This window comes from Mytilus trossulus, chromosome 13 (assembly GCF_036588685.1).
Source record: "Mytilus trossulus isolate FHL-02 chromosome 13, PNRI_Mtr1.1.1.hap1, whole genome shotgun sequence".
In the NCBI taxonomy this organism is placed as follows: Eukaryota; Metazoa; Mollusca; class Bivalvia; order Mytilida; family Mytilidae; genus Mytilus; species Mytilus trossulus.
In genome coordinates this window covers 22,014,336-22,158,514 of record NC_086385.1, presented here as the reverse complement: position 1 = coordinate 22,158,514, position 144,179 = coordinate 22,014,336, and the positions used below count along the sequence as shown (strand labels likewise).

The 144,179-nt window shown below is 31.6% G+C and overlaps 4 protein-coding genes across 6 annotated transcripts; 2 read left to right on the top strand and 2 right to left on the bottom strand.

The window, feature by feature from the left end:
* Positions 1 to 1,036: 1,036 nt before the first annotated feature.
* LOC134695329 (uncharacterized) lies at positions 1,037 to 5,691 on the bottom strand. Its single transcript, XM_063556552.1, has 2 exons — positions 3,451 to 5,691; positions 1,037 to 1,689 (listed from the first exon to the last, which is right to left on the bottom strand). The coding sequence occupies exons 1-2, from the start codon at positions 5,575 to 5,577 to the stop codon at positions 1,114 to 1,116; spliced, it is 2,703 nt and encodes a 900-aa protein (XP_063412622.1). The 5' UTR covers positions 5,578 to 5,691; the 3' UTR covers positions 1,037 to 1,113.
* A 24,843-nt stretch (positions 5,692 to 30,534) lies between these two features.
* Positions 30,535 to 62,314, top strand: LOC134694161 (cephalotocin receptor 2-like). Its single transcript, XM_063555158.1, has 3 exons — positions 30,535 to 30,616; positions 59,768 to 60,772; positions 61,992 to 62,314. Exons 2-3 carry the CDS (start codon positions 59,773 to 59,775, stop codon positions 62,312 to 62,314), a joined length of 1,323 nt encoding a protein of 440 aa, XP_063411228.1. The 5' UTR covers positions 30,535 to 30,616; positions 59,768 to 59,772.
* Positions 62,315 to 74,619: 12,305 nt separating this feature from the next.
* Positions 74,620 to 81,467, top strand: LOC134694768 (zinc finger protein 260-like). Its single transcript, XM_063555821.1, has 2 exons — positions 74,620 to 74,696; positions 79,639 to 81,467. Exon 2 carries the CDS (start codon positions 79,679 to 79,681, stop codon positions 81,137 to 81,139), a length of 1,461 nt encoding a protein of 486 aa, XP_063411891.1. The 5' UTR covers positions 74,620 to 74,696; positions 79,639 to 79,678; the 3' UTR covers positions 81,140 to 81,467.
* A 2,529-nt stretch (positions 81,468 to 83,996) lies between these two features.
* LOC134695010 (metalloprotease mig-17-like) lies at positions 83,997 to 109,877 on the bottom strand. Of its 3 annotated transcripts, XM_063556142.1 has the most exons (17): positions 109,647 to 109,877; positions 109,149 to 109,327; positions 105,413 to 105,490; positions 105,021 to 105,138; positions 102,712 to 102,877; positions 102,261 to 102,336; positions 101,043 to 101,120; positions 100,180 to 100,331; positions 98,620 to 98,654; positions 97,627 to 97,732; positions 93,169 to 93,351; positions 92,786 to 92,930; positions 91,945 to 92,064; positions 91,276 to 91,327; positions 90,095 to 90,211; positions 88,802 to 88,948; positions 83,997 to 84,761 (listed from the first exon to the last, which is right to left on the bottom strand). In XM_063556142.1, exons 1-17 carry the CDS (start codon positions 109,741 to 109,743, stop codon positions 84,589 to 84,591), a joined length of 2,022 nt encoding a protein of 673 aa, XP_063412212.1. In that variant the 5' UTR covers positions 109,744 to 109,877; the 3' UTR covers positions 83,997 to 84,588. The 3 variants fall into 3 exon arrangements, with proteins under 3 accessions (XP_063412212.1, XP_063412213.1, XP_063412214.1); XM_063556143.1 differs by lacking the exon at positions 88,802 to 88,948; XM_063556144.1 differs by lacking the exons at positions 109,149 to 109,327; positions 109,647 to 109,877 and adding an exon at positions 108,674 to 108,758.
* Between the last annotated feature and the right edge of the window lie 34,302 nt (positions 109,878 to 144,179).

Here is a 144,179-nt window from a genome sequence, read left to right as displayed (position 1 = left end):
CAGGATACAAATGACCTTAAAAGTAGCATATTTTAATTCAAGCAAAAGTATATAAAAGATACTTGTCCGAGACCACAATTATTTCGTAGTGCATTTCTTTTAGAACATAAATGAAAATTAAAAAAATCCCACCTGCGCTTTCTCAATGAAATTTTTGCAGTGTGTTGTATTACTTTTGGGACCTATGTTATCAAAATTATAGAAAACTACATCGGCTCTAACTCAAAATATGGACAATATTATGTTTAGGGCGTCTTGAAATCTTTGCGTACTTTATTTTGACTTTTAAACTTTTTTGGATTCGCGTGTCACTGATGAGTATTTTGTAGACAAATCGCGCGTCTGGCGTATATACAAAATTTAGTCCTGGTATCTATGATGAGTTTATTGACAGCTTCCGAAGTGCTAATTTTTAACCTTTTTCAGCTGGACCAAATCACTACTTTCCTTTAAAATTCTAGACACAAATGCTTTTACAGTGTAATTTCACCCCTACTTGCAATTTGAGGCATTAAACATGAAGAAATAAATTTGGAAGGGGTATAAAAATTAATGGCAGATAACCCAATGTCAACAGCCTCTACACTAGGGACTATATTTGGACAACGAAAATCAAGGGACGACAATTGTGGTCTCCGCCTACTATATATTTGTATCCTAATGCAACATCGTTTGTAACGTTCATTTGAATTCGATGATGTCACTACTTTTTATGACATCAATTCACTATTATATAACTATTTCAGTCAGTTTATGTGTCGATTTGTATGTACCGGTTTACGTCCAGAGCACTCGTTAGACTAATATGTATAAACGGATGTAAACCCATGAGCCGTTCAAATGGTTGTCGAAACTATTTTCCAGATTTGTGATCTGATACAGAAGTACATATACATGTTTTTCGGTTTTTAGAAGCTTCTGTAAATATTGTTTTTTTCAATAATTAATGATCATCATTATTCTAGTTGTGGAAATGATAAAACATTTGTTTATTGTCGTAAGATGTGTTCTATTATAACGAAATAATGAGCAAAAATGCTCTCATGTACATTTAATGGTAAAGTACAATTCAAAATAAAATAAGAAATCGAATAAAATAACTGTATTCAAATGTTATATTATTTGATAATCAAAGATAAATATTCCTTCATCACAACCAATCCATAGAAAACCAAGATCTGTTATTGCCAAAGAATTCACAGTTTTATCTTGCACTTCTTCAATATTAAATGTATCTATAAAGTCTCCACTCTGGTTAAGAAGACACACATTATCCAAGTTTTTATTTGAAGGCTTACTTATATTTTGAGAATATATGAGAATATTGGCTTGTAAATCACAGACAAATGTATGATGGCATTCCATTTTAAAGATGTCATTACCTGAAAACCTGATTTTCTGTTCACCGTTCCGATTCAGCATGGTTATCGATTTTGTTTCTGGATCAGATACGACAATATCAGTGTTAGAATTTTTTAAGACTCGAAGTGGATGAGAAAACAAAATTTCGTGAGTCAGATTTGTTACATCTAACGTTTCAGAGACTGAATATTTCTTTATGCAATCCACAGAAGCAACACCTATTGATATATCGAACGTTTGTGGATTCTGACAGACAATCAATGTATTATCCAGAATGTCAAATGCCAGTCCGAGGGGGAAAAAGTCGCAGTCGACAAAAGCTGATATCTGCCAAATAAAAAGTTAATATTAGTCGCTAAATAATACAAAACATACATAATTATTTGAAAATTTGAAAAGCACAATCTTTCGACATATTAGAGCTGTGTCGGATAGAAATCGACATTATGCAAAAGAATATTAATTAATCTGTTATCCTATCTCAGGTTGAAAAAACCTGTATGCAAAGTATGTACCTGTTTGAAAATTGAGTTAATGAAAGAAACTGAGAAAACAGGCATAATTTCATCTTTGATTTTGTATTTGAATGTTAAAAAATCAATCAAAGTCTTTTACATGTACATGTATATCTTATCTGCACTAGCATAATGTCGATTTTTATTCGAAGCGGCTCTTATATGTTGCCTAATTCAATAAAGTGACATTTTAAATGATTGAGATTTACTTACCTATTTTTTTTGGATATTTTAACATGTTCATACTACAATGGATATATAAGATTTATGGTTTTCTTTGTAAATATATTTTAAATTTTATGTCGGTAACATGTGTTTTTACATTGCATATAGTTTTAGATAGAATACGGTATATTGTTCCAAACACTCCTACTATAGACCCATGTTACATTTATTTATGAAGATACTTAAAATATCCTATTACTTCTTTGACTTGTTTATGGGAAGTTAATATATGTCATCTATTACATAACAATTATCATATCCGTTTGAGCTGATATTAAAACTAACATTTTCTTTGCAACTGCGTAATATTTAGTTACATACAACTTATAAGTTTGGTTGGTTGCAATGCGTTTGACAAAACCCATTGCCAATAAACAGACAATTTCATTAAGATAAGTGATTTGTTATCCGTTTGTCATCTTCTTTCTTGAAATATATCTGATATTGGTTTTATATATATGGTTATTTTCATTATATTTTGATGTTTTAATAATGACTTTAACTGCACCAGATACGAATTTCGACAATAAATGTCTTTTTAATGATGCTCGCGGCCAAACTATTTGATAATCCGAAACTTATTCAAACACCAAACCAGATGAACAAAAAAGTAAGCAATGGAAAACCTCACAAGTATTGTCCAAAGAGGACACATTCCTAATCATATTATATCCGTTTCATGTGAGATAATTCTGGGAAGTAACAGTTATCCTACATTTTCAGCCACAATTTAAGCTTAGGAGAGGATATGATGAATATAGTAGCTATTTCTTCTTGAACATGGTGGTAAAATTTTCATTGAAATAAAATTGTCACATATAATTTCAATACTTTATTCGAATAACAGAACCATACATCTCAAAAGAAATTGCAGAAACAAAAAGATGTTTTTCCCAGTTACGCCACTTTGTTCAATAAACAACTTATTCTGTGATTTTCCGTCAACAAGTTTCCAAAAATTTCATCCTCAATGACTAGAGGTTTATATTTCCTACAGATACATAGATGGTTGCAATATGCCATGAATAATTGTAGTTTTAAAACCAGTTTTATTGTAGTGAATACATTCAAAAGAACCATGTTAGACTGTTTATAAAAATGCTCAGTAGAGCCTCTATTATGTGTTATTGGATTTCAGTTTGGTTTTCTTTGGGTTTGATGATAATGGCGTTACATGGTTTTAATAAACCTTTTGTATTGATTCATATTTTTTTAGTGTTTCAATAACATAGGTTTTCCGGTGTTTCATTTGTAACAAATCCGTTTAATATGTTCAATATTCTCGGTATTTTTTAACAATAAAAAGTATGAAGAAATTGACTATTTAAGATGTAACTTATAAACATACCTGGCATAAATTTCTTGTGTCAATCTTAAATATTCGTCTAGTGTCTTTGCAAGAAACGTAGAGAAAACCTTTATTATCATACGCCATATCTTCTCCTTCGAGTCCAATATATATGGACTCTGTTTCTAATCCCTGGGAATCATACATTCTTATCTTCAAATCGTTTTTACAGATAATCCAACAGTTTCCATTTACATTTGGTAGGATAGTCTTTACAGAAGCAGACCTCATACCATTTATTGTTATTGGAAAATTATAAATAAAAGAAAAAGGATAAAATACTGACTTTTGATGCTGGTGAGACGGTTGTATTTTTGTTACCTTAGTTATCAATCCTTTCATTCTTGTTTTCAAAGTTATCTTAGACTTTTCAGATTTTGTCAATATCGGAGGCTTTTCAGATGTCGTTTTATCGTGTATTTGTTTGTTCCTTTGTCGTTCAATTTCTTCTATTGTGGAATAATGATCGTAGTCTTCTAGATCAACTTCTTTGCACACAGCACCACATTGAATCTCATTTTTACCAATATCACTATATGTACTTTCAAGGGTAGCATAATCAGAGTTAATATGTGTGGACACAAAACCAATATTATGTGCTCCGCTTTCATCTGGTAAACTACCACTGTTTTCAACTTGTTTTTTCAATGATTTAGTAAGTGGCCAATTTTCGTAGCGTTTTGGTTTACTGATTTTCGCATACGTGTAGTCTAGGCCTAGACCACTGTCGGGTCTTTCAGATTTCTGGATTTTCGTGTTTGTTGTAATCCGTGAAGAAGCTAGTGAAAAGAATTCGTCATTTTCAGTTGTATTGGTAGCCTCAGCAGATTCATCTAACTTGTTGCTGTCCATTTTAAATACGTTTGCATCAGTTCTTCTAGTAATTGGTTTTACAACCGTTGCATATACCGGTTCTTCCTTTTTGTAATAGCCTGTCGAGTTGGTAGTACTTCTTGTTAGGTCAGATGGAACAGGTAATTGTGACCGTTCGGATAAATTGTCTACAGATTCATAAAGTTGACAATCTTGTAAAGTTTGAAGAAATGTTTTGTTTTCTTGTCCTCGATCAAGCGAAGCTGTTCGAAACTCATCTAAATCATTTTGATGATTAGAAAGTTCATAAATACCGTTTTGGAGTGTGTTAAATTTTCTTGTTAAACAATTCCTTCTGATAATCGATGGTTCATCCTTTTCTAGACTAGGATTAGATCCTTTTTTGTCTCCCATGTGCGTTTGTTTATTTGAATACGTTTCTGGTCTAGCTAATTCGTACAGACTTTCTCCTATATTCATTCTAGATTCTGGTATACTGCTTGATTGACGTTGATCATTATCTTGTTCTTGATCAAAATCCAATTGAATTAGGAAATCATTTTTATCAGGAAACTCGTTCGAGCTATTTAACGAATTGATCGTTGAACCTTGAGAATAGGTCCAACATGTTTCTCTTACAAAACCATCACTCAAATCGCTTTCTGACTTGTTTATCGAATTCGAAGGCAAAGTTTTTGAAAAGTGCCAATTCGATTCTGATACGAACGATTTATTCCTTGAGGGGTTCATCTCACGGTTGATAAGTGGTTCGTCTTGGTATATATTTGACCGTATCGCTTGTCCTTTTGCAAGGTCTAACCAGAAGTCATCAAGATTGTTGAAGCCTTCACCAACGAAAGGAAGCGAAGTAATAGATGGCAAATCATTAACACTGTTATTTACAGGTTGTTTGTTTTCTTCAGATAAAGGTTTAACACATAAAACATTCGGTTCACTTGCTTCATACACAATATGCTTAGTAGAACTGATAGGTTTGGTCAATTGAGAATACGACAGACTGTCAACAGACACATCAGCAGGTACTAACAACTCTTCCCGGTCCATCTTTGAATGAGCTGATGGTTGATGTAGTTTCGCAATACTCTTAGTGATAGCACAAACGGTTGGTAAAGGCATGTCAATATCGCTAACTTCTTCATAATCCGAAATGACGGATGGAATAGTCGGCTCCAATATCAATGCTCCGTACATTTCGTTAGAGACAGCGAATGAATCACTTTTGATACTGGCATCGTATTTTAACATGTTTGGACTACGATCCTTAATTTGGTTTAGATTTTTGTAGGTTGCCATTATTGTATTATAAATTCGTTTTACGATAAAATATAGAAGAAAATATCAACAACATTCGCAGAATACAGTCAACAACAAACTGACTGAGAATCATGTGTATGTAGGAAGTCCGGGATTAAATATAAAGTTCGTATTAAGATCTTATAGGGATAAACATTTACACATATCCGGTGAATATAAGTATATTGTACTTCAGTTAAACAACTTACGAGAATATTCGTTTGTAAAGTGGCAACTTAAAGCTATGTAAAAAAAGTAGAACAAAATACCACTATAAATCGAAAAGCAATTTTAACGACGAAGATGTGTTTAGTTGCAAAAAGTGATTACTTTCCAGCGATGGTATCAACAAAATGGGTTTGTTAGTTCTTTTATTTGGGAGAATATGAAATATCTATAAAATATCTATAAAATAATGAATACATAATTGAATAATTTTATGTGATTGGTAATTCATACAAGAAACTCGCAATATCTGACACAAACACACACACAAATATATACTAGTATACAAATATACATGTCTAAATTGAAAACAAACGTTCAAATTATGATTGCGTTGGATAAAAACCGCAATTTTTATACGTATGTACGCCAAAAAAGTTTCGTGGTAGAGTTCTATATACAGCACAAACAACATTTTCAAAAAGACCGAAAAAGTGAAAAAAAATATTTTAAAAATACGTATTTGACTGACAGGTCGAACAACTGATGTTTTTAAACCCTGCTGACTGCTATTGACGATTGTCAAATAAAAGTATCACCAGATGTAACAAAATCCAGCTTAAAAATTATTAATTTAATACCAAACAGAAAGTAACTTGCGGAAAAGATTGTACAAGGAAAACATTAGGTGCAAAAATGTGTGCACCATATCCAGATTTCAACAATTAATGTCTCTTCAGTGATGTGAGAAATTGGAACAGTTTCTGGAAGGCCATTCAATTTACCTTAATTTATGATATTATCTTGAATTTTTAGTCGAAATAGGATGAACGGATCATGTAAACCCGAAGGAAAACATAATACAAGCCCAAACGGTGAAATATAAACAAGTTTAAATTGAAAACAACGCCTATGATTGCGTTGGATAAAAACCGCAATTTTAATACGTGTGCATGTCATTCAAAATTTTTGATAGAGGGGTCGAAATACAGCGCAAACAACATTTTTCAAAACACACAAAAAGAGAAAAAGTATGTTTTAACAAAACGCATTTGAGAAACAGGTCGAACAACTGATTTTCTCTAATCCTGCTGACTGAAATTGGCAGTTGCAAAATAAACGTTTCACCAAATGTAACAAAATTTGTCTTAAAAATTATCAATACCAACCAGAAAACAATTTACTTGCGGTAAAGGTGGTATACCGCAAACATGAGGTGTAAAAATCCGTACTCCATGTCCGTATTTCGACAATTAATGTCTCTTCAGTGTTGTTAGGAATCGAAACGGTATTTGGAAGGCCATATAATTTATCTCAATTTAGGATAGAATCTTTATATGTATATATTTACCGTTAAATTGTATACCATTTGACCGAAGAGGGATATTCTTTTTATGCTTTTAGACATAACCAGTTTTAACCACACTCAGCGGCTTATGTTCAGTTTTTTAATGGCTGTAACATTTTTTTCTGTCTAGAAATAACATCAGTATTGTTGTGTACATGGCATAACCCGCGCAGCGCGTTACCGGAATTTAAAAGTTACACAACATGTATTTCTTATAGGCAGAAAAAGTACTTATCATTCCATATAATTTAATTCTAAATGACAATATTAAGGAATAATTCATGAATAAATTTGATGACTTCACGGTCAAATTACACAATTATGTCTATCATGAGCTAATAAAAAAAACGTAGCATTCCAGTATCAGAAGACAAGTCCCTAACTTGGGAAAGACAAAAGATGAATGTGGCGGAGTAAAAAAGTTTTTTTTCATAAGCGCTCAAACCTCCGCGACCAACTAAGTCAGTGTAGTTTCCGTACATCACAAATATTAAGGAAAACTGTAAAACTTAATATCGCTATTATACGAAATGTTCCTTTGGTCGATATATCTTGCTGACTGATAATTGCTTTCTCAGCGGAATCGAGTGATATCAAAATTATCGCTTAAAATTAAGGGGCAATTTTATCTTTAGGGCGTCTTGAAATGTTTTGACAGCTTCCGAAGAGCTATTTTTCAACCTTTTTCACCTGGAACAAATCACTACTTTCCTTTAAAATTCTGGACCAAAATTTGTTTACAGTGTAATTTCACCCCCTCTTCTTGCAATTTGAGGCATTAAACATGGAGAAATAAATTTGGAAGGGGTATAAAAATTAATGGCAAGTAACCTACTGTCAACACTAGGGACTATATTTGTAACGAAAATCAAGGGACGACAATTGTGGTATCGGACCATAAGTATAATTGTAATGGGAAGCAATTGAGAGAAAAAGAGGAGAGATTAATTAGACAACAGAATCAATTACAAGTAATTTAAAAAGTTCTGTATAATAACATTAACGATACATTTTTTACGGAACAAGATGCGTATTTCGATTATAAATGTCACTTTAAAATGCATTTTCATACAAGTACCGACGAATGGATTTGTATGCTAGGTGTATAATTAGTGACTAGAATGCAACCGCAGATTAACTGTGCCAATTTTACTACACCAGACGGTAAGTGGTGATCATGACCTCTAGATATTCTATTTCTATCTTCCGTTATGCGTGTAATAATTAAGAAATAATTCATGGAAGCCATAGATTATTGGAAATTTACACATGGCCTGGGCCGTGATATTCGAATTTTATCCTGAGCGTTAGCGAGGGATAAAATTAACGAATATCACGGCCCAGGCCATGTGTAAATTTCCAATAATCTATGGCTTCCATGAATTATTTCGATTCTAATAGGACAAATACGATCATTAAAAAAACTGAAGCGAGGGTGGGTAAAGCTGTGTGTGTGGCTGTTCTTTTTTACTCCCTGTTAGGTAAAGCTCAAACATTCTAATAAATCCGTTGCTTGCATGGATTATTTCGTAAACAACCGCTAAAATAAAAATCTGTTTCATTCTCAAAACCAACAATTGTCATTTTGATTTACATGTTTTTCTCGTGAGCTACCGTCAAATCCAAAGTTGACATTTCGTAACTAAGGAGCCGCCATGTTGACTTGCTGAAACCAGTAAATATGCGAATAATGCAATAGAATAGAAAATCAAACAAAACCTACCTTGATAATCAATTTTAATACAATAGTAAACAACATTTCAATGGTTCACGTTACAGAAAACTTTCAACTCTAGCGTTTTCATTTGTATGACGTCATGTTTTGAAATGACTTAAATGCGCCAAAAACATTAATAGACTTTCGCGGAATTTTATTTTATTTTTATTTTGTTGGTTTCTCTGAGGTCTTGTGCATTACTTCTTTTTATTACGCATCCGAATAAGAATAAAAGTGATTTTGTCTTTTTTTAATTGCAATTTTTAAAACAATAAAATCGGCAAAGGGTTTGCAAATAGGTTTCAATACATGTGGATTTACGGGGGAAGTATATTGTAACAGCCATTATTATGTACACCACGGAGTCTGCGCTAAGTATAGATATATCGAGAATTTTATCACAGTGTTGTTTACAAAGCGAAAGAAGCACGTCATATTAGAATGATCCTTATTATTACCTTCAATTTTTTTAGATAGTATGTGTGGATCCTTGTGGACTTCGATAAATTGTTGAACATCACAGTTATACGATTTTTTTTCCTTAACCCCTTCAGGTTTAATACCACCATTGATTTTTCCCTATTAGTCTTTGTTAAATTGGCACTTTTAGAAAAATTGTACAGTATTTACCTTTATTTCAACCAATAAAATATTTTGCATGTATAAAGTTTAAACCTTTCCAGTGATACAGTGAAAATTTCACACTACATTTCATTGCATATTAGAAAGTAACCATCACCGGAAGTAAACAACCCAATTTTTACACTGTTATTTACTGGTTACCTGATTTGGAAACTATGTAACCTTTACGTTCCAAAATATTTTATAAGACCATCAAATAAAAAAAGAATGATGCTTTCAGACATCCAACATACATATTTACGACTCAGAAAAATTTAAGTGCATTGAAATGCAGGGTTAATTTTCTACTGTCACATTCAAGGAAATCTTTTTTTTAGGCCTACTGCAACCGGGTGTGACGTACCATGATTTGGTGGTATTACACCTTCAGATATAGGGCTGAATTGTGGTATGCGAGTTAAACATGATGAGTTTACAGATCAAGTTTAAGTTTAGTATATCTCGGATGATTTTTTACTAAAATTAAGGGTTTACGACTTTGAAAATTGTTGAAAATCACAGTTAAAGGGGTCTCTAAAAACACCGCAAAAGATCTGCTTTGTGCACAAAGGAGCACAACAGAGCTCAAAGGACCAAAAGATGTTTTATAAGAGCACAAAGGACCTGAAGTTATATTTAAAGCATAAACAAATTAAAATTCATGAAGAAAAATGTAAAATTTAAAAATTGCAATAAAAATTGCGACTTTTATATTTTGTTCAGAGTTTATATGACAATAAATATTTGAAATCGATTATGGAACCGACTTTATATCCTGGTTATGGGATAGCTCTTGTATATGCATTTTCAAATAGTTATGATATGATATGAATGGTAAAAACGTCAATTACTATTCTTAATATTTGGTTGTTTTATGAAAATTATTTTTGTTTGTCTCGTTTTTCATCATTAGCTTGTTTTCTTATTACGATTTTTTTTTCTTAACCCCTTCAGGTGTAATACCACCATTGATGTTTCCCTATTAGTCTTTGTTAAATTGGCACTTTTAGAAAAATTGTACAGTATTTACCTTTATTTCAACCAATAAAATACTTTGCATGTATAAAGTTTAAACCTTTCCAGTGATACAGTGAAAAATTCACACTACATTTCATTGCATATTAGAAAGTAACCATCACCGGAAGTAAACAACCCAATTTTTACACTGTTATTTACTGGTTACCTGATTTGGTAACTATGTAACCTTAACGTTCCAAAATATTTTATAAGACCATCAAATAAAAAAAGAATGATGCTTTCAGACATCCAACATACATATTTACCACTCAGAAAAATTTAAGTGCATTGAAATGCAGGGTTAATTTTCTACAACTGTCAAATTTAAGGGAATCTTTTTTTAGGCCTACTGCAACCGGGTGTGACGTACCATGATTTGGTGGTATTACACCTTCAGATATAGGGCTGAATTGTGGTATGCGAGTTAAACATGATGAGTTTACAGATCAAGTTTAAGTTTAGTATATCTCGGATGATTTTTTACTAAAATTAAGGGTTTACGACTTTGAAAATTGTTGAAAATCACAGTTAAAGGGGTCTCTAAAAACACCGCAAAAGATCTGCTTTGTGCACAAAGGAGCACAACAGAGCTCAAAGGACCCAAAGATGTTTTATAAGAGCACAAAGGACCTGAAGTTATATTTAAAGCATAAACAAATTAAAATTCATGAAGAAAAATGTAAAATTTAAAAATTGCAATAAAAATTGCGACTTTTATATTTTGTTCAGAGTTTATATGACAATAAATATTTGAAATATATCACCGGTATCGATTATGGAACCGACTTTATATCCTGGTTATGGGATAGCTCTTGTATATGCATTTTCAAATAGTTATGATATGATATGAATGGTAAAAACGTCAATTACTATTCTTAATATTTGGTTGTTTTATGAAAATTATTTTTGTTTGTCTCGTTTTTCATCATTAGCTTGTTTTCTTATTACGATTTTTTTTTCTTAACCCCTTCAGGTGTAATACCACCATTGATGTTTCCCTATTAGTCTTTGTTAAATTGGCACTTTTAGAAAAATTGTACAGTATTTACCTTTATTTCAACCAATAAAATACTTTGCATGTATAAAGTTTAAACCTTTCCAGTGATACAGTGAAAAATTCACACTACATTTCATTGCATATTAGAAAGTAACCATCACCGGAAGTAAACAACCCAATTTTTACACTGTTATTTACTGGTTACCTGATTTGGTAACTATGTAACCTTAACGTTCCAAAATATTTTATAAGACCATCAAATAAAAAAAGAATGATGCTTTCAGACATCCAACATACATATTTACCACTCAGAAAAATTTAAGCGCATTGAAATGCAGGGTTAATTTTCTACAACTGTCAAATTTAAGGGAATCTTTTTTTAGGCCTACTGCAACCGGGTGTGACGTACCATGATTTGGTGGTATTACACCTTCAGATATAGGGCTGAATTGTGGTATGCGAGTTAAACATGATGAGTTTACAGATCAAGTTTAAGTTTAGTATAACTCGGATGATTTTTTTACTAAAATTAAGGGTTTACGACTTTGAAAATTGTTGAAAATCACAGTTAAAGGGGTCTCTAAAAACACCGCAAAAGATCTGCTTTGTGCACAAAGGAGCACAACAGAGCTCAAAGGACCCAAAGATGTTTTATAAGAGCACAAAGGACCTGAAGTTATATTTAAAGCATAAACAAATTAAAATTCATGAAGAAAAATGTAAAATTTAAAAATTGCAATAAAAATTGCGACTTTTATATTTTGTTCAGAGTTTATATGACAATAAATATTTGAAATATATCACCTGTATCGATTATGGAACCGACTTTATATCCTGGTTATGGGATAGCTCTTGTATATGCATTTTCAAATAGTTATGATATGATATGAATGGTAAAAACGTCAATTACTATTCTTAATATTTGGTTGTTTTATGAAAATTATTTTTGTTTGTCTCGTTTTTCATCATTAGCTTGTTTTCTTATTACGATTTTTTTTTCTTAACCCCTTCAGGTGTAATACCACCATTGATGTTTCCCTATTAGTCTTTGTTAAATTGGCACTTTTAGAAAAATTGTACAGTATTTACCTTTATTTCAACCAATAAAATACTTTGCATGTATAAAGTTTAAACCTTTCCAGTGATACAGTGAAAAATTCACACTACATTTCATTGCATATTAGAAAGTAACCATCACCGGAAGTAAACAACCCAATTTTTACACTGTTATTTACTGGTTACCTGATTTGGTAACTATGTAACCTTAACGTTCCAAAATATTTTATAAGACCATCAAATAAAAAAAGAATGATGCTTTCAGACATCCAACATACATATTTACCACTCAGAAAAATTTAAGTGCATTGAAATGCAGGGTTAATTTTCTACAACTGTCAAATTTAAGGGAATCTTTTTTTAGGCCTACTGCAACCGGTGTGACGTACCATGATTTGGTGGTATTACACCTTCAGATATAGGGCTGAATTGTGGTATGCGAGTTAAACATGATGAGTTTACAGATCAAGTTTAAGTTTAGTATATCTCGGATGATTTTTTACTAAAATTAAGGGTTTACGACTTTGAAAATTGTTGAAAATCACAGTTAAAGGGGTCTCTAAAAACACCGCAAAAGATCTGCTTTGTGCACAAAGGAGCACAACAGAGCTCAAAGGACCCAAAGATGTTTTAAAAGAGCACAAAGGACCTGAAGTTATATTTAAAGCATAAACAAATTAAAATTCATGAAGAAAAATGTAAAATTTAAAAACTGCAATAAAAATTGCGACTTTTATATTTTGTTCAGAGTTTATATGACAATAAATATTTGAAATATATCACCGGTATCGATTATGGAACCGACTTTATATCCTGGTTATGGGATAGCTCTTGTATATGCATTTTCAAATAGTTATGATATGATATGAATGGTAAAAACGTCAATTACTATTCTTAATATTTGGTTGTTTTATGAAAATTATTTTTGTTTGTATCGTTTTTCATTATTAGCTTGTTTTCTTATATATTGTAGTATGTATTACTATGAAAAAAACAGTGGCTAATCTAGTGGGGGGGTCCGGAATCCCCTTATTTTTAGCCTATCAATGCATTTCAATGGGAGCATATAGTTGGATCATCTCTCTACTCTGGGTTGGGACCCCCCCTCCCCCCATTTTTAAAATGGCTGAATCCGCCCCGGACAAAAACATTTCTAAAGGCACAAAGGGAACAGTATGGCAAAAATTCGTATGAATTTGCCAATCCGTATTTCATAAATTTCAATATATACACTTTGTTTTATTCTGCTAAAAAACAAAATATTTACCGAAATCATTTTACTTGCCGATTCTTAAATTGCTTTAACGGAAACGTTTCTAAGACGCAAAAGGGAACAGGGTGGGATTTATTCTAAAGATAGGAAATTGTTTGAATATTTTCAATCCGGTTTTTTTTTCTTCAGAAATTTCAAAACAAATTTTGTTTTCTATTCTACACAAAAACCAAAGTATGCACCGAAACGTTTTATAATATCAAGATAATCGGATTTATATAAGTTTTTTCCAAACTTGTTTTCGAATCCCATATTTGAACTTTATGTAACATAGTAATATTTTATCTTGTAATTTCTCATTACATACTGTTAAGACTGAGATAATTGATAAAAATTCAGAATAATTTATCAATTTCCTTAACAATGCTGATGAAAATAAAATATGAAATTTAAGATAAATAAACTGCTTTGATATCTAAAATAATGTTTCGGTGTCGTAAATCTTAAACTTTAATACCAATTTAACTCCAGTATTTAATGAAAATCAATATTTCTTTTCGTAAGAAATCACTTTTCTACCATTCTATAAACAATTTCAGGTCCATTGTGTATCTCATCGAAGTCGGCAGACGATCAAAATAGTGCAAAATACAAGGAGGCTTTAAAACTGAATTTATATTAAAAGGTTACACAAGGTATCGGATGGCTTATCAGAACGGAATCTGGATACGACCAGTGTAAATGAATGCAGCAATGTTTTACAACAAAGTGTTCAATGCTGTAGTTGATAATTCAATGACGATTTGTCTTATTTCTGAAGTGTTATGAAGTTATTCTTGTTCGTCAAACCAAAATAATTGCATGCGTAATCCATATTTAGCTAATGGGTTTAATTGCAAGGTCACATGAATTCAATGAGGTAGAATTATTCACTTGCCATCTAATTATTCATTATCGATATTTCTAAACTTATTTTGACATATTCTGAGGTATATTGGCTACTAAAAGCGAATACGTATTCCACTATTTCACTTTCATTAATGATTGAACATAAAAAAAATAGCATAATTATTCTTAACATTTTATATAGGTCGTAGATAGTGCCACTTTAAACATATTTTCAGAATAATTTACCCTGAATTTTGACTGTATAATGTGTACAATAGAATTTAATTAAAAAGTGCAAAGCTTTCTAAGAATTGAAGATAAAAGAAAAATCAAAACATCGCTATACAAGAAAAAGAAAAAAGAATGTTCACCGATACTATCTGATGTCAACTTATACACAGTCAAGTATCTCCTCGTGAAATAGAACATAAGGAGTTATCAACAATGGAAGTCTTCGAGGGAAATATTTTACAAAGCATAATAAAATATCTCTTAATATGTCATCCTGCTTTGATTTTTTGGTTTATACTTTCTCCATGCATCACTTCATATTGGAGTTCAATAAGTTTTTTTTTCTTATATGTCTTCATATCTGTTACATTATGTTTGATTCTTTGTCAGGCTGCTGTTTGACATTTTACTCTAAACAAAACTCGAGAGCAGACGCTTTGAATGGAACAATGATGATCAAATTCTTGGTTTTATTTCATTGACCGATTTTTCTGAAAAATTACATGTCAATAAATGTTGGACGTAAATGTGAAAGAAAAGGTATGTTTCAAGAAAAAAATCAATTACTGCTGATATAAGAATTAGTCTACTCGTATACTGTGTAAATTTAATAGGTTTAGGTTATTATCATTCTTGAAAAACGAAAAAAAAAGAAAATTGCCAATCACGGTTTATATTTATTGTCAAATAAAAAAGCTTACCAGACACAGATTTGCATGTAACTTTGTTACTTGGAAGTAAACGAGCGGTAAATGTCACTATAATAGGTACCTTGCCTGGTAGAACATGTTTATCTTTCTTCTGACTACGGTAATTTGTAATTGTATTTGCTGTTAAAAGACTATTGCGAATTGCTTAATTATATGTCTGTCCTTTCTTTGAAATGAACTATCGTGATTTTCTATAACTGGAGTTAACATAAACAATCACAGTATGTCTATCTGTACCCATATAATGTTACACCATATAATGTTACACCATATAATGTTTGATATCCGTATATTTTGTAGGCGTAGTTCCTTTTTTATTTCATTTCTTGTTATTATGATTCTGAATCAATTTAACTTTGAAATTTAGGTCTTACTACAGCTTTTACACATATTGAACACTTTCAAAGATCCATGCTACAAGTAAGGTGGATAAAGATCAGAGGGACCCTGTCACACGGACACGTACAATGAAGAACCCTTCTATAAACTATTCAGGTAAATTGAGGTCTGGATCTGACATGTCAGTAACTGTCTGTAGTCCTTTGTTAGTTTATTAAAATGAGTATGGAAATGGGGAATGTGCCAAAGAGACAACAACCAGACCATAGAGCAGACAACAGCAGAAGGTCACCAACAGGTCTTCAACGCAACGTTTGTAAGTTCTGTATGAATTTTAATTTTAGTTTCTTGTGTATAAATCGGAGTTTGGTATGACGACCAATGAACCAAGGTACTTATTTGTTTTGGGGCAAGCTGAAGGACTTCTCGGGGTGCGGGAGTTTCTCGCTGCGTTGAAAACCCATTGATGACCTTCGTCTGTTGTCTGCTCCATGGTCGGGTTGTTTATTCTTTGAAATTGACACATTCCCAATTTCCATCCTCAATTTTATAAACTAAATACCAATTACTTTAATAAATGAGAAAGTAAGGTTATCCGAAAAACTAAGCATTGGCCCATTTCAAGCATAGGTTTTTAAGAACCCCCCCTTTTCTCCCCAGAAATTAACATATTTAAAAGTCATTTTACACATATTTACATAAATCTAAAAATATATGTTTGGATGAATGAATGCCCTAGCTCGTATAAAAAATATTTTGAATTAATTGAGGCTTTTTCAGTTTTTACAATTTATTCTGTTGTGTCTACAACGCAAGAAGTTTGATGCCTTAATGCAATTATGCAAGACAAAATTCCCCCAAAATCATTTACTGAAGTTATGTGAATGTTTAAAAGATGTTATGGGGCAGATTTCTTATAATTTTGATTTTCGATTCAAGGGGTAATAAAGTTGCATTATCGTCCTTTTATATTCGAGATCATCATTAATCAATTAAATTAATGTGTATCAGAACGACAAAAGGTTGCTCAGTCTCGATCAAATGTTTGTAGGTTCGATTTATACTTTTTGCGATAATTACTCAAAAGGAGTATGTCCGATAAAGACCGATTTTGGCATCACAGTTCAGGATCGTCTGATAAAAGAATTTGGACACTTTTCAAACACTTCAGTGTCGATTCAGTTAGTTTATGTGACAGATTTAGTCATTAAAGACGCTCAAATTCAAGGTTAAATATGAAAAATGTATCTAATATGCCATAATATGTCACTTTTCAGATGTTATTTGACAGTGGCCGCATCCGTGTTCATTCTCAACCTTTATATATATGTTATGTATTATCATCAAATACAACTTATATTTAAATGTCAAGAATAAAAACAAATGTGTCCTCTTCCATTTCAAGATGCAGATGCAGAATCTAGCGACGGCGAGTCAGATTTAAGTTCTATAAAGAAAAATCAACAAAGCAGCAAACTCTGTTACTGGGAAACAGATAATCATAATCTTCAAAGAAACACCGTTCAGACGTAAAGTATCATTTATAAGTATAATAAAATACATTTTATCTATTACAATAAAATTATCAATATTCATCAATAATAAGTTCCAAATTACAGTTTATAAATAATGTTTCTCAAAGCATCTCGTCATCAGTTTTACTTTGTCTGTCGTTACATTTGTCGAATTACAGACATCTGTTGACAGTTACTTTATTTGGATTCATGTGAGAAAAAAGCTGTCTTTGTTTCAGGCGCTTAATTGAAATAATGTCAAATGCCGTAGAGTCAATACTCCGTAGCTGAAGTCAGTTTGACACAAACTAACTGCCTCTAATTGTGTATTAGTTTCACAGTTTTGACACAAGCACAAACAGAGGTCTTTGAACGACTTTACAAGGTAATAAAAGCCATAAACACAACAAACTGGTAATATACAAACTGATGAAGAACTTGCGATACAAACTACATTATTAGTTATTTTGTCAGAAGGAGAACTATTGATACAGTAATAAATATGAATCACATTTATCCTCGCATATACTGTCTCATTGGGGGAGAGGGGTGGGGTTCCGATCCTGGATCCCGCTTATTAATTTGTCAGATTCCCATATCCCGCGGCTTACACTATGTACGTAAGCAATTCACAATCTCCTTTTTTGTCAATTCCCGGGTCCCGCTAGACCTCATTTCCCGTTTTCACGACACACCAATGTGACTTTCACGTGTCACGCTTACAAAAAATCGACAATCCCGCGTCACGCCTAGACCCCAATGAGACCCACATGATACTGCTTATAGGGACGCATTTTGGAAATTAAGTAATAGTTCAAATCAATGAAAGTTTTTGACGTGTTTTATTTGGACTGCATTACCGTCTTCATGTCTTGTTCGTGATACATTATATCTACAATAACATCTTGCTCCTGCTAAATTATATCAACATTACTGTCTTGTTCATGCTACATTTGATCTACACTACCGTCTTGTTCGTGCTATATTATATCTACATTACTGTCTTATTCGTGCTATATACGATCTACATTACCATCTTGTTCGTGCTACATTAGATCTACATTACTGTCTTATTCTTGCTACATACGATCTACATTACCGTCTTGTTCATGCTACATTAGATCTACATTACCGTCTTATTCATGCTACATACGATCTACTTTAACGTCTTGTTCATGCTACATTAGGTCTACATTACCGTCTTATTCATGCTACATACGATCTACTTTAACGTCTTGTTCATGCTACATTAGATCTACATTACCGTCTTATTCGTGCTACATACGATCTACATTACCGTCTTGTTCGTGCTACATTAGAACTACATTACCGTCTTATTCGTGCTACATACGATCTACCTCAACGTCTTGTTCATGCTACATTAGGTCTACATTACCGTCTTATTCATGCTACATACGATCTACATTACCGTCTTGTTCTTGCTACACAAGATCTGCTTTACCGTCTTATTCGTGCTGCATACGTTCTACATTATCGTCTTGTTCGTGCTACATACGATCTACATTACCGTCTTGTTCGTGCTACATACGATCTACATTACTGTCTTGTTCGTGCTACATTATATCTACATGACCGTCCTGTTCGTGCTGCATTTGATTTACATTACCATAGTGTTAGTACTACATTTTATATTACCATCTTACATCGGATTAGCCTGAACATCTTGTTCTTGTTACATGTATATTTGATAAAATTCAACATTTTGTTAGAACTACATTAGATCATCATAACCATGTGGCAGCAATGGAACGAATCCAGGAGGAATACATATATTTGTTGAACCAAAGTTTATATTTATTCAATGGACAACAGAGTTAAAAAAAAAAAAAAAAAAACGAACTTCGAGGAAAATTCAAAACGGAGATATAAAAAGAAGATGTGGTATGATTGCCAATGATACAACTGTCCACAAGGAATCAAAATGACACAGACATTAACAACTATAGGTCACCATACGGCCTTCAACAATGAGAAAACCCCATACCGTCCATAAAGTCCATAATCAAATGGCAAATCATAAGGGCTAACACATTTAACGAATGGATAGCAACTTCCATATTCCTGACTTAGTACAGACAGTATAAAACAACATTGCAAGGTGCGGCTTTTACAAGTAACAAGGGAAAACAAGCAAAAAAAATGGATATCCAATGAATCTGTTTCTTTTTAAATATATGATAAACAGAACAATACATGATACAATCTGTATCGCATGCTGTATCACCTCTCGACCAATATCAGCATTCGAGACCTTCGGCTCTCGGGACTGATGTTGGTGTCTCGTGGTGATACAGCATACGATACGGATTTTCCATGTATTATTCTATATATATCAACGTCTTTAACTATGTTTTGAACAAGTTAAGCTGTAACGGTAATTATGTACAACATCACATTACTGTAGAATAACAATGACTGAAGCATAGAACATTGGAGACATACTGGCAGCTCACTCGCTATTCTTTTGCATTCGACTTTAATTATCTGAGTTAATTTGCATATAAATTACATGACAGTCAAACTAGTGCCAGTAATAAGTTAAGACAGATAATGGGAGAACAATGTGTTTAAAACGACGCCATTAGTCTGATTTAAGGATAATTTAAAGTCAATACAATTCACGTAACTGCTTCCGCTTGGATGCCCTGATCAAGTTCATTCAGACAAGCCTCTTACCAAGCTGACAAAATCAACGCTGTCGTAAGACCCAGCACTCATACCATAGACAGTCAATTTGTCAAGATAGTTGTGGGTTAAATCAGTTAAACTTATCTTATTCTATCAAGATCATTTACTTTTGTGTCTGCCCCTTTTCACACGAATAGCATTATTTATAAATCTCTAAATAACCTTTAGAATTTCAATTGAAAAATTGTTATTCCAAACCAAAGAAAATCCATAATTCTAAATTGATTTACGAAATACCGCCATTTATAAATGAAGTGATATATCAATAAGTAAAATTAAAATAAGCAAGAAAAATCAATCCATTAATGTTTTTGCATTATTGGAATTAGTTTTCATATATATTACAATTTAATAAATACACTCATCATAGATACATATTTGTACCAGGACTAAATTTTGTATATACGCCAGACGCGCGTTTCGTCTACAAAAGACTCATCAGTGACGCTCGAATCCAAAAAGTTGAAAAGGCCAAATACAGTACGAAGCTGAAGAGCATTGAGGACCATGATTTACTTTTAACCGTAGAGCATTTTAAAAAAACTAGACTATAGATATAAGGAGAGATCAGGTATGATTCTCAACGCGACAAACATCAATTTACACCAAAACGAAGATGAAACATTTACTGATCACTGTACAGCAATGAACAATGATCAAAATCCATACCATGAAGTAACCTTTAACTTGTATAAGGATGCAAAATGTGACCCATTGAAAAATCAATGGCAGATGGCACCCAACATAACTGTTAAAATCAGCCACAAATTTTAACAAAATAATAAAAGATGCAAAAATATCTATCAGTTCACTTTCGAGGGTTTTGATGTGACAAAACATTTGTCATTTCAAGCAGTCTAACAGCATGACTTTATGTAATGCCAAAATATTGAACACACAAAAATATGTAGGACCACAACAGCATAAGTATCAATAATTGCAAAGATATACATGTTTTGCTTTTTGTTGAGCTTTTAAAACCCAGACAGTGATCCTAGATTTTAGATTATGCCGGATACTTCGTCGTCGCTGTCCTTAAAAGTTAGGTTAATTTTGAGGTTATAGTCTTTTTGAACATCAATAACTTTGTCAATCATTCATTGGTCAATATTATATTTCTCTTGATTTGGTCTTTTTTAGATACTAAAAGTAAAGGTGTACTACATTATTTTTTATGGAATGATTGTAAGGTGTTTATATTTGTCTTGCATGTACAATTCTTGCCAGATTTTTATAAAACTTATACTATACTTTAGTTTAGTATCAGCAATATCTTGGTCAAGATCACTAATTTTGACCGATTGGCTTTTTTCAAAAGAGTGATGCCCCTTGGAAATATTAAATAATGGAAAATAGACGTTCATTTTTGTACATAAATAAGGCCGTTAGTTTTCTCGTTGAATTGTTTAACATTGTCCCATCGGGGCCTTTTATAGCTGACTATGCGGTATGGGCTTTGCTCATTGTTGAAGGCCGTACGGTGACCTATAGTTGTTAATGTTTGTTTCATTTTGTTTTTTTGTGGATAGTTGTCTCATTGACAATCATACCACATCTTCTTTTTTATATTGTAAGCGCTCTCAATGGTACATTTTTTTTATAAAACACATAGTATACTGTAAGTAACCATAGATATAAGAAGATGTGGCATTAGTGCCAATGAGACAACTCTCCATCCAAGTCACAATTTGTAAAAGTAAATCATTATAATATAGGTCAAAGTACGGTTTTTACAACAGAGCATACGCTCACTCTGAACAGCAAGCCATAAATGGCCATAAAAGCAGCTGCATACACTAGCACCTGTAATAGCTAGCAGTGAAGGCAATTACATATCTGTGTATGGTGATTAAGCGACATCAGAGGGAAATAAAATATTGACAATAGAAATATCACATACATCAGAGAAAAATAGAATATAGGCAATAGAAATGTTGTATTTCACAGAGACAAACATAAATGCAACAAAAATATGAAAATGGAATATAAATAATAGAATAAGGGTATATATAAGAGGCAAACATAGAATGGGATATGCCAAAGAGACAGAAATATGAAAATAGAATATAAACAATAGAAATGGGATATGTCAAAGAGACAAACATATGAAAATAGAATATAGACAATAGAAATGGGATATGTCAAAGAGACAAAAATATGAAAATAGAATATAGACTAGACAATAGAAATGGGATTTGTCAAAGAGACAAACAGTTGAAAAAATCATAAAGACAATAAAATGGTGTATGTTGAAGAGACAAAAATATGAAAATAAAAGACACAACAACTTAATAAAAAACAGGTTTTGCTTGATATCTGAATTATGGAACACTGACTGTGATTATTATTTTTCTGCATAAAGGAATGCTAATGTATACAGTTGCATGTTTTTTTTTTATTTGTTTGAGCTTTTGATTTTGTCACGTATTAGGTATTTTGGGTTATTTACTTTATAAAACAACAATTTATTCATCACATTGAAGTATTTACTCTCAAAATGAGTTCCTGACAGAGAGAAAAAGAAACAACAAAACATCAAAACATTACCCTTAGAAACAAATTCCCTCCAAAAATACATATACATGAGAAAATAAATGCATTTAAACAAAAAAAAAAACCATATAAAAATATATATATTCAGGACCAATATAAAAACATGAAAACATATGTTTAGGCCTGGTATGAAAACATATGAAAAATATGTATGAAAAACATATGTTTTTCATATGATTTTATAATGTTTGTCATATGTTTTCCATATGTTCAAAACATATGTTTTCATGTCGGGCCTTAACATATGTTTACATATGTTTTCAAACATATGAAAAAAAACATATGTTAAATATATGAAAACATATGTTGCAATTTTTGCTATGTAGGTAGGACACAAATTAAGTGAAATCGACCTAAATGTTTTTAGCTGCATATTGTAAATTTCTGAGTCATTAGAAGTTAATTGTTCTTTTTCAATTTTAAATTAAACTCTTTTATTCTTCTTTATTTGTAACTGTATTGTTCAGGTACTTGGTTTTATTTTGTATCATGTAAACACAAACGTTTTATTTATCTTACATCAAAGTTTCGTGTATAATCTAGATCTATTAGTTTAAACGAAAGTTTGAATTTTAAACATAGAACATGTCAAAATAAAATTACAGAAAGATCTTTTCATTTACTGCATCATGTAAGATCGATTAGTGAACGATATTATTTGAATCATACATGCAGAACTAAGCTGATATTTGACAAAAATCGGCGGTTGGTGATAAGATCTTGTAGACAATTCGAAGAATATTGGATAGAAATACCATGTTAAAAGTCAATCGTAACAAATGCATATTAATATACGGCACATTTCAGTAGAACCAAGTCTAAAGGTTACTGTTGATGGTTTTATTCCGCCATTTATGGTTTTTAGTAAATCCTGGAATAAAGCCAAATCCTTGGAAATATCAAATAAAGTGCCGTCCATATATTTAAATCGCTTAAACACATTTTTAATGAACAATCCTTTAATTATAACCAAGTCTGAGAAGGATTCTTCAGTAATGCACTTCGTTAAATATTTATAAATATACACATACTATCGACTCTTCACTGACACATATTCAAATATTTAGATTAAGAATATATTTTTGACAGAAGGAATTGTACATGCTAAGTTAACATTTCATCGAAACAATTAAAAATTAAATTCTCCAAGTAATTATTCGAGAATTTTTTAAAGCACTTTTCCTTTTTCAAGCTCAGCTTGTATTGCAATTTCTGAAATTTCTGAAATGCAAGTGATCTATACCTAAATATGTGACTTGAGATCGGTTCCAAAGCTAGAGCTGGTCTTAAATGGATTTGGCTATTTTATTAGGTTTTTTAAAGTCATATTATTTTAGGTCGCACAGTATGCTGGAGTTTGGAAGTAGACCTTTTTCAACAAATTGTCGGCAAATTCCTATGGAAACGAACTGCCGCCTCTCTTCGTCGACCTTTTTCTTATTTTTTATATGAATCGAGTTCCTTCAGTCACTTGTCCAAAAACAAAAAGATCAAAGCAATCAAGACGTTGATGATAAATATTCCGTATCAACTTCAAAAATAGTACATGATAGTCTTGAAGTATAGATTATGCGTACTGACGTTGGTTATAAACTTAATGGAGTGTTCTTTGTTTGTATTTATTGATTTTACATTTTCTGTCTTATTTTGTGATGTACATTTGGCATGGCTCTTTGCTTGCGCGTCCCGTCATTGTGTTGTTTGTGTTGTCTTTCATTTTTACTTGTGTGCATCGTTCGTGTGTCTTTTTGTGTTTTATAAATATGATGTAGCTCTGTACTTTGGACATTCTGCCATTGTGTCATTGTTCTATTATAATTTTGCATACTTTGAACGACATAGTTATTTTGCATCTCTGCCATTCTGGTGTTTGCATCGTTGCGTCAGGTGTGCGTTTCAGCGTTGAATTTACCTCGGAGTTCTTTTTTTTGTGATTTTACTTTTTAGGTCTTCCGTTGTTCTGATTATTATTTTTTTTCTTCCGCCTGAATTTTGTTCACACGTAGTACTGTTATTTCACAAGATGTCGCTAAGATATTTGGTATATGATATCGAACAGTTTAGACGCTTTTAAAACTGACACCGTTAAAAGATACTTTACTTTGTTCGAGTTATCTCCCCAAACGCTGTTTTTCTTGTGTCCACTTCTCCTTTGTAACCGGTTAAAGATTACGACACATTTGTTTTACCAAATTGCTCGTTACGTCGTCAAGATTAAGGTGCTCGTTTAGACTGGAGCTATTTAGAAAACTCCATATGAGAGTTATTTCCCCTTCTGCATTCGATATAAGTGATATGCATTTCTAACTGGTAAACCATAATGATATAGTCCTAGAGTCGTTTGATTTGAGGTCATTAGTCCAAAAAAGTCAAATTAGGTCAAGGTCATATTATAAATTTTGGCTAATTTTACTTCTTTTCAAAAAACATAATTAAAAGATATCGACAACATATTTTTACTCAATTGTTAGTTGCGACAGATTTTGACCTTTGCCTTTAAATTCATATATATAGAGATTAATACATAACCTTTTCTATATCGGGCCGGGTATCATCCCGAGACGTAGTCGAGGTGCTGATATTAGTCGAGGGATGATACTCGGGCCGATATGGAAAAGGCCATGTATTAATCGTTTTATCATATTATACTTCCGACAATTGTTGTATGTAAACAACAATAACACAACATCCTAATGCTGTGTTAACTAAAACACACTTGTACAAACGGAGGTAACCAAGGTCCTTTTTTGGGGTTAAGAAATCCTCATCAATTGTGGTTACAAAAATTGGAACATCACGGCTGGTAATCTAAAGATATCAAAGGTATGTACATTTCTCAATTGTAATTTTCTTATTCAACTGATCAAAATATTGAAAATTCGAGAATGCTATGCTGTGGTGAATAATTTAACGAAGAGATACATGTATCCTTTACTGTTGTACGAGGAGTTCAACTCCTACAAAATCAGTTGCTCCACGAGAAATTGCCCCAAAGAGTGACATTTAGATTTTGAATTGGTTCTATTAACAAACTTACACTTTCAAATTTACTTTTTATTCGGTCAATGTACACGTATGAATGTAGTTTTGGTCGGCGTGTACGCTGTCCGGTGTTGATAGACATCTTGATAAACATAAAAACCTCATATTTTCATTAATTCATGCTAGAGGGGATCGGTTCTGATTAAAATTAGAAAGATCATATCTTAGGGAATAGGCAACTGTCCTAAGTCAGGAATCTGATGTACAGTAGTTGTCGTTTGTTTATGTAATATATACGTGTTTCTCGTTTCTCGTTTTTTTTATATAGATTAGACCGTTGGTTTTCCCGTTTGAATGGTTTTAGTAATTTTGGGGCCCTTTATAGCTTGTTGCTCGATGTGAGCCAAGGCTCCGTGTTGAAGGCCGTACATTGACCTATAATGGTTTACTTTTTTTAAATTGTTATTTGGATGGAGAGTTGTCTCATTGGCACTCACACTCATCTTCCTATATCTATGTGTACTAAGTTTCAGGTTGATTGGACTTCAATTTCTTCAAAAACTACCTAAAACTTGCACTTTCATTTTCTTTGTTTAGTGGACCATAAAATTGGGGTCTAAAGTCTAATTTGGCTTTAAAATTAGAAAGATCATCTCTTAAGCAACATGTGTACTAAGTTTCAAGTCGATTGAATTTCAGCTTCATCAAAAACTACCTTGACCAAAAACTTTAACCTGAAGCGGGACGAACGGACGAACGAATAAACGGACGGACGCACGGACCAGAAAACATAATGCCCATCTACTATCGTAGGTGGGGCATAACAAAACCAGAACTTGTATATTGAAAAATCGTGTTCCCTTAAGAATTAGTTACTAAAAAATGGCACACATAGCTTATATTGTACTTAAATCGATTAGGAAACTCGATAAGTAATAGATTTGCAAACAAACAATACTCAATTAACAGACTAAGATGAATTCCTCGTACAAAAACATCTATATTTCGTACATATTCAGAAGTCTAGGTATATATATTATTCCCCCAACACTTAGACGTGACTACTCATTTCATTGTCTAGTTGAAAAGAAACGTGATACCGCGAAAGTGTTCCGGTGTCAATACTATAATACAAATACTCTATTATCCGTGCCAAGTCAAGTTTTAGCGAGAGAAAAAAATCAAAAGAAAAATAAACAATAAACAGTTAAAGTCAGTCTGTTTCTTTTTGAAATTGTTGTCTTTAAATCCCGGTTGTTATTTGCTCTTTGATCGAGTTGTTGTCTCTATTACTTATATTTTACTATTATTTTGAAAAAGACAGAGATAAATCATTGAACTGTTCACATACATAAAATTTAACAAAGTCAAGTAAGTTTTATAAACAACGTTATATTGCTAGGTCTGTTAAACCCTCAACGAAACCCGTTACCAAAAAAAACCCCAAAAAACCAAACCATTCATTCAATCAGCAATCATAACCGGAATTCGAATTAGCTGTGAAAATACCTATACTCTCCAGATAGTGTTAATCAGACGTGAATATGACAAAAATCAAAATGATTTGAAAGAATACATAAACCAAAGAATATAAAAAAGAAGATGTGGTATGATTGCCAATGAGACAACTATCCACAAAAGACCAAAATGACACAAACATTAACAATTATAGGTCACCGTACGGCCTTCTATGTTTTTACGATACAATGGTATATAACTTAACTGCTATTTACACTAGCACTCTTCATTCTAAGACAGACTGAAAGAATTGATCCAACTTTGTTTCATAAAACAGAATTGCCAACGCATATACAAATGTCTTGTTTGCGCAACAAATGATGATCGTAATACAACCACTCTGAATCAAGCAGAAAGCCCTACTACTGGTTCTTTTACTCGCATGAAACATACTTTATTCATAATTTTCTTTAAAAAAATGAAAATAAACAAATATCATCCTTTAAGTTTATTTTTCGCAATATAGATCATGTTTTTTCACTGAATAATTTAAAACATTGTGATTATATAACAAAAAATTGTGGTATGATGCGACAACTCTCCACAACAGACTAAATGACACAGAAATAAATAGCTATATGTTGACTTCATTTATCCCATTGAATTTGAAATCAAGGATATTTTATGCAGTTTAGTCTGCGTATTATCATGACTTGCATATGGAAATTGATTTAAGTTAAGCTGAGGAGAACTTTATATTTTTTTTTGACAATCTAGATTTTTTAATTTCCAATGCTTCATTTCCATTTCTTAGCCACACCATTCTAGCATCAGATGCATTCACTTTATTATATATAACAGTACCACATAGATTTATCTCATCACAAAGTTATACACAGTTGACGAGGCCACCGTAAGAAACCGCATAACTCTAATGTTTTCGAATTCGTCGAAGCGAGAAGAAAACAGGTCAAAGCTATTACTGTTTACATTTAATTTTGGATCTGACTTGTTAAGTTTGTCTCTGACAGCTGATCTTTAGCATTTTACAAATGATTTTGCCTACACAGCCATAAAAATTTTAAAACTTTTTTTTTTCTCGTTTAAGTTGTCTGATAAGGCAATTTGTAATTGTGGGTGTCTTTAAATCGTCCTTTAAATCGTACTTTCTTATGAAACGTTTGATTGTTGTTTTCTGTCAATTAGTTTCTAGCAAAATATTCCGTAAATAGAAATTAATGTCTAATACCTTTTTAGATATGAAAAACTGTGAGATCTGTATGGCGATAAGTTGATTAAAAATTCACTGAAGTTAGTGATAAGGCAGAAGACGATAAAAAATCTTGGGAATTTTTTATTTGTATTTTGTATGAAGGATGATCATTTGATACCTAAAGGCATCAGTAGTATACCGGTGTACAAAGGTCATAAATCGATTGAGAGAAATCAAATCAACGATACAAACTAAAACCGAGGGAACACATCAAATATGGCAGGAAAACAAACAAACAACAGGAACACTGACGTTCAACAAAAAACCCCGCTAACATGCATAGAAACGAACTATTTGAAAACAACTGCCCAATTTCTGATTGGTATAGGACATTTAAAAAATATTTGGTGGGTTGAATCTGGTTTAATGTCTAGCCAAACCTCCCGCTTTATGACAACACTGCGTGCGTAAAATACACCACTAAGAAGATTCATTACAGAGAAAAGCACAAACAAGTAATATTATAGTCGACGCAACATACAAACTGCAGAACAATAGGCATATCCCATCAATGACATACACAACAGGATATAAAAAAACAGGGAACCACATACATACATGTAACATGCAATCTCGACTTAATATAATTATTTTCACAATACTCGTCCAAAGAATTTTCATGACAATGATGTTATAGAAAGGCAATTTTATAATTTTTTGGCAAACGATAGACATAACAGATGATCCAACCAAAACCATAACAGAAACATCAAAAATAATAACATGAATGTTTAATGTACATAATACCGTGACACGTCGTATAGCAATGTAAATTCACACTAAGTGGAGCAAATGTGGAGCAAAATCTGCCAAACTCTCCGCGGGCAAGAGATAACCCCGTTTAACATGAAGTTTGATGTTGATCTTAAGTTTTCTACGTAGTTTTTTTTTGTAGTTCTTCGACTTTTGCCATAATGTCGACGACTAATAAGTCGGAATGTCCCTCTGAAATCTGCAGCATGTTTTGAGTATTTAGGAGTACAACCCTGTTTTTTGAATATAAAAAAAAACCATGTGGTAGGATTGCCAATAAAACAACTTTCACAAGAGTCCAAAATGACACAGAAATTTACAATTATAGGTCAACGTATGGCCTTCAACAATGAGTAAATCCATACGTATAGTAATAAAAGGCCCCGAAATGACAATTGTAAAAGAATTCAAACGAGAAAAATAATGACCTAAAAGAACTTCGAAAGAAACCAGAGGGACAGTCAAACTCATAGATTGAAATTAAACTGACAACGCCATGGCTAAAAATAAAAAGTCAAACAGACAAATAATAGTACAGAAAACGCAACATAGAAAGCTGAAGACTGAGCAACACGAGGGTGATCTCAGGTGCTCCGGAAGGGTAAGCAGATCCTGCTCGACATGTGGCACCCGTTGTGCTATTTTTTTTTTTACAAATCCGGCAAATAGTCTCCTTTCCGGATTTTGTTCTAAGCTGATGATTGAATAGCATATTATTTTTGAAAGTTTAAAAAATATTGTTTTAAACGATCTTACCTCTTAAAACTTGTGTATATGAAAAGAACTTTTACAGTTTTATTTCTTTATAAAAGTCACAATATAATCCACATATCAGCGCTTTATTGTACGATGTTGGAATCCGGTGAAAACACAATATTTCCCCGTTTATAGTTAGTGCTACTTTCAAAATTTGTCATCAAAGACTTTTATAATTATCATTTTCGCTTAATGAAAAAAAAAATATGTTTTGAATTTTACAAACGATTTACAACGATAGAAGTGAAACGGGTACCAAAATAAAACCAAGCTATCATACTAGTAAACACTAAACAAGAGTTAATGATGCACTTCTCATAGTTAGATAAGTTGCGTACATGTAGATGCATGTATGTTTAAAAAACCCATCATAATTGATTGCTTATATATTCCTACATATTTGATATATCTCTAATTTATCATGACTACGTTTGGCTGTTAAATATTTTAAACATTTAGTTGCGTTAACTGACCATTTTGTCGGTATAATTTATTAGGTTATTAATTTCTCGTAGAGTACAATAATGGTTGATTAGACTGTCCATTTGAGACATAACTGGAGGAGTACACTGTGGTATATGGTGTAATCACGATTTAATGGTTAATATGGATTTTAGATGTTTTGTTAAACCAATCTCGTCAGTCGATCCATAGTATGGAAATCAATGATTCGCTTGGTCTGTGACAAAGTTGTTCAGATTAGAAGAGAAGTACCTTGGATATTTTCAAAACTGCAAAGGTAAGTTATTTTTCTAATTAAAATCAATTTAAGGATGAAATATTGTGTATCATAATATTTTCAGGACGTGTAACAATGATGTTAAGAAATGTTTTGTCGAAAACAAAACTCCCGGTTTTAAAAAAAAATATAATTTAGTGCACATGAACGTAAAAAATCTGCGATATAATTTCACCAGGCGGATAATCTTTGAATAAAAATATAGATATAATTATGTAGCTGATTTATGATTGGGTGATAATGAAAAATTATGTCATATAATTTTTCTTTTCTTTTCAGTCAGTTCATGCTTTCCTTCTAAATCTATATTTTCGTCTTATTCAAGTAATGTCTATTTTATTCTTTTATCTCTTTTCCTTAGAAATAATTTAGTTCCCAAAAGATATACTTCTTAAAATACTACATAAAGCGTAAATGTTAATCGCCCCAAGAAGGAAAACTGCTGTGCTTAAAATATCAAAGACCAATTCAGTGAAAGAAATCTTAATTTCTTTTAACGCATTTGACAATTTAAAAAGCTTTATTGTTAAAATAATACATTTTCAAAATGTCATATATATCAAACACAGAACATAAAATTCTAAATACATTGCATAATAAAGCCAATGATGCGTTTAAACACTCCGTTTCTAGTCTCAAGATTCACAAAGCGGTTTTATTTCTTTTATTTGAAAGTGATCTTTCATCGTGGAATCATAGTACATTCCCTTTAAAATATCTAAAAAATACCATCCCATCTAACCTCAAATATAAAATAATCCGTTGCATATTTCATATTCCATTCTTTGGTGAGTTGATTAATTCAGAAGTATTCATCCTAGTGCTTATCATACTGTTTTAGTGTTATCTTTTACCTTCCGTTTTCCCTAAAAAAAAGTAAAAATCTAAACAGACATTATAAATAAAATAGTCAAAATACGGGTATAGCAGTCATCATTGTGTAACAATTTTAAAAGGAACAATTTATCAGAACAAAAAAAACCAACCCAACATCTATCTACAATCACATTTATTGATTCGCGTGTCTGACGTCAGAAAATTTTATACGTCACATTAATTTGTCGTTCAATGTATATACAAACAATTTAAAAATTTCGCATGGCCAATGTTAGCATACAGGGTTAAAAAATCAAAGTATGTAAGAATTAATTTCAGAAATAGACCGAGATTTAAAATAGTTCAAAAGTTATATAGAATTTAAAAGAATCCACAACTAGTTCATTCCACTACGCGATTGAATAATTTTGACGTTTATAGTTCACCGTATTTTCTTATTCATTATAGAAATATATCATAATGCATATACATGTTATAGAACACTATCATATTGACGAGATCTTTTATAGTACAAGTCACGTTATAAGAACCAAAGACACAAAAAGTCGCATATACAAAACACACCAACTAAAATGAAAGATAATACAAACACATTGACGGGATGTTTAAGTACCGAGTCACGTTAAACGGATATAACACTAAACAATCCAGCAGTAAAAGTAATATTTATAATAGAACAAAGACAAATAAAAGAACAATAATTCACGTTGTTAAGATGATAAACAACATCGATCAGTACGCAGAATCTATACACCAAGACCATCATATGTTATTTGTGAAGTTGATACGGAATATTTATCAACTAGGGTATTGTACCTTCCAATGAACTTTTTAAGAAAAAGGACGAGACGTTCTTTGACTTACCCCTGGTTCGTCAACTTTCTACTCAGACACTGATGACGTTGTTCAAAGTCTGAGTAGGAGCTGCAAGCTCATGAATATCGAATAAGTTGGGAAATATATATCCTATTTGCAGGTGAAGTTGGTATATTGCTACTAAGGTGGGGGAAATTTATAATTCCAAAATTAAAACGTTTGTCATAGATTATGATACTGAGATTACTGTCTAAGTCAAATTCGAGATATAAGTCTAAAAATAAGGCGGAGGAAGCCGTATCTGTTGTTTCTTTAATTTCTAGTTCTTAGGGATATATAAATGGAACCCAATAAAAAAAGTTCGGATTATTTATGGAAAGAACATAATCAATATATCTGAAAGTGAAATTAAATAATATGGCTAATTTCCTCCTCTTTTTTTTGACAAGTGTCTGAAGGAACTCTGATTCATATGAAAAAAAGAAGATCGACAAGAAGAGGCGCACAGTTTGTTCCCATAGGAATGCCGATAATTTGTTGGAAAAGCCTACCTCCAAACTCAACTAGTATAAGTACACAAAAGCATCACTTGACGATTTCAGATAACTTGATTTATAATTTGACAAAAATCGTCTGTCACATGATAGGTTACCTGGTATTGCTTTATTACTAAACATAAAGTTTTGCTCGGATCCTCCACAAGAAATCACACATTGTTGAGATTAGATTCAATTTGTGAGGGCTATCAAGAAGGTTTTGTTGCAAACAAATTGATTGGAATGAAATAGATGTGCATGAAGAAAAGAAGGTCAAATGTGCAATACTATATGCAATCCAAATTTTGTAAACATAATATTTTGTTTTCAAATAATAGTGTGTTTGATATTTTTAAAATGAATTTATTTTTTTATTTTCTATATTAAAAACTGCCTCTTCATTCAAGCTTTGTATAACTTTCACATTGTTTTCCAGTGACTATGTGCAATTACGGAAAACTTCCAGTGAGTTTTTATAACCCCTCCACATACCAGTGATTATATATAATCTCTGGATATATCATTCGTAGTAATTCAAATTCAATGTTACTTATATATGACCAAAGAAGATATAAGGAATATATCAATATAAGATTGAGACCGTCTTGCGACACGTCTCCGTCAGAAATTTATGAACATCAATAGTATATTTTCAATCTTTTAGCTCAGTAGAATTTAGTACCGTTATTCTTAGAGCTGGCGTGACAGTAAAAAGCAGAGTGTGAAAAAATAGATCAATATTAATATCAAAATGCATTACAGTCGAATAATCATTAAAAGATGATAAGACAATAATGACTGGAAATTTTAATGATAATGACGTGGCTCTGTACTTATAAATCCCGCCATAAAGTTTTGATGTTATGGTAAATGTTTATTCATATATCTGTTTGTTTGTAACGTGATTAATATAATAACACAACGTTGATTGCTGTGCTCCTATTTTTGACATTAAACCTATTATGTCTGTTTTGTTTTGTTCACACATTGTTGTCAAAATAATGTAATTTTATACGACTGTTATACAAGTAAGAGGTTTTGCTAGCTATAAAACCAATTATAAGTCTCTTTTTCCTACATAAGAAAATACATGTTCTAAGTCAGCACTATGACAGTTGTTGTCTATTCATGTGATGTGTTTGAGCTTTTCTTTTTGCCATTTTATTAGGGACTTTCCGTTTTAAATTTTTCTCGAGTTCAGTACTTTTGTGATATTACTTTTTCCATGAAATAATAATTTTACATTGTATTAAACTTCATGAGTACAACGTATTCTATCCAAAATTAAAAATGAAAAGTGTAAGATAAATCATTTCCAGAACTACGATGGAGAAATGAAATATGAAAAGTTGGTCTTTTTTGATAAATTTTAACTCCATTGTTTCCGTAGTACATTACACAGTTTAGAAGGATAGTTATCAAAGGTAACAGGACTTTAATTATATACACGAGACGCGTTTTTCGTCTACATAAAGACTCATCAGTGACGCGCATATCAAAATCGTTATAAAGCCAAACAAGTATAAAGTTAAAGAGCATCGAAGACCCTATATTTACAAAAAGTTGTGCCAAAAACGACCTAAGGTAATCTATGCCTCGGATAAAAAAAATCGTAGTTTTTAAAAAAAATCTAAAGTTTTGTAAACAGGAAATGTATTAAACTGACCATATAATTCATATTCATGCCAACACTTTAATGCTGACTACTGGGTGTGTGATACCCTCGAGGACGAAACGTCTACAGCAGTGGAATCTACCCAGTGGTTTAAATAGTTATATAGGTATCAAGATTTTAATTAAATACGCCAGACGCGCGTTTCGTCTACATTAGACTCATCTTGGTCATCATTTTGAATACTGCAACGATTGAATAACTTTACTCAGATCCTTTCTCCCGGTATAACTTCTAACTGCCCCTTGTTTTATTCCTAATGGTTGTTCACTATTTCTAAATTTTGAAATTTGCTTCAAACAATCAACTTGTTTATTAGAGCAACTTTCATTTATCTGAATAATTGGAATAATTTAACCTCTTTCCGTCTCTGATTCTTTCCAGTACAACTAATGCAGTCAGTGTAGAGCAGCGGTATATAGCGACTGAATTATTCGGATGGAAATCTGAAAGGATTGTATGTATTCTCTCAAATCTGTATGGTATACATGGATTTCTATTTTCGTAAACGTCAATAAACTTCGTGTTTACATAATTTACGCATATTATAGAAAATAAAAGTTTTTTGACATTGCAAATATAAATATTTAAAAAAAAATAAAAAAAGTATTTTAATATGAAATTAAGTTGTAGTGAAAGTCGCTTTTCACTTTAAAAAAGAACATGCGTAAATAAATTGTTATGTTTAACAGGATAATTCTCATATGATTTTAGGGAAAACGTTTATTTGATTGGCCAAAAGGGTAATGGCTCTTGATATTATTTTTTCGATAGACCACTTTGACCGAAATAGTTTTTGTAACCAATGCAAATAAGATAACAGCGACGTGTAAATAATTACTTTTTCTTCTGAGTTCATCGTTAAATTTAATACTTTACAAAAACAATTATTTGAACGACTATGAGATAATAGTGCGATAGAAAATTTATGGTGTGTATTTTCATCTTGCGTTCACCAAACAATAAATGCATTCGCCAGGCCAATTTAATGACACACATATACAATTTACGTGTGTTAGAGCTTGCGAGTTAAATTCTTTATTTCAAATTTAAAAAAAAATATAGAATTAAACGCATTTTTAAGGCACTTTCTGTCAAACTCATGTTCACTGATTCGTATCAAAATCTCATATTTCAATCATAAGATACCAACAAGTATGTCCATATTACAATCAGTCTGAAATAAAGAGTTAAATAAGCGTGTTCTATGTAAGTTATATGTAAGACTATCGTGTGTATTTTGGTGAAGACGCAATCTTATAAACTATCGAAATGACATCCGAATACCGCAAACGGTCACGTGATATAAACATAAATATAATAGATTGCAACCTCGTGAAAATGGATTGTTATAGGTCTGTTTAATTTCATGTTATAGGTTAAAAAATGTTTATATAAGTTTTAACCTGTACAAGAATGATTTATTGTGGATCGAATCAGTCAACGAAATTGTTGACCTTTGTTTCAATTTCAATGTTGAAATTGTCTTTCTTTAAATGACAGAACACGACTTATGCATGCCACACCCATCTCTAGCTAATGGATTAAATTGAAGGTCACATCATCGCGTAGAACGCCACATGCGTGGTGTCGGCTATGTTTTACACGGGGTGGAAATGTCAAAGCAAAGAAATTCTAAAAAAAGTTCATGTATCAAATATTTTTTTAGAATTCTTAGTACAATACAATGTATTGCACGGAAGGAACTGAAACATAATATATTTCCTGCAAGCAGAAGCAGAAGCAGTCGTGTTCAGTGTTTTGTTTCCACAAACCTGTTTTCGGTGTTGCAGATTTTGAGCTTCATATACAAATTTCAGGATAAAAACTACTTGAGACGACTTTACACCGTTTCATTTATATAGTATTTAATTCCTATCATGGAATTTACCAAATATCAGATTTTGACTTCAAATTAATTGGTTTTAAAACTATTTTTTTTATTAAAATATAAGAGATGTGCTTTTGATTTCATAAGAAAGAATAACATCAGAAATGAGGTATCAGAAAACAACAAAGAAGTTTTGGAAAACTGACTACAGACTTTTTCAGCAGCCAGATGCAGATTGTTAAGACTTTGAGAATCTCTGTTTTGAAATCGTTAAGAATAGTAGTTTCATCGTCTCCTTGAAGCTGTATTATCATTTGATGTAAAAGATGCCGGTGAGCGTTTTATTGGAGAGTAATCGAGGTCGTTTTGGAATAAATGCTTTTTGCGGCGTGCACAAGTGCTTTTGAGAGGAAACTGGTATTGAACTTTGATGAAGTTTCACTGTTGGTGGCTTCGGGAAATCTTTCATGGAGGTCTGCTCTGTGATTTTCTTCCAAGTTTCGTTGCATTGAGACTTGAGACTTTTGTCAGACCGTAATAGTAAGTGAAAAGGAAAAGAAATCAATCATTTTCTAGCTTTAAAAACGAAATATGTTGAGTCATTTCTTACTTTTAATGAAATCAAAAGCACATGTTTTATAAAACTAAAAACAGGCAAATTAAATACCTTCTGTTTGTAATGTGTTATCATAATAAACGTTGTGTAGCAGATGTGTTTGAACTTAGAGGTATCATATAAAGAACGATTAATGTCGAAGATTTGTTGATATCTTAAATTAGACTAGTAAATATTAACCATAAGTAAAGTAAAGAAAGTTGATATATAAAGAGTATTGATCCAAAGATGTTTGAAACCTTTCACAGCATATAATAAATATTAATAAAAAATGGTTTGCGTTTTCGTGCTAGAAAAAGTAGATTCACAAAAAAATACCGAACTCCAAAAATTATTCAAAGGAAAGACCCAAATTAAATTGCAATATCAAAAGCTCAAACACATCAATTGTATTGACAACATCTGTTATATTCCTGAATTGGTACATGCATTTTCCTATGGGGAAAATTGATAATTACATCTGGTTTTTAAGTTTCAAAAATGTAGCTATTCCTTTCATTTGTATATGATCTTGTTCAGTTTGAAATTTAAGGCCATACAAAGTGTAAGGTTATATGCTTTAAACAGGGACATTCCCGACATTTTCAGTAAAGACATTTTAATTTTGAAAAATTCCATGCTCGTGATCAATAGTACTATGCATGGGGACCTTGCAAGGTACACACTAACCACCAGATATATTACACATAATAAGAGAGAAATTGACTTTACTTTTATTTGAAGTGGTCTTCATAACTTAAGGCATGTATATACATAGCATGAGGTCTCCAGTTCTTTCACCTTCTGAAATATGAGGGGAAAAAATAGTAGGAGCTAACGCCGTTGTCGCCATCGCCTGATCACTACCCCTGTTTTCTTTCTGAGACAAAACGCGGAATCGAAAAAAAACCAACCGGAGAATTATTTTTTCAATAGTCATTAATATAAACGTTTAATGCAGATGTAAAAATAATATTGCATGTGAAATAAAGGGATTTATCAGTTAAAAGCATTTATTTGCCTCTCTAGCCCTGTGACAGTGTTTAAAAACTCTATAAATGAGAGAGAAAGTTGAGAACACCTTTATCATTCAAGAATTTTTTGAATGATCTTTAGTGAAGTCTAGGTTCCATAACAATCAATGAAACTGAGGAAAAGGGAATCTTCATTGACTGATTATTATACAATGATGTGTTGTATTGATGAATTATTCACTTGAATGCAATAAGAACATATCGGGTTTGAGCCTGCGTCGCTGCATGGAACTCCTGACCAAATATTAATCAAATTCTTTCATTGAAACCAAGAAAGTTTAGAAGAGTTTCAAAGTTTTCATAACTCATTATACAGGAAAATATTCCATAAATGTGCTCGGTGCAACGAGTTTTGTTAAATTTCAAAATATGATTGGCAAAAGGCGTATGTTTTATCATAAACTCAATATCCTATACCTCAATTTGAATAAAAAAAATACTTGATTCAAAATTGGCCAAGACATGATTGATAAACAATTTCCGTGTACAATCTAGTTGGAGCTGTGAAATGTAAAACTATATACTAAAGAAGCAGGAAGTAGCTGCACGGTAGATGTAAACATTGATACGGTATAGACGAACGAACATAATACCTGATCAAGAATACTTATTTGATTCGATACAACTTCAATACAACTTGATTTGTAGTTGTAAGATTGTCTGATAATGACAGTATATATACTTAACAAACGTAATGACAGAGGATATTTGTTGATAATAAGCAATAAAGGACTGAGAAGGTCACTGAATCAATTCAACCTACAAGATTGAAGTCTTGGAGTATACAAGACATTATGAAAATAAGATGTAAAACTCATGTATAGAATAGTTTATATACATTTGTAGTAATGAGAGAAAATAAAAGCAGGATTATTGCACACAGCACCACGGTCAAATCATTGGGATAATTATATAAATCTAAAATTTGCTTTCATGTTATCTAACTGAAGACTTTACTATTCTGTCAGGTATAAGTATACAACTAAAAATTAAAGAAGCTATTTGTAAGTGTGATTAGTGACCAAAAACACAAAATTGGGTAAAAGAAATCGTATCAGTGCGACATCACCTATAAACTTTAAAAAAAAACCACCCAAAATTAAAAAAAGTATTATGCCTTTTTCCTTGACGACTATGGTGATTGACAGTTGTTATCATTTAACAAATATTTAAAACTAAAAACCCCAACAATCATTCTTGTCTTTTTTGTTCCTATGGGCCCTGTTACCTTTCTCGATAAGATTTTTGTCAAAGTTAAGGGACGAGGGACGACTGACAATGGACGGAACAAGAACACCCGAAGTTTTCAATAAATAGAATAACTCTTGTCGTTTATATGATATGGATTCGAAACAAAATATAAAAAAGGCATAAAGGAATAAGTTTAATAAAGTAAATACATCGGTTAAATAATTTCTATAACGTTGTAATTGCAAGACAATCGTTTGTACCAAGTCGGGAATCATTTGATGTGGATGAGTATTTGATTTTGCCTAGATACTTTTCGATTAGAGTTTTCCTCAGAGTACTTTTTTTTCAAAGGATGTACAGTACTTAAGTGGGGTTTTAGAACTAGTGTCAGATTTTCGGACTCCTTTGTATTTCCCCCTACGATACAAGGTAAAATATGTCCCATTGATTTTACATAGATTTCTTAATCATGTTAATAGCTCATAAAAGCTATAAAAGGTCATTTACCAAAATTGAAACAGATTTCTGATTTTCTTTCTTTTTATTTGAGACCCAAAATATATATATATATCCTATCACCTGTCTATCGGCACTACAATGCAACTGGCATGACATGACACAATATGCTGTGCGCATTGGTATTGCAACCGTACCCAATCCCACTGTATTTGCCGTAAATATAGTCGGTAAAAGTGTGAAGTAACTACTGTAATGAGAAGAGCAAGAACTCTAAAAATCAGTCAGAATATCAAGGAATTTAAAAAAAAAAGAATTCAGGCCCCAATTACTTCAAACAGTCATTTGTGAGGTTCAATAACATTGCCGTCCAACAACATATAAACCCTACTTTTTTCCGTATCATCTACTAAAGTGTTTCCTTTTTAACTAGTTTGAACTGGCCCCCAAACTTTATTGTGTTTCTAATTGGTTTTCTAGACCTTATGCAACAGATATCACGTATTATATTTGTCCTTTTCATAATCTTTATCTGTCCCCCTAAGACGTATGGGTTAGGACTGTTCCTTTTTGTGTACCTTGTATGTGTCGCTTCTCTTCCTTCCACCACAAATTAATCATCATGACTCTGTGTTCTATAGGTACCATGAATAGTCACATTTGTCATCTATTCTTATGAGTAATCAGGTTGGGTTATTTTGGGAGAAAAACGAAAATAAAGGCGTCCGGATATTGTTTCCATTATCAGATCAACTTTGAAGTAATAAAAGACTTCCAGTTTGAAACTTGCACATAATTTTCATAAGAGTACTCAGGGACTGGACACTAATTTTCGCATTCATAGAGACTCTGTATAATGGGTGTTTCTTAACAGAGGAAATGGAACGGAATACGAATAGGAAAAAGGAAGCAGAAAGAAGTAACATATTTGCTGTTTAGCATATATATAGCAGTGATCGCCTTGGATAAGAAACTTAAAATTGATAGTTAATAAAAAATACACTTTTAATAGTATACGTATGAATATAGTATAGAGAAACGTGAAAATAGTGGACTTTGGAAAAAGGGAGGGGGGCTTAAAAAAGTTGTCCCGTCTCCAAGTACCTTCAAGTAAATTCTCCAGAATAAATAATCTTTTACAAAAATTCTCAAGACATACAATCCTTTACACAAATTCTCCCTGCTACAGTTTACATACTTTCAACCAAGCTCTGAATGCCCGAAAATGTCGCTGGTGTACTTAAAAATACAAAAAGCAGAAACACGTTAAAAAACCTAAAAACCAGCGATAACGTAAAGAAAAAACACGTAAAAAAACAGCCATAACGTAAAGTAAGAAACCCGTAAAAATACAGCCATAACGTAAAGTAAAAACACGTTTAAAACAGCCATAATGTTAAGTAACAACAGGTTGAAAATCACCCATAACGTAAGGTAAACGCGTCGTCATAAGACAGTCCTCGCATCCTTCTAAACTGGTATTTAATTGACGAGTTTTATTGATTTCTTTTACGACTTTAATACTCATTAGGTACAGTAACTGTATCAGACCAACCTGTATTAAGAAGGTATAATGAAATATGAAAGATATCGACAATTATTTGCGTTGTTCGGTATTTATGTATTAATGAAAGGTAACAATGATTCTTATACTTGTCATTATCCGCGTGCATTTAATGAATACCTTTGAAGTTATATAAAATCGGTAATTAAAGCTGTAATAACATAACATTGTTGCACGATCGTTAAGACAGCAATATCAGATTTTCCACATAAAGACGTTTCTTTTACATTTATTGCTTAAAGATTCAAATTGATACATTATATACTGTGGATTCATTTATTTTCGTGGGTACCAATTTTCGTTGATTAAGAAAAACTTGCATATTCGTGGATATTTAATTTCGTGGTTTTGCTGTAGTCTGCATACAAACCTATAGAAAATTTATCATTCGTTGAATATTTAATTTCGTAGTTTGACTGTGCCCACGAAATCCACGAAAATTGGTATCCAACGAATAATAATGAATCCACATTACTTTGCTCTTAAACTTGTTTAAATGTTTAAAGTAAAAATGTCCAGTTGCCATGCGAGACGCGATAACGGAAATTAAATGCTCATTCTGTTTCTGTTTTAAATTAGTTTGTGTCACCAAAGTTATTTCCGTTTCCGACTAGACTATCCGTAGTAATTTGTAGCATTAAATCCATGCTTAAATAGTCCATGGATTTCATTGATGTTTGATTAAATTTTATCTGAAAGAGATTTGTTAAAAAATGAACCTACACTAAAATACTTAATTTAAAAAATTCTTATTTATTTTAAATCACAGCTAACATAGAAAATGGTAAAAGCAAACAAGCACGTCGGTCAGGTAGCGTAGTTGCAGTAAAAATTCGTGATTTAATTATTTTTTTTCAATGTTTTGGATTATTTGTAACCTGGGTTCATACCAATATAAATCATTTTTCTATCATGCATCACACAATTGAAAGATATCTCACCTTATGTTCAATTCAAATTGTTCATGTCGACTGATGATGTCTAACTCGACTAATTCTGCGCAACCTAGCTACATGTAGCGGTCTAAAGCCTATCTACAGAAAAAAACACCTGAATAAAACAATTTATCACCTACTGGTCGTCGGTTTATATTAGTTATACTGTTCAGCTAGGTTACCAGTTGACTAAAACTCCTGACGTCATAGTTAGTGGTCAGGTAGGCCAATTAAAAGTATAAAAACCTGAGTGTTCAAACACTGTAATCAGTTAGCAAGGTACACAATTATAATTGTTGATCAAAATTTCATTTAGATGTTTACATACTCCATACATACCGTACATATTGATCAACGTGAATAAAACTAATCGTGATAAACTTAATAATGCAAAGGAAACGCATGTATTTAACAGTTCTAATTTTTGACTATCAATGCGTATCCAGAAATATATTATCTTATGGAAGCATATTCATTGATCAGGTCTCGAGTACCTATAATGTCAGACCTCTTATCCCTTTCCTGTCGTGTTTTTATAGAATATCGTTGTTCATTTAATTTTTTTCGCTTGAGCCGGAATGGCAAATGTGGGAAAAGCAATAGAGTTGAGATGACCAATGATAATCTGTTAATCGCTATTTCACCTATGCCGACGTTGTCAATTTCATGTCAATTTCATTGACAACGCAATGTGCTCCCTTAGTTTCTGACGATAATTTTTCATATCACACGACTCTGCAGAAAACGGAAATTAACAATCTGCAAGATCTTATGAAAATTTCGTAAAATAGCGATAACCAATTTTATATCTAATTCAAGCTGATAAAAAAACCACCAGAGGTAACATTTGGTTTTTAATAATAAGTACAAGCCACCTTGTTTATAGGTTGGAACTGATATCTTTGCATCGTGATACAAAGCAACTTTCAATCAGATTCCCTTTTTAATCTTTTCTTAGATATAGGAAGATGTGGTGTGAGTGCCAATGCTTGTTCCCATTAACTTCTAGATAGATACTTCTGTCAAGTCAATCTTAAGAATAAACCGGAAAAGATATTGTTCAATCTTAATTTAGGATGGAAAAGATTTGAATTTGAATGTGAACTAAATAATGCTTTGTTAAGCAGATTTATGTGCTGAATAAAATATATGAATTGTATACTCAATCTGTCAACACCATCACAAGTGAATGAATTTTTGTTAGATCTATTTGTTTACTACATCCGTTTACACTATATTCAAGGATTTAGTGAAACGTAGTTATCCTCAGCTGAACAAAATAATAAAACTGAATGACGTATGAACAAAATCTGGAAAACGTTGATTTAAAAAAGGAACTATTCCTGTGCATATGCTTTCTATTGTTTCAATATTGAAATTGGAACATCAAGCTAAGCACTTTCAATGAATTAAATTAACTTCGGATTATAGATATATCAATTATATCGGCCATGCGTTAAATTCAAATTAAATGCGTAGTTTTAAACCATAATCCTTCTATCAATTAAAGCTAGATTTTTTTAACCAGATATTTAGTACTTCATAAACTCACCACTGGGTCAAGTCACAGGTTCAATTTAGTAATGACATTCAAAATTATTTTTGTGTACGTTTTGATTAATTAAGTCTTTTATGCAGGTCCCATAATCGGATAGAAATAAATGAATTATAAAATAATCCATAAGAAAGACAGAAGACCAACAACATGATACCTATATTGAAAAACAATTGATTAGGGAGCAGTTGGAAGGATTTCCACCTCACAGGTTTAAATAAACTTTCATACAGAAAGGCTTACTCTTATTTTAATTGCAAAAATAGTAACCTTCGCAAATAAAGTGTTTTTTTAAATGCTGTTAGAAGATAATCTTGCATAGCAGCAGTCGATTCCGAGCCTCAAGAGTTCCAGCGATATTTTAACGTATGTTGAATTATCATGGATATTCGATTATTAGTTCAAACCAAGTTCACAGCCTTTAATCGGTATATTGATACAAATGATCTTGCTTGTGCTTGAAATGTGCTATATTTTCATATGATAATGAGGAAGAAGACATAATCGGTCAATTGGTTTAATTGAGTTCTGTGGCCGACATATTAGTAACTTCTACTTGTCCTATGTTAATTTAGGTTTCACTGTTATTTTGCCTAGTTAATTTTGTTACCTTTTTCTAACATTTGAATGACTTTTAACGCAAGTGTAAAGGGGAAAACTTAAATTGGCAGAGAGAGAGAGTCAACAAACGTTACCATTGATCTATCATCAAAAAACTATATTTTATTATATATGGTGTACCCGTGCTTACCTCAGTATCCATGCTTTTATGTTGATTAGTTTTCGGATTGGCAATCGTTTAACTTGAGCTTCAAAACACGACAATAAATGAGCTCACTCACTCACTGTGTCTAAACCACCCTGGCAAAAAATGTTTTGACTCGATAGTATCTATAACTTTCTCTACGGTATGAGTTTTGCTTTTCGTGAAGCCGTAGGTTAGTGGCCTCTGTGTCAATTTAACATGGCTAAGAGTTGCCCAATTTGCCAGTTTAACACATACCCATATCGTAAAGGAGTAGCTTACTCATAACTTTTCATCTTGATTTAAATCGAAAAATTTGTACGAGTCACGTGAATCAATCATCATGCACAATAATGGCCGAACTTCTTAGATGCGTTACATTAGCAAACAGCACCATATGCCTTGGGTTCACATTTACCTATTTTCTTATTTAGGACGGCTCTTATTACAATGTATACAGTATGCATTACATGTAAACGAATTGTTCTAATTATAAAGCGAGATGATTGATGTGCCTTAATATAATCTGATTGGAATATAATTCTTATGAATGCAACATAATCTTAGTTATCAATCTCAATCATCAATACAGGTTAAAATACACGCTACAGTTCTCTTGTAGAACACTTACGTCTACATCTACAGATCTCTTGTAGAACACTTCTGTTTACATCTACATTTGATATATTGACAATTAAAGGATGTTTATTTGATGGGCATAGCTTAAATGTTATATCAAATTTAGCTGCGCTATCTGGTTTACAGTTTAGGATATACATTGGTAAGATTTTTCTTGATCAATTATGGATAGCTAAATGAAAACAGTATTTGAAAATTAAGGTTTTGTATGGGATTCACGAATATCTTTAAACCAAACTGAAACAAAACTATATGGTTGATTAGTTATGTCAAAAAGACCCAGTAGTGTATGCATAATTCTACAAACAGACAACTTTACTTGTACACTGTTGTATTTAAACTCTCTGGGTTCATGCAAACTAGTACTTTTTTTAAGTACGTTTTATATGTCTTATAAATAATACATTACTTAAATAGGAATTTCAAACTTTTGAACGTGTTATTCAAACTCACCTATTCTGTTATTATTACTCATAAGAAAGGTAATTATACTTAAGAATTTATCAAATGTGTTGTTTTCAATTTTTTTTCCCCATGTGTATCATATTTTGGCACTGTGAATTGATAATGTTACTATATCAATATGTAGCATGAATATATAAAAATAATACAATTTGTAGGGAGATGGCGATTCAGATGTTTTCGTTTTTTACGTTTATAAGAGAAACAAAATCAACTGAAACCTGCCTATTTATAAGAAAGTGTACCGGATGAGAAGATATTTTTTTGCTATATTTTGGGGGAAATCGATGTTTGAAAAAGTTCCATTTTTCTTTTTCTGTGGGTTTTTCGGGGGAATTTCTGACTACTTAAAAAGATCTACAGGTTTTTGCACCTAACTTAATCGACAAGTTTGTGAAAAATTCTTTTTTTAAAGTTGACAAGTAAAATCACAAAATTACTGGCCACCGTTTCACAAGTCTACTTAACTTCTAAACGATCATGGTATCAGTTTACGATAAATTTTATTAATTAAGGAATGTATCTCCCTCATGCAAAGCTCTGATTCCTTTCAGATTTGGCTATACTTTTGGACCTTTTGTATAATAGCTCTTCATCTTTTATATAAGCTTTGGATTTCAATCATTTTGGCCACGAGCATCACTGAAGAGACATGTATTGTCGAAATGCGCATCTGGTGCAAGAAAATTGGTACCGTTACTTTTATTACTACCACTGGGTCAATGCCTCTGCTGGTGGACTATTAGTCCCCGAGGGTATCACCAGCCCAGTAGCCAGTACTTCGGTACTGGCATGAAAATACGGATTTTTTGTGTTATTAAAATTTGCTGTTACAAAATATTAGAAATTGTTATTAATTAAGGAATGTATCTCCCTCTTGCAAAGCTCTGATTCCTTTCAGATTTGGCTATACTTTTTGGACCTTTTGTATAATAGCTCTTCATCTTTTATATAAGCTTTGGATTTCAAACATTTTGGCCACGAGCATCACTGAAGAGACATGTATTGTCGAAATGCGCATCTGGTGCAAAAAAATTGGTACCGTTACTTTTATTACGACCGGTTTAATAGTGGTACTACTGAAAAACTGAACACCGAGGAAAATCAAAAAATGGAAGTCCCTAACCAAATGGCAACATCAAAAGCTCATACCCATCAAACAAATATCTTTCAGCTCCATTCTACAATTTAAGCGTAAATAAAATATTCTAACATAATCTTAATGTTATGATACAATGTTAGTGCTTTATAAGAGTATGTGAAGTTGACAAATCCTGCCTTTAAATAATGAAATCGACATGTTATGCTAAAAAGTAAGCAGATTGTTTATATTTTTACTGCATTAACTAATAATAATGAAATTCATTTTGCTTAAATAATAACCCCATAAGACGATTAAAACCATAAAACATGACTATACAAACAAATCCAAATTACATCATTATTTAGACATCAAAATAAAATAACTTATTTAAACACAGGCCTTGTCTTTAGTCATTGTTTATTTGCCAAAATGACGTGATCCATTTAAGTGATAATTTACAGTCTGAAGGAAAGCAAACTCGCGGTTGGTAAAAGGAACTTTAAACAAATCTTCTGTAATCCCTGCATCGATTCATACACGAAGTATGATATGTTTTATATTTGTCATCATAAACTAATAACAAAAAACGTGCAATGGCAAAACATAATTTCAATGCGAATTATTTTAAACGGTCTTCAAATTTAAACTTTGCGAGTGTTTCTAATTTTTTTATTATATTTTGTTATCCAGTTTTGTATTGGCTATCAACTTTGATTCCAATGTCAAACGTACTAAATCACTTAAACTCAGCACGAATAACTGTGTATTACAACGAACAAATATATCAACGAGTTTATTAAATTATAAATATAAAAGTGTATACGTCAAACATAAATATATCTCACATTGATTATAAAAATAAGAATAATACCAAATGACACTGAAATAAACAACTACAATGTATAGGTTACATTTAACAATGAGAAAAACCTGTATCGCATTATCATCTCAGAAAAGGCCCTGAATTACAAATATAAAAAAAAAAACAATTAAAGGAAAAACCTAAGGGGCTTATTTATTAAAAAAATGATAAACAATAATAAAGTATGTAACACAGCAACACACGACAATCAATTTATTGCGGGGCTTCTGACTTGGGACAAACACATTTTTATAATGTGGCAATGTGAAAACTCGTTTGAAAAAGATATTTTGCTTGTTTTCTTTATCAAATAATAGGATCGATACAAGTTCAGTTCTAAGTTTTTAATGATTTTGTTTTGGGAATTTGCAAAAAGCCTCAAAAAAGTTACTTCCCAACTTGCACTTTTTATGTCGCTAATGACCGACATAAGTTCGCAAGACAGGAAGTCGAGTTGGTGACAACCATGAATTTCAAATGATCATATTTCATAATCATGACAATGGGCAAGCTAATCAGGATGGCTTTAGAAACATTCGAAGAATTGATTTTTTTCGTTTCTATTAATTATACGAGTCTCTGCTTCTGTAGATACTATATCTTATATTATAATTTGATAACAGTGTAAAGACCCGAAGTCAGGTTTTAAGCTTAAAAGTTAATTTATCAATCGAACTTCATTGTAAATTTGTAGTTGATGGAAAAGATATGAAGCAGACACAAATACATCTGTTGTAACCTCTATTGTTTTAAATTTGAAAAACACGGACACTAAACTTTTAATTATTTAGAGAGAAAATATCATTTATAATTATTCCCTTTTTCTCATTTGTTTAAGTCAAACAAACATAACAAATATGTTGTGGATAAAAACATTACCATTTAGTATGCTAGATTGTTTTCATTTAGTCATCGTAGTGTAGTTGGTATGAAAAAAACAATAAAACACAAAATTGTTTGTCGTTGTTCTTACTGAAACAGATATGTTGTCATACGTTTAAATTGATACCGAATTGTAAGCCATTTTAGGTATTATGTTTTGCGTATATTGAAATTTAACTATACTCTTATCACCCTGGACATAAACCAGGGTTAATTATAAATAAGTCGTTAAATATTTCTTATCTGTTTAATTTGAAAAAAAATATCTCCATAAAATCTTTTTCTAATAATTATTCAGATGGTTGTACAGTGTAATTTCTCTACATATTTGTGAAGCTGAATTAGAGGAATTGTTTTTTTTTTTACGTTTAACTCTTTCATTTATTCAAAAGTATCTTGTTAATTATGCGTCTTCAAATATTTAAGAGCAGTCAACTAGCCTTCATTACGATGAATTAACCTACATAAATGCTAACTAGCTTACATTAATTTTATATACTTTCTATTATTGTTAACAGCGGCCAAATTAGTTCATATACGTCCTTCAATTATGAGGGAAAACGCATACCGCATAGCATGCTATACAAGGCATGTAAATGTTAAACAATTCAAAAAAATCCAAGTCATATTCTCGTTTTTAATATGCATTTCACTAACAAGTTAATATCAAACAGCCACCCATCATCATTGTCATTCTGACTAAAACAGAATTTGGTAGGGTTAAAAATTTTGGAGACTCTGTCGTCTCTATCACTGGTGACAGCTGTAAAACAGCACAACATACAAACCAACGAGAGAAGTAAATTAAAATGAGCAAAACTCATCAGATCGATACATAGCACAAAAAAACTATCAAAAAGAACCCTACCTGACAGTTATCCTTCACTACAGTTGACTCGTATACATTAATTTGTATTTTTCTTTTCTATGTTATTGTTAATTTTCCTGCATTAATGTTACATAAAAACAAGGAGATGTGGTATGATTGCCAACGATACAAATATGCATCAAATGAAGTAAATGTAAGCATCTAGCTTTCATTATAGTTAACTAGCATATATTGTGCTAGATCAATGTAGTAAATACAAGGTCAACATGTTTCTGATTGAGAAGATTGGTTGATTGAACAAATTATTGGAGACAAAGTGATTAACACTGATGATGACGATTTTTATTAAACACAGAATCCATTGAAATAAAGCTAACAAGTAAAAAAGGATAAATTATCTTTTGTCTCTATAATTAAATCCATATTTTGATAAAACGAAATCGTCTATCATATCTTGGTATGTTTTCTGATTTTTCTTTTATCAGTTTACAAATAATGTGTTAGAATTGATTGCGACACTACTGTGTGCTTCATTGTTGACAGGTACAATTCCAATATCAGAAATATTCAACAAATTGTATCAAATCAATTTCTTACTCAATAAATCCTTCTTAATTTGTCGTCTCCTGTTTTAATTGAAAGATTCTTATACGATATTTTAGTATTCCAAGTTATTGACATATATCATTATTTATAATATGTAAAAATTTTGTTTTCAAGCGGAAATTCTTTATCATATTTATCTCACTGAACAGGAAGGAGAATAAGTGATTATGAATTGAACACACGATGCCGATCATATAAATAAATTTTATTAATTAACATGACTTTTATGGCTTTAATGCGATTTAAAATACCTGGAAAATAAAATTGTTATCGATACGTTTATGTAATGCGTTTTACACGATGTTTTTCTAGACTTTAGCTGTGGGAACACCAACTTTTTGCCATGGAGATAGGAAAAAGTGTTTAAAGGTCTTTAAAGATTTATATTACATGTGCATATATAAATCCATTTATTTTCTAATTCTGATCTGTATCAACGACATCATAGCCACAATCTATTCGGAAATAGTATCTACTTCTTCTTTATCGCGTTCTATCCATTGCCTGGAATAATTCCCGACTGAATCCATCCGTATCTTGAAGTTGTGTTTCCGTTTAATGGATTTAAGATCATGATATTCGGATCTTTTGATTACACATTTCGGGTCATCAATGCTCTTCGCCTTTGTATTTGCTTTGATTTTCTGGCTATTTTGATCTGATTGATTCTAATGAGTATATGTAGACAAAGCAGGCGTCTAGCGTATCAAATTATAAATCTGGTGCCTTTGATAATTATTAACAGAGAAGTGTTATTGAGGTCACCGGTAATAACGTAGTCAACCAGATTATATATGAATAGGGAACTAGCACAGGTGCAATCAGTAGTTTTAGACTTGAATTCGTCAATATTGTGATCATGCAACACGTCTTTGTAACTGAAAAATTCACAGTTGCAATTGGTTGGTGAAGGTATAAGAAATGTGAGGTTCAGGAAAAATAATTTCGATTGAACTAATAAATGTTTTAATGATTTTGTCGAAGGTGAAGGCATCGAGAACATTGTCGGCATAAGAAAGTTTAAGAAAGGATATCTTCTCTTTATCAACTTATCAAATGCTAACTTTATTTGGCGGGATGGTGGTTGGTAGTTGATACAAGGTAATCAAATTGGATCCATTTTGTCAAGAACAAAAAACACGTTTCTGTAGGATCGTATTACATTGTGTTTTATCTATACATTAGTTTCGATAGGAACCCCTTTTTTATTCTAAATAATATATAATGCAATGACTCTTTAGTAATTGCTCTAAATTACCAGTATAATTTTCCTATTTCAGTGACTATGTACTGTAATGATAATTTTGCGCTCTTTATTGCAAGAATGAGGTTTAAAATTCCATAAACGGCGGAGTAACCTCAAAAATGACAACCGTAGCTCTAAATAACGAACTAATTGTACAAATACAATATTTCCTACGTTATATCGATTTTATTCTGATGTGACGATACGAATTTATGGAAAAGAACTAATGTTGAATAAATGAACATCCATGAAACAATTAAAAGTCCTCTTAAGTAGAAAATCAGGTGGTATATTATTCTATTTTATGTTAATTCAATTCAATATATTTAGATAGAATGTAAAACGTCTATATTGCTGTCTTTGATCGTTAAATGAAACCAATCTATGTTGAGATGCTTTGATTAAGGAACCTATTTAACTTGGTAGAAGCAATTCTTAAATTTCCGGATTAATTAAGAAAAGTAATGCATTTCAATGGTATGGTGTTGCTGGACATTTTAGTGTTGGTATTCAGTTTGGATCAATCAATACTGTTGAGAACATCAAGAAAAATACCTTTACCACTATTTGAATAATATAACCCTAAGATACAAGAATGTATCAGTTTAAATGCTCATACAATGAGCACTTCGAAAAGTATTAATATAAGCACCAGTTCATTAATAAATATAACATTGATTGAAAAACTCAAAATTATACTATTTAAAAGATGATGGCAGTGAATTAAGATCGAGAAAGCCCACAGAGGAAAGGGGTTTTGGTACCTTCATTCATAAAAAAGTAACTTATTACAATTACTTAGGTACAAGACCAATGATGATTCTGACCATATACATGTAATGAGATAATGACGACAGTTGTCGCATGTACAGCTATGGCTATGATTACTTAACTGGAATAATTTACGATCACTTTGGTTTATGATGGAAGTTCATAGTTCTGAAAGCGTTAGTACTAAGACATCACTATAAACAAAATTTTACTGTATGTGCCATTCTTTTAAAAATTGTAAGCTGTTGCTCTCTTTGGAATGTTAACTGCCATATGATGAGGCAAACATTTGATTTTTCAGACAAGACAGTTTACAAAAAAACAAACAATATTCATCAAATTATTATTAACATAAGGTGATCATTTGGTCTTCATTAAGGATAATTAGTAAAGCCTAAGTTCAGAATGATGAGTTAAGACATTTTCAACTTATTTTATAGTTCGTTCTTATGTTGTACTGTTACACCACTGTCCCAGGTTAGGTGGAGGGTCTGGACCCGCTAATATATTTTACCACGCAACATTCTGTATGTATGTGTCTGTCCTAATTCAGAAGCTTGTAATTCAGTGGTTGTCGATTTTTCATATGTTACATATTTGTTTTCCGTTCCTTTTTTGTACTTCAATTAGGACGATATTTATCGTTTGAATTGTTTTACATAGTCATTTCGGGGACTTTTATAGCTGACATTGCGGTATGGGCTTTGTTCATTGTTGAAAGCAATAACACAATACAATATTTTATTAACATTTCACATTTATTAAAACAAATTACAGATGTTTAAAAGCCATTCATGTAGAATTTATAAGAGACGACCGTCGACCAATAGTTTTAAATTTCTGTGTCATTTGTTCTCATGTGGAGAGTTGTTTTATTGGTTATCATACCACATCTTCGTTTTATATAGAAAGTACAAACACGACGAGTGTTTTTAAATATGTGCAACTACTGTAAAAGTGATGTTCACGTGTTTGTACTGTAAGACCTTGTTCGTCACTTCTATTTAAACATTCTCTATCTCAAGAACAATCTTATCAATTGAACTGACCTAGATTCACCATTTAATAAATCCCGTCCTGTCTAATTCAAACGTTACCCTCCCACATAATTCAAAGTTTTAATTAAAAAAACCATAATTGCATTACATTCAACTGAAAATTAAGTCTCTTAGAGAAGAATAAATCACTTTCTTGTTCGTTCAAGATGCGGTTTAAGTTTCACGAGTGTTAAAGTGTGATGGTATTAATATAACAACAAATTGATACAATTTGCTTTAAATGATAGATACATACTTGGCGTGTTTAATCAAGGATGATTGATGCAGTTACTCTACTGGTTTCAAATAAATGCAGTTTAACAATTCAATGTAACCATCTTTATGAATCAACTATGGTTAAAGTCATATGAAACGTCAAATAAGAAAAAAAATATATGCATATGTTTTTTCTAACTCAATGACTATTTTTTTTAAATATAAAACTTATGTACACAAACTTTTTTCTCGGGAAATTTTATAACTTTCCAAATTAAGAAGAAGTTTCCTTTTTTTTGATTGCTTGATTCCAGCAAACAATTCGCCGCCATGTCCGGTGATTCCAAGACGCAAGTGTGAATGGAAACCAAACGTAAACATTGCTCTGTCATCAAGATAAACTATATTTTATTGCACCTGTTATACATGTACATACCTGACTAGATGGTTCTTTGTTGATTGTTTACAAATGGGTGACAATCGTTAAATTTCGTTTTCAAAACACAACTTTTTGTACGCTGCCATATTTTCACAACACTGACCGATTGAAAAAAAAAATGACGATTTTACGACATTTATGCGAAAAAAATGACAAAATCGTGTACAGAAGACAAGTAAGTTTTTGATATACTTGTACGTATGCTTTAGTTCAAGAATTAAATTAACATTATTGTACACCGGTCACTCGTGTCATACGACTTTAATACTTATATTTTAAAAAGTGGAAAAGTAAAATAACGAACTCCAAGGGATTTTTTCTTTTTCATAATTCGTAATGATTTATACCAACCATGAATTAGTAGTTCGTTGTGTTTAGGTCTATTTATATGTAAGTTACAATACTTTAATTCGTCATTAAATGAACTGTTTTCGAAATTTTTATTATTAAATATCATAATTATGATCGGATGTTGAATGATTTTTGTTTTGTTTTCTCTTTTTCTCAAACATGTCTTTTGCTTTATATATCAATGTTAAAAAAACTATCATAAACATGTTATAACACACTAAGGTCAATAATTAGATCTCGTTTTCTTCTATCTGGACCTTTCTCTCTTTTTTGAATTCTTTTATTCCTCTTTGTATATGTGTTATGAAATACCAGTTCCTTCGTAATATAAAGTCAAAATTCAAGAAATCTTCTGTTATTATATTTCACACTGAACCAAATACTACAGTGTTAGCTTTAATGGTATACAATAATTGATCCAACTGTAACAGTCTGTATTGCATTGTTTAAAGGGGAATTTATGTTTGCAGGAACAAATATAGGTCTTACTTTTTATTGATAGATCTGTATTGTTTTGTTAGTTAGAAAAATATTTGCCACGTCATTTCTATGTAATGGTAGGCATTTTCCTAATTGTAAATATGAATGTAAATTATGTAAGGAATTATCTTTTTATCTATTTACAGTACAAATCAATGATTAAAAAACCCAACTTTATATAACGTTTACAATATCAAAACTTAACTTGAAATTATTTTTTTTTATTAATTCTGTTTGCTTGTTTTCCATGATAATGATAAGACAAGCAAGAGTATTCATGACTTTGTTTTATCACGTGCTCTTTTACTACGGAAATTGATTAAGGGGATTGTTCACTTCGTTATTGCAGTTTTTCGCTACAAGAAATAATCTACAATTAAAAGTCATTCGTGTATAGAATTTATAGTACACACCAAGCCATGAAATATTTAATGCAAGTAAGTCCACACTACTTGTTTTCCGTTAGACGTGGTGGGGCAAGTTTGCTCAAAATGTTAACTAGGTATATTTCTCTTACTGTTAATTGTTAAATGTGAGAGCATGATTCTTCCTTTCTTCATTACTAAATAAGCTCATCATAGATACCAGGACTAAATTTAGTATATACGCCAGACGCGCGTTTCGTCCACAATAGACTCATCGGTGACGCTCAAATCCAAAAAAGTTAAAAGGGACAAATAAAGTACGAAGCTGAATAGCATTGAGAACCAAAATTCCAAAAAGTTTGCCAAATACAGCTTAGGTAATGTATACCTGAGGTAGAAAAGCCTTAGTATTTTTAAAAAATCTAAAATTTGTAAACAGGAAATTTAAAAATATAACCATATCAATGACAATTCATGTCAGCACAATAAGTGCTGACTACTTAGCTTGTGATGCCCTCGGGGAAATAAATGCAGAACGAAAATACAATCCGCTTACAAACTAACAGTTAAAATGGTGTTTTGAATGGCTTTATTCAAGATTTCATTTTATTGTCAGTGACATGTTTGCAAATCATGTACGACTTCTTTTTATAAGCAAAATTTTTATTAGATTTAGGCATGCAAGTAATATCCATAAAATAATCGAAATTATTACTGCAACGATAAAACTCGTCTGTTTTGGATTTTATCTGTTTGTTTAAAATAATCAGTATCTGCCTAGTTGTAATCATGATTCCTTAAAATCTGTTAAATAAGCTTGGGGGAGGTTACATATTGACTAACAGTCAGGATTCTAATTCGTTTAGATTATCTCCCCATTACGCCACCTTATTTTTGTAATCGAAAAAAAGGAGGCCATATCAGTGATGACGCGCTATCAATTAAGCTCTTGAAAACCTACAAATTTATTCACATAGTATCATAACAATCCTTATATGCCAGCTGTTTAAAAAGACAAATGTATTTAATAGCTATTGAGCAGCCTTATTTGTCTCATAAAAAGACAAATGTATTTAAGATTTGAGCAAAATGTGATTTTATGCATTTGATCAACTTAAAACTATTGTCTGATCAAAAATACTAAAAAAGGCGAATTAAATTAATTCGTGGATGGGCAGATTGAAAAATTTCTGAGGTTCAACACTTATTGGTCTACCAAACACACATAACAAATAAGCTTTTTTATAAAGTTATTAATTTTTAAGATCAACCCAAAAAAGATTGTCGTCAAGTACTTTTAGTTTAAATTTTGTTATTTGAACATGCCTACTCTGTTGTTTTTAAAAAGGTGTTTCACTTGATCCAAAATATTTTATCTTTTAGTGCGGTACATTGTGAAGAGTGTTTCAACATACAGCCTAAATATATAACAATATTAGAATCTGACGCGATATGATGTATCAAACATTTTTCTTTTATATGATTTCAAGACAGAATAGTCAACTTAAACATGTCTAAACCTAAAATGGTGTACTTTTTTTTTTAGACTTCCCCCAAAAAAGTGTCACCGGAGGCAGATATGCAAATCGATGCTTTAAGAAAGATAGATCTATTATCTTTCTTCGAATTTTTTTATTGTGAAATTTATTCTTCTGCACAAAAGAGATCAAGGAGAATCGACTGGTTTGTTGAATTCAATAATATCAGCAAAAAACACAATTTTCCTAGGAGTTCAGTATCTTTTTGATTTTACTTTATACAAAATATACATAAAATCCTCAATAAGACACATTCATTAGAGTTTGAAAGCGTAATTCATAGTCCAAAACCAACGACAACTAAAGCAACCTGGCTACGGAAAGGTACATTTAGAAAGCAACGGGTTTAACAGATTTCTAAAATTAATTTAGTTTTTTTATAAAAGATTTTCCGTTTTGAATTTCTCTTAAATTTCAGTCTTTTTGGTAATTTACTTTTTTCTGTAACCATGTTCAATAATGTAACTGTTACAAAAAAATCATCAACCAAAATGTAAAAACCAGTCAAAATGGACTTGTGTATCACAAAGCACTAGACAAATTATTACAGGAAAAATACACAAAATACCGATCCAGGTTTATTTGTATTGATTGAAGGCTGGTTTAAAGTCGATTTTCATCTTACTAAACATGTGATAAACCATGTTATCCCAGATTAAATTGCAAATTAGTACACACCCGAAGGATCCAGTATAAAGATTTCATAAGCAGTTGAAAAAATCCATACTATGTGAAATACCATGACAGAAATAGTTATCGTTAGAAACTAGGAGCATACGAGTAAAAAAAGGCTGCATACCAAAATCTAGAGAAACCGAAAACGCTAGGACAAACATAACAGATGACAAAAAGATAAACATGTTTACAAAACAGTACAGAAAGTATCGAAGACTGAGCAACACGACCTCCATCAGATATATGACACAATTTAATTTATAAAACATATCGGTCATAATTAGAGACACCGACACGTCGTATCTGTTAACTAATTCGTATTGGTGATCAATACATATATGTTATGTCGTTTTTCCTCATAATTCTGTTTTATCATTTTTTGTGTAAGGAGCAATGAAGTTCGTATATTCTTGAACGTATAAGATATATAAATATTAAAAATGTAGTATGATTGTCAATTAGACAAATTTCAATCATAGTTCTATCATAGTTCAAATGAAGTAGATGTATAGGCAAAAATCAGCACCGGTAGACCTTCTGCCAGGAGAAAAAAATCAATACAGTTAAGAACCCGACATGCAAAAAATGAAACAATTTGATTTAGAAAATTGCATGTTGATTTATATGTTGATTTATTTTTACGGATGATGTCCTTGTACCAATGATAGAATAAGTAAAGGTTTTGATAGTTAGTTGTTTTATACAAAAATTTGTCAGTAATAAAAATTATTTACATTGTAAAGTACATGAGCTAATTGAACACGTTGAAATATATATAAATATCTGACGATGGTGCAAAGAAATTGTCAACTTTTAAAGACAGAAAACTAACATTTTGAACATGGCTACGTCTTATAAACGAAGTCGATAACGTGTTTTTTTTTCTAAACATTTTCCAATTGATATTTCTTACATGTGATGTAATCAAGTGCACACAGTTTGGGGGAAAAGATCCATAAGCGACCTTCCAAATTTTTACAGTTATACACAGTATACTTTTTAAAATAAACAGTACTTTACATAATCGATTTGAGATATGTAGACACGAAATGGGCCAAAATGAACATCACCAAAACTAAAAAATTAACAAAAGGGTAAGAAAAAGTCGTTTCTACTTTTTGTATAATTTGGAAATGGTTTTTCGTATGAAACTGGATTGTCAACATTTCGAAAAGCACAATTTGAATTGCTGATTATTTTATTTGTATTCAAAGTCAGTTCCAAAAGGAAATTTTCAACAGAATAATGAGATAAATCTTGATTATGTAAATCATTCATAGCATCAAAGTAACGGCCTAACATTTACACCTAAACCACAGTTTTGATTTCGCAGATTGACGGGATTGTTTAGTTTTTTTTTATAACATGATTACTTTTTTCTTTAAAACAATCGTTTTGATTTGTTTATCAAACTTTATTTTTAGGTGTTTCATTTTTATTGGCAATAGATGCATCTTTTTGTCATTTGACATTTTCAAAATGTGTGTGTGTTTTTTTTAGAAAAGTTTGTTTGTAATTTTTAAGGGTATGTAGGTATTTAATTTTTCTAGATTTCATACAGTTTTACTTGTCAAAATCTCATCTAGTCAAATGTATCAATAAAAAAGAAAGAGTGGTATGATTGCCACTAAGACAACTGTCAACAACAGACACAATGACACAGAAACAAACAGCTACAGGTCAACATACAGCCTTTAGTAATGAGAAAAGCCCTATACTATTGAAAAAGATTTTTAAATAATAGATATACGAATGTGTAATCCCGTAAGAAGTTTGTTCGTTCTCCGCTGTAAGTAATTTTTCAGTGAACTTCAGACATTTGATTGCTTGACTTATACATTATCAGGACAACTTTCACAAACTTCTATGAAGATTCTACACAGATATTTAAATATCAGTGTATAAAGATAGTGAGAAAAAATTATTTAGTAACACAACCTGTATTTGATCCATATGATTTTTTGGACGATAAAATATGTTAAACTAAGAGCAGACAAATTAATGAATTGTACCTACAATGGTATAACGAACAAACGAGATTGAAAATATTTTTTTTTTGTAAATTCAAAGTGAATTATAAAGTACACAGTACATGTTTAAAGCTTTAAGACTTAGTATTTAATTAGTCACTGTTTTATTTCGCACGTTTTGGTTATTAACATGACTCGGTATCTTTAATAAAATGCGGCGCCGGATGTACAATTGAATGTTATGCAAATTCAAAGTTTCAGTGTTTATTACGGTTATGTTATAATCACCCAAAACCATTCCTATTGTGTAAAATTCAACAGCATAATGATAGAGCTTCGCATTATTTGAATCAAGTTATCTTTGAATTAATAGTCATGCAATTAACTGGGAAGGCTATTGGAACCTGTAATATTTAAACGGTGAATAAACTTGCTCGAACCTGTATCGAAGATTGTTTATGAGGAACAGTATTTTCATTTCGGGTTACTTTGATTTCTTAAAAATAATTGGGTACTCCTAAGATGAAGCAGAAACAAATGTACAAGTGTATATGTGGTAATACCCCCACCCCTCCCCAAACAAAATAATTATTAAAATTTAGATGTGATAATTTTCAACAATAAATAAGATCTTCTGTAATAAAAAGGTAACTATTCTTTAGTTAGCCCCCAATTGAACTAAAGTACAACTGACTTCTTGCACATATATTCAGAATTACATTGCTTTGCATGTTTCCCTTTTACTACTAGCGACTAATCTTACTTCTTTTATCGTTCATTCTTCTCAATTATATTTGATGAGTCTGTTATCACTCTGCTCGTAGACAGTTGTCTGCTTTATGTTGTAATCTGTAAAACATATAACAAAGTTAATCAATTTATACGACTGTCAACATCATACTTACAAGCGACTACAAACTTATTTATTGTAGGAAGGATGGAGAATATAGTAGTAGAGTTTTACAACAACAGCTTGTGGGACAGAATGCCGGTCTATAATGTAACAGATACTTCTCCTAATAACAACACAAAATTGAATCAAAGAGACGAAGAACTTGCAAAAATTGAGATTGCTGTCCAAGTAGCGATTTTAACATTGGCTATTTTTGGAAACTTATGTGTACTGTATGCATTATGGAGAAGAAAACGGAAAGTTACTCGCATGCATATTTTCATAATGCATTTATGCATTGCAGACTTGCTGGTGGCAATATTTAATATTTTGCCACAAATGGTTTGGGATGTTACAAATAAATTTCAGGGTGGAGACTTTTTGTGTCGATTTATTAAATACATGCAGGTTTTTGTAATGTACTTATCCACCTATATTCTCGTCATGACAGCTATCGACAGATATCGGGCGATATGTCATCCCTTATCTAACCATACATGGACACCTAGATTAGTAAAAGTGATGATAGGTGGTGCATACTTCATTGCAGGAGTGCTGAGTATTCCTCAATTTATCATTTTCAAATATCAAGAAAGGGCAAACAGTGGGGTTGTGGATTGCTGGGTAGAATTTTACCCAATATGGACATTGGATCTTTATGTCATTTCGTTTACAGTTTTGGTTTACATTATTCCACTGATTATACTATCTGCATGCTATGGATCTATATGTTATACAATTTGGAAAAAATATAAACTTTCGGAGGAATCTGGTAACTACATCCAACGTAACGAGGACAGACGATCCAGCATACAAGGCAACAGTTCACCGTCATATTCATCCAAGGCAGTCCTAACTAACAATCGGCGAGGCACTCCTTCTGTAAACATTATTCTCCGATCACATTCATTTCGAGGATTCAGCAAAGCTAAGTTAAAAACAGTGAAGTTGACCTTTGTGATTATTTTGGCGTATATAACATGTTGGTCACCGTTTTTTATTTCACAGCTTTGGTGGTTATGGAACCCGGCAGCTCCATATACTAGTAAGTATTTACGTATTTATAGAAATCTGTTAAAAGTAACACTCGTCGATTGTTTTAATAATGACTATGTTCAATCGCACGCTTGATTATAGTTACATTGGCGTATATATTATTTGCTGTCATCTCTGTATTCGAAAACAGCTGGAGATTTTGTTTTAATTCTTAACAGGTTGTTTCCAATAAAATAGCATTTTCTTTTTAAAATATAAACGTGTCGTACTAGTTTCTTTAAAATTCTTTTTTAAAAGCAAGCGAAACCATAAGTGAAAATAGCCATATAAAGCACATTGTATAAAATGGTCTTTGATTGTGAAAAACTTGAGCAAGTTCGAACCTCTGTTCTAGTGCAATTACACAATTTATAAAGTGAACATTTACTGTATACATTAGCCAGTACCAAAGGATTGATTAATTGATAGAAAAACTTGACAAAAGAATAGCAAAAATGTCAAACTCCAAGACAAATTCAAATAAAGGTGTCAATAAAAACTGACAATATCAAAAGAGAGGCAAATGATATCAAAAGAACATTCAAACACATAAGTTGAAAAATAAACAGGCAACGCCATGGCTAAAAATAAGGAAAACAAAACATACAAATATCAATACACAAAACATTAATGTAAGGAAAACATACAAATATCAATACACAAAACAACATAGAGAACCAAAGACTGAGCAAAACGAACATCACAAAAAATCGGGGGAAGAATCTCAAGTGCTGCGGCATTTCGAATAGTGTTATTATATCTGTAGATATATTTTTGTAAAATAATCATAACCTAACATTTCTAACTAGACACCTAGAAGGCGGGGAAAAACACTAAAGTGTCTAAAGTTATTCCCTTGAATAATATATCTTTCGATGTAAGAATTGACTGTTTTTTGCTTTTTTTAGATGACGCAGTGGTAATCATGTTATTGTTGGCTAGCCTTAACAGTATGACTGTACTTTGCTTTCTTTCAGATGACGCAGTGGTAATCATGTTATTATTGGCTAGCCTTAACAGTATGACTGTACTTTGCTTTCTTTCAGATAACGCAGTGGTAATCAAGTTATTGTTGGCTAGCCTTAACTGTACTTTGCTTTCTTTCAGATGACGCAGTGGTAATCATGCTATTGTTGGCTAGCCTTAACTGTACTTTGCTTTCTTTCAGATGACGCAGTGGTAATCATGTTATTGTTGGCTAGCCTTAACTGTACTTTGCTTTCTTTCAGATGACGCAGTGGTAATCATGTTATTGTTGGCTAGCCTTAACAGTTGTTGTAATCCATGGATATATCTGGCATTCAGTGGAAATATGCTTTCTCACCTGAACCCCTGTAAATGTAAAAACAATAACGTCATTAACTCACCATATGAAGGGAAGTTAAGACATCTTTGTCTTTGCTCATGTGCAGACTCCAGAACCAATGGATTATCTTTAAATTTAAACATTCAACGTGAATCAGTAACATCAACCAAATCGACTGTTGTAACATTCAGTTCTGAACAAAACAAGTTCAAATCGGTTGCTATTCCACTGAAAGAATTGAATTGAAAGTTGATAAATGTTGATGTATGTGTTATAAAATACGATCTTTCAACTTGTGAATATGTTAGAACATGTGATGAAGGGGTTAAAATAACAAACAGAAAATATTCAACAAATGAAGTCAACAGGGTAAAAGAATAAACATTTTCTAATAACTGACGTACAAATTAAAAATGTTCTTTCAATTGCAAGTTACCATTTCACTTGAACAGAACATTATAGAACGAAAATTACTAAGATCACTGTATATTGAAAGGGGGACTGCATATACATGTATATAGGAAGTAATATATTTAGTTGGACAAAAAATAAACAATCTACACTTATTAAAAAAAAACATTATTAACATTGCCTAACACCTTAAAATACATGAGCAATTTAAAACATCTCCCACTTGACATGTTATTCAAAGGCAAGCATTTAATAAAACTTATTAAGAATGACCCTGATTAACGGTTGCAACTTACGTGGAAGCTTTTAAAACAACTCTTCTAATGTGCTATATGTTTTTTCTGATGTGTTTGGTAGTAACGCACTATATGTGTGTTCTTGTTTGTGGCGAATGGCACAAATCACCTAAAATTTCTTGGCATGTAGTGATACAGGATCTGAAAACACTTCTGTTCCACATTATTTTATGGTGGCTCGTCCTAATACTTTTTATTATTCTAATGTGTAATGTTTTATTGACACTTGTATCTTTCTGAGAAATTATTAATTTGATTTACCAAGCAACAAAATTCCGTAGTTTGAACTTGTATCAAAGTGTTAATCCAATAAATATCATCCTTGTTGCAAGCCCTTTGTGAATTGTTTTGAAACAACCACAGTTAATTTAGTCTGTACCAACTGACAATGAATGGTAATTGTGATCTGATGTACTGTCGAGTATTGTTCCGGGCGATGCGGGAGATTATCGCTGCATTGAAGACCTATTGGTGACCCTCTGCTGTTGTCTATTAGTTATGGTCGGGTTGTTGTCTCTTTGACACATTCCCCATTTCCATTCTCAATTTTATTGATGAATTCTATTATACCTTTTATATATTAATAAACAGAACGGTGGAATAAAATTAACGGTAGCAATTTTCTTGCACCAGATGCGCATTTCGACAATACATGTCTCTTCAGTGATGCTCGTAGCCAAAATATTTGAAATCCAAAGCTTATATAAAAGATGAAGAGCTATAATCAAAAAGGTCCAAAAAGTATAGCCAAACCTGTGAAAAGAATCAGAGCTTTGCATGAGGGAGATAGGATGAAATTTGAAAAAAAATAGGCAGGACAGGAGTTTTGAGTAAAAAAAATGCAGGATGAGACACTTGCAAAAAATAAAGTCAGGATAAACTAAAAAAAAAGCAGAACCGGATAGAGTGAAAAATAAAAAGGCAGGACAGAGATAAAAACTTAACAAAAATGCAAGACCAAATTTTTCATCCTAGCCCACCCCCCTAAAAATCAAATAGTAGCTCCCTAAACACCAACACAACAATGTTAGATCTGTAAATTTGCTTTCACAATTTTTTTGTTCTTCCCTCGTCGGGATTCGAACCAATGCTACTGAGATATCGTGACACCAAATCGCCTGCACTGTAGCCGTCCTGCTAGACCACACGACCACCTGGGCTTCATAAAAATGAAGCTTTCGGTGGCCAGGTGTTACCTTTCCACGTCATATATATACACGTACGCTTTCGGTGTTATTGTTTTTACTTTTATTAATCGAGATTTTTTTTACAGCGCAAAGAATCAAATATATCTGAAATAAGCTTCTCATTTAAAATATTAGATTTTAATAAAAGTTGTTTTACTGAATATATAGAACCAATTATGTTATCTGGAACTAATATCTGTTTTTAGAAATGGTGACTGATTGTTGTGTTGACACTTGTAAGATAACGCCATTGTAACTTATAACATTGACATTCCTAAAGGAATAGTGTCACGATCCTACTTTATTCTGATCGATTGTTTCCTGGTTTGCTGATTTAAAATAATTAAGAGATGTCGAAAAGTTAATACGTCCTTTACGTGACGCTGAACACTAACATTGTTTACACGGTTAGACGTTAATTATACTGGTTCGGGGAAATGGTGGAGCTCAACTAGACATTTTATTTTATTTGGAATAAATCTGTTTTTTTTTTGTCTCATTTCGTTTCAAGTTTCGAGTAAAATAATATAGTTTTAAAAAAGGGCATTCACTGCATATAATAAAACCCAAATATCAATATTAAAGCAAACAAAAACATTTGTTAAGACAATAAATAAAGTTTTTCCATCATTAACTTTCTTGTTTATTTTAACAAGAAGCCACTTCTGGCTCACTTTAAAGTCACTACTACTGACATCAAATCAACCGTTTTTTTAAACTAACTGATTCCGTAAACATATGGTTTGTATATTTATACATGTTATACTAGTTCCTGAAATAAGGGATAATATTTGTTGCCTTCGGTTATGAATATGTTACTTCTTGTCTGATGTGAGAGCTTTTTCATACCGATTAAACATACATGGTATGATCTCAATATACTTTGTCTTAAATTAAAGAGATAATTTGCTACTTTCAGTCACGATAATGTCACTTCCGGTCACATTAGATATCTTTATTCACACTTATTCCGACACTTAATGGTTTCTATATACTTTTTCCTGAAATAAGACACTTAATTTGGAACTCCGGGTTTACAGAAAAGCACTTTCGTTCTCAAATGACAAGTCTATTTATTCCTATAAGAATATACATATATGGTTTCTATGTACTTTTCAATGAAAGAAGTGCAAAACTTGTTACTTCCGGTTTACTCAATGTCACTTTCGGATGACGATAATCAAATTCTAATGTCACATAACATTTTGCTACAGACGACGTGGCTTTATCATGTTTTGGATTGATATTATTTTCAACTTAGTTCCTCAAATCTAATTATTTTAAGGTAAATATTTCCCGACATGAATAAGATGTCACTGGATCAGAATTATCCTGAGGAAATCGATAAAACGATCAATTGATTATTTTTTCTTTCTTTTACGGTTGCACGGAGATGCACTCACAAGAAAAGCGGTGTTTGTGGAGGTAGCGCTTAATTGTGGACGGAAAATGGGTGGGTTTCAAACGATATGATATTCAATTATCTAAGCGACATCTTGTGGGTCCACAATACAGCGAAAGACAAAACGTGACGGACGTAGAAAAAACTAATCATATCAAAATCAAAAGGTATTTCCACAGAAAACGGGGAAAAAATGCTTATTCGAAACTAATAAGAAGATAAAAAAAACTGACAACACCATGACAGTGACATATTATACTAATACATGTCTCTGGCCATGGCAAACAACTAACACATGGTGCTCCCGAATGGTGGTGGTGTGCAGTACCTTTTTCTAATGAAAGTATTCCTTGAATTTTGAAATATGTGCCGTAGTATAATAGCCATTTCAGAATACTAAACCTCTATAAGGATTCATTTAATACTTTTCGTCTGACACTTTGATCGTTTGTCGGAAGGTTTTTTGCTTCTCCGAACTGAATTGGTAATTCTGGTTCCTCCTGACTCTGCTCATCGTTTAGGTGAGGTCTGTTTGCTTTCACTGGCTGTCTTTGTGATTTAGGTACTTTCTGGCTTTTCTGGTCGTTTATTGGAGGTCTTTTATATTCCCTGACCGATTGGTTGATCGAGGTCCTTCCTGACTCTGCTCATTGTTTGGGTGGGGTCTGTTTGATTTAACTGACTGTCTTTGTGATTTATGTGCTGTCTGCTTTTGCTGATCGCATATTGGAGGTCTTTTATCTTCCCCTGATTCATTGGATGATCCAGGTAATTTCCGGCTATAGGAAACGTTAATTACACAGCACGCCAAAACAAATAATACTGTACGTGTGTCTCATTTTCTGTAATATAAATATCTTCTCAACGTTAGGCTCTAAAAAGTTACTATGATGATGATCATACACAGTTTTTGTCGAATGGCCTAAAAACTAATATTTATAATTGACTATATTTGCTCTAAGGTGGGAGATGACATAAATGTATAACTCCTTGTTTAGCTTTCTCGACCGATTATTACTTTATAGTTACCGATTATTACTTTATAGTTACCGATTATTACTTTATAGTTACCGATTATTACCGATTATTACTTTATAGTTACCGATTATTACTTTATAGTTACCAATTATTACTTTATAGTTACCGAATATTACTTTAAAGTTACTAATTATTACTTTAAAGTTACCGATTATTACTTTATGGTTACTGATTATTACTTTATAGTTACCGATTATTACTTTATAGTTACCAATTATTACTTTATATTTAACGATTATTACTTTATAGTTACCGCTAATTACTTTATAGTTACTAATTATTACTTTATAGTTACCGATTATTACTTTATAGTTACCGATTATTACTTTATAGTTACCAAATATTACTTTATAGTTACCGATTATTACTTTATAGTTACTAATTATTACTTTATAGTTACCGATTATTACTTTATAGTTACCGATTATTACTTTATAGTTACCGATTATTACTTTATAGTTACCGTTTAAAGTAAAACCAGGACATTAAAATAGTGAATTAAACAGTATAAACCAGAATAATTTCCATTTTGTTACAACTTTTTGTGTGTACCAAACTATTAAAACACGTGCGATAGACCAACTGACTGACTTTATTTAAAAGAACGTTTCATTGAAAAATACACAGTCATTTACAAATTAACATCTAAATGGCACCAAAACCGTGCGTCCGTAACAAAAAAAAACAAACTTATTCAAACTAACATATGTGAATTTCATTGTTGTAGGATTTATGTCTCTCTCCGTTTATATAAAAGGCGACGACATCCACGCGTTAACATTTTGAAAACAACATGGACGATCTTGTACGTAATCTTGATTTAATTAATTTGTGAAATAATAAGCTTCGGCATATCGTAAAATTCTGCAATGTAATTCTCAAATCAACACTTTCTATAATTTCAAGTTCAAAGTGGTCTTTATTTTTGACGATTCTATTTTACGAGTATCTATCAGTGTCAAGTATGTCTAATAGGACCAAAGGATAAGATGGGTTTATCCAGAATAGGTTGGTTATATAGATTGGACCGAAAAGTAAAATACAGCATCAATATATCTGTATCTAAATTGATTTAACAACTGTGAAATTGATTTGTGTCTTAAATAATTATTAATTTACTCCTGCTTTGGACTTTACAATTAATATATCCTAATTCTAAATTTTGTGATTAATCTGCAAAGTCATTTAACTGCAAAGCTGTGAGGGTCTGGATTTAAGGGGGTATCTGTTACTCTGTAAACATTTTATTTTCACCCCTTTTTTTCTCGAATCCTTAAAAATTAGCCTCATTTTTCTCTAATCTTCCAAAAATTAACCCCTTTTGTCTGTAATATTATTTTTTTTGCCTGTTATTCTCTAATCTTCATTTTTTAGGGCATTATTCTTTAATTTAACTCCATCCAAACGCTCAGCTACAGTAGTGACATTTTGTTATATACGAGAGAACCGAATAACACAATTACAAATACAATAATGCTGTTTTTTATCAATTTTAAGCAAATATGACACATTTGTGGAGGAAAGTAGATATATCCAATTAAACAGAATCTTCATTTATCTTAAATTATACGAACTTTAAATCATGTAAATGAGACAATTTATCCTTGAAATTCGTTTGTTAATATCCATTCCAAATATAGATTACATTTAATTACCAAGATCATTATGAAAGTGTCAATTTTATAAGAAATATGACCACGTATATGATACGCGCTGTTGTTGATTATTAAACTTCGGACATTAATTTGAAACACTACTTATTTTAAAAATTACATCAAAAATATTTAATTGAAAAACTTCTATTCATGTCAGTAGGTACACTCGTTACAGTTTCAACATGTTTCTAGAAGAAGAAAATAATAATAAAGTTTGATCGAACCTTTTTCACAATGATAAATCGAATTGGGTGGTTTAAGATGATTGGGGTCTTCATTCATCTCTGATTGTTACAAGAATGCATACGCTGAAGTGACATGCATGCCTGTTTAACTTATAGTGATTCAATTTGTGTTGCATGAAGGTTTTTCTACAAGTATATATCACGCACATTTATAACATTATCAATGATTCGAATAACTGAGGCCAAGGTCATATATGAACACTGCTAAACAGACATTGGTACCAATAAAACGTTTAATCCCGCTTCAATTGTTTGCACCTGTCCTAAGTCAGGAATCTGATGTTCAGTGATTGCCGTCTGTCTATGTGGTTAATAAGTGTTTCTCGTTTCTCGTTTTTTATATAGATTAGACCGTTGGTTTTCCCGTTTGATTGATTTTACAATAGTAGTTTTTGGGGTACTGTTCGGTGTGACCCAAGGCTCCGTGTTAAATGCCATACCTTGACCTATAATGGTTTGCTTTTATAAATTGTTTCTTGGATGGAGAGTTGTCTCATTGGCACTCATACCACATCTTCCTATATACATGTATATGTACACCCTACAATCATAAAATACACCAACTATAGTAAGCATGTTGCCTGTATTAGATCATAATAACAGACTAAGTTATTTAAAATAAACATTGACCAATGAAACCAGAGAATTTAGGCCAGGGTCCGATAAATCTGCCAGATAACATTTAAACTAAAGATGATTGACTATCATAGGGTTCATATGGGGTTAAATGATTAAAGAATGATGCCCTTAAAAAATGAAGATTAGAGAATAATGGGCAAAAAAAATGAAGATTAGAGTAATGCGTGGTCTAATTGTTTGAAGATAAGAGAAAAAAGTGGTTAATTTCTTGACGAATAAAGAAAAAAGGGGTGAAAATTAAATGTTTACAGAATAACAGACCCCCCCCCCCCATTCCAGACCCTCTATCATAGTACTCGATAAAACGACAAAACCTTGAAAAATAATATTGACCAATGAAGCATTGAAATGAGGTCAATGTCAAACGTGCTAGACAGACATGTAGTTAATTTCAATTTATATTAAAGTTAAGAAAACAAATATAGTGGACTGGTCAAGGAAATTGATTATAGTATCTGAGAAAGAGACTTAACCGGTAAACAATAAAAAAAAAAAAGTCAAGGTCAGATTAAATCTGCTAGAGATTCATGTATTCCTTACACTCATTCCATATATAAACATATATATATCATTTGTGCATAAATAGTTTCCTTAAAAAATATATTTTATATAGTCTTTAAATACCTGAAAATAATACCGGAAAAATAGCGAGACTCTTTATAAAACGCTGTTTTGCCAGAGTCTGCAGAATGGCGTGAAGGTGTCATTCAACAAATTACTCCCTCAAATTTAGAACGTAGTGAAAGTAGGCCTACTCGGACAAAAAATAGCGCATTTGATATCATTAAAATTGAGAATAGAAATGGGGAATGTGTCAAAGAGACAACAACCCGACCAAATAAAAAAACAACAGCAGATGGTCACCATCATTGTTTACTTAAACTCACCAACAAACTGGCAGAAATGAAACTTTTGGTGAAAGAGAAATATATTAAGACCATTTTGAGCTAAAATTTAGTTGTTAATGAGTTTGCATTCAAAATTGAGGATTAATGCACTCCATAGTATACATATTCAAGATTTCCAGAAAACCAGGGGTTATTTTAGTAGTACATTTGTGCCTCTATTTGGAATACCTTTTATTTTTTATATGATTTAGTTGTCGTTTGTTTATGTAATTTATACGTGTTTCTCGTTTTTCGTTTTTTTTTATATAGATTAGACCGTTGGTTTTCCCGTTTGAATGGTTTAACTAGAGTAATTTTGGGGCCCTTTATAGCTTGTTAGTCGGTGTGAGCCAATGCTCCATGTTGAAGGCCGTACATTGACCTATATAGCTATAATGGTTTACTTTTTTAAAATTGTTTTATTGGATGGAGAGTTGTCTCATTGGTACTCACACCACATCTTCCTATATCTATGTAGAAAGCTGATACATGTACGATTCAGGATAAACTGAGGAAAGGAGAACAGTAACTGTTTTTATCATATTTCTTATAATATTGTCGAGTTTTCATTATGTTTCATTACGTTTGTTTGTCAATGTATTTGCCACAACCAAAATTGGTTTTTGTATGTTTGGCAAATAAAGATATATGATAAGCCTGGTTTCTATGAAGTTAAACTTTAGGTAAAATATTTAGAAAGCTGTGAAACTGGCAAAATGTGGTTGAACAGATAGGACTTTTAATTGGTGGAATAACACCTGACCGAGACAACTTTTTCGGAGCCGGCAAAATAGCCACTGCCAAAAAAAAAACTGGTCTAGTAAACACTGAAAATGACTCGATAACTCGATAAATTTATACGCGAGATACTTATAAGATTTTATTGCTGAGAGTTGAGAAATATCGTAATACACGCGATAATGTGAATAATCTACTGCTCTTGTGATTTTTAAACGACATCTAAACAAAGTCTATACTTACTCATCAAAGATTTGCAGAAAGTTGTGTTCTTTATATGCCATGTATGTGACGGCACCGGATATGGTAGCCTTTTCATGATGTCACAATAGGAACTTCATAAGAAATCAAGGGCCAAGTTTGAATGGCTATCAGTCAGAACAATCTGTTGTTAAGTTATCACTATATCCCCTGTAACTGATACAACAACGCACCATGATGATTGCGGAAGCAATAAATGGATGCCTATTTCTCTCCTGAGCAATGCATTTTGAAGTCAAAATAATGCGGCCTCTCAACATTCTCCTGTTAGAGTATTTCTTGTTGTGTCTTTGTAAGTATGCGTTTCACAGCTTTCTAAATATTTTACCTTCAGTTTAACTTGGTGTTTTGTCTGATGCTTGGTCCGTTTCTGTGTGTGTTACGTTTCGGTGTTGTGTCGTTGTTCTCTTATATTTAATGCGTTTCCCTCGGTTTTAGTTTGTTACCCCGATTTTGTTTTTTGTCCATGGATTTATGAGTTTTGGACAGCGGTATACTACTGTTGCCTTTATTCAACTTCATAGAAACCAGGTATATCCTGAATCGTACATGTATCAGCTTTCTACATAGATATAGGAAGATGTGGTGTGAGTGCCAATTAGACAATTCTCCACCCAAATAACAAGTACCCCGCCACGTCCTCTATTATTATTTTTTATATCTGATGAGTTAAGCCTTTTTCCACTGATTTTTATAGTTCGTTCTTATGTTGTACTGTTATACAACTGTCCCAGGTTAGGGGAGGGTTGGGATCCCGCTAACATGTTTAACCCCGCCACAATATTTATGTATGTGCCTATCCCAAGTCAGGAGTCTGTAATTCAGTGGTTGTCGTTTGTTTATATGTTACATATTTGTTTTTCGTTCATTTTTTTTTACATAAACAAGGCCGTTAGTTTTCTCGCTTGAATTGTTTTACATTGTCTTATCGGGGCCTTTATAGCTGACTATATATATGCGGTATGGGCTTTGCTCATTGTTGAAGGCCGTACGGTGACCTATAATTGTTAATGTTTGTGTCATTTTGGTCTTTTGTGGATAGTTGTCTCATTGGCAATCATATCACATCTTCTTTTATATATATAGTGAAATGGTGATTATGCGTTTAGGGTCTTACCGTGATGAAAAAAAGCTGCCAAAAATAATCTTCGTTGTGGTTCTTACAGGCGCTTTGTCAACATGACGGTAACATGGAACTGCTAAGTTGTTCACATAAACTAAATAAATCAAGGGGCGGATCTAGAACTTTTTCAAAGAAGGGGGCACCGACGGCCTGATCCAGTCATGCTTTAGTGATTCCCTATATAATCAACCATTTTTTTCCATCAAGAGCGGATGTGCCAGCCATCCACCACCCCATCCCCACCCATCCAGGATCCGCATATAAAATTGAGAATTTAAACTACGAATTTGTTAAAAAGACATCAACCCGAACATCGAGCAGAATCATTGGAATAGACCACTTTCGAGTTCATCCGTCACCGGCAAAAACTCGTCAATTATGCACGCCTTTATGACGTCATTTACCAGATAGAGGGGCACGCCTGTATTCCTGCACTATTTACGTTCATCAAGCGTCTTAGTGATCGTCCTTGTGCAGGATAAACTAGAAATAATGGTTGCTCTGTAGGTACTTACTGACAATTCCCTAATGACAGCAGTGTTGATTGTCAATTTTGAGAATTCAATTTGCCGAATAATTCGTACAATATAGAATTATAGTTTTCCAACCACTCGCTCACCATTGGAATGGAAGTGACGACGCCCCTAAACGCACAAATGACGATGATAAAGGCGCGTATAATTGACGAGTTTTTTTCCGGTGACGGATGAACTCGAAAGTGGTCTATTGCATGTAATTATGATTGGGGTTATATAGCTGCATATCATATGTTCATTCTAAATATCATGATTGTTATACTAATTGGGGTAGAAACATGTTTCCTAGATCTGCCTTGCATTTACTAACATTAAAAAAATAAAAAAAAAAAATAAAAAAAGTTATGTGTTTTCTTTGTTTCAGCAGACCGTTCCAGGTTGTCACATGATTTTCACGACGGCCAGCCTCAGTTACGTCTGAGATTACTATAACAATAATTATAGTAATCTCAGGTTATGTCAATCATGAGTTGTACTACTTAAATGTGTATTTGTGTCACATTTTTATCTAAATTATATTCCGTTTTGATTTAAAACTGATCAATAAATTTATCTTATCTTTATCATGAATTGTAGGGGGTGGCAAGATGTAAAATTAAGCTTTTATTAAACGTTACATCGATTTTTAAGAGGAGTTAAAGACTACGCCAATTGCGCATCGTAGTTTATATCGATGGATAATCTCCCTTTGTTTGAGCCAAGCTCATTTTACATTTTATTTCTACAGTTGAATCATTATCGTAAGTTTGAACTCCTAATTCATGTGTAATCGATTATATTGTTTGTCAAATCGCATCATAGCTTTTATGATGTTGATGTTTTTATTTCTGCCTTTTATAAGACGAACGTTCAGTTATTTTTCGCGTAAAGGCGCGTATAATTGACGAGTTTTTTTCCGGTGACGGATGAACTCGAAAGTGGTCTATTGCATGTAATTATGATTGGGGTTATATAGCTGCATATCATATGTTCATTCTAAATATCATGATTGTTATACTAATTGGGGTAGAAACATGTTTCCTAGATCTGCCTTGCATTTACTAACATTAAAAAAATAAAAAAAAAAAATAAAAAAAGTTATGTGTTTTCTTTGTTTCAGCAGACCGTTCCAGGTTGTCACATGATTTTCACGACGGCCAGCCTCAGTTACGTCTGAGATTACTATAACAATAATTATAGTAATCTCAGGTTATGTCAATCATGAGTTGTACTACTTAAATGTGTATTTGTGTCACATTTTTATCTAAATTATATTCCGTTTTGATTTAAAACTGATCAATAAATTTATCTTATCTTTATCATGAATTGTAGGGGGTGGCAAGATGTAAAATTAAGCTTTTATTAAACGTTACATCGATTTTTAAGAGGAGTTAAAGACTACGCCAATTGCGCATCGTAGTTTATATCGATGGATAATCTCCCTTTGTTTGAGCCAAGCTCATTTTACATTTTATTTCTACAGTTGAATCATTATCGTAAGTTTGAACTCCTAATTCATGTGTAATCGATTATATTGTTTGTCAAATCGCATCATAGCTTTTATGATGTTGATGTTTTTATTTCTGCCTTTTATAAGACGAACGTTCAGTTATTTTTCGCGTAAAGGCGCGTATAATTGACGAGTTTTTTTCCGGTGACGGATGAACTCGAAAGTGGTCTATTGCATGTAATTATGATTGGGGTTATATAGCTGCATATCATATGTTCATTCTAAATATCATGATTGTTATACTAATTGGGGTAGAAACATGTTTCCTAGATCTGCCTTGCATTTACTAACATTAAAAAAATAAAAAAAAAAAATAAAAAAAGTTATGTGTTTTCTTTGTTTCAGCAGACCGTTCCAGGTTGTCACATGATTTTCACGACGGCCAGCCTCAGTTACGTCTGAGATTACTATAACAATAATTATAGTAATCTCAGGTTATGTCAATCATGAGTTGTACTACTTAAATGTGTATTTGTGTCACATTTTTATCTAAATTATATTCCGTTTTGATTTAAAACTGATCAATAAATTTATCTTATCTTTATCATGAATTGTAGGGGGTGGCAAGATGTAAAATTAAGCTTTTATTAAACGTTACATCGATTTTTAAGAGGAGTTAAAGACTACGCCAATTGCGCATCGTAGTTTATATCGATGGATAATCTCCCTTTGTTTGAGCCAAGCTCATTTTACATTTTATTTCTACAGTTGAATCATTATCGTAAGTTTGAACTCCTAATGCATGTGTAATCGATTATATTGTTTGTCAAATCGCATCATAGCTTTTATGATGTTGATGTTTTTATTTCTGCCTTTTATAAGACGAACGTTCAGTTATTTGTTGTTTTTATTATGATTAGTTGCACAAAAGTATGGAACGCCTCTTAACAGCTAATACATAAATATATATTTGTATCTGTTACAAAACAACGTGTAAAATCGTTGTTTTGGTGTTATATTATTTTGTAGGAAAACAAACTCATTTTTACAGACATTTTTAAATTTTAATGTTGTTTATGAATAAAATACAAAAAATATGTTATAATTTATAAATAATATCTTCAGTCAGTGGCTTTGCCGGTGCTAGAAAATTTTCTATTTTGCCTCTGATTAAAATAACTTAATTCAAGCCAGCAAAAAAGCCTGTTTCTGTATCCTGGCACCAACATATACATGATATAGTGAATTTGTCATTTTGCTGGATCTTTGTGAAGAGTGAAATTTAAAATGATATTTACTTTTGAAAAGTACTATAAAAAATTTCAACAAAAAGAATAATTTAATTTTGGATGGAAAGCGTCTTCTGATTGGCTGACATTGTTTTGTTTATCAGCTTATAGACATAATTAAGTCATGTGACCATGACTTCATCAACATTTTTTCATGGTTAACTCCAGTGTAGAATGGAATTTTAAAATTGAATTATAAGAAATAACTTTAATATTTTTTTTATCTTGTTCGAAATAACATACAAAATGTAGGGGGGGGGGGGGGATATGACCTTTATTACGGGACTTCTTGTCTTTAAGCCCGGGATTTCGGGATCAGGACCTCTCCTATCCCCCCTCAAATGTGATTCACACACTTTAAAAAAATTAACCAGCTACACAGGTATTCAGTGTACACTACATTTTTTATGTTATTTATTCATAGACCGAAAACATATCACAAACATTCTTTAAATTAAATCAAGTAATTACATTTATTACTGTTCCTCCATATTGTTAAAATTTTAGTAGGTTTCTGTATATGAATGGGAATTGGATTTTGAATAAATAAGCATATTCACCTGCAGAAAAAGTATATTCACCAGGGAAATCGTTGCATGCTTTTACATGCATAATTTTGGTAAAGAAAACCTTTGATGTACAATTGGTTTAAAATTAAAAAAAATACTGTCTTTTGTTTTATATGGGTTCATTGACTTTTGAAAAACTGATATTTACTTTGTCTGTTGGCCTCAGTGAATATCAGTTTTTCAAAAGTCAATAAAAACTACATATTTACCATGTTTACCTTATCAAAAAACAGTAATTGTATAATATTCTAGTAGTTAAAAAAGAAAACAGTTATCAACTGAAGTGTATTTCTTTTCTCTATATTTTATGGCCAATTACAAATGAAGTAAGATTACCTTTGTGAAAGTTTAATAGACCCCCCTGTCTACATTAAATTTAGAACTATGAAATGACCTAAAACAAAAGCTTTTTGAAGAGATCTTGGATTTTTATCATGAAATGAAGAATTATCTTTCCCCAAAAAATAAGGAAACTGCAAGAATTAAATAATTGTGTAGTTTAATCATGTTAATGTTGCAAAACACTTGTCCTCCCTCCATGACAAATGTGTTGATGTCCCCTCAGATAAAGCCCCAAACAATTATATTGATTTTGTGTGTAAATATCATTGCATAAACTGCTTGATAAAAGAATTAGGTATTGACAATTCACTTGAAAACTCAACATATACCCTCACGACACTCACCAAAGAGGAAGTCCAGGATATAATCATGATAAGCATATGTCTGTTCTATGTTCCTTTGGAATTTCAACCAAAGACGGAGAACTGGACCTTCCATCACTATATTGGATACCTAAACTACAGAAGTGTCCTTACAAACAACGGTATATTGCTGGGTCTTCCAACTGCTCCACGAAAACTCTTTCGAAATTATTAACATCTATTTTATCGGCAATCAAAAAAAAGTTATTGTGAAACTGCCTATCCTAGAGGTGGCGTGAATCAGATGTTGATAGTATAAAATCCAAAGATCCTTTACAGTACATATCCATACAATATAAGAGTATTAAAGACTCTCTCATCTGGCAAAAGTATTAAAACAATTGACTTTTCTACTTTTTTCACAAGTATTCCCCATTCCAACACGTCCAAACTAAAATACAAATTGAAAGAGTTGGTATTACTTTGTTTCATTAAAGAGAATGGCGAACGTAGATACAAGTATCTTGTCTTGGGGAGGGATTAATCCTACTTTGTAAAAAATCACTCTGATTCAAACAAAAAAATCTCTGAAACTGACATTATCGAGATGCTTGATTTCTTGATTGACAACATATTTGTTACGTTTGGAGGACGTATGTTCAACAGACTGCTGGAACTCCAATGGGAACCAATTGTGTCCCTGTTCTTGCCGACCTTAGTTAGCAATACCTTTTAACTTTACGTTCTGCTATATATACACATGGAAAAAAGTATTGCAACACCTTGATTTTTTAAAACTTGAAAAATCAGTCTCTTATTTTGGATGGAATATGATAAAATATTTGTAAAATAATATTGAAACGTAGTAAATGATAACATTGGCTTTAAAACGAACAAAAAATGTATGAAAAAAAAGGTTTTATCATCCACAATTTTTATAACAAAATGAAGTATTTTTTGTACAAAAAAATGCATTTTACAAGTTTTACTGTAGTCGAACTTTACAATGTCAGGCATTTCAAAATTAATCTTTGGATGATTGTTCACATCATGGTTGATCGTTATACGCCAAAGAATTAGTACTTTGTGCGCAGCTTCCATTCAAACAGATATCGGCATCTTAACGTCTTCTGATTCCTGCCATAAGTCGACTCATTTGTTGCTAAGCTAGCATCAGCCATTCTTGACGAAGGGTATTGTTTATTTCATGACCTGTTTGAACTGGGTGTCCTTTCGTGCACTTTACGCCCAATAGTGTCCCATTTATGCTCGATATGGTTCCAATTCGGGCTACAATGGGGCCAAGGAAGATAAACCGAATTCAATTGGGACAATGGATCTTCCTCCACGACGTTAATTTCCAACTTTGGCGAGATCTGCACTATATTGGATACGGGCATCTGTGTGTCTGTTGGTAGGCAAAGGTCCCCGAAATGGTATTATCGCACGATATCCAGTAGCGATGAACCGATCTTGAACAGTTCTTGTTTTAAGGCTCCTTTATGGTCATTATTCTCTTTTTAGGATTGTATTGTTTGCAATTGGTTTCCTTCTGACCAACCTTTATTATGCTTAATTTTCCCTAGCAGATGTTATAGGGGGGTCTTCTTGACCTCGGAAGGTCTTTAACATCGTTTCTTGCCTGATTTTTATTCTCAAAACGACTTATAGTGGAATGGAGATGACCAACAATACGTGCCGTGAATTATCACAGCGACACACCTGCTTCCCGCATGCTGGATATCTGCCATCTTGCTGCAGTTATGAGTTGTGGATGACCAATTACAAGGTGTCAATAACATAAATTTATAAACTTGGTTATTTTAAGTGTTGAAAACAATGAGGATTAAAACATCTGTTTTAGTGTTTACGAGTACAGTAGCTGCATGAGCAGATAAGAACTGATAGAGTCGATATTTATTGATTAAACTCAGGTGATATTTACATAATGTTTAACTAGTTTTATTTCAACAAATTATTTACCAAAAAATAAAAAGTATTTTTTGAATTTGAATTTGAATTTGGTGTTGCAATACTTTTTTCCAGGTGTATAGATGATGTTTTCTCAAATAATTCAAAATTTGGTGACTACATTAAACAAATCTATCCCATCGAAAAAAGATACTACATATACAGTTTAAATATAGGTCTGCCTCATATTTTGCCTTACATATAGAAATTGACAATGAGGGTAGGTTGAAAACAAAACTTTACGACAAAAGAGATAATGTCAGCTTCCTTGATTGTGAACTTTCCATTTCGATGCAGCGCCTGCATACGGAATACATATATATATCCCATATGATACGATACCGGGCTTGTATTTCTTATCATGATTCCCTTGATAGAGGATTGCTGCTCACAAGGAAGCTATGAAATGAAGAGTTTCAAATGGTGAAGTTGAAATCATTACTTCGTAAATTTTACGGACGCTATCACGATTTGGTTGACCGTTATGGAATAACCGTTTCTCAGATGATATCGAATATGTTCCTTATGTGGTAACTACAATACCCTTTCCCTTTCACGCTTGTTACATACCGAATAAGACTATTTACCGGATTTATAACAACACAAGCATTACGATGGGTGTCACATGTGGAGCAGGACCTGCTTACCTTTCCGGAGCACCTGTGATCGTCCCCGGTTCTTTGGTGGGGTTCGTGTTGCTTAGTCTTTTGTTTTCTATGTTGTGTCTTCTTGACTATTATTTGTCTGTTTGATCATTTTATTTTTAGCCATTGCGTTGTCAGTTTATTTTTAATGTATGAGTTTGATTGTCCATCCGGTGTCTTTCGTCCCTCTTTTACATGTTAGAATTTGTGAGTAGGCCAGTTTGAGAGGAGCCACACACAGAAGGTCAATATTTTTGTGCAGTGGTATAAGCATTAGGCTAGCACATGTTAACTCCAAGTTTCGTCCTTTCCCTGCAGTATGTTTTTATTGATTTTGAAACTTTTGCACAATTTACATTCAGGTAACTTAAAGAGGAACTACTTCTGATAAGACTGTGATATTTGGCATAAAGCTGTATTATCATTGGTATGGATTTATTGACTTAGAATATTTTGCATATTTTACACGTTAAAGTATTGATATTTCAATACCACTCATATTTTTGTCCTAAAATATTGAGACAACCAGTTTTTGTATCAGTTATTTGGTGGTAGAGTGGGAGACAGTATTATTACATTTACAGTGTATATATATTTGTTTTTCAGATCGAACTTCTGGTGTTTCAGGTGCACGAAGTCCTAAATTATGGCTGGAATCCCGCTGTGTGGTAAGGATCCAATTCAAGACAATCTATTACAGATGGAAATAGCAACACACATTTCAGGCAGCGTATTTTATCAGATAGTTGACCCTAGCAAACAAAGGGGAGAACAAAGCAGTGACAAGTATTTTAAATGTAATTACTGTAATAAGTTGTTTGAAAGTAATGGAGACCTACAGAAACACATAAGAACACACACAGGTGATAAACCGTATATATGTGATGAATGTGGTAAAGGTTTTAGTCAGAGCAGTAATCTACGTACACACATGGGAATACATACAGGGGAAAAACATCACGAATGTAAAACATGTGGTAAGTGTTTCCGTCTGAAATCCTGCTTACTGGAACATGTAATGAGAATGCATACAGGTGAAAAGAAATACAACTGTGATGTATGTGGAAAAGGATTTTACACCAAACCTAATCTGAGGAGTCACAAGAGAAAACATGCAGGTGATATAACATATAATACCATAACGGGAGATATCGCAAATAAACCAGATCACATCAACCCCTCTAATACCGTTCAGAAACCAGATAACAGCAACGGAAGTGGTATAGCCGATAAAACAGATCACACCAAAGGAGTTGATATCGCCGATAAACCAGATCACACCAAAGGAGTTGATATCGCCGATAAACCAGATCACACCAAAGGAGTTGATATCACTGAGATTTCTAAGATCAATAAAGGTGAAGGAAATGATCTTGATTTCATCAAAAACCTTAAGGGACATATTGCTGAAAAATCTTCTAATGATCTCTACCCAAGCGGAACATTAAATTTACACATCAGAAGGGATCGAAGACGTTTCAAATGTTTTGCGTGTGGAAAGGGATTTGCAGCAATTAGTATTCTTGAAGCACATGTGAGGACACATACTGGGGAAAAACCATTTAAATGCGAAATATGTGGTAAATCATTCAGTGAGAAACGAAGCGTAAAGGAACATTTGCGAATACACACTGGGGACAAACCTTACAAATGCTATCTGTGTGAAAAAGATTTCAGTAGTTGCAGTAATCTTCAAAAACACGTTAGAACGCATAGTGGTGACAAACCTTATGAATGTTATTTCTGTGGAAAGCATTTTTCTTCGACCAGTGTGAGAAAGGCTCACATACGTTCTCATACAGGTGAGAAACCATATAAATGTAACATTTGCGATAAAGGAGTTACATCTTCTAGTAGCTTACAGGAACACATAAGAACACATACAGGTGAGAAACCATATAACTGTGACGTTTGTGGGAAGAGATTTACTAAGTCTAGTAACTTACATGTACATATGAGAACTCATACGGGCGAAAAGCCCTATTCATGTTCTATATGTGGAAAACTGTTTAATACAAGTAGTAATCTCTACAAACACAAGAGACAGCACACGGATAAAGATGATAAAGCATACATGAGTGATGAATGCAATAAACTTAGCGTTTAATCATTGAATGTGATAAGTGTAACTTATTTTTACTGGTGCAGAATTTGCGTGGAGGAGTGAAAATTATCATAAAAGACCTACTGGCTATTTGACGTTGATATACAACTTCTAGTTATGGTAGATACAGCGACAAAGGCCTTTAACTGTTGACACTTATTATGCTTATTGCATTCACTACAATTACATTCTTCCCCATCGGTATTTTTCGTGATCAAAGTGTTAAGCGACATATTGTATTAACGATGCTTAAACTAATTGTCAGATGTGAATGTTGTTGTTCGATATCAAAAAGGGGAACTTGTTAAAAAATTGTATTCGAAATCATGAACTCTTTGTTGTTGTCTATTTTGTTTCAACAAATAGAATTACACCATACATTTCTTTTATGAAAATCCAGATAAGTGTTTTTTTAACGGATCTACGGTCTCACATCCGAAGAACGTCGTTACCAAGTGATGTTCAATTGTCAGGTGTGTTTGGTATCGAACGCGTGTACTACTTGAATTATTTATAGTTATGATATGGTTTTTTTTTTAAATGGAATAAGGTTAATCATAAAAAATAGACAAAAATGGCTGTATTTAGACCTCAAAAACTTCTCTGAGTACAGATTAACCTGTGCAATTGGAAAAGTTTTAAGGCCTGATATCTACTAGATATATAAAAGCTCCTTGATTGCTATTGCTAATATATATTTACAGAACTATACTCAGTATAGGTGAGTGAAAGGGTATAACTGAGTGGACAGTATCAAGAGCAATTCAGGTGTTTGTTTATTTTTGCAACCTTAGATAGTTTTTGAGGTGTGAATACAGCCATTTTTGTTCACTTGTTATAATGAATCTTGAAGATTCTTTTGGTCAGTTTCTCCGATACTTTTACAAACAATGCACATGGACAATTTTATTTGATGAATGTAAAGATTGCTTGTGATTATGACCCTGTAACTCGGTCCATCTGATCTTGGCCCAATAGCATGGTACATACGACATGTTCCAATCAAATACATTTAGAGAAAGGAAGGGTGTAAAAAAATCTCCTCTTTGATTGGTTCATTGTTCAGCGTGCTAAAGTTTTCGTTATTCAAGTCTATTTCTCTAATGCTCTAAGCGGTTTACATAGTTTAATATACATGGTATATATAGTTCAATGATGAAGTATTTTGGTTCATCTGGCAGGGTTGCGACATCTGATCTTGACACCATTTTCTATGATTTATCGGTCAACTTTAAGCGCATTTCTCTGATATTTTGGGTAAAGAGTGATTTTAATTGTATATACACTCATCATATAATCGAATTAAAATATAGTTCTTTATACAAAGTTCGCTTTATTTCATACTCGTATGATTGACATATAGCGAAATCGGAAAACTCTAGTTCAATAAGATTCACCATTTAAACCGTAATTCACATGTTTATATCGAAGACGCGCGTTTTGTCTGTAATGCAAGCATCACACATTGGCATAAAGACTGACGTGCACCAGACGTAGTGAAAATTGACTTCAGTCCGTATACGTTAGATGCACGCAATAGGAACACTAAGCAACCGTTAGACCCACATTGCATACGTTTGAAGTACGTCAAAATGCAAAAATAAACGCTCGGTGAACGCTTCATCTCCAGGAAATTTCTATGCAGCAGTACAATTGTGACCTAGCTCTAGCGTTTATCAAGCGTATACCTGCTTACAAATGTGTGGGAAAACGCAACAGATAAGTATGAGACATGTTTAGGGCAAGTTTAGGCATCAAGATCTTCCGACTTTGACGTATGCGGAGCGTGTTTGTAGTATAAGCCTGACGTAGTTTCAGCGGTCTGTGAACGATTAAAAGGCATCATTTGCGTATCCAAACGTATTCTTACATTCAATAAAACGTGCTCTCACCTTATATAGCGGTATATGTCCGTGAATTTACAAGACAATGTGAATTCAGAAGTAGTACAATTAGATTGAGAATGGAAATGGGAAATAATTCAAAGAGACAACAACCCTTTCAATATGCAGATAACAGCCGAAGGTCACCTATGGGTCTTTAATGCAGCAAGAAAATCCCACACTCGTGGAGGTGGCTCGTAGCTGGCACCAAAATACAATTGTATACTAGTTCAGTGAAACACCCCGTAATTACATATCACAGACACGCCTAAAGCATGAATAACTGTCTCAAGTACGTTCAAGGGGCGTTTTCCTTCGTAGCGTGCATTTCATATACGTTAGACAAACGCCAGACAAACTTCACTTGTAGCTCTTCAACTTGATACTTGTTATGCTATCTTTACTATTTTGATCTGAGCGTCACTGGTGAGTCTTATGTAGAGTAAACGCACGAAATGTCTTATTGTAATGTTTATTTGCGTACGTCTCTGTCTTGAATGTTCTTGCATTTATTTGTCCTGTCATGTTATGATGTTACTTTAGTGTTATATTTAACATTGTTCAACCCACCATTCTTTCTTAAAATGTTCTGTACCAAGTCAGAAAAATTGTTGTTATCATATAGTTCATTTCTGTGTGTGTTGCATTTTACTGTTTCTGTTGTGTCGTTGTTTCCCCCTTATATTTGATGTCTTTCCCTCATTTTTAGTTTGTAACCCGGATCTTTTTTTTCTTAATTGATTTATGAATTTTGAACAGCGGTATACTACTGTTGTCTGTATTTATATAGTATGTCGTCGTTAATATCTGCGGATTTACTGTTTCTCAGAAACTATATGCAATTGGTTAAATGTATCATGTGTATATTGACTTTTTTGTGTGAGTTGTTTATGTCCAAATGTCTGCGAGTCATAAAATATTTAAAGGCAGTAAACATGGAATAATTTATAATTTGATATACAACACTCGTTTCTTTGATCATTAAAGTCCAAAATGGATTTCAATTGTTTTTTTTATATCATACTACCATACTTCATGTACATAATTTACAACACATTAATTAGTTTTTGTGTTGAAATTTACGTAAAGTATTCACTAAGTTCAAAGAAAGTTGAATTATTATCACAGATAGCAACATACTAGACACACTCATTCGCACAATATCAGAACTGGCAATACCAGCGACAGGTAGGCGTCTCTGATGGAAGAAGCCATTTATGTCCACGTTTTGTGAATTATTTTCAGTAATTTTACGTCGCCGCAATTTTCAAATGTCCATTCAGACGAATTACTATAACATGTATAACTGATCAGAATATCATTTACCTTCCGATGCACTACCAGAACAGCACAACGATGTATTACATACGTAAGCCTTAATCGAAGCATGACACTAATAGAAAGATTTCATCGAAAGCTTTTCACTTTAAAGAAATTTAGTTATAAATGAACTCTGAACCTCTATGCTAGATAAATCCCGTGTCATAAGCTTGCATTTCCCATCTGTAACATTTATTGAACTATTTCGATTTACGGGTTATCCTTGTTCTTTAAATTTACTGAATTTCGTCAGTAGTAGCAACTACGGCAACAATGTTTAGCCACCAGTGGACGGACACATTCGCTCTTTCCATTCTGGGCTACAAACTCTGTACAGTGAAGGCCATTGATTCTAACATACGTATTATCAGTGCAATCCGTATTCGTTGTATATGGAGAGTATGTCGTTGGGATGTTTTGTTCTGAAATACAAGGTATAAACATGATAAATCTGATAATGGTGTAGTATATAATACTTCATTACAAATTTGTTGGCATTTTATCAAAGATAAGACGGTCAGGATCTGCTTTTCTAGAAAGTTGATAATATTGGTACAGTCGCATTAATTCAGGTCTGCATGTCACAAATTTTTATAGTGGCTTTCTCACCACTTTCTTAAAACGGAAAAAGAGGAATATTATCTGTTATATTAGAAATAGGCTGAAGTGTTTCATTTATCAAACTGACAGTCTTCAAAGTATTTCAAGTCTGAGTTTTTTTTTTAGCTTAATGTATCAACAAATATTTATATGTATAAACTATTGCTATTCTTTGTAAAAAGATCTACTGACAAAAATTTGAATTAAATAACTATAAACATTAAAATTGCCTCCTTTGCAACGAAAGTAACCAATTCAGAATCAAATAACGACAAAATTTAGATATCTAGTTATGAGCGTGTAGCATGTGCAGTATAATGATCGCATTAACACAATGTGCAGAGTGGTTTGTTGAGGGGGAGTACAATTCTAAATGCTGCATGTTTGGTATGGATCAGCTGTCGGGATGATACATTGTGTCCAGCATTATGATATATGACAAGGTAGAAAATAATGATGAAATATATGACACGAAAAAACTTAATAATTTGTGCATATAGTATATCTTGTGTACACACAATGTATGATAGAGTATGTATTTATGTTGTTCACAAAGATAGGTCTATGGATGTTCCAGCTACTCATTCCTTCCAAAGTGCACCCCTCGCCATGGAGAAAACAGGTATACTATTTCATGTTCTGTTCAAGGAAAATGTGACTATTGCTTTTGTGTGAAACTTTTCATTTAATGACAATTTGGTTGATCAAATTTAGATTATGTTATATTATCCTTCAGTGTTTTTCCATATGAAACAAGGTAAAATATTTTGCCCCATAACACCTATCTATATTTTAACATATTTTTGACCAATAACACCTATTTATCTTTGAACATGAGACTTCATAGGTCATAAAAGGTCATTTGATTTTCTTTCTTTTGATTTGTGACCCAAATAATGCCAATGCAAATATAAGGTAAAAGTTCGAGTTTTCCCTCCATATTTTATATATTAAATATATCGAAGAGAAGCTCCATTACCTATCAATACTTTCGAGGAACTTTAGTCGTAAGATTTTTTTTGTGAAGCTGACAAGCCTTGGTTTAAGACGGAAATTTACGAAATGTGTCGGTGTTAACATGCCTGTAAGCCCTCAATCATTCCTCTTACTTTTGACAGTAACAATATAGCATAAGAACAAATGGTTAGAATAGCTGGAAATGGGTTGACTCATCAGATAGGTATAAAGAACTAACGGAACAAGGGTCAATCGATAAGTTTCAACGGTTGAAAGGGCAAGACGTCACTAGCAGTTTTAGAAAAGTAGCACTGTGTGCAATTCTGAAATATGAATATGGACATGGCCATAAGTGTTTATATGTATTGATTGCAATACAGTTATATATTAAAATGAAATATATATTAACTTAAAAACGATCATATGTAAAGATCCCACAACGATAATCCAAATCGATAAATTTTTAAAATGAGTTTTAAATGAGATTTTACAAGGATAAATATACTTATATGGACTTAAAAACACCATTATAAATTGGAAATATAATCAACTTCGTGTGTTTTTAAAAGTATACGGTTGTTCCTTAAAAAAAAATCGTAAGGGTTCCGCGGAACCCAGTGTCTCGCCTACTTTTGCTGTTAATCACAGGCTCAACAAAAATGAAGTGAAAATAGAAATATTCCTCTTGATACTATCTTTGATTGTACGAAGATTTTGTCAAAGTTTGGTAAACATCTAGGATAGTTTATGAATCTAATGCATGTTTTAAAAACTTTAACTGCAGACTGTATGCAATGTTAACTGGAAGAAAAATAAGTCCATTTACAAGTAAAATACAGAATAAAACAGGAACACAATTTGTTTTCTAGATACTAGCATTTGATCATAAACAAGTTTCTGTCCTAGTTTTGTAGAAATCCATTTAAAAGTAAAAATGGATTTGTTTTTTACAAACTTAACTTTTGGATGCTATTTTATGGTCATAGACAATCTTCTGTGCAAGTTTGGTAACAATTCAGAAAAGTTTAAGAAAGTAATTAAGATTTCAAAATCTTAAACCACAGAGTGAATATTTATGGAAGCCGCCGACGACGGAATGTAGGATCGCACGATAAAAAGAATGGCATTGTAATTGTTTTGTAATTTGATTAAAACACAGACCATGTTCCTGATTTCCTTAAAGGCTTGATTATCTGGTATTTATTACATCACCCAAAGAAGTTTTAGCCTTCCAATTATCAATAAGACAATACAAGAGAATTTTGAATGTTCTTTAACATAGAGATAAAAGAAGTGCCAATACAAGAATAGAAATACATATTTAGTAATGTATTAAAATGAAATTTATGTTAGCACTAAACCCCACATTGTTTAAATATTATACTACGATAAGAAAAAAATCAATAACCTCGGATTTAAGGATTGTATCCTTATTCATGTTATTTGCAAGCTAAAAAAATAAATAGTATGTATCAAATTTAATTTTACTTTTTACAGAGGAGGTCAAACTAGGACCCATTATTGTTTTTGAGCAAAGAATGTTGATAACAAAATTACTCTCTGCCCTGAATTGTTGATCATTTATCATTCGTGTATCCATCGTAATTTGTTTTTAAATCAGCTCATTCATTTAGATTCACAAGGTGAATTTGTAATTGTATGTCAGATTAGACATATTTCGTTTCTTCCCACAATGTGTTGTCTTTTATCTGCATGCACGAGTTAAGAAAAAGTAAGCTTAATTATGATCATGACCTGTAATGATTTGGAAAAGGGTACATGCGTTCACATAAACAAAATGTTAAACCCTTCGATGCTTATTAGTATAATTAATAGAAATACATTACAGCAATGAAATTAGCTATTTTCCTGACGTATGTAGATTATATTCTGGTTGGCTTGCTTGCTTTGTTTGTATTAATGTTTGGGATCTAAAAACAATGTAAATATGTGGAGTTAAACTTGTATATATAATTGTAAATTTGATTGGACATTATTAAATATTCACATTTGATATGGCCGTATTAAATTATAAATCAGGTACCTTTTGAAAGCTATTATTCGTGTGTTTCTCTGTCCTATATGTCCTTACATTTATTTGTGTTGTAGTCCTTTAACTCATGTTATGTTGTCATTTAAATGATATATTTAACATTGCCATAAAAGTAGAAGGTTTGACTAGCTACAAAACCAGGTTCAACCCACCATTTTTGACACAAACATTAACAACTATAAGTAACCGCACGGTCTTCAACAATGAGCATCCGGATTTGTTTTTTTCTCAATCGATTAATGAATTTCGAACAGCGGTATACTACTGTTTCTCTTATTTACCTATATACAGGTTTTAATCCACCTTCTTATTGTTTGCTTATGTCAAGCTTGATAACAATGCTTGAGCAAACATTAAAACAAACAATTAAGCAGGACAAGCAAGTTTACAAAACTATTACTCTACTTGCAGTAATGAATTGATTCGCATGACATAGGTCTTTGCATTTCGTCATCATTTATTATAATAAACCATTCAAATGAAACCCTTTTATCAATCGAAGCATCAGTTCATTCACCTGCCTATTGATGTCTATACGTTATATATATTAAACAATCATCTGCATTAAAGCTCTGCATGTTTTAAGCGTTAGCAGCGATTTTGCCTTCAAAACTTTTTACACATGACAATTTTAAGCAGAAAGCAATTGTTAGTTAGTGTTAGTACTACATAAAACAAACAAATTTACAGCATAGACATGGCTTAAAATGAAATCAATACTTTGGCTTTTCAAATCTTAAATTTCTGTTTAAAGTGTATATTGAATTATTACAAAAAAATGAATTGAATATGTAAACCAAAGTATGATTTTATATGTTGTTAGTTGATTAGCATTTAACCCGCAATACACACCAAGGGTATGACAGCTGCGGCAGCAAAAGTCCTTAATGCTTGGATCCACATGACAGATATATGTCCCATATTTGGTTATAAATTCCAGGCAAGACAATCCATTAATCAGGATCTTTGTATCCGTGCAGTAGTCTTCTTCTGTAAAATCTGTAGCCAAAGTTACTCATTAATATCACCAGTGTGGACACTTCAAATCAATATTCGATTGTACAGGTTTGAGTTATATTGGGGATTGTCAGATATTAATTATAAAAAAGAAGATGTGGTATGATTCCCAATGAGATAACTCTTCACAAAACACCGAATGATACAGAAATTAAGTACTGTATTGAACAAATCTTTTGTAATAAGTTAAATAAAAAATTGCACATAGCCAAATCACGGGCATATGACGTTTGCGGGTTTCTTTTACCTGTACCACAAAGAGGACTGCTGAGCTCCAAACATTGTTTAAATGTGCGCTTTACATTTTGCTACACCTTATCTACTTTAACCTGCCATCTGCGCTTTTGGCATCAGTCTTCTGCGCCAATTGCTATTTCCATGATATATTATTTGCGTCATATGATATTGTTCTAAGGCATAAATTGCGTCAATTTACAGACTTCGTTTGTGATACGCGTCAACACTGGATATAAGTTGGAAAATAAACCAACAGATAAATGATTTTTTAGCTGCATTCAAATTAATGAATATGCTTTGTTTTGGATATTGCATGATTTTTATACGAAATTACAATATTTATAATATACGCACTAAAATAAAAAAGGGCACTCAAAACAAACAGAGTCAAATGAAATCACTTATAAATCCCGAAGATGGTGTGATCAAAGTCGGATTGACTTTTCCCCATTTCCATTTTCAATTGTACCATTGTTGAAGTAAAACAAACAAAAAAATGGGAGAATATAACACGGCGAAAAATATTAACCATTAACTACTGTTTTGATTTCAGCTGTAGTACATGAACATGAACTTATTGTAAAGAAAACTAGCATTCACAATTAATATGTTGTAGCGTTCTTCAAATCCTGTTAATGAAAAGATTTATTTGTGAATTGATATTTTACATAACATAAAATATCATCAAAAGCCGTAAACAATATAAGCTGAAAATAGATTATTCAAAAATAAGATACAAGACTACAAGGAGGAATTTGATTGTAAAACATTTAATTGTGTGTTTTTACGATTTACCCATTAAAAGCATAGCTAGGTCCACATTTTAAAACATACAGCCAATAATAACAGCCTATTAAGATAGCTCATCTAAAGAATAACAAAACTACTTACTTTTACTGCAAGACTGACAACATCGTTTCTTGAATATAGAATCTTGGCACTGGAATGGGGAGGCATCTTGTTCACAATTCGCTTTAGGTGGAGGTACATCTGGGAAGGGGCAATTGTCTTAAAATGAACGAAACATAACAATTAATGAGAAAAGCATAATGATGTAAAAAAAAATATCCTTACGAAATAATCAAATCATACTGAACATCAGGTGTAGAAAGCAAATATTTATAATGTTTCATAAGGATTCAACCTGTCTGATTAGGACAAAACAATTAAATGCTTTAACGTTATATGTATGTTACTATAAAACACAAAATCACTGTCTGCACGTGTTTTTGATATCAACTTCAACGTTACAACGTGTAGACATATATAAGATCAAATAATATAAAACCGGCAAACTATAAAATAGCCCACCCTCAAGATTTCATTAAATACGGACAGCTGAATTTAAGATCCTCAATGCTCTTCAACTTTGTACTTGTTTGGCTTTATAAATATTTCGATTTGAGCGTCACTGAGGAGTCAGGCGTACTAAATTTTAATTAGAATTTTTAAAGAAAATGGGAAAAAACATGAAGACTGCGGTAACGCTCATTTCATGCACGTTTTTGTCTATCAGCTCAAAGAAATAATTTGTCCCTTGACCGTGACGTCATCAACGTTTTTTTTCCACGATTGACTCCTTAAAATGGAATATAAAATTAAGTAATAAGAAATGACTATAATTTTTCTGGCTATTCGAAATAACGTTCACACGTTAAAATAACCCAATACGCTGATATTATGTGGGCTCAAAGTTTTCTTCTCCTGTCTATTCGAAATAACCTAAACAAATATGGTGCACTATTTTAATTCACCCGCAACGTGTATAATTCTGTGTGCATTACAATTTTTATGTTATTTCAAATAGGAATTCAAAATATTACAGTCATTCAGTAAGAACCGATTTCAATAGTAGACCCGTTGTGCATGTCCGTACGTACCAGTGTAACATCAGGTTAACTCACTCAAAATCGTTTGAGAAGATATTTGTGAATGCATCATTCCCAGGTGATCAAGACCAACGGAGAATACATTCTAAAGATCACTTGTTGACATTATAATATGAATGGATAAATGAACCTATTTTTAATCGTTGAATATACAAAATCTACAATAACTAAATATGCATCTACCTGGCGCAGAAGGTGCAGACTCGTCAAATATACATTTTCCCAACATGCACCACTGGAAGTAAAAAGAAGTTGACATTTATTAGAAACTTATTTTATCTATATTATTTATTAATCAAACACCAATTGAAAGTCTATCATCTAATTGTAAAATTACTCTTTTTTAATATACTGATACGTCAAATAAAATTATGTTTATAAAACTATTTATAAGCTTCATAGATTTCTTTCGTGGTTCTTGAAGCGTTCAGTTTAAATGTTGCCACTGTTTTGTGAATGCTTAAACAATGGTTCAAACTGAAGTTATGATTTATTTCGTGAATATATATGAATTTTTTCAAGAATAATTATTTTTTTAAAGTAAATGTAATATTTATTGAATTATCCTGTTGGTATGTAATAGGAGTTCGGATCAACGAGCAACTACACTGTGAATAACATATACCGATTTGATTGTTCAATAACCATTACTTAACCAAACGGATGCAAGGTTCATACGATAATACAAACCAAGTACTAAGTAAATCATACTAGTTATATCAATAGGACAACGTATGTCATCCTATGCAAAATATATAAAAAATAATCATTGACGACATTGATATGCGTTAATATAGTAATATGTTGTCTGTAAGATTACATGTGTATGCTATATATTCCACATGTTCATACCTTTTTATCACCACAAGAAGTTCCCATTGCAGCTCGTTGTTCGCTAGCTGTGATACAAATTCCTTTTACTGGATCAAAGCAATACATTTTGTAGCACATTTCATCTATTGTCGAAGGAGGCTAAATATTGAACATAAATATTTATAAACTTCCATTCATAATCTTGCTGCCATTATGATAAACACATTTGAAAATCGCATTAAACGAAGTTTTGTAGTGTAAACATATACCCAGTTTTTTAAAACAATTACCAAAAGTATAAAAAGATCAACAGTTTTGAAAACTTATTAAAATATCATAAATCTAAGCGCAATATTCAGGTAAGGATGGAATCTTTGAAATCTTTGATAGCAAAAAACAGCAAAAACATTGGTACAGGTTTTTAATCAAATTGACAATTTTTGAAATAAGGAAGGAAAAGTAAAATTTTACTATTTTGTCAATTTTATAGTCAACCAATCTTTTCTTTAATTCTTTGTAGAAAACGTATTATAAGACGTAATATCTTCTGGCAGTTTATATCAAAATTGTGTCCTGTATATAAAACATGTTTTGTGGTCTGTCGTATTTATTTTTTGAAAATAGCGCAATAAAAGATACATTTGGACAAATTCTTACACACTTTAATCATTTTCCTTTATTGTATACCCCGTATACAACCTTAACATGAAATAATTAGCCAAATTAATTGTTTTTTTGAAATTAAACTTATTATATACAAAAATTGAAAACATCACTTTACGTCATAAAAATAAAGTTAATTTTAAGAGGAAAACTACGTGGTGATCATTAAAGTAATGTTCTAGCTTGCATTAAGCTTATATTAAAGCAAAGTACATACACACATAAAAGAAGTATTTCCATATATTTCCTGACATTGTCCGTGAACATTCATTATTTGTCCAGGTGGAACCGATAAAAACGGTTTTACCACTCCATTTGTCACTGAAGACCCACTGCTATCTTCTCCTAGGCAATTGTTGTGTCTAAAATAAAAATGTAAAAAACTAAGCCTTTTTAAGAATATATATATATATATGCATGTGACGATGATGTGTGATGATTTCAATTAAAAATTTGAGTGTAAAAGATATCTAATTATATTGTAACTATATGACACAACTGAACTAAGTTTTGACATACGATTGGCTTTAACGTTTAACGTGAACTCCCTGCACAGTTTATTATTATAACGTGTTTTTTAAATAGCAATAACAAACTTACAGTTCTCTCATTTTTTTGACCTGCTGTTTCATCTGGTAAATTGAACAATCTGAAAATTTGAAACTGTATTCCACTGTTTTTCTGTTGATTATGGCTGACGATGGTGCCATTATATAATTCATGGCACTAGGACAATTAGCTGCTTCTGGTACACTGTCGCCGTCGTGATGTATAACGCCAAGACTGAAATAAAACATAATTAACTGATTGACCACATACATAAGGAGCATTAAAAGGAATATCTATGTCACATATAACCATAGAAATGGATCATCTGTTGTAACCACAATCTCTTGTTTTTTTCGTCCATTGTAGTATCACAGAATGCGACCCGAATTTTACCTAAACAGGCAATGTCAAAGCCTGTAATTTCAGTGGCGGCTATTTTGATATGTTCGATGTTTGGTGTATAATTTTTTAAATACATTAGATAGTTATTTTGAATCTATCATTTTTTAAATACATTAGATAGTTATTTTGAATCTATCTAATATGTAAGTACTGTAATAGTTTCCTGTCTATGAAGAAGTAACATAAAAAATGTAGTGCACACTGAATTACCAGCGTAAATATTTCTTAGAATTAAATTCCAAATTCCATTTGTTAGGAGAAAATTTAGAAAAAAAACCCGTTGGTGACGTCACGATACAATGACAAAACTATGTCTATGGGCTCATAGACAAAACACTTAATAGACGTGTAACATTCCAAATTAAATTCTTTCTAAATATAATATATACATATATACACAAAAATGAAACGTTGGACATGGTTTTCTGTTCAAAAATGGAGTAATCGAGTGTTAATCTAACTAAAGGGAATTTTAAATTTAAAAATTTTAGTTTTGATTCTTTTTCATTTTCGGCAAAACTTTCATACTAAAAAACAACATAATATTACTATTTTATCAAGTTGACCATTCTTCGTATTGCTTTCAATAATAATATTTTTAAAAATGGATAGGATACCAAAGCCGTGCGTAACGCCTTATTAAGTAATGTAACTTGTAAACATAATGTATAGGCGTCAGGATGTGTGCCACATCCCAGATCTGATTACAACCACTAAGGGTCTGAGGTTGTCTCAATTTGTTTTGAGGTATGTATCGCTCTGTCAATAGTTTTGTATGTAGTGTTTTCTACAATGTCTTTTCATTTTTGTTCGTTTTTCTTCGACTTATGAAGTTTGATATTGCCGTTACTTATTTACTGACAATTGCAACAGCAGGAGCGCTTTATTATCCAGCGTTATTTTTTCTAAACAAAACAAAGATGTTTAGTAAAGATTAAATACTTTCATGAGAAATTTAAAAAAAAAAATGTTGGCAAAAGTGCGTGATGACTAAAAGAAGAAATTCAATTCAGACGGTTATTAAAAATATTTTTTTTTCCGTACTTCATAAATGTAAATTTTCCGCTTAACTTCAAGACGTAGAATCAACTGGTATTATAGAGGAAGCATATAAAAAAAAATCTAAGTTAAAAAGTGGGCAGACTATGACATCAATTTGATGCGAAATAAAAGAACATTTCAATAAAGGTTAACTGATGAAAAAAGTAATAATACTTTTTTTTTTATAAAACTTTATTATGTCTAGCGTGTCCCTTGTTATTTCATATTTTATTGTTTTTATTTGATATTATGTACCTTTTATTGTGTCGTGTTGGAGTTAATATTTTATTATAATAAGGTGACATAACCCACGCAGTAAGCCTTAGCACTAAGAAAACGCTTATTATTAGATTTAATAGCGAATGTTCCTAACTTAAAGATTCTAATATTGTCTAATCATATTTCATATACATAAATTCATTTATCTTAATTTTGATTAAATGTTAAAAATATCCGGTTTTAGCCTTAGAAATGTTTAATTCGAATTATTTTATTTTATTTCATTGTATTATATCGCCTTGTATTACTTTAACAGAAAACAATATTGGTCATAAATTATCCTCAAGTAAAAATATTGTACTCTGTGGCTCTGAAGCTAAAGATGAGGTTAACGAGTGAACATTGTTGTCAGTGTTTATCTGTTGGTTACATTTGAATTAAACGGGTTATTCTAAAATGGTCAAATCCCAGCTAGTTGTGCTTACTCAAAGGTTGCAACTCCTTCAGTCGAAGTTGAACTTAGACGGTTTCTGTTTTTTGTTAAGGTATTTTTTATTGTGTGCATGCTCCAGCAGGTTTTATAGCTTTGGCTTTCCAAATATCTGGTCTCGAGCGTGCTTAACAGATTTTATCACCGAAACACTTGTTCCGACTATGACATAATATCATAGTTTAGAGGTATCAATGGTATAACATCTGCATGGTGTATTTGTTTTTGTCATTGAAGAAATAAAATCTTTAATAAATTAGTTAAATTGTGATTTCGTTCTTATTTTGATTGATTCTACTAGTACTCTGGTAGCAATAATTTCCTGCAAATTGGATACATTGAGATAGATTATTGGAACGGAGTAGAGGTATGTGATAAAAAAAATCTTATCCTGACATAACAAAAAAAGTTGATTTTTTCAATCTTTTCAAAACTTCGTGACTTTGATTGATGATGTTGTAAGCTGGACCAATAAATACAGAAAAGATTTTACCAAAGTCACTATAACGCCATAATATATTGCAATATATATTCATTTTAACATTAGCACTGCATTGCATATGTTATTAGCATCCGCATTTACTATTTCAATAGGGCATTGTGTGTCAAAATATGCTTTTAAACGGCATTGTCTCCTATCTAAATATACATGACAAGTTCTGACACTAAAGCTATATTGGTCAACATATGCTTGATTACGGACCATATGTTTCTCTTTTTACTTTAAAGAATCAAACAATTCTTTATAAAAAAGTAAAAACACAAAAATACTGAACTCCGAGGAAAATTCAAAAAGGAAAATAAAAAAACAAAAGGCAAAATCAAAATTCCAAACACATGAAACGATTGGATAAGAACTGTTTACAATTGACATGGCTGTTGTAAAAAAGGAGAAGCTTAGGTCAATTGATAAAGCTGTTTATCGTTAAAATAGGAGACAGTTTCGGTCATTTGACATGGCTGTTGTAAAAAAGGAGAAGCTTAGGTCAATTGATAAAGCTGTTTATCGTTAAAATAGGAGACAGTTTCGGTCATTTGAAATGGCTGTTGTAAACAGAAACTGTCTGAGTTTAAATATTCTACAAAAGTGTTGCCATTCCATATCATTCATAAATTCTCCTTTAAAATGTTAATACCGCTTTTATTATATGTTTATTTTATTATATCTTAACTACATGGCATCAAACAAGAAATCTCTCAAATAATTGAATACTGGACTTAAAGGTGTCGAACATAAACAGATTCTTCGCTCTAAGTTGCACGTCTCTAAGTTGTTTTGTAATGTACTTCCATAACAAAAAGCGATACCAATTGACCTGCGCTGTCTCCTCTGTCTACATGAGCGATGACAATTCACCTGCGATGTCTCCTGTTTCTTCAAAACCGATGTAAATGGACCTAAGCGGTCTCATATGTTTACAACATCCATGTCAAATGACCGAAACTGTATCCTATTTTAACGATAAACAGCTTTGTCAATTGACCTAAGCTTCTCCTTTTTTTAAAACAGCCATGTCAATTGACCAATGTCATCTCCTATTTTTACAACAAACATCCATGTCAATTGTCTTAAGCCGTCTCCTATTTTTACAACAAACAGCTATGTCAATTGACCAAACCTGTATCCTATTTTTACAACAACGATGTCAATTGACCTAAGCTGTCCTCTAATTGTTACAACAAACAACAATGTCAATTGACCTCAGCATTCTCAATTTTCTACAACAACCATGTCAACTGACCTAAGCTGCCTCCTATGTTTACATTAAACAGCGATATCAATTGACCTACGCTGTTTCATTTTTTTTTACAGCAAACAGCGATGTTAACTGACCTAAGCTGTCTCCAACAAATGAGGATGTCAGTTTACCTTACTGCATCCTTATTACTTCAACAGACAGCGGTGTCACCTAGGATAGCTTATCAATTCTTCAACAAACGTGGATTTCAGTACACCTAAGCTGCCTTCTTATCACTTCAACAAGCAGCGGTGTCACCTAGGATAACTAATCGATTCTTAAACAAACGGGAAAGTCAGTTGACCTAAGCTGCCTCCTTATCACTTCAACAAACAGCGGTGTCGCATATGATGTCTTTTCATTTCTACAACAAACGGGAATGTCAGTTGACCTAAGCTGTCTCACTATTTCTACAACAAACAGCGATCATATAGGCTGTTTAATTTAAAGAGCTGTTATTACATGCATGACTTTCTCATTTGCTTGTGTCACACATATTATTATGCTACATTCTATAGTCTCATTTTTATACAGGTATTAGTTATTATCTCGATCAATTCGTTTATTTGTTGATTGCAAATAAAAATGAAAAAAAAAATTTTATCATATTTTACTTACTTGTGTCCAAGCTCGTGCGCTGCGATTCCCCCTGAATTATATGATCCGTGGTCAACAATAACAGATGTACTCATAGAGGTACATATCCCACTTAAGTAGCTCGTTCCTACAAATAGAATAATGAGGACCTACTAAACATAGAAATACATATCCCACACTTAAGTAGCTCGTTCCTACAAATAGAATAATGAGGATCTACTAAACATAGAGTCACATATCCCACTTAAGTAGCTCGTTTTTTTAAATAGAATAACGAGGACCTACTAAAAATAGAAGTACAATATATTTCACTTAAGTAGCTCGTTCCTATAAATCGAATAATGAGGACCTACTAAACATAGAAGTACATATCCCACTTAAGTAGCTGTTTCCTATAAATAGAATAATGGGGACTTACTAAAAATAAAAGTACATATCCCACTTAAGTAGCTCGTTCCTATACAAATAGAATAATGGGGTCCTACTAAACATAGAAGTACATATGCCACTTATGTAGCTCGTTCCTACAATTTGAATAATGGGGACTAACATAGTAGTACATATCCCATTTAAGTAGCTCGTTCCTACAAATAGAATGATGGGGACCTACTAAACATAATAAACTGACAACGCCATGATTGAAAAATAAAAAGACAAACAAATAATAGTACACAAAACACAACATAGAAAACTAAAGACTGAGCATCACGAACCCCACAGAATGTGGCACCCGTTGTGATGCTAATTTTAGTACAAACCGGTAATAAGTCTAATTCGGTAACTCACCGAAGGCGTTGGTTGCACCCACATTTAGCACTCAATTCCTTTAAAATAAAGTCACCTTCTTATCGATATCAAAATTACAGAACAGCACATGGTTTTTCAACAGATATATTTAAATATAAAAAAGCAAATAAATAACTTGAAAACAGCTATTTTGTGATTTATTTAATAACTTGAATAATGGTCAACAGACATTTTATTCCTAAGGAAGTTATATTATTGGTAACGTACCTAATATGTATCCTCTACCATTTGTAGCATCGTGTCTGAAAAATATTAAAATTTAGGTAAACATCTCGATTTTAACGCTTAATTTTTACAGGTGTTTCAAAATACTAAAATTAAGCCAAGATATTCGTGACTATATTATATTTTTAACCTGAAAACAAAGGACTGATGGTACGACCAATGGATTGTATATTTTTACCATTAATCTATTAAAGCATTTATATTTCGTTATACAGACAATTTTCATTATTTCATCTTGCAATCAGCAAGTAATAGGTATACAAGTTATCGAAACGCGCTTCTGGCGTATTAGATTATAATCCTGGTACCTTTAGTAACTATTGTCACTTTCCTTACACCCCAGTTCCTTTGTTCTAACAGGGGTGATCTGAGCCAGATAACCTCTACCAGATCATCCCAGTTTGAGTTTCTTTCTTATGCATGCTTTCCTTCGTTCTGTAACATTTTGGTGGGAATATCAAATCCAAAATAAAACTTATAATTTATTATACGGAAAAGACTTTCTATTAAGATTCACATAGAAAAAATCCAGTGTATATGCTGGAATTCTAACTCAAGACCTTTATCATATCAAGCCACGACACACCCACTACACCAGGATGACTGGATGCGATCTAACAGTAATTAGTAGAAGTGGGGAGAGTTGACAGACTTTTATTCAATAGGGTTTAAACTTTTTTTGTTAATAAGTGAGTTGCCAGACTGATTGCTCAATTTGATTTTACACTTTTTAAAAAGTGGGGCGAGGGGTGATCTTATACTGACACGCCGCGTCCTTGTGGGATAACTATTAAATAAAGGCAACAGTAGTATACCGCTGTTCAAAATTCATAAATCGATAGAGAAAAAAAATCCGGGTTACAAACTAGAACTGAGGGAAACGTATCAAATATAAGAGAACTACGACACAACAGTGACACAACACCGAAACGCAACACACAGAGAAACGAACTATAATGTAACAATTGCCAAATTCCTGACTTGGTACAGGGCATTTTATGAAAAAAAATGGTGGCTTAACCTGGTTGTGTGGCATGGAAAACCTCACGCTTTAATGGCAGAGTTAATTATAACATTAAAATTACAACATTACACGACAGGGTTACAATAAATAAACACATAAATGGGAGAAAATATAGAACAGAGAAACAAACGAATAATAGCCATCCAAAGGTAACAGGTTATGAAATATTTTTATACACCAGACGCGCGCTACGTCTACACAAAACTATGTTCAGATCGCAAAATTAATTACACATTGAAAAAACACGAATCCCTCAATAATCTCAGCTACAATTCCAGTCTAATTTTGTAAACAAAGAGCAACAACTCTGTTTATTATGCAATGATATGTCAAACCGACTTGTTAAGTTTTTCTGTCTTGTTTCAGGTCGAGTGTAACTATAATGTTGTTGTTGACGATTAACAACAAACAGGTAAATTAGGTATTTGAAGATTTGTTCAACAAACGTTTATTGGTATCGTTGTACAAATCTTCAGGCTTTAATTAATATGTTTTTAAATGTCCATGGTCGAACTTACTCTGTAAAGAACATGGCGTGGTCGTGTTTTGGTAAATTTGTTGATTTTTTTAGAAAGTTTGTCAATCCTAACAATGTCGTACTACCATCCACTTTTGATCGCTTATCCTGTCCCTGGGAATAAGTTAATACAAAAGGCATATCGGTTGGATTCTGAAAGAAAATACATCTTTATTAGATTTATAACTTTCTTTTCGTATGATTATCTTTGTCATTGATTTATATGTGCTACTTTGTATTTAAATATACAAGAACAATAAAAAGCAATTGGTACCAAGATTTTAATGTCCGTATTGAATTGTTGTGTGCATATGTAAATAAGACTTGAAGAAACATTCAAATGAGAGACTCGGTTGATTTTTGTACTTAATAAATATATGATTTTGGGTAATAATAAAATGCACTAGTAATTGATAGTTACATAACAATGTGTATGGAAATGAATCGATAGCATTGTATTCTTTTATCCACAGTTGCATCTCATGTTTCAAGTGTTGTGTTTAGTAATTTATATGTTAAGAGGGGATAACTATTGCTTAGTGATAATTTAGACTGGCATTTTCGCCACACTTTCTCGTGTTGTCAGTCTAGTGTTGAGAAAACGAGACAAAAAACATAGAAAAACTAATGAATTTATTGAATACATTCACCACATACATACATTTGAACTATCAAAAGGAAATGTAGAAATACACCTAGTAGTATGATACAGGAATCCTCAGACTCTCAAAGCTTACGATGTCTTGGAATCGAATAATGTCTTCAGGAATAACCTGTAAATCTTGAATTAATATATGAGGTTTGGAAGACAAAATCGAGTTTTTCTATGGAAAGGAGCAGGAAAATAAATAACAATATACTTACCTTTGCAACAAAAAATCCCGCCAGTTTAACTTTTATATGAAAATCAGTATTATTAATTGATGAAAAACGTAAATCTATCTACAAAAATATAAATAAATATATTTAATGATCTTTGTCATATTGTTTTTTTCTTATAAATTAATGTGACACTTAGTTATTCCTTTAACCTTTCTGTAATAGGTGTGAAGATTATATTTAACTGTTTATAATATGATTTAAAAATGGTTTGCATAATTTTACCACCTTTTCAATTTCAATGACCTTAAGTGACCTACATTTAGTTTCTGTGTCATTTGTTTTATTGTGGAGTATTGTCTCTTTATCATTAATGCCAAATTTTCTTTTTATATCAGACTTGACAACACATGTAGCTTTCTAATTCACATTGTTAGTAAAAAAAACATGGTAATATAAGTTTAAAATAAAGCTGATGGACGGATATCGACTTCTGTATCCGTCAACTTAAATGTTACAGAGACGTTAATACGAATAAAATATGACAAAAAGCATGAATGTAACTATACTCGTGATATATGTTAAAGAGTTCATGTTTCATAAAGGCTTAATTTTTATTCGAGCGTCACCGATAAGTCTTTTGTAGACAAAACGCTCGTAGTGCGCAAATACAAATGTTAATCCATGTTTCTATATTGATTTTATTTAAAACCAAAGGGTCGATGCCACTGCTGGTTGATTTTTTACTCCCCTGCCGAGTTGTCATCACTTCTTGGTTATCATGAATTATGATTGAAATGGTCATATTTAAAAATTAACTGTTTACAAAACTTAGAATTTTTGAAAAACTCAAATAAACGTTTTTTGTACCTCAGAAATCGATTACTTAAGCTGCATTTGGCAAAACTTTGAAATTTTTATCCTCAATGCTCTTCAACTTCGTGCTTTATTTCGCTTTTGGTTTCAAACAAGTATACGTAATACAAATAATGAAAAAAAAAACTTAATCGCATTTTCCAAAAGTATAGAAATGTTTAGTTTCATTCAGAATTCGATTTTTCTTGGTTTTACAGACAGTTTTATTTGAATTTCTCCGATTCGGCTTTAAATCTAAGATACGGTGTACTTTTTTTTCGTAACTCGATTCTGAAGTGTTATCATATTATTGTTAATTGAAGTGCACTATCGTAGATAGAATTTTCTATGATTTATGGCTCCATGAGACGTCTTCGTTAAATTTAATATATGTATAAGTTGACTTACTCCATTAACAACATGCGTAAAATAATATCTTAATTTCGTCATAGTATCGTCATCGTTACCATGCTTTTTGTAGAATCTGTAAAAAAATAAATCTATTTTAAATGTGAATCATTGCGAATAGTTCTTTACAACACGGAGTAATGTTCGAAGTCTTTACAGAGCTTTTAATAAACTATAGTGGTATTATTATTTACAACCGGTTCGTTGGTATTTTGGTAGTTTGCTTTCGTCGATTTGCGGGAGGTCGAGGGTTTGAAAAAAACACATGTTCTATAATCAGAATGATGATAAACTTGCAATTGTTTTTTTTTTAAACAGTCTGTAACAAAAACACTGCAGTAACCTATGGTGAACTGTTGTGATGATAAATAACCGGAAAACAATAATATTCCTTCATTATTTTTTTTAATAAAACAAACAAAATAAATGTAGTCTAAAATGGATGACTTACTTTTTGTATAAACTATGATCAATGAGTATAAGTACTTCTACAGTAAAGGTTGATGGCATGTCAAAGTCACTGTCTGTGATATAGTTATCGCGCGGATCAACTTGGCGTCTCGATAAATGGACCATGTTATGTCCTAGATACTGGTTGAAGAACGACCGGTGGCGATCTGAAATAGTCATTTATAACATTGTAATTATAAATGTCTAATACGTGCAGTATTGTCATATACGTTGTACATACTTAAAGTTGTAAATAACAGAACATGTTTTAAAAGACACGAAACTAGATTATAATTTACCTCAAATATCATTCAGATCTTGAGTAATACCAAAAACTTCTTTTTTACTTTTTTGTCTAAAAAATCCCAGAAAAATATCTTGTATTTGTGTTTTGGTGAAACAAAAAAAGCAAAATGCACTGTATTAAAATGTGTTGGATTGTACTCAATAAATTTTCTCACTATGATCGGTACTATTGTATTTTATACTATTAGGTATAAATAAACGTAACAGGTAGGTCAATGTCTCCTGAACCTGTTTCACACCAACTAAACTAAGGTCATGTTTTACTAAAATCACAGCAAAGTTTTAAGACGAGCTAAAACTATCTGAATAGCTATACAGCATGGTTTTAAGGCTATCTCCAATTATTAAAAATATCTTTAAAGCATAGTTTTAAGATTAAGCTCAAATTTTAGAATGACTAATATATTAAAAGATTACCTAATATTGTTGGAATATCTTTAAAGCATAGTTTAAAAACTACCTAACACTATTGGAATAGCTACACAACATAGTTTTGATATAAGCTTATATTATTGGAATAGCTACACTGTATTCAGTATAGTTTTGAAACGTAGCTAATTCTTTTGGAATAGCATAGTTTTAAGACTACATTCAGTTATTGGAACATCTTTAAAGACAGCTAATATTGTTTGCATAGCTATGCAGCATAGTTTTAAGAGTAGCTATTATTGTTGGAATAACTATATAGCATAGTTTTAAGAGTAGCTAATATTGTTAGAATAACTATGTAGCACACATCATAGTTTTAAAGACTACCTACAGTTATCAGAACATCTTTAAATCATAGTTTTCAGACTAGCTAATATTGTTCAAGTAGCTATACAGCATAGATTTAAGACAAGCTTAACTTTTGGAATAACCATACAACAGAGTTTTAAGACCTAATATTGTTTGAATATCTTTAAAGCATATCTTTAAGATTTTGCTTATATTGTAGGGATAACTATACGGCATAGTTTCAAGACCATACCATATATTGCTGAAATATCTTAAAAGCATAGTTTTAAGACTTCTTTATTTTATGATATCATTAGATATCAACACAATCCTTATTTTGATCATGTAAATGAAGAAAATGCAGTGTATATTGGGAAAAGGAATTCTAAAGCACATATATCAATATAAAAACTAACATCCGTTGATTAATGGATAAAAGGCATCCACCAGAAATACTCATACTTTTTAAGTTTTCTGAATTTTATTGCAGAATTTAATTGTAGTTACTGACATTTATAGACCGCTAGTTTAACATGATATCGGAGAGTTACAAGTCTCTTGTTTACTTATGTGGTCATAACATTTACTTTTTCTTCCATATCTTATTTATAATAACAAACAAGTTGCATTTCATTGATAAATCATAATAAGAAAAAAAGCTGAGAGACATGAGAGAGGCGTTTTTAATTTTATTTTGTTACGAAGTTAAACATGCTATAAATATGTCTTGTATGTAATCTTTCATCTTAAGATTATGAAGTAAAAACGCCTTTTACATCATTCGGAACTTAAATTTGAGCGACAAATACATTTACCTTGAAAAAGGTATAGTAAAACCAATATTCAAATTGTCTCATATAAGTTACGTTTTCATTACAGTACTTATTTCCTTGTTTGTCATTTAGGGTTATTAACTTTCAATACAACATGAAATAGGATCAAGAAATCGTAAATATGTCAACACGAATACTTGTGATACTAATATAGACCATTCATTACTGTTGTATAACTCCCACAACAATCATTTTCCTAAAGCAGTATGTACAGAATTAATTACAACTTATTTGACATTTCGTATCAGTTGATAATGTAACTATGATGTGCTAAAACATTCAAGACGCGTACAAAATTAACAAATTTAACGTAAATTATTTATTTGTATAAAAACCGTTTATGGTATAATATTTTGTCATTGTTAAGTAACTATGAACTCTTCAATAAAGAACTCCTTTTAAATAAATATAAAAAATATATTTAATATTAAACTAAGCATTAATGATGACTTACTTGAAGTAATACCAGCACTTCTCTTACGTAAATAATGAGAATTATTTTTAAATGTATTGGCAAGTTTTCCTGATGGCTCCAATACATATGCCGTATTGTTGGTTACCATATAACCATCCTGAAAGCATAACAATATTTTCAATACAGAAGCAAAAGAAGCAAGAAATGAATTTAGGGTTTAGATAAAATGTGGTGCAGATTTTTGTTTGTGTTGTATCATTTATTTTTATTTAACAAATAGTAAGAACAGGAAATTTCACCTTCTTATTTCAATAAATCACTTGATAGATAAACAAGGTATTTTGAGAATCGCAAAACAACCGTTAAACAATGCCGAACAACCGACTGCAACGAAGTAAAAATTTAATAAAAAGTAGTTTTGACTAACTTACCAATTCTGTATGATTATCTTTACTTATTTTTAAAGAGAAAGCACCAGTCTGATCTTTTGATTGGTAAAACGCTACATCCTAAATGAAAGTAAAGCATACTTCATTACTGATTGGTAAAACGATACATCCTAAATAAAAATAAGCATAATTCATTACTGATTGGTAAAACGCTACATCGCTACATCCTAAATGAAAGTAAAGCATAATTCATTACTGATTGGTAAAACGATACATCCTAAATAAAAATAAGCATAATTCATTACTGATTGGTAAAACGCTACATCGCTACATCCTAAATGAAAGTAAAGCATAATTCATTACTGATTGGTAAAACGATACATCCTAAATAAAAATAAGCATAATTCATTGGTAAAACGCTACATCCTAAATGAAAGTAAAGCATAATTCATTGGTAAAACGCTACATCCTAAATGAAAGTAAAGCATAATTCATTGGTAAAACGCTACATCCTAAATGAAAGTAAAGCATAATTCATTGGTAAAACGCTACATCCTAAATGAAAGTAAAGCATAATTCATTGGTAAAACGCTACATCCTAAATGAAAGTAAAGCATAATTCATTACGGATTGAAGTCTATTATGTACATGTGTATCAACATCAAATGGAATTCAAAGTATTCACATCTTTAATCTTATGAAGCAAAATTCTGATTTACAGAATTTATTTGTCATTTTTAGCAGAGACTGCAAAAGCATATTTAAATGATATATATAAATGATAAAAGTATAATAACATGTAACTTAGAAACCTTATTAAGGATGCTAGAATACCTAACTATTATGCACAAAAGCATAACATGAAATTCTGCTCTTCTAAACAAAATTAATTTGAACAGTTATAAATGCCGTACATACGCGAAAATGTGCATGATAGATGAACTATTCGCTGCTTAAAGTGCAACGTAAATGTAACATTTATATTTAAAACGAGGACAAAAACATTGGACATGAATTTTTAGATTAGGTTTTTTATGTAACTTGTATAATTACTGAGATGTTTTAAACATGTTACTAGTATATCAAGAATAACAGTCCGTCTCAATTTACCTTCCTAAAACACATTGACCTGATTTCGATTGAAAGGCACGCGTTGTCTCTTGCGTCTCAATTTGCGTGCTTTGCGGAGGTACAGCTATTACAAATGTTTTAAGAGTATTTAAAAGACAGTTTTCAAAATAAAACTGAATAAAATTCTAATTTGAAACAGTGAATAATAATAAACAAATTAATATTTTTTTCAAGAATTTAAAAGAACTTGTGATAGTGGACATCGAAATTGCCACATAATTTTCTTTTACATCATTATGTTTTCTGGTCTGTTGCGCCGTTCGTTCGTCCGGCCGTTCGTTCGTCCGGCCGTTCGTTCGTCCGTCTGTTCGTTCGTCCGTCCGTTCGTACGTGTGTCCGTTGTCCGTTCGTCCTGCTACAGGTTAAAGTTTTTGGTCAAGGTAGTTTTTGATGAAGCTGAAGTCCAATCAACTTGAAACTAAGTACACTTATTGCTTATGATATGATCTTTCAAATTTTAAACCCAAGTTAGACTTTTGACCCCAATTTCACGGTCCACTAAACATAGAAAATGAAAGTGGGAGTTACAGGTTAAAGTTTTTGGTCAAGGTAGTTTTTGATGAAATTGAAGTCGAATCAACTTAAAACTTAGAACATATGTTCCCTGTAGTATATTTTTTCTAATTTTAATGCCAAATTAGATTTTTATTCAATTTTGCGAGTGGGGCATCCGTGTACTTTGGACACATTCTTGATTCACAATATTTTGCTGATCTTAAATGTTTTCTACATATTAGCTTTGTTTATTGTCATGTCATCATACTTAATTAATTATAATACAACAATTCCTATTAATATAAAATTATATAATACACAGCTACACATTAAAGTGATAGATCCAAAATGCTCAGCTCGTTAGTTTTGTGCAAGTAATAAATTGAACGATTTTTACACCCAAGGCTTTTCAAGCGTTCACATTACACGAAGGACTATACACGTTTAATCTAAAACAGTAAAATCATGACAAAGTATAGGGTCTTCAAACGCACATTTTATGATTTTGTGTTATTTTTATAAGTCTTTATAAGTCCACAAGGTAATCAGTAATGCTAGTACAAATGTACATTGTTGTAAGCTTGAGACATTTATATATTACTATTTGTATTTCGTCCTCTACTAGTTGAAATATTAACACTACTGTTGACTGTTACTGAGTTTTAATATCGATTAGTAGGTGTTTCAATTAAATGTTAACGGAGGGTACCCAAACTGCACCAGTATGCTGACGTTTATGTAAGAAACAGACAAAAGTTTCCAATTTTGTGTTTATTTAGTTCTATCCTTATTAAAAATACAGTTCCTCATATTTAATTTTGAATCCATACTGAATCATATAAAAATCTGTTTATACCGATATCCGACCGCCAAACGACACACTATTGTAATGAGAAGTACTTAAAGTGCATACACGCTCAAATAAACTTCACATCCTTACAAATCTTATAACAGATGTTTTGTTTTAATTTTTTACATTTTTAGAACAATTTGCCAAACATTTATGCTTACTATTATTATTATACAAAATGTATGCATTTTGTAAGAAATGGATGAATGTCACGATAATAATTGCTCATTGTTAAAAGACGACTTTTTGTTGATGCGACGTTTCCCTAGACTAGAAACCTTATCTGAGGATATTATTTACATTTAGCTATGTTGAAAGGCGCGCATAATTGGCAAGTTATGAAATTACAAAGCAATCCCTAACAAAACTCCGCTCCTCTATTTGAAAAATAGACGCAAATTTGGTACTGGTGCAGTTTGATATTTGACGTTAATAATTGTAATGCATGTAACAAGACTAAAATATATGTGTTTTTACGTGTTCATTATTCATGGAAAAAATGTTGTTAAGAATTCTTTTATTGGATTTGTCAGATATAAAGATAAATGGAACCTTACAAGACAATCTTACTGTATTGAAATATGTGCAAGACTTCAAATAACTTAAAACTTAAAGCCTTGAGATTTTACAATGTCGATGTTCGGAATTGGTATTCGTATATCAAATCAAGTGAAGCTCAACGAAATGCTAGAGATGGGTTTAGTTACTGTTCCAAATGTTTAAAAATCATTTTAACAAAAAAAACCCACAATAATAATAGTTTTCAAACGTACCAACTACAGTCGTATTATACTTTACAACCAATCAGATTAAGGAGTAACACTTACTTTACTGGTACCAAGTTCACATATCACATCACCAGTTTCTAGAGAGCAGATTGGCACATTAATATCAACCAATCAGATTAACAAGTAACACTTACTTTACTGGTACCAAGTTCACATATCACATCACCAGTTTCTAGAGAGCAGATTGGCACATTAATATCAACCAATCAGATTAACAAGTTACACTTACTTTACTGGTACCAAGTTCACATATCACATCACCAGTTTCTAGAGAGCAGATTGGCACATTAATATCAACCAATCAGATTAACAAGTAACACTTACTTTACTGGTACCAAGTTCACATATCACATCACCAGTTTATAGAGAGCACATTGGCACATTAATATCAACCAATCAGATTAACAAGTTACACTTACTTTACTGGTACCAAGTTCACATATCACATCACCAGTTTCTAGAGAGCAGATTGGCACATTAATATCAACCAATCAGATTAACAAGTAACACTTACTTTACTGGTACCAAGTTCACATATCACAATACCAGTTTCTAGAGAGCACATTGGCACATTAATATCAATATTTGGATTTCTTTTGAGATCTAAAGTTTCTATAACATCACTTTGGCGTACATCGAAACTTATTTCCCTTGGAAATGTTTCCTCATTAGAATTTTGTGTCTGTTCAGCACCTAAAAAATAAACTAAAATATAGTAAAGCTGTAAGCATGACCGTTGACAGTTTTCTCAACCACAGAACTGTTGTTTTATAATACATATGACATGGATTGCAAATAAAAACAATAATAAAAAATAGGTATAAATCACAAAGAAAACAGTGTTTCCAAGGGTTTTATTTATACATACAAATCACAAAGCAGAGGTCAATCTTACATTACATTTTATTCTTTATTCTTTATATGCTTGATTAATTTTTTTTCAGTAAAAGAAAAAAATAAAATCTATAAATGTGATTTAAACATGTATGTCATTAACATGTAGAGTACTTACCAGAGTTTGTAGGAATTTCTGCATTACTATGACTTAAAAATAACTGAATAACATATAAAAAATAAACTCCGACTGGTAGTGGATACATCCAATCCATGATTCCGGATATTGTCCGAGATCCGTCCCTGCATATATACTTCTGCAATATGCAGCTGTTCGGTTCGGAATCAATAAATAGTCCGGACCGTCTTGGATGAGGATTATACTCGAACTAATCAAGATGTAAAGGTAGTACAAAGTATAGGACGATTATTGCCCGGAGAACAAGGCAATAAATTGTCTGTTTAGTGTATATTGGGGGCACATGTAGGTGTCATCAAATACATCTGCATAAATATATTTATTTGTAATACGTGCAAAATAATTCTCATAAAACCCATCAATTTAAAATTTATACATATTTAAAGTGTGTCAAGAGATTTTCTGTTTTATTTGTCATTTTGACTAATTACATTGATATAATACAAAGGCAATTAAAACAAAGCTTTACCTGGTGTGTACATTTCAAAAATCGTTTATGTTTGAAACCTAAATATAATGGTTTGCTGAACTTAGGAATTACACTACATTGAAATACATTGTCCAGTATGAGAATGTAAAAAGGGAGGCTTCCTATTTGAAAAAAAGAAAGTTCCTTTCTAAGAACAGACACACACATGATGTAGTGGGGTTAAAGTGTTTGCTGGCGCAAAACCCTACCCCTAACCTAGGACTGTAGTGTAACAGTTCAACATCAAAACAAATTATACAAATCAGTTTGAAAAGACTGAACTTATATCAGTTCGATAAAAAACACAAAAACCCTAACACAAAGAAAAAATCATATATCTGAGAATAAAATATCAACACTACATCCAATGGATTTAGTGTAAAGACGTCAATAACAGTTAGTTGAGTCAGAACTTTGAGAACTTTGGCGTTGCTGTCATATTCTGATTGTCTATGTTTGATTAATTCAAAATTCAAATAAACTCTGGTGGTTAAAACTTATGTACACAACATAAATATTCAGCTTCTGTCTTTATTTTAAAGACATTTCAATATATTATTGACCAGTTCATACGTATGACCCAACAAGTTATGTAACATATGTCGTGATGTGTCCCGTGTGTGCCTTCATGTTTGTATGATTTTTATGAAAATCTGGAGATGTGGCATTACGCCAATGAAAACAAAGATCAAAAGAAACAATGTGAACAACCGCAGGTTACAATATGGTATCTAAACAGTGAGAACATCGGATACCGTTAAGTAAGCTATTAAAAGGTCCAGGCACGCCATATTAAAAGTCAACTAATTAAAAAGAGAAAACAACGGCCTGCCTTCTTCTATAATGAGAAACAAACGAAAAATGTTATGACAGACAAACCAAGGACAACCACTGCACTGTTTACAGACACTTTTACTTGGGACTACTAAGAATATTGAAACACGTCTTATAAATACTCTGGTACATTCTGTATTTGGCTACCCTAAGTCAGCTAGAGGTTTCTGTCTGTCTTATTTGTTTTTCATTTGTGTGTTTTTTTTAGCATAAATACGATCGATTGTTTTCGCTTTTGAAATGTTTTAGATTTCTTTATGCCGAGTCTTTTTAAATTTATTGCTACACGATATGGGTTTTGTTAATTTTTGAAGGACGTAAATTGTCCTACTTTAATTGTTTACATGCTCGCCCTTTTGGTCTCTTGTGAATAGTCTCATTTACAATTTTACCACAATTATCACTTTTCTCATGCTTTTTCCCTTTCAGATACAAATTACTTCATTTTGGTTAGTGATGTCCTTCAATGGAAAATTTGACAAAAACATGCAAAATTTGCAATTTTTTTTAGTATGCTTTGCACAGAAGCAACTTTTTGATTTAATGGGAGTATGTAACATTTTGATATAGACTCTCTTGTAATTAATTTTGTAGGATTTGACAACATTTACATTAAGACCCAATGAGATGCACACATACTGGAGGAAATTGGCTTCATTTCTTTGTACCATATTTATACACATGTATTGAGTGTTTACCTTGAATGGTATGATATGCAATTACTTTCTTTTGATGAGTATGTGGTTTTATTGACTTGATAAAACTGATATACTTTGAGGCCAACGGCAGAAGTGAATATCAGTCTTTTTCAAAGTCAATTAAACCACATATTTACCGAAACGAAAGACAGTAATTGTGTTATTCCATATTTCGGAAGAAATGTGTCATTGAAATAATTTACCAAAACCAATTGTACATCAGACGTATTTTTACCAAAATTATAAACGACTTTTTGTGTGTTGAATATACTTTTTGCGAAGGTGAATATGCTTTTTTATTCAAAATCCATTTCATATAGAAATACATATCGAAGTTTTAGCAATATGGAATAACACAAATTATCGTTTAACGTTCAACATTTTTTTTGGAATTATAGTATTTCATTTTCTTTTCGCCACAACCATTGCTATACACAAATGGGATGGGGATGGGAACAATTTGACGAGTTGTAAGCTTTTAGATGTAAGAATTGTTCTCACGGCATGCTTTGAACAATTTAATAATGTAAAATTTAACACTTTAGGTTAGGATTTGCTTACATTGTTTGGTTGCCGTGCGGTCTGAGTTCTTGGAGGCTATAACTAGAGACCAAAAAGAAGAACACGATATTTATAATATAAATGACGTTGTCTTGTTTATGTCAATGGAATATCTTATGTTTGTTTGCTGCTTAGACTTTTTCAAACAGTTTTGTAAATAGAAACAGAATTTAGCAGTATTCTTTTTTATTTTTTTTCTTCTACGTTCTGTATTCCAAAATAAGTATTCAAGCACTTTATTTTTAAAATGAAATTAATTTTAACAATCTTATTTGATGCAAATATTATCATTTTAATGTACATAAGTAGTTTCCCCCTTTTTACCTCAGAAAAGTAAAACACCTGGAGAAATGTAGATATTACTGTTTTCTCACTTAAATATATTATCTCGCTTTAACAGGTGTCCTTAGGTAAAAACACGGAATTATTAACTTGATCTTTTCCGTTATCTGTATTGCAATTAATCATCAGTTATTTAACGTTCAATGTTTACGTAGTCTATCAGTGCATATGTTTTATTAGTAAATGCATTGTCATTTCAGAAAGTACAAATAAGAATAAAAAATAGGTAATACTTATAAATATCGAAATGTTTTATTATTCTAAACTACTTTAAGTTAACTTTCAACAGCGCATATTTCTGTAAAAGGAACAAAACTTCAAGAATTTAAGGACAAAACATCTTTAAGATTAGCTTAATATATTTAAAGTTTTCAAATTTCTAAAATGAGTTTTCGTTATGTTTGTAAAATTAACAAATCAATGAATTCGGAGAATTCTAAAATATTTGCTTCTTTATTATGGTGAAAAGGCAACAACAAAGAATCAAATCTTATATCTGCATCTATACCACAAACCGCTTCCGTGTTCTCGTGGTAGCGTGGCTAGGGCGACCGCTTTGAGTGTGGGGGTCGTGTTCATTGAGTGCCGCTAAATTGTTTTCATTTTCTAGCGCTAGATTGATAACACTCTTGGTGCACTAGTTCCGGAAGTAATCATAAGTTCAGTTTTAAGTGCTTCGACACTCAAACAATTTATAACTTGACAAACCTGTCTTAGATTCTACTTTGATAAGATTATATATTATTCAGAAACTAAGAGTTCAACTCCTTCTAGCAAAATTGAACATAGGTGCATTTGTCTGTTTTCGTACAAAGTATGTCTCTTTTGTCGCATTGCTATTTGCTGCAGGTAAATCTGAAAGAGAGCTTCGGTCGAAAAAAAAGATATAACTTGAGTTTTATTTCATTTTAATGAAAATCAAAATTGCAACTATCGGAATCTCTGAAAAAAAATGCCACGTTTATGAATACAATTTGATGTTATAAGTCAGAGTAATGGGTCCTTAGTTGAGTGATATAAAGCATGTTAGAAAATTAATGTATCTTAGCCTGACTGCTAGTGAAAACTAGGATTCTTATATTTATAATGTATTTATATCGCATTCCCAAGCGCTCGTCCTAAAAATGTTTAATAATTTCAGCTTAAATAGACATCTATCCCTCAATATTCTTGGTCTTAAGATAAATTCAATTTTAAGTATTTTAAAAATGTTTTATTTTATTTTAAAATCCCTTATTCGTAACCCAGAGAACAACTGAAAAACAAAATCTGACGTAAGTAAATAATACTGCTACGCACTATATACCTTTTTTCGAATAGGTTGTTTTGTTATTCACTACTTTTGGTGTTATTTTTGTTTACTCGTATGTAAAAGTAGAAAGTATGTAACGTTCAATTCAAAAATGATTTTACTGTATCCTCTCGTCGACAAAAGGACCGACTTGTGTCTTCAGTGTTGCAAAACGTTACAACAACAAAAAACAAGCAAAGAGACCAGCTGGCTTTCAGTTATTATTGCTTTTATTGTTGTTCTTTAAATGCACTTTTTTTCGGTAAGATTTTCCATATTGATCATCTTTTTTCAAGGTGGAATATACATATTCACAATAGAAAAACATGTTTAACCCCGCCACATTATATATGTATGTGCTTGTCCTTAGTCAGGAGCCTGTAATTCAGTGGTTTTATGTTTGTTTATGTGTTACATATTTGTTTTTCGTTTATTTTATTCAAATAAGTAAGGCCGTTCGTTTTCTCGTTTGAATTGTTTTACATGGTAATTTCGGGGCCTTTTATAGCTGACTATGCGGTATGGGCTTCGCTCATTGTTGAAGGCCGTACGGTGACCTACAGTTGTTAATTTCTGTGTCATTTTGGTCTCTTGTGGAGAGTTGTCTCATTGGCAATAATACCACATCTTCTTTTTTTATGTTCACAATAGATAGAAAAGGTACTTTATTACATACAAAACAGATTTTATCAGGTTAACACAGTGACACACATTTTCATCTATGTATCATTGTCATAAACGGCAAGAGGCCAGTATATTATGTATCTAAGGGCATATTGAATCATTTGTTAATATCTACCTGGAAAAACCATCATACGATCAGTGTCCTGTTGTATCACATGTCAAAATATATACTGTAAATCAAAGATGAACTATCAAGCTATTGATGTCTATTAAAAACTAAACCACATTAAGATATTTTAACCAAATGAATGCTTGTTTTATGTTTCCGTATGACCCAATGCACTGACTTTAATTATAAGATTAAAAGAACACACTATTGATAATAAAATTGTGAATGGAAGTCTATTAAAACACATAACTTTTGTGCTCGAAAAGGCGAAATGCCCGCATCCACCCACCATAAGTTACGATTTTTAACCAATGCTTTTTATGTTTCCGAATGATGCAATGCACTGACTAAAATTAAAAGACAGGCCGATTATACGAACAAGCTATTGATGTCTATTAAAAAAACACATTACTTTGGTGCTCGAAAAGTCGAAATGGCCGCTTCCACCCACCATAAATTACGGTTTTTAACCAATGCTTTTTTTATGTTTCCGTATGATGCAATGCACTGACAAAAATAATGAAAGAGCCAAATTATGCGAATACAGTTCTACAGTACTACAGAACTACAAAAATAAAAAATACATGTGTATATAAGTTTTTTTTATGTATATAAGTGACACGAACCTATTAAATGGAAAACACATCTGTATGTTATCAATATTTCAACTATAGGAAAAGAAAGAACATGCCGATTGGAGCAATAAGTAGGTCGAAGAAATACAAACACGAACCTTACATAGATATAAGCAGACACGCAACAATTAACACACACTATACAGAAAACTAAAGCTAAAGCAACACTAACTCGAGTATAAACTAGAAATAAGCACAAATGCTTCCGGAAATAGACGTGTGTCAATAGAGTCATTCCAAGTATTGTTTATGGAAATTCCTTTCCTTTCTAAGTCAGGGTTTTGTTAATTGATCAAAATGAAGAGATCAGAAAATGTTACACAGAAATTCCCAAATGGTCAAATAAATCATAATGGCGTCCATAAAAACTGTTACCTGAATTCTGTATTTGGCGTATTGGAAATGTGTTGGTCAAGAGATAGATCATCGGACATATTACTTAACTATATATAGTTTTATATACTAATGATTGATCGTGGCTCAGTTTGGTTTCTATAAGCCCCTGAAGTTTTAGAGGAGACAATTTTTGTAATAGTTAACGAATGACGACGGACGACTCACGACGTAAAGTGATGAGAATAGCTTATCCGGGCCAGGTCATCTAAACATCATTAGAACCGAGGACAGGGGATCACTGATATATTTACTTGACTGTTATGTTCAGTTGTCTCAAGCTTATCAAATGTCAAGACAATATAATGTATTTCTTGGTGATACTTACTTACTTGCTTACTCACAGAATGTATCAAACGTTCAACATACATTCATTTCCGTCACAGAAAGTAAAGTGCGCAGTAAAACAACGAGTGGTCAAGTATAATCCACTTGCTGGAGGTATTAAAGGACAAATGACCAGTGTTTCATCATCAATGGTAAAGTACCTTCCGGAGACAACTAGAATAGACAGTAAAATAAAATAACTATAAGTTCATCATTGATATTGTCATAAACACATATCTAGTCATTACAAAATGTATCAAAACCATAAAAAGGTAACTCGAAGTGTTAGTATATTACATCTTGGCTTCTATACAATTCCTTGTTACTTCTTAAACATATGCCTCCATGTTTAACACCATTTATAATTATTATAGTTTGACACGATATAAAAAAGAAGATGTGGTATGATTGCCAATGAGACAACTATCCACAAAAGACCAAAATGACACAAACATTAACAATCATAGGTCACCGTACGGCCTTCAATAACGAGCAAAGCCCAAACCGCATATAGTCAGCTATAAAAGGCCCCGATAAAACAATGTAAAACAATTCAAGGAGCCCGTTTTTCATGTTTTTATTATTTTGGCCTGAAACTTTGTTATTTGTCGAGTATCATGATCAATGAAGATTTTGGGTTCTCATTTTTCCAACGGATATTGATGAATACACAGTACTTGAGTATTTTGATCACTTTATCAAATCAAAAGTAACAATTGAAAATGAAGTGATCAGTTGATTTGGATTTAACTAGTTGTATACATGCATTGGTAGATGTAATTAGACATATCCTTGCACGAAAACAGCTTGTACACTTATGCTCTCTATAAACATTTATATTATGCGTCAAGAGACTAAGGTTTTTTTTATAAAAGCTTTATATCCCTTTTATTTAAGCCTCACTGGACCTTAGTGTGATGAGAACTTAATCCACCAATTGACAACCTACGTCGTCGTTTTTCGTCTGTCGTAACCAAAAAAGTTGCTCCTTTGAAATTGCAAAACTGCATGTTTTTAAACTGAAATATGTATGGAATATTTTCGATAATCGAATCACATATTATTTCTGTTATACGCAACCGCTTGCATTTAGTAAAATATTGGCCACCAGAGACAAAAAAAAGCCTGAAGTAGAATAAACTAATGACATTAATGTCAATTTCTGTTCATCCTTTAAAAATATTCATTGGAATGAACACACAATTTTAGAGAAGTTGTACTGGACATTTCCATTAAAAAATGCTGTTTTTGGAAATCATATTTTATACAAAAAAAATCTATTTAAAGGGTAAACAGCACGTTAAACCCATAAGTAAACATAATCGAAATGATGCAATATTTAATGTACTATTACTATTATACAAGGACCGTAATATTCTTAATTTTTAAAGTTCCTTCAGTATGTTGTATGTTGTAATTATGGCACCCTCAACGGAGTTGGGGTGACATATTGTTATTGTTCGTTTCTTTTTTTATGGCACCCTCAACGGAGTTGGGGTGACATATTGTTATTGTTTATGGCACCCTCAACGGAGTTGGGGTGACATATTGTTATTGTTCGTTTCTTTTTTTCTTATTATTATATTTATTCTTCCACACTTTTTTGTCCATGCTATTTCTCGGAATTGGCCCAAACAATATTGATGAAACTATGCCATAATGTAGTCCACTATATGAAATTGTGCAAACGGGGTGTGGCATCATCAAGAAGGCTGACGTTGCCATGGAAACGAAACAAATATGAAAAATTCCAGTTTTTTGTTTAGGTGAACTATTGGGATATGATTGAACTCAGAACCATTATATTTTAATACAATGTAGGTGCCCACTATATACAGGTGTTGGGTGATTTTGGCACTTATTGGAATTACTATGTTGCCATGGAAACTACTCAAAAAAATTCAAAAATCCCAAAATTTTCCAAACTTCACGAAACTTCACAGTAACGATGAACAACATTGGAAGATGTGGAATTTGGCGTGGGAATTTTCAAAAAATCTGTTGTTACCATGGAAACAATGCAAAAAGGTCAAAACTTTGAATTTTCACAGAACATTTCAGAACATCAATTTTAAATTTATTCTAGAGACATATTAAAAGATATATGATGATATATGATTATGGAGGGAAAAAATTGAAGTGGGGGTTTGACTTTGCAATATTCAAAATGGCCGTCGTTACCATGGAAACAGCAAAAATATGAAAAACTTCAAAATGCTTTAAATTTAATGAAACTTATAATAAATGTTGCCAAGCTTATGTAGACTTGACTTTTGAGTTAAGAATTTTCAAAATGGCCGCCATTGCCATGGAAACAGCAAACATTTTCTAAATGGCTGCCGGTGGCCTGGCAATGGGGGAAGGGTGCCATCCGCTATTGCTTGCAATGGCAAATCTAGTTTCTTTTTATTATTATGGCACCCTCAACGGAGTTGGGGTGACATATTGTTATTGTTCGTTTCTTTTTTTTCTTTTTATTATTATTATTTTTATTCTTCCACACATTTTGTCCATACTATTTCTCAGAATTGGTCAGACCAATGTTGATGGAACTGTACCATAATATGAACCGCCATGTGAAGTTGTGCAAGAGACATTGGAATGGTAAAAAATGGCCGCCGTTACCATGGAAACTGAACAAATGTGAAAAAATCCAGTTTTTAAATTTGGTGAACTGTTTGGATATGCTTTATCTCAGAATCATTATATTTTAATACAATGTAGGTGCCCACTATATACAGGTGTTGGATGATTTTGGTGATCATTGGAACTACTATGTTGCCATGGAAACTACACCAAAAATTTCGAAATTCTCAAAATGCTCCAAACTTCAGGAAACTTCACAGTAACGATGAGCAACATTGGAAGATGTGGCATTTGGCGTTGGAATTTCAAAAATCGCTGTTGTTACCATGGAAACAATGCAAAAAGGTCAAAACTTTGAATTTTCACAGAACATTCTAGAACATCAATGTTTAATTTATTCTAGAGACATTAAATGGTATATGATTGTGGAGGGAAAAAATTGCAGCGGGGGTTTGACTTTGGAATATTAAAAATGGCCGCCGTTACCATGGAAACAGCAAAAATACCAAAAACTTCAAAATGCTTCAAATTTATTGAAACTTATAACAAATGTTGCTCAGCTAATGTAGACTTGATTTTTGAGTTTGGAATTTCCAAAATGGCCGCCGTAACCATGGCTACCGCTCACCTGGCAATAGGGGAAGGGTGCCATCCGCTATTGCTTGCAATGGCAATTCTAGTTATTATTTTTATTCTTCCACACATTTTGTCCATACTATTTCTCATAACTGGTCATACCAATGTTGATGGAACTATACCATAATATGAACCGCCATGTTAAGTTGTGCAAGAGACAGTGGAATGGTAAAAAATGGCCGCCGTTACCATGGAAACAGAACAAATGTGAAAAAATCCAGTTTTTTGTTTTGGTGAACTATTTGGATACTATTTAACTCAGAATCATTATATTTTAATACAATGTAGGTGCCCACTATATACAGGTGTTGGATGATTTTGGCACTCATTGGAACTACTATGTTGCCATGGAAACTACTCCAAAAAATTCAAAAATCTCAAAATGTTCCAAACTTAATGAAACTTCACAGTAACGATGAGCAACATTGGAAGATGTGGAATTTGGCGTTGGAATTTCCAAAATCGCTGTTGTTACCATGGAAACAATGCAAAAAGGTCAAAACTTTGAATTTTCACAGAACATTCTAGAACATCAATGTTAAATTTATTCTAGAGACATTAAATGGTATATGATTGTGGAGGGAAGAAATTGCAGCGGGGGTTTGACTTTGGAATATTCAAAATGGCCGCCGTTACCATGGAAACAGCAAAAATACGAAAAACTTCAAAATGCTTCAAATTTATTGAAACTTAAAACAAATGTTGCTCAGCTAATGTAGACTTGACTTTTGAGTTTGGAATTTCCAAAATGGCCGCCGTTACCATGGCTACCGCTCACCTGGCAATAGGGGAAGGGTGCCATCCGCTATTGCTTGCAATGGCAATTCTAGTTTCAATTGATTTTATCTTAAGTTTTATTTCCTTGTTTTGTTTATATATGAAGAAAAACAAAATTTTTATTTTTTTCCTGCAGCAATTGAATAATGCATGACATCACATTATTGAATTTATGACCATTAAAAAGTTTTATTGTCTATTTCCAGCATTTTATACGATTATCTATAAGCAAATCATATCAAAATGTTAAATTGTAGATATGACAAAACTAAAACATTGAAAGTGGGATTTTCTGATAAATTAGAATTTCAACAGCTGAACTGTGATCTGTCTTTCCAAAATAAATATACCTTTTTTCATTTTGTTTTATTTCCATTGTATAAGGTAAATGTACGGAAGCGTATTAGCGCCACACATTTTTTTTTTCCTATGTTTGCGTTATAACGCAAACCTTTGCGTTATAAGGCAAACATTACCTTTGCGTTTAACGCAAACCTTTGCGTTATAACGCAAAATGTTTGCGTTGTAACGCAGATGTTTGCGTTATAACGCAAAGGTTTGCGTTATAACGCAAACATAGGGAAAAAAAAATGTGTGGCTCTAATACGCTTCCGTATAAATGACCTTTCGTTTAAGACGATATAAATTTGTACCTGTTACATTATAAATTAGAATACCGATATCATACAACAAAGGTTATGATAGTTGTACTTAAATAAATCATCGAAATAAACCTAGACTAGATTTGATCATGTATGGCAATTAGTTTACAACAAAATCCTAGTTTCGTCAGTATAATGTAAGACTAAACATAAAATTATCATATATCTAAGCAGGGTTTCCCCTGGGTCAATTATTTTTTTCGCCACCTCTTTCGCCAAAACAATATATTTTTCGCCACTCTATTTTTTTTTTCGCCAAATAACATTAATATATTTTTTGTTTAAAATTTCCATTTTTTTCTACCCCCCTCCACCTTTTCCCTTGAATAGGATGATTTTGCCCCATTGTGTCTATGATTATTCGCTAAAACTTATTTTAGAGTTAACATTGTAATGAGCATGATGAATAAACACTAAACATTTACTTTAAAAGCAACAGAATTTTTTAAACAACTTTTCTAAATGACGGGGCCCCTATACTTTGGAATAATACAGAATATATATGTCCTGGGATATAACTAAATTCATGGACATGTTTTGATCATATAAGTTTCTTTTAAAGATAAATACTGATGTGCCCTTTTGTACTAAGAAGTGGTTTTTACAACAAAACAAAAGCTTTTATCACATGAAATTGATCCCTTATTTCATTTGTAGTCATTACACTGAAGGATTAATCTCATTCGAGGGGTTGTTCACAACCTTTTTGATAGATTTTTTCATAACGACAGTTTTCCGATTTCTTGACCATCGTAAATGAAAAAGTTATGACGTAAACCTATTCTTTTGAAACACATGTTTCTCCCTAATCAATTACAGTTAGGCTAATCTAAGACACTACGTTCTTCAATAGTAGATATGTAGAGTGTTCGACATTCACAGTATTTTCAACCCATCATTAATATTTTTGTTTTATTTGAAATATTTATAAAAGCGGGATATTGAAATACTATTTGCTATTAGCTGTCTATTTGGTTCGATTTTAATCGCAGGTATATTATTGGCTTGCAAGTCTAAAGTCAAAACTCATCTGAATCAAGCAACCTTCAATTTCACACCGGGTTACGCATGCGTTAACCGTGTTCTGCTAAAAAATATGTGCATGAGTATACAGCTTTTACAAAACATATATATACAATACAGTGGTTTAAGAATATTATTCATTTTATCCAGGAGAACACACATGTTTATTTATACACTTTATGAACTTGCATAATCTTTTCTTCGGTTATGAGGTCAAGGTTGTGGACAAGAAAACAACCAGTTGTTGTAAGTGGTGTAAATAATTGATAAATTGTGTGATATTGTCGATTTATTAGACTCTCGGTCTGTGTTCTGACATTTCTGGTATATTGAATCGAGCAATGGAGGTGAAAAACTGAGAAATTTGATAAAATGTAAAACTTCCAACAATTTTCGATGTACCCACAATGTCGTGTTAGTGGTGTGAATACATATGTTAACAATACTGAGAATATAACTATTCGAATTTGTATTGTAACAAGTGCAAATAAGAAAACTCACTTATTGTCCAATGAAGCATGAAAATGATATCAACCTCCAAAAGTCATGGTCGTTTGAACCCTTCAAGACAGACATATATACCTTGCAATCATTACATGCACCATATAGAATAGCTCAACTAATGCTTATAGTATCCTTGAAAAGGACATCACTATAGAAATTTAACATTGACCAACAAACCATGAAAATGAGGCCCTTTACATGTTTTTTTATACATATATAGCTAACTTTAACTTAAACACAAAGTTCACAAGGAATTTTTGACCTCCCGTATACTACTTTTCCGATAGCTTGATCGTATGCAGTGGCCTTATAACCACGAGAACTCTGGTAAGCATTATGACAACTGCACAACGTAAATGCAAGGTTTATACTTGTGACGAAAGAAAAGGTTAAACAAAAAACATTAACGTTTGAGTAAGATTGTGTTAATTGATTCTAAAAGAGGAAAAAACATTGCACCAACTCATATGGACACTGTGACAATAAGGTTTAAAGCAATGACAATTAGAAAATAAACTCATCATAGATACCAGGACTAATTTTATATATACGCCAGACGCGCGTTTCGTCTACAAAAGACTCATCAGTGACGCTCGAATCCAAAAAAGTTATAAAAAGCCAAATAAAGTACGAAATAAACCCACTTCTCTATTTTCTGTCTATCATTTCACTTTTTTATCATGTGGTCCATGATGCGTAAATATAAATTTTTGAAATGTCTGTCATTTGTAGTTCAACTTGGCTTTTACAAATATATATATATATATTATCAACTGATAAAGCAGTTTTGATATCTACAAGAACAATATATATAGTTTATGCTATCTTCCGTAATTATATACCATGTGAGTGACTCGTGCTCCTTGGGCCTCATGTTATGTTAGACCAAATCCAAAATTCTATAAAAACCTAAGTCTCTTGACACAAAATATAAATGTTTACAGAGAGCATGAGTTTACAAATAAAACCTATTTGTTCTAGAAAACATGCCATTGATAAATGTTTATTAGAATTTAATATGAATGGATTCTTGGATACTTGGTCGATTAATATCATTTACATTATTCACATAGCTTTATTTGAGGCACACAAGGATACAAATTATTAAAAACAATACACTTTAATGTTGAATACTGAAACTTTAGACTTAACTGTAAATAATGACATAGAAGGACAATATTCATAGAATAAAAATGTGTTCAATTGATTAAACAGGGTGAATATGATCATCTCATGGAAATTTATACAACATTAAAGATAGTATTTACTTGACTTTTAACATTGGTATCAAATATATAACACTATTAATAGATTGAAGAACAATAAGTCACTATTAATACAATATTGAAAGTGAAATGTTTTAAACATACACTAAACTTGCACGAGAACAACTTCACAAATTATACGAAAAGGTATGGATTGAAGAGATGCTCCCGAATGACTGATGCAAAGGGTTTATTGTAAAACTACAGGAGAAGGGTAATACTAGTAAGATGGTCTGCACAAACTAGAATTGGAATTATACTTCAATCAGTATCTAGTAACATTTTCTGCATGAGACTTTGCAATAAATGAAATAAGAAAGGAACAAGCAGAGTTTAGTTAGACCTTTGGTTTGATGGATGAATAACATATTCCCTTAAGAAACATCATGGAACAGTATATAGATCTATATAGAATGTTACACCAAATTACAAATAAACAAAGGAAAGTCTATGGCAGATCCTTCAAGCATATGGATGCCAAGAAAATCTTATCAAAATAATCAAGAGCCTCTACAACAACTTTTCATGTAGCGTCATTCACAACAACAAAATACGCAATTACTTTAATATCACTAGTTGAGTATGACAAGGATGCATCATGTCACCTATGATTTTCCTTATTGCTATTGATTAGGTAGTGAGGCAAGTAATAGGGAATACAAAATCAGGAATTATATGGATCTTAACAACAATGCTGGAAGATCTTGAATTTGCAGATGATATACCTCTACTTCTGAACAATTATGATAATCTACCAAAAAAAAAACCCACCAATATCTAGCCAAATATGCGCACCAAATTGGATTGAATATCAGCAAGAAGAAAACAAAAACAATGCAGATTAAATATACCTTCACTGCAATCAAACTACAGGTTGAACCTCTAGAAAAAGAAGACGACTTTACCTTACTTTTATTACCAAATACAACGCAACAGAAACAGTCATCTCAAACTGACTTCAGTAGACCAAAACATCTCACAAAGATCTACCAGAGTAGCGAGCTTTCTCTCTTGTTATTGAGTGTAGAAGGCCGGGGAATAACATAGAAAGATAGACAAAGACTTTTTAGACTTCACAAAAGTTGTATGAGGACAATTTGTAAGATATACTGGCTGTCAAAGATATATAGTAAATAACTGTAACAGGACAAAAAGGATCTAATGACCACTATAAAACAACGGCGATTCCGATGGCTAGGGTACACTTTAAGAAAAGACCAGAATAACATCATAAAAAAGCTCTGAAATGGACACCATTTGAAGGTAAAAGAAGCAGAGAACAGAGAAAGACCAAAAGAAATATGGAGAAGGATAATTGACAGTGAATTTAAGAGCATGAAAAAGATTAAAAAGACAACAGTGGAGAGAAATGGAATCAGCATTGTTTGTCAGACGGAAGATTAAATAGTAAGTAATATTGGTAATGGTACATCACTCAGATATATTGGTTGATAAATTGATTTCTCGTGGTTCAGATGTATTGAGGAAACCAATAGAATTGAAAAACTAAACTGAATGACAATTGAGACGAGCGAAAATAACGCTCATAACATGTTGTGATATCACGAATTCATACAATTGTGTGTTGATATCACAAAGGCTTATATACAAGGAGGATATCAAGAGGTCTAACATTCAATGTAGATTTCCTAAAAAAAAGGTTGACTTCTCACAATTCAAACACTTAGACAATGTTGATATAAAAAAAATCCTACATACAATGCAGAGATATCAACGTCATAAACACAATGCGGATATAAAAAAAAAACATAGATTCAATGTTGATATACCACAATCATGTATTCAATGCTGATATAACAAATTAATATATATATTATTGTTATAAAAATGTATAATATATTCAATACTGATATAAAAAAAAATCATGATAATGCCACAAAGTCATATATATGTTCCGGACCGTATGAGTATTTGGACCGTACGCGTACGGTCTGGACCGTATGCGTACTTTTTCAAAATACTCATACGTTCGGACCGTACGCGTACGGTCTGACTTATATTAAAAAGTTGGTCAAGTTTATCAAGTTAGATACAAATGCGTATAGCAGATCAACATAACTTAACTATCGAATTAATATAAAAAAAAGTTCAATTGTAATTAAAACAAAAACATTATATTTTAACTTTTTTTAATTCACGCTAATTAAATATATGTTAATCTCTTGTATTAAGCATGTCGATCAGTAATACATTAATTGTATTATGATAACTGAAACTGAAGATATCGGAAGTAAACGGCATAAAGTGTTAGAATATTTAGCAACTTTACCAAAAAATGCAAATGCAAAAGAACATACATGAACTGCATACATGAAAATGCTATAAATAGTACATTACTTGAACTGTGTCACCTTGGGCGAGAGTACCAAAATACGATTCAGATATACAATTAAACAAATACCTAATTTCAATTGTTCGTTTGTTCATTTTATCTATCTAAATGTAATAAATTATCAATAACAAATTGTAAAAATAAAAATAAAGATTGTTCAATTTAATCCATATGATAAAATAACATGTTTGGTCAGCTCGTACTGGACCGTACGCGTATACTCATACGGTCCGACCGTACGCGTATGGTTGGACCGTATGCGTATACGTATACGGTCCGGACCGTACGCGTACGGTCCAAATACTCATATGGTCTGGAACATATACGATGCATCAATTACAAAATATATATCAAAATTATGTCAATATCAAAATTTAAAAAAAGCTTAAATCATGAAGTCAATAAATTATACATCTATACTACTGATATAACAATGTTGATATTACAAAGTAACCAGCCCGAGACGTTAGTCTGATATGTGTCGAGATACCATACCGGATTCGAAATGGAAAAAGGACATGTATTATTTTTTTTATCATAAACTACCGATATACGAACACACATAGGCTGATAACCCCATTGACGTCACATTTATGAAAATTTATTAACACCCTACATAAAAAATTATAGAGTGCCACAAACGTTTTACGCTATAAATTCAGGCTTGAATGGAAAGAAAACGATTACTGAAAACACACAGCATATACAATTATCCTCTCGAAGAGCACTATATGAATATGTATTTCGGGGGGTACTATATAAGTTTACTAAAACATGTTTTCCATTTGCACAGTTTATCGACTGTGGAGCTCTAAAACATGAATACATTAATGGCTTTATCAATTGGCTTACAGATCATTCGAAATTGTATTCTTCTTGTGGTAGAATACAGAAAAGAACAATTCTATAAATGTAGTGCACCGAGGAAATTTTCTGGATTTACCCCAGACGACAATCTTTGAATGCCAGGGACGTATGAAAACATAGAATTCCAAAATGGAAGGTTGTAAACCAGGCCAGCCACTTACACCATAGCTTATGATACCCTCCCCAAACAAAATAGCGATATAAATGCATAATATTTTGGGTAGTTTTAAACTGAGACAGCCAAGTCAACGAACATCTTGATGTCAATAGATAGGAGAATAAAATGTTCAAAACAATATCCAATGTAAAAATGGCACCAATAGTTAGCAAGTGCTCAACTCGATTGTCAATGTCTTAAAACTAATGCGTTAAAATTGAGTTGACATTTTTCAGTTGTATGTTATTGTTTTCAATTACAATATGCATGTTATCATATAAATGTAGTATTTCTCTTTATTTATGTTTACATTTGACTTGAAGCAGTCTGATAAAATCACACCTCCTACAATTATGTACTCTAAAACTACAAAATATGACGCATACCTTTATAATGTTAAATTTAAAAGAATTTTACAAAAAAACTAATCTTGGCGACACATTATAATTTCCAGACTATTCCAACGGCATTTTTGGTAAAGTCATCTAAATAAATGAATAATCAAAAATCAAAAGTAGTGACCTTGGCAGAATTCCAATGTCAAATTTGAAGTAGTAAGCATACTTCAATGTCAAGTTTATACCTTATAGAACAAGGAATTTTTCAAAAAGACTATCAACGCCATATGTATGCTGAGACATTTTGCATATACAACGGTTATTTCTTCAGTTTAATCTGTAAACTTGGATTGTCTGAATTTCAAGAAAAAGTAATATCAGAGGTCTTACTCAGAATTACAACACATGAAACACAACTTAATGGATATGCGTGTTACGATTTAAGGGTTGTTGAATAAATGAATATATCAAAATCATAAATGTTTATCTGAATTATATTATCTGTTGGATAGCAAAACGGATTATGGTACCTTGGAAAAACAGAAGAAACTTTCCAGAGCTACGTAACCAGTTACAGGATACTAGTAAATCATTTTGATCACCTCAGTATCTTTTGATAAAGGAAATGGTTTAATTAGCTCTCATCCATAACTCTTCAAAGCCATATCACAAATTTATAAGAAAAATAGGAAGTTATTTCGATATAAAACAGTCATTAAAGTTTCATACGGACCTTTGAGCTATTTTTAAAAAACGGAAAAATCACCTCTTTTTATGAATAAATTCGCATAACTCGGAAACGTAAAATCTAAATTTATAAAAAACGTAAGGTCAATGGGTTTAATCAATTCTTCAAAGTTGCATTTAAATGAGTAAAAACGTTTTTGATTTGTCCGACATGTGGACAACGGACAGATAGACAGAGGACGCACAGGCGGACAACATTATACCATAGAACATCCCTTAATCTAGCGTAAAAAACGGTTTAGATATATCTTTTAACAGATCTATTTCATATGTTCAGTAAACTGTTCTACATACTTTACAAAATAGTTTGTTAGAGGCACAAACAAAATAAAGTGCTTACTATAGATAATTTGTTAAGTGTTTTGTAAATATTTGAATGTTTGTTAGAAAAAGGGGAATAAATGGATAATAATCTGCCATCTTTTTCTCATTATGCATTAAGGACGATATAAAAAAAAATCGAATATTGTAAAGTGATGCTCCTTCCCTTCTGTTTGTTAAGGGATCGTATTCAACATTAGAAAATAAAAGAACTACATTTGTTCCATGTTAGCATTGCTAAAATAGGTCCATCAAATACAAATAGCAATTAAGTCCACTTTTAATTATTGGCAAAATCTCAACAGTAACTTACACTGGCAATACAAAAGGAAAGAATTTTAAAGGAAACTCCAATAATTGTTCCTTTAAATAGAGAAAACTAGGATTTTTTTCAATTCGTGATACAAAGGCTTGCAGTTGTTACTGCAAATATGACCTCCGACGTAAGTCTTTTGTCGTATTAAATTTTGTTATTTCCGTTTCGTTCGTATATAACTTTTACACTTTTAAACATTTGATATACAATTTTGCATATTGAGCAAGTTGCATTTATGTTTTTTTCTCTGAATTTTGATATTCCATTGGAAAATGACACTAACTTTACAATAATCAACAGTTTAATTATAGAACTATCTAGCAATTTTGTACATGTTCATTTTATTTAAGGTATTATAATACAGAGTTAATCAGCAATCGCAGTGAATCTAAAAATGAAGAACAAAGAAATACTTCTAATATCTTTGATGCTATTCCGTATTCCTGGAGGGAGTTCTGGAATTCAAACGGAGGTAAGCATATTACAATGAACGAAAAACGTGTTTCCTATTAAAATAATCTTGCATTTTTTTGGATATTAATTTGTTTTAATTCAATTGAATTCGGAATTTACTATGGAAGTGAAATATGAATACGGATTTAAGTGGAGTTGAATTACTGACTAAAGGCCAAAAGCTATAAAAAAAATGTTATAAAAAAGTTTATGTTATTTCATGTTTTGCTTATATGTAGCAAATGTCCCTTGACCAAAATATCGTGATATTTCTTTTTGTGCATTATAAAGTCAAACTTCCATAAAACCTGTTATGTATCATAATATGTTCGGCACCGTGTATATTCTGAAAAATATATCCAATGCCAGCAACACATCTTAAATAAAGGTGTTGTAACATCATCATTTCACTAAATTGACTAATTAAATAACTAGGAATATAACATTTCACATGCAAAGGTTATAGTTACATTACACATTATCATACTAGTGCACCAAATCTGAACATACAACAAAGAAAGATTAAAGAGATCCTCATGTTAAAATATATTGCAATCTGTAATAAGTTAATAACGTTAAATATTAAGCCAAGATCTATTTCATTTAATTCCCTGACCTATAGTGAACCGTTTTCTATTTGCAGTGCTTGAATGATGCATCACGTAAGTTTATTTTTATTTGCAAAACATTGAATGGCACTTGACGTAAATATTATATAAATATATTAATATCATATATCACAAATCATTCATATTAACGTCATTTGTAAGAAAGACCTGCCAATACAACAACTGATCCTACGTTCGAATAGTTACAAAATGTTGGAATTTTCATCTGCATTTAAGATTTTTTTTCTAAATGTGAACACTATGTACTTGGACACGTTTGGGTCGAAATTTACATCAATTGTATAAGTCACCGAAAAATAATCTGAGGTGGGGTTTATTTTTTATAAACTGTTTTATTTTTATTGTTTGAGTACACAACTTTTGTTTCAGAATGAAAGTGAAAAGAAATAGATTTTTTTTATTAAATAATTGTGAAAATTTCATTATACATAGAATTTATGCATGTATGCTATTTGGAAAAAATATTCATACAGAAAAAAAAGATTTCTTGATTTATCTTAACGTCTATTCCTCATATTTCCAGCACTATTATCTGACAGATATAATTTTACTTATGAGGACAGTTCAAGCTTGGTTTGACAATTTGATATGGAATTGTGTATACAAAAAAGAAAATCCTGAATGGATCTTGAAATGTAAGGCGTTTTCTTGTTAAAATAAATTTTAATTAACAATTTAGAATAAGAAAGGTAAACGTGTGGTCCCGATCGCGCTCTTACTAGTGTGGTTATAATTCATATAGTTTTTGAACTGCTTTTTTATTTTGACTTCTTCAAGTTTAATGTATTATTTGTATTTACAGGATATACAGAATCTATTGGTTGTTTCTCAGATGATGCTTCTACTTCACCAAATGGAACCCGTTTATTTCCATTCATGCATATAGTTAATGGAATATATGATTTCCAATATATGAACAACGATGTTTGTATTCTACTGTGTCTTGAAAAGGGATTTTTTTATGCAGGAACTGAGGTGTGTTTCATTTTTAAAAATCCTTTTGTTCCTTAAATACCGAATAGTTATCAAAAGTACCAGGATTATAATTTTAAACACCAGACGCGCGTTTCGTCTACATAAGACTCATCAGTGACGCTCAGATCAAAATAGTTAAAAAGCCAAACAAATACAAAGTTGAAGAGCATTGAGGATCCAAATTTCCAAAAGCCGAAAAACGTTATTAATGGGATGATAAATTTATTTGACATATCATCTTTATCATCTATTTATGGATTTATAACAAACTAAAATGTTAAAATCACAGCAACAATGCTTTATTTTCATGTATCAAAGGCAAAGGTTTTAACTTTTAAATGTTTTGCCTCGGTCTAGACATAAATGCTAACAGTTTCTTTTGTTACATATTCTGACATCGCACTCGGTCTTCTTTTAAACCGGATTTTAACTGTGCGTGTGTTTTTTGTTTTCTACATTGGCTAGAGGTAACGGAGGAGTTGAATTTTAATAAACCATAACCGTAATCTCAAGTCAGATGCCTGCGGCCTTTGTTAGACTTGAATGCTTTTTTAAATTTAGTTCATTCATTCATATGTTTTGGAGTTTGGTGTGACGTAGAAATTTTGTGTAGGGGCCTGGTAAATCTCGTCTCCGGGTGCACGATTTTCTTGCTGTGTTATAGACCAATTTGTTGGTCTCCGGCTGTTTGCTGCTTTTGTTTGGCTGAAGACTCTGTGACATATTCCCCAATTCTATTCTCAATTTTCTACAAAATGGTGGATTAGATATTGCTTATAAATGAATACTATTGTTTTATATAGTGAAGAAAGTAAAATCACTAAAATACTGAACTCCGAGGCAAATAAATTCAAAATGGGAAGTCCTTAATCAAATGGCAGAGGAAAATAAATTCAAAACGGGAAGTCCTTAATCAAATGGCAAAATCAAATGATAAAACACAGCAAACGAACGGACAACAACTGTCATATTTCTGACTTGATACAGGCATTTTCAAATGTAGAAAATGGTGGATTGAACCTGGGTTTACAGCTAAGAAAAAGCAGCCTCAACACTGATATCATTTTAGTAAACGTGTTATGAGGCAATGAAAACAATATGTGTATTATAAGAAATGGCAGCCTTAACACTGACATAATTAAAAAAATCTTCCATGTTTTCGTGTTTATAACAGGCAGGTCATCAGTGTTTTTGTGGCAATGATCCTTATAAACATAGCTTCCACTACAAGGTAGATGACTGGCTGTGCTGGGATAAATGTGCCGGAGACTGGAACACATATTGTGGAGGTCCTTATAGGATTACAATCTACAGTACGGGTAAGTATACCATATAACAAAACAAAATGCTTCACATCAACTCAAGTAAAAGGACAATGCAGTGCTGACATTTTCTAATAAAGGAATTTCTTTTTTAGATGAAAAATAAAAATTAAAAAAAAAACTCTCTGGAGTTCCAAAAACAATTTTTGTTTCATTCGATTTCGATCTCAAGAGTTCAAACTTTGTTTGATGTTATGATATTTTGTCGTTTGTTAAATGATGTCAATCTGAATATTTTCCCTAGGAATCACTGCACAGAATGTATATGAAATGTTTGTTTTGGAGTGTAGATAAGTTCACGGTTAATATACAAATGAACCTTCACTACAAGCGTATATAAGTCAGAAAGGAGAGGATCAGCCTTATTTACTACTAAGTATCATGCTATGTCCGTGATGCTATATATAGTGGAGTTCCATCGATATAGAATGTTTGAATCTGGTTATATCAAACAAGCAATAGTAATAAATTAATGTAAACTATATGTAAAAGAGGGACGAAAGATACCAAAGGGATATGTTACCGATCTGTAGCCAGGTCGTATATATGTCAATTTTTACTAAAGGTCTTGCTATTATATGTTCTACAGTTTAAAAATTGCCTTCAACAACACTATTCATACTAGGCATATTTAATCAGAAGTATCAATCATATATGAATTCTTCAAAATGTTAAAAGTCTACTCAAACACGTCTTTATCACAAGCATTGTAAAACTGCAATAACATCACAAATGTACACTATTGACACTATCATACATATTCAATGGAAAGATCAATTTCATGTTCTCATTTATAAATATGTTTACCTTTCAAACGGAAATCATAGAAAAAAAAACACAAAAAAACTGATGTTAGCAAGATTCTGGACTTATTCATCAACAACATATTTCTTAAAATAGGGGGATAAGCATTTAAATAAAAAGTTGGTATTCTAACATTTACGTAGTTTACACCACTAGCTTTCGTGCTCATATAAGGCTTAATTTTTACAAAACTTTTTAAAACACAAAAAAGGAAAGTATCTTTCCAAGTTCTAGAATTTGACTTTCAATTATACAAACGAATTATTTAATAATCATCATTATAGTGAGTGCTTGAATCTTATATTTTCGAGTGAACTTAAAAGTAATTGGTGATACCATTTTGGTTTACTCGTTTTTGGGCTATTTCAAGGTGTTGTTTATTGTTATTTTAAATATATATAAACTGTTCTATCTTTTCAACTCACTGCCTTTTGTCTGTTCTATTCAAACATGGCAATGTTGTTAAGCTGTTTTATATGAAAATAAGATTCCTGATGTATAGTACTGGGCACTTTAAGTGTTCACTGTTTAAGGTAAAATTTATCTTTGTTTACTGTTATTTACAAGAATTTTCAAGTTTCGCACTTAGCGTATTAAATTTGCTATTAATCTATTTCGTTACGGTTATGAGGTCCAGTTTCTGCAGAACAGAGTTGGACGTACATTTGACGATGTGATGCTCTATGAAGGGTCAGGGTGCTTCACCCGGGGTCTGACCTATTTTATTTTAAAATTTCTATAGAAAGTCGGGCTTACGAGCTAGTCAGAATATCTTACAAGTTACGATATCTGCTGTAAGCAATCATTGGTGGTTTGGGAAAAATGCCAACACTTTTCATCCCGCTGTAACTTCCCGTAGTGTTAGCCCATTGCCTTATTTGTATCTCATATAAATAAGGTGATTGTTTATAACAAATTCCAGAGGAGTTTGTGTATAATGATTTGGTTCATAGTGGAGTTGTTTTCTTTCGATGCTGGAAGCAGAATCACAATTGTAATTTATTTTCATTTTTTGTTCTGTAACAAGTCTTCTAATTTCATGTAATTCCTACATGAAAAAAAACTAAAAAAAAACCCAACAAAAACAGATTAAGATTGAGAATAAAAATGGGGAATATGTCAAAGAGACAATCCGACCAAATAGCAGTTAACCGCCGAAGTCCACAAATTGGTCTTCAACGCAGCGAGGAAATCCCGCACCAGAGATAGTCCTTAGCCCCTAAATAATATTGCGTAGTAGTTCAGTGAAAATTGACGTCACACTCAACCCCAAAACATATACATGTAAATGAACAAGCATTAAAAAAAAACATACACAACTAACAAATGCCAGAGGTTTCTGACTTGAGACAAGCGCCAAAATGATGCGGGCTTAACATGTTTTGTGAGATCTAAACCCTCTCCCTTACCTCTAGCAAATGTAGAACAAAGAAACACAAAGCAATACACATTTCAAATTACAGGTTGTTGGCGGTTTTTTAAAGGTTTATTTCCACATCTTATATTATTCATGGCTTTCTTACAGTACTTGCAACCTTAGGCGTTACTATTTCAGCGATCAATCAGCGGTCATCGATCAGTCACCGATCAGTCAAGTTCGCGTCAAACTCACGTCAACAATCCGTCAGACTTATAGTAAAAGTAATTGACTAATCGGACTGATCGGACGGATAGAACCGATCGACCTTGATGACGGATTGACCTGTAATACGTCACATGATAAACTAATACAAATTACGGAATCTTAGTTTCGTTTTGTTTAATTAAAATGGCGACTAGTGAAAATCGAACGTTTAATAATCATGATGATACATTTTGCTTTAATAATAATAATTTAGCAAAGTTTTATTGAAAAGAAATGTACAGATAAAACCTACCAAAAATATATTATTATTATAGAATGGTCTGTTTGTTTTATTTAGGTAATATATTGTCAAACCCGGCGGGTTTAAAACGGTGTCTACATCTCGATTTTGATTTTATAATTTTCCAAACATACTCGGGAATCTTTATCGAATAAAATTTAAGTAAAATTTATCTGACACTCTTAATTTCATGAAAACAAAATATTCTAAACTTTGAAAAGTACATAAATCGAATGGCCGTCATTAATTTTTAGTAAAATGAAGAAATATTTACATTTTAGGCAACGCGTACAAAAATTTAATATCTTTTTCCTTAAAGTAAGCATATATTATGAATTATGAAGAACAGTCAATCTTGATGTACAAAAAGTACTGTAATCATATGACGGTTAATAATTTGTATCAAAATAAATCAACAACTGCATTCTTATTCAACAAAAATAAAAGTTTAAGTATTTAAATTCTCAGTATATCTCAATTCTGATTAGATGACTTGTCTCAAGATGGTAAAAATGACTGATTTCAAATACAATAGCATAATTTCTAATAAAAAGAAGACTAATTTGGTTATTTTAAACAATGCGAATAAAATTTTAGTATGATTTCTCTGACACTCTTTAAATTTCATGAAAAACACTATTCTAAACTATAAAAAGTGCAAAACATCCAATGGCGGTCAATAATTTTGAGTAAAATAAAGAAATATTTGTATTTTAGGCAACAAATACAAAAATTTAATATCTTTTTCCTTAAAGTAGGTATATTTTATGAAGAACAGCCAATCCTGATGTACAAAAAGTACTCAAATGATATGTCACGGTTAATAATGTGTATCAAAATAAATCAATAACTGAATTCTTATTCCACAAAAATAAAAGTTTAAGTATTTTAATACTCATCATATCTCAATTTTGATTTGAAAACTTGTCTCAAGATGGTAAAAATAACTGATTTCATATAAAATAGCATCATTTCTAATATAAAGAAGACTAAAATATTTGGTTATTTTAAACAATGCGAAAATTTTTTTAGTATGATCATTTCTCTGACACTCTTTAAATTTCATGAAAAACACTATTCTAAACTATAAAAAGTGCAAAAATCCAGTGGCGGTCAATAATTTTTAGAAAATAAAGAAATATTTGTATTTTAGGCAATGCGTACAAAAATTCAATATCTTTTTCCTGAAAGTAAGCATATATTATGAAGAACAGTCAATCTTGATGTACAAAAAAGTACTGAAATCATATGACGATTAATAATTTGTATCAAAATAAATCAACAACTGCATTCTTATTAAAAAAAAATAAAGGTTAAAGTATTTTGATTCTCATTTTATCTCAATTCTGATCAGAAGACTTGTCTCAAAATGGTAAAAATAACTGATTTTGAATAAAATAGCTTCATTTTTAATAAAAATTAGACTAATTTTGGTTATTTTAAACAATGCTAATAACATATTAGTATGATTTCTCTGACATTCTTTTAATTTCATGAAAAATACCTATTCTAAACTCTAAAAAATACAAAAATCAAATGGCGGTCAATAATTTTTAGTAAAGTGAAGAAATATTTGCATTTTAGGCAACCGTACAAAAATTTAATATCTTTTTCCTTAAAGTAAGCATATTTTATGAAGAACAGCCAATCTTGATGTACAAAAAGTACTGAAATCGTATGACGGTTAATAATTTGTATCAAAATAAATCAACAACTGCATTCTTATTCAACAAAAATAAAAGTTTAAGTATTTAAATTCTCAGTATATCTCAATTCTGATTAGATGACTTTGTCTAAAGATGGTAAAAATGACTGATTTCAAATAAAATAGATTCATTTTTAATAAAAATGGGACTAAGTTTGGTTATTTTAAACAACGCGAATCACATTTTAGTATGATTTCTCTGATACTCTTTTGATTTCATGAAAAAAAACTATTCTAATCTATAAAAAGTACAAAAATCCAATGGCGGTCAATAATTTTTAGTAAAATGAAGAAATATTTGCATTTTAGACAACGGCTACAAAAATTTAATATCTTTTTTCCTTTAAGTAAGCATATATTATGAAGAACAGCCAATCTTGATGTACAAAAAGTACTGTAATCATATGACGGTTAATAATTTGTATCAAAATAAATCAACAACTGCATTCTTATTCAACAAAAATAAAAGTTTAAGTATTTAAATTCTCAGTATATCTCAATCCTGATTAGATGACTTGTTTCAAGATGGTAAAAATGACTGATTTCAAATACAATAGCATAATTTCTAATAGAAAGAAGACTAATTTGGTTATTTTAAACAATGCGAATAAAATTTTAGTATGATTTCTCTGACACTCTTTAAATTTCATGAAAAACACTATTCTAAACTATAAAAAGTGCAAAACATCCAATGGCGGTCAATAATTTTTAGTAAAATAAAGAAATATTTGTACTTTAGGCAACGCATACAAAAATTTAATATCTTTTTCCTGAAAGTAAGCATATATTATGAAGAACAGCCAATCTTGATGTACAAAAAGTACTGAAATCATATGACGATTAATAATTTGTATCAAAATAAATCAACAACTGCATTCTTATTCAAAAAAAATAAAAGTTGAAGTATTCTGATTCTCATTATATCTCAATTCTGATCAGAAGACTTGTCTCAAAATGGTAAAAATAACTGATTTTGAATAAAATAGCTTCATTTTTAATAAACAGAAGACTAATTTTGGTTATTTTAAACAATGCGAATAACATTTTAGTATGATTCTCTGACACTCTTTTAATTTCATGAAAAAAAACTATTCTAAAATTCTAAAAAATACAAAAACCCAATGGCGGTCAATAATTTTTAGTAAAGTGAAGAAATATTTGCATTTTAGGCAACGGCTACAAAAATTTAATATCTTTTTCCTTAAAGTAAGCATATTTTATGAAGAACAGCCAATCTTGATGTACAAAAAGTACTGAAATCATATGACGGTTAATAATTTGTATCAAAATAAATCAACATATGCATTCTTATTCAACAAAAACAAAAGTTTAAGTATTTAATTTCTCAGTATATCTCAATTCTGATTAGCTGACTTGTCTCAAGATGGTAAAAATGATTGATTTCAAATAAAATAGCTTCATTTTTAATAAAAAGAAGACTAAGTTTGGTTATTTTAAACAATGCGTATACAGTTTTAGTATGATTTCTCTGACACTCTTTCAATTTCATGATAAAAAACTATTCTAAACTCTAAAAAGTACAAAAATCCAATGGCGATCAATAATTTTTAGTAAAATAAAGAAATATTTGTACTTTAGGCAACGCGTACAAAAATTTAATATCTTTTTCCTGAAAGTAAGCATATATTATGAAGAACAGCCAATCTTGATGTACAAAAAGTACTGAAATCATATGACGATTAATAATTTGTTTCCAAATAAATCAACAACTGCATTCTTAATAAAAAAAAATAAAAGTTGAAGTATTCTGATTCTCATTATATCTCAATTCTGATCAGAAGACTTGTCTCAAAATGGTAAAAATAACTGATTTTGAACAAAATAGCTTCATTTTTAATAAACAGAAGACTAATTTTGGTTATTTTAAACAATGCGAATAACATTTTAGTATGATTCTCTGACACTCTTTTAATTTCATGAAAAAAAACCTCTTCTAAACTCTAAAAAATACAAAAATACAATGGCGGTCAATAATTTTTAGTAAAGTGAACAAATATTTGCATTTTAGGCAACGGCTACAAAAATTTAATATCTTTTTCCTTAAAGTAAGCATATTTTATGAAGAACAGCCAATCTTGATGTACAAAAAGTACTGAAATCATATGACGGTAAATAATTTGTATCGAAATAAATCAACAAATGCATCCTTATTCAACAAAAATAAAAGTTTAAGTATTTAAATTCTCGGTATATCTCAATTCTGATTAGATGACTTGTCTCAAGATGGTAAAAATGATTGATTTCAAATAAAATAGCTTCATTTTTAATAAAAAGAAGACTAAGTTTGGTTATTTTAAACAACGCGTATACAGTTTTAGTATGATTTCTCTGACACTCTTTCAATTTCATGATAAAAAACCATTCTAAACCCTCAAAAATACAAAAATCCAATGGCGGTCAATAATTTTTAGTAAAATAAAGAAATATTTGTACTTTAGGCGACGCATACAAAAATTTAATATCTTTTTCCTGAAAGTAAGCATATATTATGAAGAACAGCCAATCTTGATGTACAAAAAGTACTGAAATCATATGACGATTAATAATTTGTATCAAAATAAATCAACAACTGCATTCTTATTCAAAAAAAATAAAAGTTGAAGTATTCTGATTCTCATTATATCTCAATTCTGATCAGAAGACTTGTCTCAAAATGGTAAAAATAACTGATTTTGAATAAAATAGCTTCATTTTTAATAAACAGAAGACTAATTTTGGTTATTTTAAACAATGCGAATAACATTTTAGTATGATTCTCTGACACTCTTTTAATTTCATGAAAAAAAACTATTCTAAACTCTAAAAAATACAAAAACCCAATGGCGGTCAATAATTTTTAGTAAAGTGAAGAAATATTTGATTTAGGCAACGGCTACAAAAATTTAATATCTTTTTCCTTAAAGTAAGCATATTTTATGAAGTACAGCCAATCTTGATGTACAAAAAGTACAGAAATCATATGACGGTTAATAATTTGTATCAAAATAAATCAACATATGCATTCTTATTCAACAAAAACAAAAGTTTAAGTATTTAATTTCTCAGTATATCTCAATTCTGATTAGCTGACTTGTCTCAAGATGGTAAAAATGATTGATTTCAAATAAAATAGCTTCATTTTTAATAAAAAGAAGACTAAGTTTGGTTATTTTAAACAACGCGTATACAGTTTTAGTATGATTTCTCTGACACTCTTTCAATTTCATGATAAAAAACTATTCTAAACTCTAAAAAGTACAAAAATCCAATGGCGATCAATAATTTTTAGTAAAATAAAGAAATATTTGTACTTTAGGCAACGCGTACAAAAATTTAATATCTTTTTCCTGAAAGTAAGCATATATTATGAAGAACAGCCAATCTTGATGCACAAAAAGTACTGAAATCATATGACGATTAATAATTTGTTTCCAAATAAATCAACAACTGCATTCTTATTCAAAAAAAATAAAAGTTGAAGTATTCTGATTCTCATTATATCTCAATTCTGATCAGAAGACTTGTCTCAAAATGGTAAAAATAACTGATTTTGAACAAAATAGCTTCATTTTTAATAAACAGAAGACTAATTTTGGTTATTTTAAACAATGCGAATAACATTTTAGTATGATTCTCTGACACTCTTTTAATTTCATGAAAAAAAACTCTTCTAAACTCTAAAAAATACAAAAACCCAATGGCGGTCAATAATTTTTAGTAAAGTGAAGAAATATTTGCATTTTAGGCAACGGCTACAAAAATTTAATATCTTTTTCCTTAAAGTAAGCATATTTTATGAAGAACAGCCAATCTTGATGTACAAAAAGTACTGAAATCATATGACGGTTAATAATTTGTATCGAAATAAATCAACAAATGCATTCTTATTCAACAAAAATAAAAGTTTAAGTATTTAAATTCTCGGTATATCTCAATTCTGATTAGATGACTTGTCTCAAGATGGTAAAAATGATTGATTTCAAATAAAATAGCTTCATTTTTAATAAAAAGAAGACTAAGTTTGGTTATTTTAAACAACGCGTATACAGTTTTAGTATGATTTCTCTGACACTCTTTCAATTTCATGATAAAAAACCATTCTAAACCCTCAAAAATACAAAAATCCAATGGCGGTCAATAATTTTTAGTAAAGTGAAGAAATATTTGCAATTTAGGCAACGCGTACAAAAAAATAATATCCTTTTCCTGAAAGTAAGCATATTTTATGAAGAACAGCCAATCTTGATGTACAAAAAGTACTGAAATCATATGACGGTTAATAATTTGTATCAAAATAAATCAACATATGCATTCTTATTCAACAAAAACAAAAGTTTAAGTATTTAATTTCTCAGTATATCTCAATTCTGATTAGATGACTTGTCTCAAGATGGTAAAAATGATTGATTTCAAATAAAATAGCTTCATTTTTAATAAAAAGAAGACTAAGTTTGGTTATTTTAAACAAAGGGTATACAGTTTTAGTATGATTTCTCTGAAACTCTTTCAATTTCATGATAAAAGAGTATTCTTAACTCTCAAAAATACAAAAATCCAATGGCGGTCAATAATTTTTAGTAAAGTGAAGAAATATTTGCATTTTAGGCAACGTGTACAAAAAATTAATATCTTTTTCCTGAAAGTAAGCATATTTTATAAAGAACAGCCAATCTTGATGAACAAAAAGCACTGAAATCATATGACGGTTAATAATTTGTATCAAAATAAATCAACAAATGCATTCTTATTCAACAAAAACAAAAGTTTAAGTATTTAATTTCTCAGTATATCTCAATTCTGATTAGCTGACTTGTCTCAAGAGAGTAAAAATGATTGATTTCAAATAAAATAGCTTCATTTTTAATAAAAAGAAGACTAAGTTTGGTTATTTTAAACAACGCGTATACAGTTTTAGTATGATTTCTCTGACACTCTTTCAATTTCATGATAAATAACTATTCTAAACTCTAAAAAGTACAAAAATCCAATGGCAGTCAATAATTTTAAGTAAAGTGAAGAAATATTTGCAGTTTAGGCAATGCGTACAAAAATTTGATATCTTTTTCCTTAAAGTAAGCATATTTTATGATGAACAGCCAATCTTGTTGTACAAAAAGTACTGAAATCATATGACGGTTAATAATTTGTATCAAAATAAATCAACAACTGCATTCTTATTCAACAAAAATTCAAGTGTAATTACTAATAAGAAGACTTGTCTCAAAATTGTAAAAATAACTAATTTTAAATAAAAAAGCATCATTTTTAATAAAAAGAATACTAATTTTAGTTATTTTAAACAATGGAAATAAAATTTAAGTATGATTTCTATGACACTCCTTTAATTTCATGAAAAAGAAACCAATAATTTTAAACTTTAAAAAGTACAAAAATCAAATAGCGGTCAATAATTTTTAGAAGAAAGAAGAAATATTTGCATTTCAGGCAACGCATACAAAAATGTAATAATTTTTTCCTTAAAGTAAGCATATTTTATGAAGAACAGCCAATCTTGATGTACAAAAAATACTGAAATGATATGACAGTTAATAATGTGTATCAAAATAAATCAATCACTGCATTCTTATTCCACAAAAATAAAAGTTTATTCGAATGAAAATATTTATCTCCAGTTGTTTGAAATAACTGATTTAAAAAAAAAACAGTTACATTTTTTAAATAAAAGAGAGTTTTTTGGTAATTTTGAACAATGCGCATACAATTTAAATATGTCTTTCTTTTAATTTTATGAAAAACGACCTTTTCTAAACTATAAAAAGTTCAAAACTCCAATGGCGGATTATCGGCATTTTCGTAGGTAGAAGTTCATGTTAACTGAGACATATAATACCATTATGTATTATATATGTTTTTAATGTTAAAACGAAAACGAGGCCTGAGCAGCGTGGTCGTGGATTTTCACAGAGAAGAAAATTTGAAAGTTTTTCAGGAATTTCACAAAGTCACACCCTATTTGCCATACATTTAACATTTCAAAACAGTTAATACACATTTATTCAAAAATACTATGTAATAAAGCGTAATTAAGTAAATTAGAAACTTGGGTTTCTGCCCGTGCAGAACGAGATTAAATTTCCCGCCATTTAAAAGGTAAACAGTAAAATTTACAAAGGCATCATTAAAATAGAATAAAATTTTAATTAATAACATACTTAAAAGTTAATAATTTAACAAGTTACACAATTAATCAATTTTTGATTTTTGTTTCTCCTTGAAATAATTTTAAAAACCATTCTCTGCTGAATAGTTCCACCATGTAGGAGTATAAAGAAAAAACCAGGTGACCTCATTTTATCTTTTATCTCAGTTAGGTATTACTTTTTATCCTTGTATTAATACCCCCCCCCCTTTTTTCGTTAATAGTTACACTTGCTAGGCAAGACTATTCCCATGACTGATAGCTACATTAGAAGGAGCTTGAGGCAGATTAAAATCCAAACATCAGGTCTTCAGCAAAAATATATACCAGTTTTGCTATCTGATAGCAAAGGCTCGTACATTAAACGTGAAGTTACCAACTTGGATGAGCTAAAGATAGAGTTCATAAGCCAGTCTGGCTCACGACTAAGAGATTCTATACTCTGGGTTCGTAACAACCTTCACAAAAGAACCAAAAGATATAAAAATATTCACGTTTATGTGTGGCTTGGAAACTGTGATATTACTGCAAAATCTGGTAGATATTTAAACCTACGCTTTCAGAGTACCTCCAGTATAACCAAATATATAAAAGACAAACTTGAGGATATTATTTTAGCCATAAAAGTGTCCAGAAAGAAAAACAATCCAAGAGTCACTTTGCTCGAAATCCCTCATTACTCGTTGGTGGAATACAACTCTACACAAAAACACCCTGAACCTCGTTCTTTTTATGAAGACGACATCAAACTGTCAAAACAAATTGATGCTATCAATAGTGTAATCCGTCAGCTTAATACCTCAGCCTTAGATAACGCCAGATCACCAAGATTCTCACTAGACTTAACCCGCCCAACCAAAGGTCACAAGGGACAAAGAGCAAAGGCTCGTAGCCATTACAATTTCAAGCACGTATATGTGGACGGTGAACACCCCAACCCATTGCTTGCAAAACTTTGGTATCAACGCATTGGCAGGCAGATGGTGTTTGACTGTTTCATAAAATCAAAAAAGCATCGCCACAGGCACAGAAAATCCAAAAACTCAAAATTTGAAAACTGAGCAGTAAAAACTGTTTTGCTGCTCATACAGATTTTCCTATGCCAATTTGAATTAACATCATTACAACCAATAAGTTCAGGATGCTGCTTTAACTTTAACTAATATCACACAATCCAACATATTCTGAGGGATTAAAAAAAAAGGGGGAATAACTTTTAGAAAGGTAGTAAAAACAGTTTTGCTGCCCAATTTCTATTCAATCCAAGTGAACCTGATACAGTTATAAATAAGGAAAAGAATTAAAATATTGTCTACGTCATTCCATCATATATATCAACATAACATCATATCTCTGACACAGCTTCATCACTATAGCTATAATTGCTTCTGCATAATTAAATAACAAGTGTTTGGTTCAGAAAATTTGGATAGTAAAAACAGTTTTGCTGTCCATTCCTATATATCTAACAAATTCAGCTTCTGTATTATTATCAACATACATTCCTCTAAGAGCATTTAACTAGAAATCATCCTATATTATAATCATCATATAACCTGATTCATCAGTTTTATCATCAAGATAGTAAAAACAGTTTTGCTGTCCATTCCTATATATCAAACAAATTCAGCTTCTGTATTATTATCAACATACATTCCTCTAAGAGCATTTAACTAGAAACCATCCTATATTATAATCATCATA

What these genes read in the sequence shown, in the direction of transcription:
- LOC134695329 (XM_063556552.1), bottom strand. Translation starts at nt 5,577, where the DNA reads ATGGCAACCTACAAAAATCTAAACCAAATTAAGGATCGTAGTCCAAAC. An exon ending in ACACAAGAAATTTATGCCAG is followed by an intron (nt 1,690 to 3,450) that starts GTATGTTTATAA and finishes TTTATTTGGCAG; the next exon opens with ATATCAGCTTTTGTCGACTG.
- LOC134694768 (XM_063555821.1), top strand. Translation starts at nt 79,679, where the DNA reads ATGGCTGGAATCCCGCTGTGTGGTAAGGATCCAATTCAAGACAATCTA.
- LOC134695010 (XM_063556142.1), bottom strand. Translation starts at nt 109,743, where the DNA reads ATGGATTGGATGTATCCACTACCAGTCGGAGTTTATTTTTTATATGTT. An exon ending in AGAAATTCCTACAAACTCTG is followed by an intron (nt 109,328 to 109,646) that starts GTAAGTACTCTA and finishes TTTATTTTTTAG; the next exon opens with GTGCTGAACAGACACAAAAT. An exon ending in GATCATAGTTTATACAAAAA is followed by an intron (nt 102,337 to 102,711) that starts GTAAGTCATCCA and finishes ATTTTTTTACAG; the next exon opens with ATTCTACAAAAAGCATGGTA.
- LOC134694161 (XM_063555158.1), top strand. Translation starts at nt 59,773, where the DNA reads ATGGAGAATATAGTAGTAGAGTTTTACAACAACAGCTTGTGGGACAGA. An exon ending in CCCGGCAGCTCCATATACTA is followed by an intron (nt 60,773 to 61,991) that starts GTAAGTATTTAC and finishes GCTTTCTTTCAG; the next exon opens with ATGACGCAGTGGTAATCATG.